This window comes from Syngnathus acus, chromosome 10 (genome assembly GCF_901709675.1).
Source record: "Syngnathus acus chromosome 10, fSynAcu1.2, whole genome shotgun sequence".
Taxonomy (NCBI): Eukaryota; Metazoa; Chordata; class Actinopteri; order Syngnathiformes; family Syngnathidae; genus Syngnathus; species Syngnathus acus.
In genome coordinates this window covers 7,829,599-7,951,494 of record NC_051095.1, presented here as the reverse complement: position 1 = coordinate 7,951,494, position 121,896 = coordinate 7,829,599, and the positions used below count along the sequence as shown (strand labels likewise).

At 42.1% G+C, this 121,896-nt stretch overlaps 4 protein-coding genes across 18 annotated transcripts; 1 reads left to right on the top strand and 3 right to left on the bottom strand.

Moving 5' to 3' along the window:
• Positions 1 to 1,630: 1,630 nt before the first annotated feature.
• Positions 1,631 to 60,959, bottom strand: fgf13a (fibroblast growth factor 13a). 7 transcript variants are annotated; one of them, XM_037261537.1, is made up of 7 exons: positions 60,776 to 60,959; positions 59,162 to 59,320; positions 31,518 to 31,685; positions 14,916 to 15,026; positions 10,568 to 10,671; positions 4,744 to 4,942; positions 1,631 to 3,503 (listed from the first exon to the last, which is right to left on the bottom strand). In XM_037261537.1, the coding sequence occupies exons 2-7, from the start codon at positions 59,208 to 59,210 to the stop codon at positions 3,367 to 3,369; spliced, it is 768 nt and encodes a 255-aa protein (XP_037117432.1). In that variant the 5' UTR covers positions 59,211 to 59,320; positions 60,776 to 60,959; the 3' UTR covers positions 1,631 to 3,366. The 7 variants fall into 7 exon arrangements, with proteins under 7 accessions (XP_037117432.1, XP_037117430.1, XP_037117435.1 ...); XM_037261535.1 differs by lacking the exon at positions 60,776 to 60,959 and adding an exon at positions 59,550 to 60,034; XM_037261540.1 differs by lacking the exons at positions 31,518 to 31,685; positions 60,776 to 60,959 and adding an exon at positions 59,550 to 60,036.
• Positions 60,960 to 64,884: 3,925 nt separating this feature from the next.
• On the top strand, positions 64,885 to 67,353 carry f9a (coagulation factor IXa). Its single transcript, XM_037263102.1, has 8 exons — positions 64,885 to 64,997; positions 65,086 to 65,255; positions 65,348 to 65,372; positions 65,516 to 65,629; positions 65,704 to 65,838; positions 65,906 to 66,021; positions 66,233 to 66,356; positions 66,577 to 67,353. Exons 1-8 carry the CDS (start codon positions 64,940 to 64,942, stop codon positions 67,176 to 67,178), a joined length of 1,344 nt encoding a protein of 447 aa, XP_037118997.1. The 5' UTR covers positions 64,885 to 64,939; the 3' UTR covers positions 67,179 to 67,353.
• A 718-nt stretch (positions 67,354 to 68,071) lies between these two features.
• On the bottom strand, positions 68,072 to 86,551 carry mcf2a (MCF.2 cell line derived transforming sequence a). 3 transcript variants are annotated; one of them, XM_037263099.1, is made up of 31 exons: positions 86,244 to 86,546; positions 85,930 to 86,185; positions 83,300 to 83,368; positions 83,102 to 83,216; positions 82,437 to 82,527; positions 79,925 to 80,044; positions 79,591 to 79,707; positions 79,142 to 79,291; positions 78,496 to 78,617; positions 78,295 to 78,409; positions 78,094 to 78,213; positions 77,834 to 78,025; positions 77,150 to 77,341; positions 76,904 to 77,075; positions 76,422 to 76,498; positions 76,257 to 76,342; positions 75,345 to 75,411; positions 75,156 to 75,271; positions 74,913 to 74,982; positions 74,725 to 74,817; positions 74,544 to 74,636; positions 74,075 to 74,200; positions 73,780 to 74,001; positions 72,794 to 72,886; positions 72,643 to 72,721; positions 72,395 to 72,458; positions 71,010 to 71,110; positions 70,834 to 70,940; positions 70,382 to 70,494; positions 70,110 to 70,213; positions 68,072 to 69,909 (listed from the first exon to the last, which is right to left on the bottom strand). In XM_037263099.1, exons 2-31 carry the CDS (start codon positions 86,036 to 86,038, stop codon positions 69,869 to 69,871), a joined length of 3,336 nt encoding a protein of 1,111 aa, XP_037118994.1. In that variant the 5' UTR covers positions 86,039 to 86,185; positions 86,244 to 86,546; the 3' UTR covers positions 68,072 to 69,868. The 3 variants fall into 3 exon arrangements, with proteins under 3 accessions (XP_037118994.1, XP_037118996.1, XP_037118995.1); XM_037263101.1 differs by lacking the exons at positions 82,437 to 82,527; positions 83,102 to 83,216; positions 83,300 to 83,368; positions 85,930 to 86,185; positions 86,244 to 86,546 and adding an exon at positions 81,230 to 82,025; XM_037263100.1 differs by lacking the exons at positions 68,072 to 69,909; positions 70,110 to 70,213; positions 70,382 to 70,494; positions 70,834 to 70,940 and adding an exon at positions 71,757 to 71,930 and having other exon boundaries at positions 71,024 to 71,110; positions 85,930 to 86,551.
• A 751-nt stretch (positions 86,552 to 87,302) lies between these two features.
• Positions 87,303 to 118,939, bottom strand: atp11c (ATPase phospholipid transporting 11C). Of its 7 annotated transcripts, none has more exons than XR_005099297.1 (31): positions 118,354 to 118,939; positions 108,119 to 108,238; positions 107,059 to 107,148; positions 103,417 to 103,497; positions 102,613 to 102,720; positions 102,242 to 102,370; positions 101,176 to 101,264; positions 100,803 to 100,853; positions 100,398 to 100,462; positions 100,240 to 100,321; positions 100,000 to 100,150; positions 99,475 to 99,672; positions 98,465 to 98,662; positions 97,981 to 98,177; positions 97,821 to 97,892; positions 97,662 to 97,735; positions 97,465 to 97,568; positions 97,198 to 97,379; positions 96,748 to 97,014; positions 96,363 to 96,537; positions 96,163 to 96,265; positions 95,948 to 96,093; positions 95,808 to 95,867; positions 94,887 to 95,014; positions 94,408 to 94,543; positions 94,266 to 94,331; positions 94,079 to 94,182; positions 93,845 to 94,001; positions 91,387 to 91,517; positions 90,349 to 90,380; positions 87,303 to 89,568 (listed from the first exon to the last, which is right to left on the bottom strand). XR_005099297.1 is itself a non-coding variant. In XM_037263093.1 (31 exons), the coding sequence occupies exons 1-29, from the start codon at positions 118,378 to 118,380 to the stop codon at positions 91,522 to 91,524; spliced, it is 3,465 nt and encodes a 1,154-aa protein (XP_037118988.1). In that variant the 5' UTR covers positions 118,381 to 118,938; the 3' UTR covers positions 87,303 to 89,568; positions 90,349 to 90,380; positions 91,518 to 91,521. The 7 variants fall into 7 exon arrangements, 5 of the variants coding, with proteins under 5 accessions (XP_037118988.1, XP_037118993.1, XP_037118991.1 ...); XM_037263093.1 differs by lacking the exon at positions 91,387 to 91,517 and adding an exon at positions 91,518 to 91,626 and having other exon boundaries at positions 118,354 to 118,938; XR_005099296.1 differs by lacking the exon at positions 91,387 to 91,517 and adding an exon at positions 91,518 to 91,626 and having other exon boundaries at positions 89,528 to 89,568; positions 90,309 to 90,380; positions 118,354 to 118,938.
• Positions 118,940 to 121,896: the final 2,957 nt, after the last annotated feature.

Sequence of the window (121,896 nt, the reverse complement as noted above, 5' to 3'; positions counted from 1 at the left end):
GGTGCCTCTCGTTTAATGAAACTCTTTCTTTTGGTAGCATAGCAAGGACAAATGTTTTAAAAAATTCAACAGACGATGGCAACCAAGTTAAGCAGTGAAGTGGCGCTTTAAAATCATAGCTGCTTTTTATCTTGTTTTTAGTTGGGGACTCAACAATATCCGGATGAACGGATAGTTTGGTGAGAAGTATAGTGTTCACGTCCTGGTGTTTGAAGCAGGCAGACTCTGTAATGAATTGGACTGTCGCCACCTAATGAATGGAGTCTAGCGACGGGCAAAAGGAAATGAAGGGAGTAGGGAGATGTCAAACGACATGAATGATGAAGTAGCTAATATCAGGGCCAAAATTACAGCAGCCTATTAGTTCTCCTGTCTCTGCTAGCGATGGGCGTAATGAGGCAGTCTCCAAAGACCAAATTGATGCCTCCACTGTCTCCAACCCTCAGAGGATGTGGAAGCGCCACATCGACCAGCTACTTTTTTACTCATTTATTATTGCCTCTAACACCGAGGTGATGTTGGCACCGCCATTTATTTGCCTGTCAGTAAAAAATTTCTTGTGTGAAATGTTTTGTGATTTTGTTCCACAGGAAAACATTCTATGGATCATGGCAAAAGATTTTGGTTGGAATATATATATATATATATAATATTATTTATAAATATATATAATATATTTATTATAAATATATATATTTATAAAATACTTATAATATATATATATTTTTTTAATAAAATATTTATAAAATATATATATATATTTTTTTTTTTAGATAATTATGTGTTAGTATAAGAAAGACTATAAGAAAGACTTTAGATGAAGTAGCATGCATTTTTGTGGATCATAGTATTGGTATTTGATTGACAGCGTACATCCAAACCAATAGACCAGCACCAGAAATTCAGTGACCACACTGTATGTAATACTCTCTAATGTGCAATTTAATGTTAACATAATGGCAAAAGACATTAAACGTCTCTTTCACACCTTTTTGAAGATAGCCAAAAGCTCTCAATATTTCCAGTTGATTCTCTCTGCACTTTTCCTACACTCTTCCTCCTTGCATGCCATTTTGACAGCCTTCTTATGGCTGACATTTAGAGTGGTCATCCACCCGAGGGGGACTCATCATGAACAAAGCCCCCAATTAGCAAAAGTGCTCCTCACCGCGACAAGACAGAGCGAGCTGACCTCAAACAAAACCTGACCTCCTTTACATTTCCTGCCTCGCCTTTGCGACGGCAAGTCCCCTAATTGCCACCCTGAAACGAATCGCCCGTCTCCGCTTTTAAAATATACTTTTAAGTAGCACTCAAGTGTAATTCTCATAATTATAATACTGGTAACACTGTTGTTTGGAGACATTATTGCAATGCGTTGAAAAAGAGTTAGCTTACTTTTAACAGCTCACAAGGCAGGCTTTGACTTGGCTTCGGGGAAAAAATAATAATTGATAATACAGACAGCTAAATATTATTTCCCAGGGTAACATCATAATAAGCTTGAGGAAGAGGCAACGTGTGCAGAGTCCTAGCACAGATTCATCGTATTGACACTCACTCACAGTGTATACATGCAGACGGTGGAAAAAAAGTCAGCAAAGAGAATCAAATAAGAAACCGTGACACGTTTTAAAAGTATATCTTAATATAAACCTTTAATTTAGTGCATTTTTTGTGTATACAACAAATAATAAACAACTGGAAGTCATCAGGCAGCATGGATGTCTGCCTGCATAATGTTGTTTAAGTTTATCCTGGTAGCTTGGAACAAATGATCCAACATGGGTTAATTACATTTAGCCTACATCATGCAGCTCTAGACCAGATGTCCCCTGCGTTCTCCCATGCAACAGATAGATTCACCCAAAACAAACCACCTGGAGGGAACCGAGAACAGGAAGTCCTGCAAAAAGCATGGATCAGAAAGAAGTCATACGTAGCTTCGACGGACACAAAAAGGTCCTTTTTTTGTACATCATTAAGTTTGTACATGCCCTGTGCAAGAGAGGGAAGAAGTCAATTTAAGAAGCCCATCCCACCCATTTTTTTCATACTTTTACAAATATGACATCCCTATAAAATGTTAAGCCACCTAAAAGTCCACAGTATTTTTTTTTTTTAATTATAGAAAATATCATCACCACAACAAGTTACTCAAACATAGAACGAGCATTCTGGGGAGCCATATTTCAATGGTCAAGCCAGAAGACGTTGAGCAAAAAGGATGACGAGGAGTTATGACACGAGCACGGAGGAAACAAACCACGAGGACAAGAGACAGACTTTGTGACAGAACAAGAAGAGAAACGGGGGCAGGGATGGAGGAGGGGGGGGCACTGAATACTCATTTCGTACCTCGATCGTAGAGCGGATCCTCTCATAAAAAATCAAACACTCCAGTGTGACTGACATCATCATTTCCTGTTGCCATGTTTGCACTAGTCCCCCCCAAAATGTACATTGGGGTGAAAAACAAAAAACAAAACAAAACAATCCAGTTTTGCCTTCGTACTGGCTTTGTCGGCTTAAAGGGACACTCTTTCGCTCAGTCTTTGGTTTGCCGGAATCCTTTCAACGGTGTGACCAAAAATACTGAACAACGGCGAGGGTGGGACAACAAGAGGGGACAAACAAAAAAAAAAAATGGTGGATCAAATCAATGAAACGTTCTTGGCTAGTTGTGGGATTAGCAGAAAGAAGGGCAGCTGCGGCGTCTCCACGCCGGGACCTGGCGTGTCAGGTCAGCCGAGCGTAGGCTGGGCTTCCCCATGCTAGAGAGCTCGCTCTCTGAGCATGTGCACGAGGACGCAAGGAGAGCTACTGTCTGGCCGGAGCCTCGGGTCACCGGCAGAACCGGGTCGGGCCAGGTTTATAGGCTTTGTATTCACAGAAGCATGGATGGGACACCGATCGGGGCTTGTACTGTACGCCCGCAGCCTCCGAGACCCGCGCCCGGTTGCCCCGAATGCCCGCTCACCGCCGGTCCCTGTCTGACGGACGGACAAGTGCCTGCAGCCGAGCGAGGTGAGCTCCGAGATGTTGTTGCGTGCGGTGAAATAAGAACAAATAGATGAGCTAAGTGGTGAGTAAATAGATCATAAATCAGCCCCAAAGTGACTGGATCTGTGTTCAGAATGGGTAATGTGCCATGACGTCTTGCTATTAATGCGCTTGTGTTGGAAACCGTGATAAATGCTTCTAAGTGTGCGTGTGCCTTTTTGTAATTATAGTTATTGATGTTTTCTAGCTGTTAATGTGTGGTATGTGGCAGCGAGTGCTGAACCGCTTATACAAGAGAGAGGGTCTGCTTGGATTCACGCTCTGCTGGAGGTAAGGTTTCAAGGTGGAGTCCGGCGGGCGGCGCTACGTCGACTCGTTCTGGCTCACAGCTTTGCCGCCGTTCAGCATGGCCGAGGCACTCCGACTCTTGGTGGGCGTGCCGCTACCGGAGCGGGAGAATTCCGTTAGGTCGTGGAGGGACGGCTCTCGGTACATCGCCACTGTGGGAAGTGGGGGGGGGGAAGAAAAGTCCATTTGAATTCATGCATGGCGACTGGCTGCAAAGTGCTGAATCAAGACGTCACAACAGATCAAGTTGGTGCTGCACTTAAAAACAAATCCGATATTCACAGCCCGGCATTATAAATTCAGCACTCGCATGTGCTTCGCCTCTGCTGTGTGTGCAGCATTCGCCCAATTTGCATCTCAGCAGCCACAAAAATCGCTGGAATCTTGCGGACCTTCCGCGGTATTTGGTTTCAGGATGCCGTCAACATCCTCCTGCCTAGAATGCTACTCCACGTTCATCCCAAAGGGAGGCTTCGGCGGAAACAGCAGACGCGTTCCTTCGCTCGCTTCACTGAGCCCAGCATTTTGGGGTGAGAGCAGAGATCTTGACAACATTACGTAATCACATCACTCAATGTGTACAAGCCACCGGGAGAATACTGATGACGGCGACGTGTCTCGTTACCCGTGCCGACTCAGCTCGCCACACTAGCGGCTCTTCATTTCAAAAGATGTTTCAAGATCCTAGCACCAATTTGAATCTTATTTTATTGTGCAGGTTAGGCTCAGGAGATCCGTAACATGATTATTTTGATACAGGACAAACTAATAAGAGCTGCACAAAATGCCTTTTTTTTTATTTTTTATACATAACCAGAAATAAATATTAGCTTGTAGTAATGAAGATAGCAGACATTTTTTGTCCTTGTGCATTTCCCGCATATGACACTTCCGTGCCTTCATCTCATCTCAGTGTTTTCTGTTCTTTTCCTGAAGTTGCCCTCTCGCGGTATAAGGAAAGGCAAACATTTCATGGCCATTAATCCTTAAATGTATTTGAGACCCCCTGGATGGCCGGTTAAATGAAAGCGAAAGGCTCTTACAGCCGTATCAAGGGGCGCGCACATTGACTCCTAATGAGAGGCCGACCAGAAGAGACGAGGACGAGGACGCGGCATCACAAAATAATCTCGTACATTCATAGAGTGGTTTATGTAGTATGTCAAAACAGGATGTTGTGTTGGATTTATGACTTCCCGGTTGATTTATAACCCCTTGTAAAACAAAAAAAAACTGTCATTTTACAAAAGCGTTAACTCCTTTTGTGAATAAGAAAAAGTACGTTTAAATTTTAGAATTCAACGTTGAACCAAAATGAAGTAGGAAAATCGATAGAAAATCCAATCGCGATCATGACGTTAGACAAGATGTCGAACGAGAAGGTTTTGTCACCTTTTAGAGGTTTTGGAAGGAAGTGGGCCGCCGGCTTGTTCTTCTTGACGTGATTGCCCTTCATGATTTCTCCCTCCTTGTTCAGACCAAGGTACCAGCCCCTGCCTGACTGCTGCTGGCGGTAGATCATGGAGGAGTACGTCACATAGTAGTTCTCAAACACAGACTCCTTGAATTTGCATTCCGGCGTGAAGTGTTCCTAGAAGGGGAAGGGGGGAGAAGCGGCACAATTTAATAGCCTGTATAAGCACAAAGAGCCGAAAAGCAATCAATTGAATTGCATTGAATTGTGCTACGTCATACAATACATGGACACATTTGCATTCAAGCCATTGCCTCTTGAGAATCTATATTCAGCGCATTTACCGTAGAGAATAATGCGGCACGTTACTGCACAGATAACACAAATGACAGATACAGATGCGCATTAATAAAACAGAGTAGCGATAATGACCACATTCTTATTTTGCTCCGAGCTGTTAATTATGCATGGCTACTTCATTATGATCCAGGCTCAATGAATTTTTGATTTCACAGGACACTATCATTTATCTTCATATGACATTTCCCAAAAACTAAACATTACTGGATATGTAATTTTGCAGTTGCCGTTAGTCATTATTTTGCTTGACGTAAACACATCCTGGACTGATAAATTATGGAAGACAAAACCTTTCCCTCAAAAAAATAAATATAAAAATAAGATTTATTTTATTTTTATATTTATGTAATTTTATTTTTTAAGTGTTATTTAAGACAAAGACAAACATTCAAAATCTCTTGTCTAATCGCGTTTTAGCACACTCTCGGGAAGAGAGACACTTTTGCCCGCCAAAATCCAGCGCGAGAGTACCTTGCGGCAACAAAACAACTTTTTTTTTTTTGTTTTAGGCTGATGCATCCACTTATTTAGCGTTGCCAAGCTTCAGCACCAGCGGTATTACACTCCACAAAAAAAGATCACTTCAAAATTTACAAGCAGGGTAGTATAGAAGAGGCCCGACCCGATACATATGGTAAGAACAGCACCATCGTTATATTGTGCCCTCGAAAGGCTCCGGTGAGAGGAGCAAAACACACCAATTTGCCACAGTAAATTTCGGATTTTGAACGGAGTGATGGAGCAAATTAAATTTGTGAACACACGTTCCACTCCATTTATAATTCCATTCCTATAGATTTAGACTCAACTTTAATTATCCCTTGGGATAACTCCCTCCAACTTGACTCCTTGTTTTTTTTCTTTACAGTATTGCCAGTCATCACTCAATCAAGTTTTTGGGTTGTTTGATACCTTCCTCAAAGTCCTCCACTGTATCCTTTCAAAAATCTACCATGCGTCGCCGCTCTCGGAGATGTTCGCCATGCACGAGTGGAGGTTGGAAACGCAGCAAAAAGATCCTCAGTTCTCAAGCCAGTCGTGCTGCTCTACCTCTGGTAATTAGCTTATGTGGATTTGGCTGCTTCCATTCAACGTGGCCAAAGAAAAAAAAAAGAAACAGATCCATATCCAGGCTCGATTGGTGCCAAGACGAGCTGCGTCTTTTTGGACAGGCTTAGGGTGACACACTTGCTCTGACTGACAAGGAGGGGACAAAATGGCGGGGATCCCCATTTCTATTCTGAGATGCACCGTGGTAGCCAGAAACAGTGAAATTCTTTGGAACACAAGCCAGCAGAGTCACCGTTTGCCAGTGGAGGCAAAAAAATAAATCAAATCACGTACATCAGTGGCAGATGGAGCAAGGGCAAATTATTTAAAGGAGGACAGAACAATATAGTCAATGTAATAATATTAGCCAAGTGCTTTCCCTCCCTCTCAAGTTTGTCTGCTTTGTTGAGATGGATTTTTAATGAGCCCCATTACATCAACTAGATGCGTAAATAAAAAGTCTTGCAGGGCCGCAGCCAAATGGTGAAATGCTGCTAAACCTAACATCAAGGCCTGGATATCATTTTACTTATTATGTCGATGAGCTGCATTTGAAAAATGAGAGTAGAATGTTACAGTGGTGCTTTAAGAGCCAATTTGTTCTGTGGCTTTAATCATATGACAAATCTTTCCCCAATGAAATGAACAGAACACGATTGTTCCATTTCAGCCATCCATAAATGAATTAATAAAAAAGCAGTCAGTAATAAAAATAAAAAAATATTTTATTAAAAAAAAAAAAACAGACCTAGTATTTACTTAATTGAAAAAAATGTCAAGAACTTAAACAGTTCTTGCTTCAGTTCAATAGAAATTGTTTTACTACGTCTTGGTCACAGCTGCTCTTCACAGAGGATAAATAATACATGCCTGTGATTAATGAAATATATTTCCCATCTGTTCAAATATGGATTTCTTTTGTAATAGACAGCCTATAATAGTTTAAACGACATGGCTCACTTTCAGCCTTTTCTGTCCTACTTGTGATTTTGGCGGCTGCAGCAGCTTGTTTTCTCCCCCTCTGTACTAGCTTGTTGTTATCAACACCCAGCGGCATTTCTCCAACACTCGAGTCTTTTTGGGCCAGTACAGGCGCATCAATGTAGGCTTACAGTATGACTCACTCCAAGTCAATTACAATCTCACTTCCTGTTTCTTTTGCATTGCCTGTGCTGCTCTAACACGCAATTAGCATTTAGCAGGCGACTGTTAAGTGGATGCTGTGGTATCAATTATAATCCACTCTTAAGCCGCGTTATGTTGCCTTCTGGGGAGTAATCACTGCCCAGTAATATTTTCCTGATCCAATCAGAGGCAGGAGAAATACCTGGATTTGATCGCCTCGAAGGAGATAACGGCCGCTCGGCTAATCTTCCACAACATTGGCCAAATCGATGCCCAGCGTGGCCCCGTGTGTATTCGGCTGCCATATCCGAGATGAAATGATACCCATCGCGCCATTGGAACCAGCTCGGTGTGCAATTCCAGACAAACAATGAAAGATAAACCTTGCCAAGTCTGTTTTTTTTAATTCCCTGTCTGCAATGTAGTGGATTAGAATGTAACTTGAGTGAGCTTTTAAAAATAAAAATCCACACTCCTCATTCCAGCCAATACACATGAATGACATAGATCACTGGAGTGGAACGTGACAGCGATGCTTATTTACCAAACCTTGCACGGTTGAAAAGGCATGGATGTGAGCAAAGTACATATTTAACAAGATGGGAAAACAAGGCCAGAGCACAATGACGGGCGCTTTGTTTTGGAAGGAAGTCGGGATGCTGTATTGATACAGCTCTACATACACGGTATGTATCATGAAAGGGGGAAGTTCAAGCACACCGATAGAACCATTTTCGGTCTAAAAACGATATTAAAAATGAAAATTTGCATATTTATTGAAGATATTGCAATGTTTAACGCAAGATGTCTTCATTGGTGCTGTTGATAAAGCTAATTTGGGTAATTTTTCTGTTTTGTTTGTGTGTTATTGATTTTGTTAGTTGAGTGTCTTTAGAAAATGCTTTTGGAGATGACTAAATGTATTTAAAACTAGTTGTGGGGAACTTTTGTTTAACGTATTATGTTATCATTCAATAAATGTGTTGTCATTTTGTTCACAAGATGATATTTACATTTTTAATTTCATTTTACAAAAACTATCAGTAGTTATTTTTCATCACAGTTACGTTGATGTTTAGCCTGTGCATTAAAGGTTTTAGGAATTCAATAAATGCACATTTTCAATTGCTTTGTTGCAATTAAGTTTTAACAACTGTGGCTGAGCAAAAAAAAAAAAAAAAGTTCCTTTCTTACTCAAACCTTGCGACTCAGCCGAATGTTTTTGTCTATATTTACTTACTGGATTAAACTCAAAAGTAGTCTTAGCCAAATAGTGAGCATGCATCAGTCACACTGACCCACGTAACCTCATAAAGATCTCCTTCCAGAAGGCCTTCACTCTCATTTTTTCATTCGGTTCAGACGAAACGGGAGCATCGGTGAGTCAGTGTAATTGAAAAATGACAAGAACTTAATAACACCATGTGAAACGTGGGCGCTAAGCACCACTTAGCTCATAATTGAACAAAACTACATATTAAGCCTAATCAGCTTGCATTTCTACATTGAGTGCATTTGAATTCTTTTCTACTTGTTGCAAAAGTCCACGGTAGAGAATGCAGTAGTAAAGTGAAATACATATTAATTGCCGTTTTTTTTCTCCCACACATTGACGCTGGTGGATGAATATATTTTCACTGGTACATTCTGCCTCTCCCACACATGCTCTCTTCTCACGGCTCATGCTCTCTCACGCTCTTGCTCTTTTTACTTCATGTATGCTTCTACAGCATATGTGCAAAAAACTTACATATAGCATAGCAAGCTCACATATAACAGCAAAATAAATTTGAAATGGCCGAAAGAAAATCATGGGAATTATTCATTTTGGAAATTTCTAATTACAATCCAAGCAACTCACTCCCTGAAATATTGGCCACATTAATGCGTGGTTTCAAGAGAGCATTTATATTCTCCTGCACCGCATATATGACGAGCATAATCGGTGCCACCCATTACACCCAAGACTTAGCATGGAACCTTGCAGAACTCCAAAATGTGTTCTTGAGTAGGATCAAGCTAATTAATACTCTCAAGACTTCTCTGTTTTATTCTTTGTATGACAGGAATGGCATGAAACAGCTTGATGCTAGCATGTAAAAAAAACAAAAGAAAAACAATCAGCCAAACGACAGCTCATATCCTAAGGCACCTTGTAAAACGACTTCATCGTAAAACAAATTAAACAAAACCAGTGTTGCACATCGCTGCTCGCCATATGGATTTTTATCTCGTAAATCTTATATTATGCAGCATACTTTTTTTTTTTTTATATACACACTCAGCACACATTACTGAATCTCACTCACTGGGATTCGTGGACTCCTGTAGTGCTAAAATATAAATAATGTGTAAATGTGTGGGAGGGGCTTCAGATGTAGTCTATCGCAATTAGTGTGATATTTTGCCCATAGGGGAGCTAATTTGTCAGGCAATTGCTCACTACTGTCAATAATCATACATTTGATTTATTTTCTTGTAAAACATTTAACTTTTAAATTGAAGTCACTCAAATCGAATGAGTGCCAGAAGCCAAATTAAATTAGGGTGTATATAAATCCATTTAAACATAAATGAAAAGGTCATGGGCGTGGGAATCCCTGAAGGCAACTATTTCCTGGAAAAGAATATAAACAAAACAAACTTTGTTAAACTTGTGTGCTTCAACAGAAGATTGACGCAGCCAATTGCGACCTTTAGTGGAGCAGAACAATCTTTACTAATTTGACTACAAGGATTGTCTGTCAAGTGCATGTTTGTGTCTCGTCTACACGCTTGTTTAGCCAAACACAAACCCGTTACATATGGCAGAAATGAAAGATACTTTTTTGCTCTTTTTTTTCCCTTTGCAGTCATGCTGACAGCTGCATACAAATGAATTGTAGCATCTGAGCATTTCCCAATAAAAGACAACCCAAAAGAAATCTACATGCAATACTCCACTTTGGCCTCTATAACATTGTTTACGATAACACACAGCAGCTGCCATGTTGTTCGAGGCATAAACGCCAACACAGTGTGAGCATGAACCGTCTGATCTCATTAGCATGACTGTGCTAAGAACGGCAGATGACATTTAACAGCCCGACACACAAGAAAGTCCATCTGTTAGTCCTTTGTGATGTACAGTATGTTAGTTTGTAAAACGGTTTGAATGCAAGTACAGTTGACGCCAAGCAGCAGATGTCCTCGAACGCAACATGTTTTCAAATCCAACAGTTATTTGTCAACACACGCAAACTCGGGTGCACGTGGCCCGACACTCACCGACGTGTAAAGGTAGCCTTCACTGTTCATAGCCAGGTAGAGTTTGGTCTGCACCCCCTGGATGGCCACCACTCGCAGACCCACCGGAATAAGGTTGAACATGGCTGGAGGGAAACACACAAGAGAAGCAAATGTAGAGGCAATTGTAAAAGGACTTAGTACAGAACCCTGCGGAACACCACCAAAAAATAAAATATGATATGAATAAATAATATCAATAAACCAATGACCGAGTTTATGTATTAATCCAAAAAAAAAAGCTTATGCAAAACTAAAAACGAATTTTGTTGAATATGATCCTCTAGAAAATGGTTCAGGTGTCATTTGATGGGGAAAAACTGGAGAAGAAAAAGTCATTTAAAAGATTTAATAGAATGAGAATCGAGAATAGAGCTCAAACATTAGATTGGAGAATGTTTATTTCAAGACTCGCGACCTTGACATTTGTAAACAATTGGGTTATGGCCAGCAAGTAAACGGAGTATGTCTTTCCCCATAAAAACAACTTTTTTTGTGGTTTAGTAGCGAGTGGGTATCAAACGAATTTCAACAAACATGCAATCACTGCAGTCAATCCATATTTATAATAGCAGTATAAAATCAAATTACACCTCACAGCCCCAAGGCTAACACAAATACAACTATTGCTTACTCGTGCTTTAAAAGGCACCATTAAAGGCTTTAGTACATGTTGCTAGTTTATGACCCTGAATGCAAATGTGGCTACAAAAGCTCAACAGTGTCATGCATGCATGTAATAATCTCTTTTTTTATATATATCTATATAATTGTGTGTAATTAATCTGTTAGCTTTGTTTTGTTAGGTTTTGTGTGCATAGTCACAAAACGATTACCAACTTGCAAACGCATTGTGTGTGAGTTCTGTACGTGTCATCGAGAGCGCAACGCGTGCGGCTGAGAGCAGCAACAGCATCCTCGCCAGTCAATGAGGTACATCTAATTAATATCGGTCGGCCTTGTGTTGTATAAGAGCGTCTGTGCTCCATAAAATGCTGGCAGGGAACCTGCAAGCTGAATAAAGGCAACAAAACACAACCAACAAAGAGTGAATCTTCACTGCTGTGGGTTCTTTTCTGGATACGCTCCCAAACAGTGCTGCTTTCAAAAATGATGATGAGAACAGTCGCATTGTGAGTTGGATTGAGTTTTTCTAAAAAAAAAAAAAAATTATAAAAAAAACAGCAGCAAAGAAAAATGCTAATTTGCAACCAGAACAATATCTTGTGGCTTTAAAATCTGACTTGAATAATTACTATTATTTTTATTTTCAAGTTTAGCATTGAAGTAAACATGCCACAATATACGTGTTCTGTTCCGCTTCTCATATCAGTTGAGCCATAGGTCATGGCGTGTCCTTGCAATGGTGTGTGTCTTTGGATATCTCAGAGCAAAGTGGCCCCTAGAAGCTTTTAGATGGGCCATTACATTCATCCTTATCGCTTGAACGGCGCAGACACCCACAAACTGCAAAGGCTCGTCAACGGTCAACTCTTGGTGGGCCGAGAGGCTCGATAGCCGTCACACGGCCCTTCCACTCTCTCGGCTCCACATGTCTGCACGTCCAGCTGGAATGGAGCATGACACGAAGCCCTGATTGCTCCGGAGGGGCGGCACTGCGACAGTCGCCGACACAGCACAATCGTGAGGAAAAGGGGATAGAGGGCAAACCGGGAAAAGTAACCAGACAAAAGTATTGGGAGACACTTTTCTGAAACAGGAAAAGAATTATAATTTCATTTGATGTCATTTATGTAATTTCGGGTTGGCATCGATCCTTTCAGTAAGTTTCCGTTGGGCGAACTTGTTGCGTAAGAAGTCGACCTTCCCGTAAGAATGGAAGTATGTTGTTCTCCATTTTCTCTTCCTTGATAACATGTCAACATCTCTCAACGAGGAGTCTTTTTATAAATGCCCTCCTCCTCACTGAGGTGACTGCGCTCATGTTGCAACACACGCACGCACACCATCGGTCCTCTTCAGTTCACATGGATTACCAGCCGCTCAATCTCAAGACGGGGGAGCCCAATTAGTTCCTGGCTCCGGGAAAACACCTGAAAACCCTGAAGGAGGGGAGCCGGTGCTGGCCTCTAACTAAACACTGACCTTTGCAGGTGCAGATATTGCTGAGGGGGGTGCTAGAGGACACATAGATAGGTTGATTGCGCAAAAAGTCCATCTCACACTCCGGACTTGAGCAACTTCCGTTCAGTGGAACATTAAACTCATGAAGTACCGATGTAGGTACCAGATCTACTCGGGTGGTCAGCTCAGCTCAGCTCAGCTCAGGGGGGCTTGTGTCTGTTGATGATGTCACGCTAAATTGTTAGAGTCTGTAGCTAATTTTATTCATGATGTTGAGTCTGTGATTATTTATTGGACCAAATATCAGTTGCAATATTTATGTTTGGAAAAAAAATACATTGTTATTGTGATATTGTTATCAATCAAAGGCCCTTGAAGACCCTTGGCAAGGGTTTTCAACTGGTTTTGGCGGAATATTATTTTATTTTGCACCGAAGGAGTATACATCTATACAGGCTATTTATTTGCTTCTTGGGGTCTATTTTGGGAATCTCAGCTACATTTGACACCATTTGGATGGGTAAATGATTCACAAAATTAGCTGGGATAAAAATCAAATCTAAATAATAAATCAATTTTATTTTTTGAAAATGTTAAAATTGTTTTCCATTTCCAATTTCGCGGACCACCTGCAATACTACCACTGGTGGACAATCATTCTCTTTTTGGGCTCCATTATTCTGGAACGGAGTATCTCTATCAAAATCTCGATTTGAGACGTCTTTCTCCTCTCTCACATTTAGAATGCAGCGAGTCCTTCTTCCTGCCTTCCCGGCAGACATGTAGAATTTCACCCTGTCTAATTGCCACTTCTCCAGACGCCTGCCACTCCAAAATAGTTTGTTTGAACTAAATTGATGGGCTATGTTGGAATCTAATTTGCTCCTTCTGACTTTGTTCTAGCGACGGGAAGTGCGCCACGCTAGCGAGGATCAAACCCTTGTTCTTACTTGTATGTGCGTGTGCGTTTGAGTAGGTCCTCTCCCACCATCACAAGACACCAATAGCTCCAAGAGGACTGCGCTCCCCGTCACCATGGAGACAAGCGCACCCAGCACCCAACAACGCTATTTTTGGAGTCCTGCAAAGTCTTCACTCTTCCTCCTTTTTCCAATTCAAGCAGTACTCTTTCATTTGATCCTCACAACTATCGCAAGGTCACTTTTTACAATGCAGGTGTAGTGTAGTATAATTGTATGTCTTTTTTTTTTTCTTTTCATTGGCACTCCCGCTGCTTGCTGTTTAGTAAACGTTGCTGCCATTTCATTTAGGCAGAAGATTGGACAAAGTGTTATTGCAGTGCGGATTGCCGATCTTTTCCTCGGCAATCTCGCACGGCGGCCAAAGTGAATGTATCAGACAGGTTCATTAAACAGTGTGCTGGTGGAAGAGCACAGCTAATTACGAGTGGCCCATTGCTGCTGCATTATGGCCACAGCAGACAAGTGGCTACGCTGTTGCTTTTCCATTGATCTGCTTTTTAATCTGTTTATTGGAAAACAACGAGTAGGTGGGTGGAGAGGCAGTCATCGGGACGTATTGGTTTACACAAGAGTGTGGCACACAAAAGAACTTTCTCACGGCAGTAGAAAACACACAAACAAACACACAAGTTTCAAAGATAAAGAAATAAGAACGTGGAAAATGAAAAATTACATGATGTGAGATCAGGTGAACGGTAAACCCATTGGAGTGACCCACTAACTTGGGTCAATTCGACCCAACTGTTCAAAACAACCCAATTCCTTTGCAAGCAAAAACAACCCAAAGTTGGGTTGACCCAAGTTAGTCGCTCGGTCCAAGTTTGAAAAAGTGTAAAAACTGTTGGGTCAAAAATAACCTTAATGAGACCAAAATGGGACAGATTCCATTTATCAGTTTTTTTATTTAACGCAAACAGTTGGGTCAAATGAATAACCCAAAACAGCAGAAAATGTTGGGCTGTTTCTGGGGTGAGTCATCTGCCCCAACGTTTTAGATTAAATGAATAGCCCCCAAAATTAGTTTAGTCTTTTTTTTGTTTAACTTTTCTTTGAACCCAACTCTTTATGAAATCTGTGTGCCAAGACTGTCAGCTGTAGCATTTCCCAACAAGCTGATGAGGTGAGCTTCCTGTTTAGTCCTCATCAACTGAGCAGCCACCACTGTTTTTGTATTTGTGTTGTTTTCTCACAAATGAAAATGAAAAGTAAATAAAATATAATTTAAGAGACATTTGCATAGCGGGTGTTCCTCGGAGACTTACTGTAGCCGTTGTCTTCCTCCTTGGTTCCATCAATGGTTCCGTCTGCCTGCAGCTGCAGGTGGAAACCTTGTCGACTGTACAGCTTGGTCACGATCCCCTTCAGCTGGGGCTCTGTGGAAGCAATGGAAGATGGGGCTTTAGGTTTGTATCGCCAATTGGCTTTATGTGAGAACACTCTGTTGTGACGACTCTTCATTTTTACCTTCATAGTCACCAAAGCAACAACATTTCATTTGCCAGGGCATGAGTGCTAAAGACAAGAAGCCGCCCGACTGTTTTCCATCAGCATGTTGTCTGATAAGAACCAAATGCTCTCTACGCTTTTGTTAGTGTCCCAAGTGTAGGTGCGGTTAACCAGGCCTTTCATCTTACTGATACTCCCGTTTGACTTTCACTCAAAGCTTTCTTGCCATTCCATCTCGGTGGCGGGTGAAACTGTAAATATTCTATTAGATGCAAATGAAAGAAGTACTCGTGTTGGAGGATGTTCTCAAACAAACTTGGAGTGATTAGTCAGCAATTTGTTGAGTATATTTCAACACAAACTACAAGTAATGCGGCGGTTCAATATTAACATATGTAAAGTGGATCTGCTTCAAGTCTTGTGTGTGGGTTCACCAGTGAAGTGGACCAGAAATGGATTTGGATTCGCTTCCCAGAGCAATGTAAATGCACATGGTCACATTTCTTCTGGTTCTCGTGTTGAGGATTGAGTTCTATGGGATCAGTGTTTGAGGACAGTGCATATAAAAAGTCAACACACCCTTGTTCAAATGCCAGGGTAAAGTGAGATTTCAAAACTTTTTCCATTATTATTGTGACCTGTGACCGACCGGTACAGTGTTTTAAAATCTTTGAGAGGAAGTAAAGTATAAACTGGAGTAATGTGGTTGCACAAGTGTGCACACCCGCTTCGAACTGGCATGTTTCTGAGAATGAACCAGTCACGTTCAAATTGTCAATCTCAAATGCTTCATGTTACACAAGAAAGAAATGAAAGTAAATTAAACTTGAACCGATCTTTGTGAGTAACTTAATTATTTTTAACAGTTATTCTACTTACATTATTATTTATTTTTGCTGATAACTTACATTACTCATCATGAAGGTTACACACTGAATAAGGATTTTCTCAGTAAACTGAGACCAGATTATCTTGATTTTGCTCTACAAAGTATATATAATGTGATGGTGAGCCGAGAGACTTTTATTAAATTAAATTTATATCTTGACCCAATAAAAGTTGGTAAACACCGAGTATGGTGAGTATAAAGCAACTGCAATGTCTTAAATGAGAATCCTCTTGTTTCCAACTAAAGTAAACAATTAAATGTTTTCCAAAATAAAGGCAACAAATTCAGCATCAAGTATATGAGCAGGCTGTATCTAGGGTGATTTTTTTTTTTTTTTTTGATGACGCAGGTTGACTTCTCAGTGGACCCTTAACACCAGGCGGGATTCCTTTGACTCCAGCCCCAACTTTGTCAGATGATTAACAGTTTCACTCACGGATATAAATGAGTCCTATATTTCACATTTCTCCCGATAGTCGAAGAGAATGTTACGCAACAGACCTGGCCGTCTCCTGCGCCTCTTCTTGGATCCGAAGAGTTTGACCCGGGAGAATACATTGAGCCGGCCGGGCTTGTCGCAGCTTCCTTTGCTCTTACTGGGGCTGCTGACGCAGCGGCAGGCGTTGGACTTTTCCCGCTCCCTCGCCTGCCTTTTCTGCCTGATGAGGGAGCTGGCGATGGCTGCCGCCATGGCCACTTTGGCAGCTGGAAGATTGTCTTGAGTCCAAGTCACAAGCTGAGATGGAGGTCCCGCTGCTTGCTAACTAAATCTCAGTGAAGCAGCTTCAGTCAGTCAAATGAAATCCGGATCCCAAGTCGGGAATTGACTTCACCTAGAAGGTGTTCCATCGTGGACCAAGACTTTCTCCCTCCAGCCGCATCATTTTCTCCGCAAATGTTCTCTGAAGCTCTTTTGCATCATCCTGCGGCTGCACACGCTCTCCTTCCCAGCGAGGCTCCACCGTGCCGCCGCACCGGCAAACACCTGTTTGCAACGTGCTTGTCTTCACGAGTTGATGAAGATGAAGATCAAAGCGGGAGCGAGGCTCAACCTATAAGCGACATGGCTTTTTGGTTGCTCTCTCGAAAGGAGGCGAGGCCAAGTAGCAGCGGTGCGCGCCTCATGTTGGAGGCGAAGCGCAGACTGCCGAGCGCTGCCTGAGAGCATCCCACCTCCAACTCGCACAATGAGCAGCAAGAGGGGAGGGGGGGGGGGGGGGGGGGGGGGGGGGGGGGGTATGTGAGAGCACACTCAGATGCAGCCGGCACGTGTGCGAGGAATGATCATGATAAGGCATATCTGATTTGATCCTTTTGGAAATGAGCAGAAAGGTGGCTAGGTAGCATATTGATCAGAAATCCTAAATTATGTGGACTGCATTTATGTTTTTTTTTTGAGAAACAGGGGGGTGGGTGGGGGTGTAATATTTAAAATGTACATGCCTTCTCATAACAGAAGATTCTTGGAACCGCCCCGAGAACTGTCTGTATTCCCACCACGATTGCGCTGGCTCCCGAAGTAGCATGCGCATGTTCGTCTTTGAGAAGTCATGATTAATCTTAAAATAATAAAAATGTATGAAGAAGATCGAACACACACAAAATACTACAAAATATTGACAGTTTTCTTTTCAAAATAAGTGTGGAGTAAAACTATACGTTCCCTTTTCAAATTTGATCATTCAAATGTGTTAATTGATTGAAGACATGCTATTAGTACGGTTTGAAAACATCCACAGTTACTAAGTTGAGGCACACTGTGATGTTGGATTCACTCATTTTTCTTCATCACGTAGTTTTATGATTTTTTTTATTTATGTAAACCATTAGATCATTTATTATATGTAAGTAGCTGTATTGTCTACTTTAAAACATATCTGGAATCAGATGATTTTATCTCAGAGAATCTGTGCTAACCACTACGTCACAATGTTGCCCATGTATTAAGAAAAAACATACAAAATTCGAAAATTGTAACCAATGACCATTCTCATCAAATATCACTAGCCACTGAAAAATGTTACGTGCAAATTGTGGTAGTTTTGTTCCTTGAAATAAAGAATAATCATTCTGAAAATGATTACAAAGTGATTCTACCGCACTCACTCGCTGAGACTGACACTCAGAGCTTGACTAACTGACGGATGGCTCCCTCTGGTGTCCATAGGTAGAACTGGAGTAATTGACCCTCCACACCCCGACTACCAGCAATAGGCAAAAAGGGTTCCATTTCAATTTCCAAGCATAGGGGTTGTCTTAATGTGTTAAAATTACTAAAATGACTGAACCGATTTGAACCCTAATCCATGATCAAGCGATCCACTCACTGAGAAATCCAGCCAGCATTCCAAAAACGTTTGGGATATATATTCATCAAATAAATATCAAATAACACAATTTTAGGCGAAGGATTTTGGGTCAAGTGAGGAATTTGGGCTAAACAAGGTTATTGTGTAAAAACAATTTGGAGGTTGTTTTTTTTTTTTGTACAAAATGACCTTTGGGGTTGCTTGATGCAAAATTTGGGTCAAATTCTTGATTCCTTCTTGACCCAAACCGGTTTCTTTTTTTTTTTTTGACCAACTGTTTTTTTGCGTGTATAACATGTCCTGCAAACTTTGTCTTTATTTTACTCCAACTTGACTACACAGCAAAAGTGTCAAAAATGGCGACCAGCTTCAGGCCATCCAAATCCAATCTTCAGCTTATTTTGATGCGTCAACATTAACCCAATCTGCTCAAAATCTACAGCAACCCAGCAAGTGGGTTAGGAAACAAGCATGAACATTTTCTGTACTATTTCTGGGCAATTACCACTCACATTCGTAACTAAGAACAATTAAGAGTCGGACCCAACATTCAAATTTTTGCTAGGTTTAAGGAGGCCAAAGTATCCGGAGAAACCCCATTCTAAAATGTAAACCCACACAGTGAGGTCAAAGTCGAGATTCAAATCCTCAAGTTGAAAACCACTAAATTCACCATGCTGCCTAAATCGCAGTGTCTCATAAAGCAACCAATATTTGATTCATTTCACAGAGGTTTATTTATGCTCAATCTGTAAAAATTAAGAGCCAAGTATACCTTAAAAGCAGCATTGACCTAGAAAAGCAACGCACGTTGGGCGTGAAACACAATAAACGTAAACACAAAGTTTAACCAGCCACAATGAGCCATAGATTCTCAGTTCAGCACCAAGGACAGCGCACACACATTTCGAAAGACACTCCGATTTGCAGCGCTAAAAATACAACACTAAAAAACATAATCAAGGATGCTAAAAATATACACCCCGCAGCCTACCTGAGACTGTTTTTCTTAAAGGGAAACTCATGGTCTGAAGATTTGTGGCGGATTGCAGTCGGCAGGCGTCGGGCGGAATGGAGCAGTAAAGTTGGAGCGGGCAGCCGACAACAACTATCAGAAGATGCGCGTGAGAAAGGAGCGAGCGTCGGTCGAGGCGTGGCCACCGACAGGAAGATCATTAAGCGACATTAGGACTTAAAGGCTCATTAAACATTCATTTGGAGGGCTGATGCGGGCGTGTGTGCGCGGGCACGGGCGGGGTGTTCAGGTTGAGAGTGAAAGTGGTCGAAAAATGGACACTTTTTGTCACGCGGGGGAGCAGACAAGACTTTGCTCTCACGTTACACAGACACTGTAAAGTGATCCGATAATGCGCCGACTAAACCGGTTATTGTGGGCCTTTCCACTCTGGACCGAACAAATATCGACGCAATCGAGTGAGACAACAATAGGGCGGCGTGTACCTTCCTCAAAGAGCGTTTACAAGGACATTTATCTCCTCTGGCAAAGCTGCAATGAGGACCTAACAAAACGCAGCCTGCTTCTGTAAACTTTGACAAATTGATGACAAGCAACTATTACACTCCAATCCATCATGTGCCGTACTGGCTTTATTGCATCCCATAAAAGTACTTATTGGTAGTTATAATCGTCACTGTGATGTTTTCTATTTATAGACTTATAAAGGTGACAAGAACTTTTAAATCTTCAGATTTTTTTTTTTAAGCTTCATGCGCATTGGGTTGGGGATTTGACCTAGTAATTCACGATTTTGATCCAACACGGGGTCTGAAAATATGCAGAGGTTGACTGTATTTTGGTTATCTCTGTCTGTGTTGCAGTTTGTCATGTTTTTGCTTTGCCAATCTCCCAGGCGAGTGGGGATGGGCGGGGCTTCCTTGCATACACTAGCTGACAATAACAACCAGCTCGGTTCACTATAGCGCCGGAGAAACTGAAGGATGATGCCAGATTATTGCATTACTTGACACCATTTGTCATTTCTTGCTTCTTATGCTTAGTTATGTTTGCGTCTGGCTTGGTTACAAGCTGTGCTTTAATGTGGGTTTAGTTACTTTCTATCTTTCTGTTGTTGCCACCTTTTAGTTTAGTTTTGTACTGTTACACCTATTTGGGTTCGGGTTTGTTTGGGGAACAGGCATTTATTACTTATTAAATGGGTTTCTCAATTTGTTTTGATATGTGAGGTTTTATGCTTGCATTTATGTTATTTTGCTTTATTTATGCTCTCCTGTTCTGTCAAAGCGCTTCATGATCATGTATTTAAGGTGGTACATTATTATTATTATTATTATACTTCTCGCCGAGCCATTTACCACTGCGAATAGATTGATCGGCACCGACAGTTATTACAGCTTAACCCTTGTGACCACTAGATGGCAGAAGACAACTGTTTACCGAGAGTTCATCTTGCAGCGAGCACACTGGCCACTTTAGGTTGTTCTCTTTCCTTTTTTTTATTAAATTTTAACAGGACTTATTCTCATTCGGGAGACGTTGTGAATGTGACATTGGTACACCAAAGACTGGTCGCCACTCAGGGCACACTTGAGATTCACACCGATGGACGAAAGCATTCAATGAAGCTGTCGTGCTGGATTACGGCAATGAAGTGAACTTTACGACTAATTAATTGCAAGCAGACATCAGGCCAAAATCTATCCCTGAACGGGAGAGGGAAAGAAATTCTACTGCCAAAGAAACGAGACTGTTTCCGCTATTATTTGCTCTGCGTGTTTTTCAACCCATCAAAACACCGAAAGCTTTGCCTTCTCTCATTCTTGCTGCAAGCTCTGTTTTGAAATAAAATATGCCAAGCTATATTTGTCTCGTTTGAATTCTCTACTACAAACACCCAGACCGACGCGTCTTCATCTGCAGGTTGTCTGCCATCAAATAAATAAATACAAAACATGGGCTCAGCTGTCACATAAAGTCAAACGATCAAGCCTGAAAACTATTCATTTAAATGCAAATAACATTAGAACAGAGACAGTCAGGAAGGAGTGATGACCACTCAGTGACATTTCTGGAAGACTTCAAGTCATCATTTCAATCAATGAGATCACAGACTGCTCTGTGTTTGCGTAAATTCCTAAGAATTACGGTCCATCTGCTGTAAGAGTCTGGACTTAACTTAAACTACAACATTCCTCACTTCTACATACAGTAGTGATTTAACACCAAGATGCCACAATATGGCAGCAAAGCACTACTTTTATCTAAACAACACTCCCCAACTCGCCTCAACGTGGTTCTTTGGGACAAAGATACCACAAGATGGCATCAAATCATACCTTTTGTCCAGATGATGCTTCTGCACTTGATTCAACATAGTACCAATATGGTACAAGATCACAGCAAAGTGCTACTTTTGTCTAAAGGAAGCTCCTCAATTGACCATAACACGGACCCTTTGTTCCACAATGGTGCCTTGTCCTTCTTGAGTGTTTCCAAATTATTGTGGCATTTAAATTTCAACTGAAATATTAATTGTACAATGCTGCTTTTTTTTCATGAATCCAAAATAAGTTTGTTTTTTTTGCTTTCATTTTGCGGGTCATTTTATTGCTGTATTTTAAAATGTTCCTGATTTTATGCTGGGACTCATCCCGATTTTAATCTTGCAATTTTATTTTTTGCTTTCTGGCACTACAGATTAGCCTTGGTTATGAATGGTGCTCCAAAGATAAAGCTGCCTTGCCTTAAATATTCACCTTCGTTGGCCTCCGATGTCAAACCTACATTCCAAGTCAACCTAACGTGAAGGACAACACACCGGCTCCAAGCACGCTTTAGACTAAGGTTCCGCTTCCGTGTGCTTACAGGTGCAAGACAAGACGCTGCACCGCTGTGCACTACCGCGTGATACGCGTTACCATGGAGACTGCACATGCATAAGAGGGTGTGTGAGACATGGGCGGAGGGGCGAGGCAACATAACGTTGGAAGGATGGTGGTTGGGTATTACCATGGAGAGCACCAGTCACTTAAGGTTCCACTGGAGGAGACGGGTGGCGGGGACTGTTATACACACTCAAGCTGACTGGGAGGTTCCTAGTAATCATGTCAACGCATGACCCGAAAACACACAAGAGCAGCAAGGTTACATCAAAAAAGCAGTAACTGCGTTTTGTATATCAAACACATGAGTCATTTTATGCCCATCTCTTCTGCATATATTTTGCTAGCGCCACTGAAGAAAAAAAAAAAAAAAAAACTCAAAATTAACATGAACTAAGATTTATGTATACATAGTGAATTTATTCACTTTAACGGACCATATCTCCTTCATTATTCAGTGGTTTTGTGCCACGGGGCAAAGCCATGTCTAATGCGAAAAATATTGCTTTGGCACCATCTTCTGGCAACAAGCATCCATGTTGAAGTTTGGGGAGGAGCATCGTTTTGTCAAGCCAGAGCTTTGTCTAACTAAAAAAGTGCTTTGCTGCCCTTTTGTGGCATTTAAAAGGGTGTGCTTCAATTAGACAGACAGACAGCTACACTGCAGCTAATTAGGGTCCGACAGAATTCATGGCATCCGTCACGTAACTTCTAAACTTTAGTTCAGCGCTGACTTCAAAGTGCTCATGATCAGGACCGCTTGCTTTTTTTCCCCTCCGGCACAAAAACAACCAAAATATTTTTCACAGATCATCAATGGAGGCTAAATATGGCAGCGAGACAAAGAGCTGGCTGGAGCGGTTTCAGGATGCATGGCCGCTGCCAGACATTTGTTTTCAGCGAGTTTGCCTCATCATCGCACAAATTGTGGACGAGGTATGAAATAAATAGTAGTCTGGACCTTTACTGACCACAAGCAAGGCAAACACAATCACATCTAACACTATCCACATGAACGAGATATATGACATTGTTCATGCGTGTGGCAATTTGCTGACCTTGCATTTATGGACAGAGATATACTTTATTAATCCCATGAGCGAAATTAAGGGATTGACGCAATAGGTAATGGGTGCCCGGAGGTTTTGTGGGTGACTGACTGATAGTTTCTGCTGGCATGCTCCCAGTACAATTGCATGTAGAGAGACAGATGAATTAAAGCATGCACACACACGCGCGCGCACACACACACACAGCTAAAATAGTTGTGATATAAAATAGTAAATTCGCTTACCTAGCAATAGACTGCATACACGTAAGCTACACTGAGGGATGGATCCATAAAATGTTTGTACACATGCAGGCAATTGGACAACAGGCACAATCGAAACACACACAGTCTACCTTCCAAAAAGAACACACGTCTCTAAATGAGTGTTGTCAGAAGCGTGTCCAGTCTGGCTCTTGCCAGCAACACAACAGGAGCTAGCTGGAGGAGGGACATCAATAGCAGGAGATGGTCACTTGCCAAAAAGTGAGCAATAATAAGTGTGAATTATAGCTGGTGAGTCAAATGAGGGCCTTTGGCAAAGCCGGGCGGATTTTTTAAGATAGTTGAAAAGATAGTTGAAATAGCCCAGTCACTTTTATTCCCTTTTTCTTCTTCCATTAATTGCTAAGAAACGGGCTCTCGGCTCGGCACAGTGAACGGGACAAAACGATAAAATGAAGGAATCTCAGGGGGCTGCTGTCAAAGAGGCTTGTATTAATAAAACGGTGCTAATTTTACCTCAGTAATGGCCCAAAAATACAGCGAGTGAGATGATGCTGACCTATATGTGTTCCACTATTGTGCTACATCACAGAGAAGATAAAAGATATCATCTCAGACGCAAACCTGGTGTAAATGTTCTACTTAGGGCTCAATACACCAAGGGATGGTGTTCGTAGACTATTTTAGAGAACTTTTTAAACTCGATCAAGCTTTTTTCAGCAAATCATACCTGACACGTCCCACATAGGAACATGATAAAAATATATATATTGCACGAAAAGACAGAGTCGTGCCTTCGTTCAGTGACCAAATGACTTGTACTTCTCAAATCATCTTTCCCAATTTGAATGAATGGAAACATCCTTAAACTGTTCCAGCCTCGACCCTCCCCCCAAAAAATTTAAAGCTGTTTTTTAAATAAAAGTGTAGCACACTGTTAAAACATATAGTGACAGTTAAATAATCGTGCGTCGATAATAATTCATTGCTGCTCCTTCTGGTGTGCGTGACTTGGCTTAATTTTTTTATTTATAAATAATGCAAACTTGGCAGTGATGTTCACAACTTTTCTCAGTGGATTGTCTCACTGAGAAGATGTTTATTTTCACTTCACGAGGACTTTGAATGCTGAGTTTAATGAAAAAATGTTCACCCCGGTCATCAACAGCAAATCTTCATAAAAAGTGTGGGAACATGACCCATATGCTTATTAACAGCATATCCTCTACGTAATACAATTAATATGAAGTTCAGCACATAAAAGAATCAACTTTTCAGTGGCACCTTCTGGTGATATTATCATCCCGCCATGCTTGCTGATGACGTCAGCCTGGAGAGCAATCAATAGAAGCGTAATGGTGATGGATGGCGCGAGATGAGTGTTTGGGAGGAGCAGTGCAGCACTGATAGAGAACCATCCAGAGCGGAGGAATAAAAAGTAGGGCAAAACGCAGCAGTGAGGCAAAAGTGGGTCTCTGTCTGCACATGGTGTGAAACGCCGCTAAAAAACACAGTCAGGCCTCAGATTGGCGATATTGCAACTCGGGCTTAAATCCCAACACATTGTTCCAATCTAATCCCTTTGTCTACGTTACACGGCGATGGGATCTTAACAAGCCGCCTGCAGCGAGATGCTGGAAAAACAGGTCATTTTGAGGCCAACTGTTCCGTACTCAAACGGTACCAGTGCAAGACCAGGCGCAAACTGGATGTGATATTGTTCGACACGTTGCGAGGACCTGCGTGCAAGCAGAAAGAGCGAGAGGCCGCTGCGGATGGTGACATCAGTAATCCGTTGACGCTCTCACGCAGCATCTTAATCGACTGCGTCAACGGTTAAATAGGAACAAACCCTGTTTAATGCTTCCTTCGGTCCCGCTCTGCTAATGTTGTCATCAAATAGCGAGAAAGACAAGCCAAATGATCCGATGGTCCAAGAGTGCGTTATTACTATTTAGTTTGTTTCTCAACGTGTTAGTGTGTGTTGTATTTTGCCTCATTCACAAGTCTCTTTTTTTTCCCATCTTCACATCTGCTACTCAGCTAACCCTAAACCACTCAGTGCAATCCTCGCTTTGTCTTTCGCTCACGCTGGTGTCCATTTGCACTAATGGGAGAGTCCAACCCGCCCCATCAGAAAACACCACTTTATTTTGCCACGAGCAGCAATTCTGAAAACCTAGTCAAGAACACAGAGCAGAAAGCACTTTTGGAAAATTTAAGGGGGGTTGCAAAATCCAAGGAATTTTAATGGCTGTCAATTATATGCTGATTTTTGTGATTTGCAGGCCGGTCGCTGTCCCCTGCAGATAGCAAATTTCCTCTGTATAGATCTAACTTGTTATAACATCATTCACCACTAGATGGCAGACATGGTTAATTGCTTTTGCAATTACTATACTGCCCTATACTACAATGTGAACGTACAATATGATGGATTTGGTCCATATTTGAAATGCGATGTTTGTCATGCAGCTGGTTAGGACGTATATGTGGGGCCCCCAGTAACACTGACAAAAACTGGTGCCCGCCCCCCTCATTCCTGAACCAATCTTCTTGCGCTGCGTGCAGAGGTCTCCGTGGCAATGGCACAGATACTACAGTATTCTCTTTAGTACCATTCAGTCTAGCGTAATTATTAAGGCTGTTATTTTAGTCGACGTGTTGTTGCCTTACAAGAAGAAAGCTCCGCGAGCACAATGTAGGATTACAATCAAATACGTGTCCTCCGCTGGGGCCTTCATAACAGTAGGCTCCATATCTTTGTTTGACCAGAGGGGGAGTAATTACACGATGTCGCCTGTTCCCTCCGGGCCCCTCCCATCTAAAGCCAGCTCCGTAAATTGTTCGGGGTAACGATCTGCGGGTAAAGAGAGTTGCTGCCGTGTATATTTACAAAGTCACGGTACCTCGTAAGGCAGGGACGTCAAACTCATTTTTATCGTGGGCTGCATCGTAGTCATAGCTGTGAGGGCCATTATGACAGACTAGTAAAAACTGTTCAAATATTTTCAAAATATGAATGCACAACTTGTATTTGCGGGCCACATAAAATGATGCGGCGGGCCGTATCTGACCCCCGCGCCTTGTGTTTGACACCTATGTCATAGGGTAAGAAAACGGGGAAGTTCCTGGATCTCCAGGCTTGACCTGCGATCTGCACCGTCATCGTGCTGGGTCAAAGAGATTAGGACGTAATCAGCAACACGCTGGCATTCAAGAGCAGATTAGAGATGGTGGCTTTGTGATAATAATGATGATGAGGAAGAGGAGGATGATGAGGATGATTTGCATGCGAACATCGGCACGCCCACTTGGCACATTACATCACATTCCTCGCAAACACGCAACTGAAGCCCACCGGATCACACGTGTCCATGCACGCCCGGAGCCTTTTTGGTGGCATTTCCATGATTACACTGAAGAGCCTCTGTTTCTCATCAAAACCCGCATGTTGCCCTTTTCCCTTCACATTATTAGCACATGACAGAATCCTACGCTAAGAGTTTATATTAATTTTCCTGTCGGAAAATATGTGTGCAAACACAAGCAAAAAAAGTGCGAGTTTTAAAAAACAGTTTACGTCGGTCGATATGACAGGCTGTGATTAGATGTGTGATTAAAGTGGTCCAACTTTAGTCATTTTTAAGTTAGGGGCCGAAATGAATCGAGACACACACAAGGTTTTAATTTAGAACCACACAGGGCACTCAGTTATTGCACTCAGTATTTTTTCTTGATTTATCAGTGTAACACTGGCCCAATTCCAATTTCCAAGATGGCAGAAAAAAAATCCCAGAGAGGGACAGAGATGAACAGAAAACTCATAAATTAAATATTATTAAATATATATTTAATATATTGAATATTAGCTTGGGTGCAATGTCATCTACATGTCACTATAAGTGGATTTTTAATCACCTTTTGCGAAATATTGATTTGACAAATGTTTGGATTTAGACCACTATTGCATTCAATTTTTTCATTGGTATCTCAGCTATCTTTCTAGCGAATACAGTCAAAACACTATTAGCATTTGTTTTTCTTTCATGCAAACGTGATGATACCCAAACCAGGGTTGAATCTATAAAATCAATCGACTGCGAAATAACAACAAAAAACATCGGTAGGCATATCTCACTGACACAAATATATGGGCACCTCTAAAGTCAAACAATCTGGATCTGGGATTTAGAATACTTATTTGCAGTTTAGCATTTAGCTCTAGCTCGATCGTTTACCTGCCGGTTGAAGCCAAGCTGTGTCAGGGTTTCTATGTTCTGGACCTGCATTTGACCCCTCTGACAATTTTAAATGATTAGCTTGTCAACTTTACCCAACAAAAGCGGCAGAACATTCCGCTGGGACTTGGCGTCACGGGTGAAGGGCACGTCACGCGACCCAAATGAGTAACTCGCATCGGGGCTCATTTGCCAAACACCTGCGGAGGCAAATAACGTAGCGCTGCGGGCCCGGGTGAAGCTCGCCGCATGCGACACGCAGCTGGTTGGCAGACTTGCCACTTGAAGAATGAGCCTTTCATTAACACTATGCAGTATTTATATCTAACCTCTCCATTGTCTTGGCGCAGGCATTTAAAATGACCTTGATCACAGCGGGCTCTTAATGATGCTGTGAAAGGGAATGAATATTTGACAAGACCACTCCACGTGAGCTTTGTTGGAGTATTTTCACTCGTAAAGTTATCGAAGCGGCTAATTTACAGGACACATCTTTGTACATCATCTTAATGGTATCATAAATCGCTTGTATGCTTCTGTTATTCCCTACGAAGCTACAAGAGTATAGAAGGGAAAATAGATTCTCCCACAGATCACTTGAGTCGACAGAATTGGCAAAAGCAAGCGTGGAACACCCTGGATACGCTCCAGACAATTAAGCACCATTATCAAGCAAGTAAACAAACAATCAGTGTCAAGGCCAGCACGTTAAAAGGAAATGGGCCGAAGTTGCAGGCAGATCGCTATGGACTGATGAACCCAACATTAAGACTCGCTAGCCAAATTCAAATGAGGCCCATTACAAAAGCTGAGATATCAATGGTCAAAATGATATCATTGGTGACTTGTAATACAACTTCAAATATGAATTGGAACTTTGTATATTTCTCCTTGAGTCTGTAAATAAAGCAGAGTCGTTTTTTTCAAGGATGTGATCAAATTTTCCATTTTTACTGGCTTTTTTAAATACATTGTTTTAGATCAGGGGTGTGAAACTCCTTTTTTTCGCGGGCCGCATTGTAGTCATAGCTTCTTTCGGAGGGCCATTATGACTGTCAACCCAAATAAATGTATGAGCACCTCATATTATATACAGTAAAAGCTACAAAACAAACTGACAAATAACTCGTTTTCAAATAAGACGAGTAAAAACTGGTCAAATATTTTAAAAAAAAAGATATTAAAAGTGAAGACAATTTGCAATTCTAGTAATGTCACACGAATATGATGCACAATTTGTCTTCGCAGAAAGATGATGTGGTGTGCCGTATCTGGCCCCCGGGCCTTGACTTTGACACCTGTGTCTTAGATTATTTGGAACAAGACGTCTGAATTTTTAATGTTTAAAAACGTAGGTAACCTTCAACATGAGGAAAAAGGCCCGAGTAAGCTTTGAGATGGTCCCCTAAAAAGGTCAGAGTAGCGCTGCCAGACTGCAGATGTGACATTGACACTTTTCTGCCAAGCTAGCCGAGCTTCTCCAGGCACCAAATCACATTAACGCGCACATTATTTATTCATCAATACGTAGACTTTGACAAACAAGAGTCGGCGCTGAGAGACAAAGGTCAACGGAAAAACGAAGCAAGTTATTATGCGCCTGTGCTAAGTTCCGAGGCCCGCGGTTGCCATGCGGGACCGGATCCGACAGTCCTGCAGCAGCCGTGGGAAATGAATAGAGATGGGCCTCACTTGCGGCGTACGACTGCTTACATTGTCGCGGCTGAGTGAGCAGCCAATGAGCTAGTTTTCTCGGTACGGATGAGACTAATTGCTGTGGACTGTGAACTGAATACGAAGCAGAGCAGATGCTTAACTACATTCGGCCTTTGGGAAAATAACTTATAGCTTTGATTTAGATTAACAAAATAATAATAATAAAAAGTTTAGCACTCACTTGAGTCACTTGATTTAATATTATAAGATTTTGACGATTATGTAACAATTGCTATATTGGAAGAATACTGGCAAGGATAAGTCAGGGAGAAAAACTTCAAACTTCACTTCAAAACTGGTTTCTTTTTTTTTTTTTATTCAGAATGTGAACCATGATGAAACAATCACCGATGACGTTATATGGTCTGCCATGTGTCTGTACCGTGCACATCAAACAATCACAAAGACAGAGCAAAACGCCAGCCAAATTTTAAATTACAATTGAATTTTCAATTTGGCAAATGTGTTGTTTAGCTAAAGAAATTAGGGGGGAGGGGTAAAGATCAAGAATATATATATATTTTTTTTCAAACATAAGCTATAGCTTACACAAATACCAATAGGTGAATTTGGGAATCGATAGGGCTTCACTCTGAATGTTAACAAAAGCTTGCGAAAAGTAATGGAGTTCCACAGGGCTGTGTACTCGGACCAATGAGGATTGAGTTGTTAATCAAAGTGGCAAAAGATTAGGGCTACTAAGTACAGCCATGGTTGGAGATCACCATTTAAAACGAATGACCTTATAGAATGAGCATGGCAGGCTTGTTCCTAGCTTGCAGTGTTTGACGGCGGGAACTACTCATCCCATATGCTTCCGTGTTTACACGTCAATGTGGATATTTGTCGAACTATAAATCACAGAGCTTGCACATTGAAACACAGTCTCTCAGTCTCCTGCATTATGAATGCGCTATTTACACAAATCTGCCCCCTCAGGCGTGCTGTTTTGTTTCAGATGTGGAGAGACGGCGCATCGTAAAAGAGTGACACGCACCGATTCTCGAAGAAAGCTGACGAATCCAGAGGTGGTGAAGATAAAATTCAAGAGAATGATGCAGAGCTGATTGATCGCAGGGGAGTCTGGTTGACTCTCAGATTTGTGTCCCTGCATTTCTTTGCAGCTTCGATGCTGCTGTGACTCATCTATGGCGCCACAGGTTCAAACCTGATTCACTCATTTGGGCACCATAATGGAGGCACAGAGTCGAGCAACCGTATTAGCTCTTGGATCCAATTGCCTCCTGCAGGGAAACTTGATTACGCAAACTCCAAAACAGTACAGCCTGTATCTGTTTTTTCCGATGATATAGTTTCACGTATGACTTGATTTTTGCCACAGTCACTTACTTGAAACTTAAAAGTTCAGCTTTTCAGTATGTCTGCAGTTACATCTCCAAAACACTAGTTAGCAGCGTGATTTTACCAAAATCAGTAAATTATAGCAAGTGTGACAATTCATTGACAAGGAACTTCCATCTGAACGGGCATATAAAAGGACGGGTGGAATTTGAAAGTGAAAATGGAACAATGGAGTGAGCAAACTAACGTATAGATTTTGGGAACAACACACTAAAAGCGTTAATATAAACAAATGGGTTAAATGCATCTTAAAGGGTATATTTGATGATTGACATGGATACGGAACATCTAGATAAACATTATGGCAGAAGCCCTTTACTTCCTGATCGTAAAACAGCCACACGTTGGTATCTGTGACTGGTATCGGCTGCCATTGCAACAACCCGCTACGTTGAAATATTATCCCGATACATCTATCGGTATTTGCCCACCCATGCTCCAAAACATCATTTTCACACCAAACCACATTTTGTTTTGCCCCCATCTGTTTTCACTTAAAAATGGTGTCCCCCTGCAGGCTCTCTGCAAGGAATCATCAGCTAAACATTGACATACACGCATATTTGAAAACAAACACACTAGGAAGAGGACAGCAGTTTCTCTCTACAAAATGGGGCAGGAATTAGAGTCTGGAGGAGAGTGAGCTATCAGTTCACACAGAATACGAGAGAGAGGTTGGTGGTGGGAAGAGGGGGAGGGGGCAGGACGGATACGGGCGAGGGGGGGGAGCATCAGCAAATTAAAACAAGGAGGGGGTGCGAACAAACCTTCGGGCTCAGCGTTCTCTTTGTGGACGGCTTGCTTCAGCGGGCAGCAGAAGATTTCGTGACACTTAGCACGAAACGGGGACCCTTTACTCCTTATATCCGCAGAGTGGATGGAGTCCTGCCGTAACATAATGTACTCCTGGGTACCTGGGGCGGCATCATCCTGGACTGCGGCGGTGCCATAACAGAATGAACTGAAGTTAGAAAACTCACCACACACATAGAAAGAAAAACAAAACAACAACAACGGAAAATGTACTGGAAAAAAAAACAAAGGCTAAGAAAGAGTTCAACCAATGCAGTTTTAAATAAAGCAATGCAGGGGTTATTCATCGATCCCAGCTTGCCTTCATTTTAATATTTGAGCAGATCTTTCAAGGACTACAGGTGGCCAGCCATTGGTTCCCTGGCAGCGAACCTATAAATTGAAACCTGCTCATTAGCAGGTACCTTTGTTGATGGGCACGTTTTTATTTCATTTCCACAGGCTTGGGCACCACTTTTAGTTTGCTGCACGGACCCACTGCCTGTTGATTTTAGCAAAGCATCCTTGCTAATGCTAATGGAAAAACGCATGATCGCTAATGCTTCAAATTTAGGATGTCTCTTTTTTAACTACTTGAGTTGTGTTAATGCTAAATGTATTGGCACTTCCTAAGGGATGTTTAGTCAGATATGGGCATTTCCAACTTCACCTGTATACATCAATAATATATATTGTTTACATCAAAATCTAATTTTGACCAATTGAAACCAATTAAAAAAAATACTTTTTTATATAGTGGATTGAATCTTACAAGAAGTGGAATCTCCCCTGCAGCAGTATTCAAAATGTCACACTGAGAATACATTACACAATAATTTTGAGAGTTGTTTAACAACCCAACTGGAATTTGAAAGGTTTAAAATAAACTAGTAATAGATACTTTATATTGGTGATAAAACTTGTTAGTTAAGAACTTTAGGCAGTAAAATAATCTAAAATGTCCGGACGTGGAACCTAGAAGGATAGTAAATTCAATCAAGGCCTGACAGTTTATAAAAATAAAAAATAAAATAAAAAAAATCACATCTAAAATGAAGGGACATAAACAGCAAAATATCGTACTTGAATGTTCATGTTACGGCAGGCATTGAAAACAGGGCTGCAGCAAAAGTTGCAACAAGCTGCAAGGCAAGCGTGCAAACTGCAAGGTCAAGTCATTAGTAAGTCGCTAGTTCTCCCCACTTGGACTTCCACACGCATCCAATTCGCAAGCAGGCAGGCAGGTGCGAAAGCATGCACGGGACCCCCAGGTCACACCAGGCAACGATGTCATGCTCACCCCGAGTGATGCTAAGCTCTTATTGTACACGCAACATATATGAACCTATGTGTCTAATCCTCTCCAGGGATGCTGTGAAAAGCCCTGCGTGCTTGTGTGTGTGCGTGTGTTACATCTGTCCTCTTGTAGGCACAGGCCCAGCTTGGCGCCAATCACTGACCCATTTTTGAGCTGTTGGTGGATTAGCAACTAACAAAATCAGGGCAAATAAATGTGGTCTTCTCTTTCTCTAATGGGTTTAAGTGGGCCTCCCTCTGAATGGAAATGACCACTGAGCAACTAAAGAGTCGCCATAACCAACAACAATGCCACATTTCACCTCCATTTACAACACGTATGAATAATGCATATATTTTCATACTTGGGAGAGAAAGACTGAAAGAGTGAGTGCCTTGTGATACAAGTTACGTTTTTTTTTCTCCCCCCCCCATGATACGAGCAGACAAGCAGCGTTTGGTCAGAACAATTCTTCAAAAATGAAGCTTCGACTTGTTTATTGTGCCTCCCTCTTGAGGGTTTCTGTCCTAAAAACAAAGCCGGCTACAGATATGGAAATTTACTTGCTCGGATATGGACATTTACTTACTCAATTACACAAAGGTAGATATATTCTTTATCCTCTGCAAAGAAAGAAAAATGTAGATGAGAAATGATCGTCTCCATATATCCACTGAATATTACCTCTGTTGTTTTTTAGATTGTTTTACACATCTCTTGCTTTGGATCTAATGAAGACACCTAAGAAAAACTGCAAGGTAAGACTAATACAATTATTAAAAAAATAAACTCGCCTTATAAATAAAATATGTATTTGTCAAAAATTATAAACTTAATTATTGTTGGTTCCATCAGTAACAGCATGCAGAGAATTTCTGCTACTTTATCAGAAATGAAATCCCAACAACTTTACATTTGATATTCATCTTACTTTTGATCTTTTTAGGCAAACTACAAAATAATTGAGTTTAAATCACAGCAAGGCACGCATAAAAAAAAAAAAAAGGAACGCCCAATTAAGAGCAACCCAGGCACAAAATTTACTTGCGCGCTCATCATTAATAATGATGTCAAAAAATGTCTGACAGCTAATTTCAGAAAGAAAGAAGTCCCTAATAAAATCTCAAGCCCTTGCAACAGTGAGAGGAGACCAGTCGATGCTCAACATCAGCATCCTTTATGGGTACACCGTATAAAACATCCACAGACAGATAATCAGGGTTGCACAGGCGGAAACATTTCATCACTTAATCCATTGCACAATAAAGCATCTGCATCTCCTGTTCCTCATACAGGCTTCTTAACCACCTAAAACAACAATTCTGCACAGGCAGAAGGTCAAGACAAAGCGAGACTACAAAACTTGAAAGCTGAGAAAGGACTGAGAATGTCCCATAGTTTCTCCTCCATGTATTTGACCCCATTCAGCTCCAACTGAGTTGCTGGCAGCTGGGAGGTCCGCAGCCATCCATCAAGGTGAACTAATTCTCACACATCTCACAAATTGATCGGGGAAAAAAAACTTCAAATGCAATATTTCCAGAAACAAGGAACACGCTACTACCACGTCCATAAAAAGCTCAGTAGACATTCAGAATCAAACTCCCTGGTGGCCGATTGCTTTAATCTCATTAGCTTGAATTGCAATAGACAACGGAAGTCAATTAGAAAGGTTCCTGGACAAATGAGCGCGTGGACAGAAATCCGCAGCTGGAATTGCACTCATGCATCTTGTTACGTGAAATGGGAAATGGGCAAAACACGACTCTGTACGGACTGCTCGATACAATATGGTTAGAGTGACAACCATGATTTATTAAGAAGACTGAAATGTACAGTTAAGTTAATAAAAAGGTTTTATGGCAGCGGACAACTTGGAGGTCAGCCAACATCTTCTGCCTTAACTGTGTTTCATTGCAACCTTGCATTTCTCTCGTTTAGCTCCGCTTCTCCCATTCTGGTTGCCAGGTGAGTTGGAGCCTCCAGATTTGGGTTTAGAAGACTCACGCATACCTCCACGGTGAGGCATTCCGAGCACAGCCCACCAAGAAGAAGGTGGTGGAGAGTTTCTCAGTTGGTGTCAGAACATCTTGGGGTCCCCTCAAGAGCTGGACAAAGTGGCTGGGGAAAGTGAAGTCTCATTTTCATTGCCTAGGTTGTTTTTAGAACAAGTGGGTGACATCTTTCTCGAATTGTCCAAGTTCTCACTTGGAGTTAAAATGACAAGCTGTGTAATCTGGAAGGGGATTTGAAAAGAACCAAAAGAGGTGGCTCGGGCATCAGGTTTAGAATGCCTCCTGGACACCGTCACGTTGAGGTAATCCGGGCACAACCCATCAGCAGGAGGCCTCCGGGGAAGAGCCAGGACAAGTTGGAGAGTCTCTCAGCTGGACTGGAGACATCTCCAGATCCCTTTAGAAAAACTGGATGAAGCGGCTGGGGAAAGTAAAATCTAGTTTGATTTCCCCTGCGACCAGAACAAGCAAACTCCAGACAGGAAGGTCCGAGCCAGGATTCAAATCCACACTCACTGATGGCGATGCAAACATGGACGCTCCAATCTCGCTGCCCATCTCGATTCTTGAATCCCCAAACGCAAGTCTCATCAAATCAAGCTTAAGTTCAGCTTGTCTGCACGGACGCATGTGATGAAGTAGGCTCAAACGAGATGGAGGGTGGCGGCCATCAATTACAGCCCGTCTCCTTCATCTTTTGCCACAGCCTTGATGAAGAGCACATATTGCGATTGATGGATGACGCTGGAGTGCCCGCCACCTCACTCTCGATCAGCACAAGCGCTCTGGAGTGAGCCGTCACCAGGGTTCATTATAGTCGATGATCTACCGGCACCCGTGTTGCTCCTCTAGACCTTCAGCAGACTGCAAAACACATCCTTGCACCTCTGACAGAAATAAATCGCTCTTTAAGGGCGAGCGGAGTCCAAATAGAAGAAGCAGACTTGAGGGATATGTCACTTGGCTTACTGGCTCATTTATTCAAACCTCCCACGTTTGACAGAGAAGGCCTCTACTAGTTTTATTTATTGCCATAGTAGCTCTGATGTGATGGGTGCAAGCAATATTGACGACATGGAGTATAGAGCAAGTGATATGCAATAACCATCCTGCGCCTCCTTGTCCGAGAACGCTTGATTGTGTGTAGACAAGGTGTTACGTAACGGGCCAGCGAGAGTTCAAACCTGTCTTATCTTCAAGTGGAGTTCAAGGACGTGTCTTATCAAGTGGAGCCCCGCCGGCGCCACGGGAATGCCTTTCAATTTATGACGTGCAATCTGCTCAATTTATCCAAGTCATGGCTTCTAAGCAGCGGGAACGCATCCGTCAAGCGCTTGACAAATAGAACTCGCCAAAATAAAATGACAATGCTTGTGCGGTTTACCTAAGTAGGAGAATCAAGTATGCTCTCTTGTGGAATGGTTTTGGTGGAGTGAGGCTCCTCGTGAGAAAGTTGGACAAAAATCTGGTTGCCTGTCACCTTGCCGTTTGTTGTTACGCGTACCGGAGGTGTGAATACAGCGATTGATACCAGCGCCTGCTTGCCAAGATGGATGTGATGAAATTGTCATGATGGACACTCATATGAAAGCATATTGATCCGGCATCAGAGAGAGGCCTTGGAGAGAGCCCAATTTGGCACACAGTCACACACACACAAACACACACACCACTTGATGAGTCATAAATGCATGTCATCAGTCTATGAACCTGGTGGATGATGGAAGATGTGTGGGATTGAATTGTAAAACATCACACAAAGGCCCACTCGCATATGAGACAAAAGTGTGTGTGACATGATTTAAAATAAATTAATTAATTTAAAAAAAAAAACAACAACTGTGGATGCATTCAAAGAGGGATTTGACAAATGTGGTGCCAAACATAATGCATGTGACTCTATGAATGATGGCTGCTGTGCTTAGATATTTTCACTCATGCTAATGTGGATAACGGAATTTCAGGTTTTGAATGTATTTTTTTTAATACGTATTTAATTCAGTGATTTAGCGCATGGTAGATTTGATCAATTTGCCTCAGTTTCATAAGAAATAATTTGCTCCAGGAATTTGTTTTCTGACACACTGCTAAAGGGATGCTTGACTAAAGAGGGTTAAAAAAAATATATATATATATTTATAAATAAGACAAATAAAATAACAAAATAAAAAATAAATAAATAATATACAATAAATAATACAATGCTAAAGGGGCTTAACTCGTGCCACGTAGAATAAATCATAATTTGGGGTTTGAAAATCAACCTTGGCCGAAACCTTTCATCGATGTTACACTCAGTTGATGCATGTATTGAATTTTCTCAAATCAGCAAGATGAGACAACCCAGCCCAATGACCACTCATGGGTCAAAACATTAAATCCACAATCCAGTATGATCCAAATAGGACAGATTAGTAATTGTGACTTGACTTCTTTTCACATGTATTGATGACGTCAATACCTATTGTCCACAAAAAGCAGCAGAATAGATGGAATGAGATCAACAAAACCTACAGCTTAAGTAAGCAACGTACAGTGTTGCAAATCCACATCAAAAATCGTATAATGTACCAGTCCAATTTGTTCCATTATCGCCGCCTGCTCATCACACAAATATTAAACCGCAATGGCTAGCCTGCTGTTGGAAGATAATGTTTATAAATTGCATTCATCAAAGGTTTTTGCAGGGAACATCTGTCATCTTTTTATGCATAAGATGATTAGTGCAGTGACTCCTCCGCACAAAGAACACAACAGCATGGTCACACGTTACCTATAAATAATATTTGCTATATGGAGGGCGGTGACATTTCTCTCCAAGCGGCTCATTTCTCGCTTCACGGCATATACGTCGACTGTATGGGCTAATGTTAGATAACCATGAAAGCTAAATGAGTTGCTTTGCATCCCGTTATTAGATTCTGCATGGCGCACAGAGATTGACAATATTACATATGAATACATTATACATATATTAATACAATATTTGCTATGTACATATATTGACACTTGGAATAAAAATTGGGGATGGGCCAATTATCGGCTGGACTGATCATCGGGGCTGATATTTGATATTTTGATGCATATTAGCATCGGCTGGCCGATAAGCGATTCGAAAGAACTATGAACTATTTCATTTTTAGAACGGTGAACCAATTTCAAAAACAAGCTATGAACTGAGCTTGTTCATTTTGTGAATCACTAACCTGGTGACACATTACGAGTGGAAAAGAGTCAAACAAACAAACAAAAGCGGTGTCAACGGGTCAATTCCGACCCACGAGTGCCAGCCAGCCTGGCCTCCGTGCAGAATTACATAAAGCATCCAAAGAGTCAAATGATCACAGTTTTTTGCCACTCCGAAGACGTCATGACAAAAAAGCTCTAGTGCTCTGATTCAGAAGATGAATTGAAAAGCATTTGACAATCACATAGTGGTCTGATATCCTGTTGACACGCTGCCACTCCTCCGTGTAAACATTTACTACTTCATCAGCCAAGCCATCACAGCTGTTAACACTCATGGACACGCAAACACACACACACACACACACACACACACACACACACACACGCAAACACGCACGCACGCACGCACATATATGAGAACGATATAGGGGCGGAGCCATTGGTGGTAATCAGATGCACAGTTCCTTATTATTTAGTTGGAGGAGGCGGATGCTCATTTTCAATACATTTCTTTCCTAAGCTGTGTTAAACAACTAGAAACAAACTAGAAACAGTTTCAAGTGAAGTGGCAAAACGTGTAAATTGAGTTTATCACGGTGTTTGAGTTGTCACTGCTGTTCTCTTAATAAAAAATGTAAACAACCAAAACAAAACACTGCACTCGGTACACCTGTATAATCTGAGAAAAAATCAATTCTAATACATTTTTGTAGAACTACAGTCTTACAATTTCTTCTGTGTGTGGTGGTCGAATTATGACTCCATGGAAGCCATTCTACAGTTGGAGAGTACATCAAGCAAGGAGGGGGGGTGAGGCAGGATTTAGCTCAACGCCGCCACATGAATTATGCAGGTGGCCCATCCAGACATGTTGCTGTGTCTTTCACAAATGCTCGACAGCGCCGTTGATAGTTTACCGTAACAAGAAGGAGGCGCAAGGATGAAGAAGCTCCCCACATCACCTGATGAGAAAATGTTACATCCAAGTGTGACGGTGAAAAATTTTCAATGTTTCATTGCTCCCATTGCTGCATTTGAAGGATTTTCACATGACACAGAATTTGCTGTCGAAATTTTCATAAGACATGAGCCCATCTATGAAAATTCAAATTGTTTGAAGAGGTCAGAGCTTCGATCATATTTACCGTATTTTCCGCACTATAAGGCGCACCTAAAAACCTCCAATTTTCTCAAAAGCCGACAGTGTGCCTTATAATCCAGTGTGCCTTATATATGGACCAATATTGAGCCACTACAGCAGGCGTGTCCAAATATATGGATTTATATATGGACAAAGTTTTAAAATGGGCCATATTATTGAAGGTGCGCCTTATAATCCGGTGCGCTTTATAGTGCGGAAAATACGGTAGGTCAAATTTGACCGGACATCTGATAGCAAGACTAAAAGTCTGTTCGTGTTCCCACCACATTTGCACAGGTTCTGTAAAACTACCCTTTGTGGGTGAATGTGTTCATCCAGGTAAGTATGTGCGGGTATTCTTGAGTCCCCCCCCCCCCCCCCCCCCCCCCCCCCCCAGCTCTGGGCTGGGTTTATGTTTCGGTGTTTACAGGGAGCCTGATCAGAGAGATTACATAGGAACTGGTTAAGACAGCTGCTTTACTCAGCGCTATCAAACCACCCACGCACAGCAGACGCTGATGCTGTTAGGACAGCACACACACACGATACACACACACATATATATACACAGACGTGACACTCCTCCAGGGACCTCGAAGCACTTCCATGAGCAATTGGGCGACTAACCCGGGCTGTTGCTAATAGCGATGCTTCTTCAATATACGTTTGCTTTCACTTGCAGTGCAAATCCCTCATCGACTGACAACCACAATCCATAAGGAACAATATTTGTAGCCAAATTTTATAATAAACATTTCCTTAAAGTCAATTGCCCTTTTTTATTTTTCATTCTCAGTGGTTTGCATGTTCTTCCCTGTGTTGAAATAAATGGTACATTAAAAATAGGGTGGACCATGTGACTTCTCTCAGCCAATCAGCAAACACATGGATAGTTAATTGAGAAAAAAAAAAGATCAGTAATGTGGAACTGATTGTTGTTTAATTGCATCTTGGAGCGAGTGAGGGGGAAAAATTGAGTGCGCTGCGAGCAGATGGCTGTTAATTCACTATCAACTAGTTTGCTGTGTAAATAAGATCAACATGATGTCAGCTATGGGAAGTCGTGCTACATCCAAGAAAACCTCCACTATGGAAACTCCAGCAGCATTATTCGAATGGCGATGACAAAGACACGGAAAAAAAAACATCTGAATAGCTATGAAGGGAATTTAGTGGGAAAACAGTATGTCGTATATTACTATCATAATATGCGGGGGTAATTAGGAAAAAAAATATTGGAGTCAAGTATATAAATAAATTACCCTTTATATTCTAGATGTCTTAAAAGCAAAACAAAAAGTACTTAAAAAAGTAGCCACACAATAATTTCGGACATGTTACGCAATGTTTATCTACTTTCCTCGTTTGCACCACTTCAGTGGCTCAAGAGGGCACCACATTAATCTGTCGATCTGGCACAAACTACAGCCAATGATTCAAAATGTTGGCCCCAATCAAATATTAGCTTTGGTGAGAAATGGCGAAAAGGAAACCACTTGAGACTGATTAACCATCAAGATCTGTGGTGAGATCAGCTCTCAAATTGTTTTAGAAACCAAAGCGGCACATTACGCCGCGGGGCCTTTCCAGAGATAGCGTAGGTCAGTGGGTCACAGTGTCATACTTGGCTCTGGTTTCTGTTCTGATTGGATCAATGGATCAGGTTTAGTTTTTCCCAACATTTATTAAGGCAAAGTTCACATATACCAGGAGTAAAATCTCACGGATATGTATTTGGGTGGGATTTTGGTGAAAATGATGCGTATATTACATAATGACATCTTTATTGTTACCAGGTACTGGCAATTCATTATCAGCTTCCAGGTCCAAACAATGAACATTGACAGCAAAATAATTAAAACCAAGTCAAATGAAAGAATAAAAGAAGTTAATTAGTGTTGAGCGAGAAATCTGATTGTCAACTGGTCCTCACCAGGGGCACCAGGAAACGCCAGCCTGGGGGGGCATCAGGACAAACCTTGTGGCAAGATGTTCTTTTTGGTTGAAAGCGTTCATTGTTTTTTCAGCCACCTGTTTTGTCCTAATGAGAGCCCAAGTCTCTCCGCTTGACTCCAATTAGTTTGGAACGTCCTTCTCTTCAATTGACAACCCATCGAGTCAACAGGATTAAAGCATGAAGACTTTTTTGGGGGGGAAATAAATGAGGATTTTCAGACCTCTTAAGTGAAACTACGTAATTTCCCACTACACAACTGATTCCTCACGTCACGTTAATATGATTGGAAAATTGCTCAACGATTTCATGCGTCTTTCAGCGTCTGCACGGAGCGATTACTAAAGCTGCAGCACGTGTACGACTGAACCACAAAGGAGCGAACCGCTTGCTCTGCGTCGCCGATAATCACCATGACGACATCGACAAAAGTAACGGCGCAACGTTGCCAAAATGAAGCGCTTTGTTCCCGCGGGACGCCGGCGAGTTAGTGCTCCGCTCAATACAGGTTTAATAGATTATATACAAGTATAACAATCCTGCTTTAATTGCGACATGATCTTGTTATCTGACCTCGTGTCTGTCTTGTCAAGTTGGAGCTAAGTGGCCCTCACCTAGTCATTAATGTCAGAGATGTCACACACTTCTTTTTTTTGGAGAGAAGTCAATGCATCTATTGAACTTTCGTGGAAAATTTCAGTACTAGCCTAGAATGTACTACAAGCTTTAGGAATTGACTTGGCTTGACTTTGTCTAGACTTTTGGGTAAACACAGTCAAATCATAAATAGAAAAATAGTTGCTTCTCTTCAGGAGAAATATGTACCAATGACATATTGCGAGTGCTCAATATTTGAAGGTCACGTGCTGCAGCAATGTGTTGGCTCAATCACCGGCTGTGCACTTATTCGCAATACCTTTAAAACACTGAGAAAATAAAGTGCTAATGGCCCACATCAAATATTATTGCTCATTAATATGCTACCTCTTAAAATGTTAAAACTCGTCCAGCTTTTTAATTTAAAGTATGGCTTACTGCCTGTACATTTTATTTTATTTTTTTAGAGTCACTCGTACGCGTCACCTTGTACCCACAAGGGGTGGGCTCTTAACAAGAAAGCTGCAGCTGCAAGACACTGGCGATAAATGCCACAATTGCTTGAGAGGCAACACGCAGTCTTCATTTCCGTACGTTATCATTGCATTGCCACAAGGCCAGATGTCCCATTCAGCTGAGATGAAGCGGTGCTAAGAATAAACCCAAGACAGCATGCAAACGCAAACAGGGACTGTGGCATCTGAAATCAGCTCGTGACACTCGGGCTGATCCGTAGCAGCGAGTCAAAAAGATGGCCTCATCCATGTCACCGTTCATAAAAATGACACAGCCCAGCAGAAATCAATGCGATCCGCTGGTAGGTCAAAAGTATTGACAAAATAGATGTGTTGTTCTTTTTGAAGTTCAAAGAATTTTGATTGCTAAGAATCGTTCATTTGCTTACCTATTGATTCCTTTTACATTTCATACGAGTTATGACGTAACACGCAAGAAGTGTATTTTGGTTTCAGAACCTTTCTAATGAGTCAATACAACCGTGTGAAACGCCCAAAATGGTCCTCTTGCCTTGTCCTATTGTTATTTTCATTTATGACCCTTACCCTAACCTCAACCCAAACCCTACCAGATCGGATTGCCTCTGTCTTTCATCAAAATGATTCAGATAGACCCTTGTGGCCGTGTAACCCCAATGACGTTTTTCGGCTTGCTTTATTGTGCCTCTGCCAGCACCTCAGAGGTCCTGTACAGCCCTCGCACTGCGGCCAAAACATACGGCTAAAACTTCCCAGCCAAACCATTCTCTCCATCCGCCTCCATGCCTTCGAGTCAACACGTCGGCCTGCCCCTTGACTCGACTTGTAAACGAGCATTTGGACTCATGAAAGAGCAGGAGTGTGAAAATGCCACTCCAAGGCCGAGTGCAGGATGACAGCTTAGCTAGCAAGCGAGCAAGCAATCAAAGCCTCAAATGAAAGGCAACTCAACAGCTGACCACAAGCAGGAGGCTGACAAGTAGGATTGATGTCAGGGTGCGGCAGGTGGAGGTTTACTATGGGTCAGGGGGGACCCTGTTAGCTGATGACATGGTAGCAATTAGGTTTCTGACCTTGGAAAAGCAGTAATTCATAGACATAGTTGGGTACTGAGCACGTGAGACTCAGGGTGAGCTACCCTGCAATGCACGCGTGGCAGTGACTCTGGATAAAGTACGAGTACTGATTCAACTCCCAAATTTAAACCCATTCACTGTCATCGATGCTTATATTCGTTAACTGAAATCTGAAATTTTAAACTGGCTAGCATTAATGTTAAATGAGCTAATATTAAAAGAACCAGTTCATCTCAATTTGATGTGCTTTTCAACATCAGAATTTGGTTTTGGGCAAGCAAACATCGCATTCTTCTTGTAGCTGACATCAATCAACACCCCCCCAATTAAGCCAATGGATGGTGAATATCTCTTGCCGATATCAGGATCGGACTTTGCCTCTCTCTTTTGAAGTATTTTTTGCTTTGCTTCTTCGCCTGTAGTGATCGCAAATCAAGTGGGCATAGTAATGGTCTTTGGGACCAAGCCCATATCCCAAAGAGGTCTTGGTGACCTTTTGTGACCTCGAACGAACCCTGATGAAAAACCAACATTTGCAACACACGCAAAGCCTAAGAAAGATGGGCTTTGCTCTCTCAGTAACCCTTACAACTCTTCTCCACCGCAACCCGGTTTCATGGATCATAAATAATGCAGGGACTCATGCAGCTAGACCTTATAAATGAGGCTGGCTCAGTCAGAACCATCCGACCTTTACGTATAACTCAGGCAGTTGAGAGCTATGGCTTTCTCGCATAACATAACCAATGGCACTACGGTTGGTAGCCTCTGAGGGTTAAGGAAGTGGCAGTCGACTTTGGTAGAGATGGTATATATATATATATATATATATATATATATATATATATATATATATATATATATATATATATATGTATATATATATATATATATATATATATATATATATATGTATGTATGTATGTATGTATGTATGTATGTATATATATATATATATATATATATATATATATGTATGTACATATATGTATATATATATATATATATATATATACACACGCACACACATTTGTTTAGAAAAATGTTTTTATTATGAATAATAATAATAATAACAACTGATACTTACCCCCAAATATAACTGACACTACACCTTCAAAGAAACATCTCCTCCATACGAATAATAATAATAATGATGATAATACTAATATAAATTTAATACATTTGTTTGGGTGTGTCCAATCTTGGTTTAGGTGGATCTAAATCTGAGCCAGTTCTAGGTCTGTCTGTCTGTCTGTCTGCATGTCTGTCCATCTGTCCGTTGACTGGCTGGCCCTGCTCTGCTCTGCTTTTCCAGTCGCTACCCGGAGGCCCTGTTATTTTGGGAGCTCAGCTGAGAGCAGATGACAACATCACGGATATTTAAGCTGCTTACAGTTCTTCAAGCACTCTCACTGTGCCCTGGGATCCACACCCCGATGTTGTTCATATCATTTTCGTTTGTCACACTGAGAAAATGTTGAAAGAATGCAAAATTTGGGTTGAGGTTATTGACATGTTTTGTTGTTTAAAGTGCTACGACAACAAAAACGTTCTTTTGAATTAGCCGGCCCATTTATCGGTTACTATCGGCCTTAAAAAGAAAAGCCTTATTACAAAGCGTAGCAAATTAAGAAGACTTCCTCGATCCTCGACATAATTCACACAACAAATAGTCGATGTAAAACGTGTAAGCCTCAACTGACCGAGCGGCTCTGCTTTATCACACAAATCCAAGTAATGTTTGTCATCATTCGTGGCCCGCGCCGCACTCTTGACAAGCCACCCGATGCAAACGGCTCAGTATAAACCTCGGGCCGAGTACATTACGAGCTCGTTGGCCACCGAGGCGATGTCACAACTTGACATTGTGAATTATAAGTATTGCTGAGCCAGGGAGCAGAGCATTTTAGCAGAGTGTTAACTTTGAGAAGCAAAGTAGACAGGCGCAATGATTTTAAGCCTTTCTTGAAAATCCAAAAAATGCTGGAGTGCATCGCAGGTAATGACGCAGAGGAAACTCAGCGAGGAAAAAGGACATGTATTGAATTTCGATGTTACTGTTGAGGGAAAAATCCATGATCATCAATGACACGCTGCACAAATCGCATTCATGCTTTTGTCACCATGATGGAATATTTCATCACACTGCTGGCTGCTCACAAGAAAGCATTTTCAATCATTTCCGCAGTATGCGGGGAAAGTTAATACTGAATGACGTCCCGAATGTTCCTTCATACATGAACAAGTCTCGATAGGCACAAGGTGATGTTTGAGGACCAACACACAAGACTGACCTGAGCATAATCCGTCCACGTTATACTTGTAGCAGCACGAGTCCGCCCCTCACACACACACAAACAAACACACACCAGATGGGAAATGCATTCGTTCAAGATGAACACCCACCCTTCAAAACAAAGGCTCAGATTTCGCTCACACAACCTGGTCCAAAAAGTCATTTCAGGTAAGAACATGTTCAGATAATGAGACAGTGGTGCTTGTTTTGTTGCGTGACCAGGCCCGTAACTTCATTTAGAATATCAAGTCGATGTTCCTTATTGCAATGAATTGAAATTCCTGCCAGTTGATATTTTGATTCGTCAACTGAAATTATGGAACCTTGCCTGTGAAATTCAAGCTCAAGTGTAATAATAAACATTCGAGCAGATGACAGTGTTGTATTATTTCGGATTTAATATCATAACAGCTTTTTTATTAACGACAAAGATTAGGGGAGAAATTCAGCGTCACTTTTTTTTTTTTTTTTAATTAATTTATTCAATCAACTTTTGTAAAAACAAAAGGAAACACTAGGTCCAGAATTTTTCGAGCGAAAGTAGAAACCGTTCCACAGTGCTTCTAATCGAGCTAGCTTCCAGGAGCTCGTGAATAGCAGTAAGGAGTGGTGAGTCAGCAATGCAAATTTAGGAAAAAGTAGTAATGCAGTTCAGAGCACAAGCCATCGCTTATGGGCAAGTTTATTGCAAACTGGTCCTCTTTGAGGTTTTCTTTACCTCTAAATCAAAGGACTAAAAGTTTCAGCGAATCTCAACAGAATGAACTCAGACGCCTATAAAGCAGCCAGACAACTTTGCATTAACAAGCAGGAGCAACAGCGAGCACTGCATGAATATCCGCCACCATCGGGCCATTCTTCTTCCGTTTGTCGCCTTTTATCCCTCCTCCTTCAATCGGGACGCTGCGACCCGAGCGCTCATTAACCGCCAGGCAGCGGCGGGCTGGCGGGGATGGCTTTGCAAAGACAAACGCCTCAATTAGACGCCGCCTAGTTGTAATAAGTTCAGAGCCAAACAGTTTTGAAAGGGGAGGCCCAAAACATACCAACAGCAACACGGCAATTAAATGCCTGCTGCATTTGGATTTCGGTTAATGAGGCCATACGTCTGGATTGTCATTCTGGTATAATGACATGCTGTTTGCCGACGGGATTTCTTCAACACTGGCTACATGAGCAAATATAACCTCGTTTCTTTTGTTTTGTTAACTCGAGTTAGGTGATTTAAATTATAAATGTATTGCTGTGATGGATGTGTTTGGTTCATATTGATCCATATTACCAAGCCTGTTTGTGTGGGGGCCATTTGGAGTAAAAACTAAAAACAAAGCAAGCACATTATCTGTTACACCCATCGATAGAGAGGAAACACTTTGTGATGGAATGGAAAATACTTATGTACATGCAAACCTCTAAATTGGAACATCCTAAAGGTCGTAAGGTTTGGAGTCCATCCAGAAGAACAAAAAAAAAAGGAAAAATGTGTGGCTTAGCGTTCAAATACGTTGCTTAAAAGGTTACAACGCCATGACGCTCACGCTATTGGTTAGCACATTTTGCATTGTGTCTTAGCACGAAGCTAGCAGACCGCTTTAAGGCAACGTTATGTGGTTTGCTTGAATACACGCTGTGTATTTCGCTTTTATTTGGAAATGTATCGTAAACTTGAGACTACAAGCCTCTTTTTGGAAGAATTGGTCAATAATTTCATTATGCCAATCCGCTGCTTGCTCGAATGGATGGATGGATGGATGGATGGATGGATGGATGGATGGATGGATGGATGGAATTTCCATGATTTCCTCTGGGAAAATTCAAATCAAATGCCAGGATGTATTACGTTTAACTTTAGAGATTCCACTGTCTGCTTTTTTTTTTTTTTTTTTCACCTGGGGAGAAATTAGGATGAACGAGAGCTGGAGAAGCCATCATAAATTTCAGCAAGAGCTACGGCCCTTTTCTCATCACCCAGCTGTCTCCCTCCGCTCCAAGATCGATAAGGTGAAATTTACGCCCCACACATTTTTCGAACACATCTTTCATTCATTTGTTTGCAGTCAGTGGATAATTATTGTCTGATTATTAAGGTCTGGCCTGACCACTTGAGATAATGTTTGTAAGATTACAGGTTGGAGAGTGATTTTCAAAAGCTGCCCTTTTGTAGCAAAACTTCCAAAGAAGGATTGATTTCGCAACACCCCTGTCTTGTGTGGCCTAACGAAGTGATCAAAATCTGTGCATCACTCGAAATATTTCATAAAACATGCCTCAAAGCACAAATGATAAATAATAAGCTCCCTAAAAGCCATGCTTTGATTGCTTTGAGTGTTATTGTGCCGTCAAGAGAGCTGAAAAACAATTAAAACACGTCACCCGGTTATTCGCATGATTGCTTGAAATTAATTGCAATTTGTGCCCTCTGTTCACCTTAAAAGGACATTTAGACTTACTCTGATCACAAAAGACAATAAATTTGCTATGAAAGGGAAGTTTCTCAATGACACTTGATACGTGACTCGTCTTCCACAAAACTAATTTGACAGAAGGCTGTCAACACGTACGGACTGACGTGCAGCAGGCGGGACCTTTTTGTTAACATGTTGCCGTGTGTCAGTATCAGAAGTTTTGGTTCCTTACATGACGTGGGATTTTACAGTTCCTGTGTTAACGATCACTATAAAAATATTGATAAAGTCAAGTGGAATTGGTAAATGTCTCGGATTTTGTAGAAAACACAGTTAACAGCTTGCAATACATTTTTTAAATGATATACTACTTTGGAATGGTGGTATTAAAATATTTATTTCGACAACAATTTGTCTGTTATTTACATTAACACATAAGGCAAAGATATTGGGGAAAAAATGGACAGATTTTTTTAGTTTTTTGTAAAACAAATTATTGTAAAACAGTAAAATTTAGTCTTTTTTTTGCTTGATCGGTTATCAGAATTTCATTCTGATAGATATCGGAATCTGCTTCAAAGAAGAAAAAAAATCCAACTGAGTTGGGCCCTAAACTGAGGAGAGAAGCAATCTTCTGAAGCCCAATGTAAGTATTTTGTACATTCTCCAACTATATTCTTATGAGAAGACTTTTCTCTGCATGGTTTCACTGGTAGCACAAGTTAATTCATTTAATTCCAGCATAGGTCAGGTAGAGGCAGCAGGATTTAAAGTATATCCATCCCAGTTAGCCTACACGCTATTTGGGGGGGGGAAAAAAAAGGTGAAATGCCAGATACTACTCCACAAGACCTTCTGCGTGTATGTGTGTGTGTGTGTGTGTGTGTGTGTGCGTGTGTATATTTATTAAGGTTGTGATGCTGCAGCCAAAACAGGATGGAGACCTGCAGCCAAACAGAAGTCCGGTACAATAAGTCACACTGAGCCTGAGTTGCCATCTGTCCCTCAAAGATTTTACAGCACTGAGCATACACCCACACACACACACACTGAAGAGCTTCACAGTTGTCAGTACCAGCTAACGCAAAACCTGCCCCCAACCCATTTTACAATTTGCGAGTGAACACATGTATAAAGTGAAATCAATATTTGTGCGTAATATTGTAGGGCTATGTCACATTTGTCAATATTGCATCAAAGCTGAGCTGACTTTTTTTTTTTTTTATACGGACGCTACGTGTCGGTGGACAGGCAAGACCATACCGATGTTCAGATACTTGTGCTGGGGGGATGAACAACATTTTTGTAGTCGTTGACATTCATTTTTAAGTTGCCAATTTGCTATCGACACAACTATTTGCCATCGGCCCCTTCTGATGAGCTCCAACCCCAAAAATCGTGTTTGTGTGACTACTTTTGCCAAGATAAGGCTTCAGACATGTTCCCCATGTTGAGTTTCTTCATAACACATAAAGCAAAGAAAACCAAAAACAAACTCGTTCAAAAGGTGACAGTGACCTGTCAAGACACAAATCGAAACCGTTTTTCACCCTCACGAGGAAAGAGGCACCTAAGTGTATCTATTAAGCGACTATGATGACTAATTGCGGCACAAGTGCCAGGACAGCCTCCGCACCTTCTGCTCAAACAAACCTAAAAAAAAAAATGACCAACTTGCATAAAGACGTGTCTGAATTTGAGTTGCGTGAGCATACTGGCAATAGAAGGAATCACAGCACCTTTTATTATTCATGCCGCCAAGTGAATATGCGATTTCAAGTGCATTAAGACATTTCATTGTGTGGTATAGTGTCACCTTGATTTAAATTGAATTCATTCCATGACCAAGTTTGGAACTCAATTTAATGGAATATTAAATGAATTTCTCCAGCTGGAATACGGTTAAATGGAGTGCTGATGTAATTATTGTGCTGATGTCATGGAGCACATCATCAATAGTCAAAACGTATTGTAAGGCCACTGCTGAACTTGAAATCACTTTATTGAACAAAAAGGTAAGAAAATACACAATTATACACAAGCTGATGGTGGCTTCAACTCGTGCCAGTCAATCAATACATTAGCCAACTATCAGCGAGGCAACCCTACATTTTAATTTACTGGCGCCCACGTCACTCACCAAGCCAAGCCCTGCCTTTTAAAGCCATACACACTGAACATTTTTTCCTGGTTACTCAATGAGTGAATGGGATAATCAGTGGAATACTTGATTCTAAAAATAGAATGTTTTTAAGATACTTGGGATTTGTTTTCGATGGTCATTAATTAGAAACTTGAAGCAAAAACATTTGAAAATAAGCGCAAGAAGCACTTGTAACACGCTCCTCCCAATGTCTCGTTTCGACATAAATATCTCACATCACGGCCTTTGTATCATCCAACTGACACAGTTGACAAATGGAAAACAGCCAAAGTAATAAATCAATACGAGGGCAATGGACGGTGACTATTGACCGATCAGTGCCGAGACGCAACTAAAGGAACGCCTGGCCGATGTTTTTTATTGATAGAATCATCTTTCTGACAGTGTCCCATCAGTCGACGCAATGGTGACATTTAAGCAGATGATCAAGTCATTATTTTACATACGATGTTTTCATCTTGCCCTTGATGCAAAGTAAACTCTACCACCGGGAAACTCGAGCAAGACAAATTGGAATCGGCAGCGAATCATTGTTTCCGTTCAATCGTCGCCGCGTGATATCAACACACGAAAAGTAAATAAAAGCGAATATGAATAAAAACAATTACAGAGACATTGGCTCAGCTTCAACGGTGGGAGAAAGCAATCTGACACACACATTAGATTGGAAAAGTCAACACACCCTTCTTCAAATGCCATGTTCTGGAGATAAAAAGAAAAATGGAGCCAACCGTTAATATATAACATCAAAAATCAAATCTTTTGGGTGTGGAAATAAAGAGCAGCTGAGATAATGCTATTGCACAAGTGTGCATACCCTCTCATAACTGGGTGTGCGGCTGTTGTCAGAATGAATCATTCACATTTGAATCCATTTTAAATGGAATCACACAGCTGCCACCATTTGAAGTGCCTCTCTTTGAGCTCACATAAATTTCAGATTTTCAAGTAGGCTACTTTTTTTTATTATTTGTTGCAGAAACCTGAAGGTAACGTTGACAAGTGTCCCACACATACACACTTAGAACATTGCAAGTCTGAACTGTGAGGCAAACTTGTAACCAGTAAGTGTGTCATCAAATGAGGAAACGGAAGAATTTGAAGATTGTCCCCGTCTTAATTTTCCATGCCAACCTTTAACTCAAGCCAAAGCGCTTTCTTGTCATTGGATGCAACCTTTCCATTTGGCCTGAAGCGCCGTTCATCTTCTTTATGCTTGTCACTTGCGCTGTTATAGATTAATGTTAGATCACTGGCTGCCAACTCTCACTCTCGCCCTTTGTCCTTTCACTTCCCCCATCTCGCCCCCCCCCTCCAAATGGCCCCATACTGCAGTGTGGGCACTGAAGTTTATGATAAGTAGTCCATGTGTGTAAATTTTGCAGAAATTGACTGGATCCGACTTCATAGAGTTTGGACAACATTATGTGGGGGAGTGAGCTATATATCAAAAATTGCCTTCCAGATGGTCCGAAGATTTTTATTTTATTTTACAGGCTATTGATTTATCTGGAGGATTGTCAGCCAAGGTGGGCCTGGCAGTGAAGGAAGAAGATCCATCCATTTCTATACTGCTTAGACTCATTAGGTTATCTGAAGATGATTCCAGGTGACTTTTGGACGAGAGGCAGGGGACACCCAAGACTGGTAGCTTGCCGATGCAAAGGCATTTACATTCATGATCTCACCTATGCAGAATCTTCAATGAGCTCAGCATGGACCTTTTCTGGAATGTGGCAGCGGGAAAAGCCACACAACACGCAAAATCATTTATGAAGGTCTAAGCCGAGATAAAACGTGTAACCTCTCGCACCAACTCAATACCCCGATGGTGAGCCCTAAGTCAAGCCCTTGTCATATTAAGTCATAGCACGGGCCACATGTAGCCCACGTACCGCCAGTTGCCCACCACTGCTCTATGTGACTTCAGATGCCATTTTGCAGAGTCTCAGCATTTTCCCTACGTTGGGGTTAATACAAGTTCATGTCAGAGTCATAAGAGAATGAAACCACCCCAGAGGACAGCTCACTTACAGCTGCTCTCCCACCTTTTATTCCTAATCAAGCGTGTCTCTCCATGCGGAGGGCGTCTCTCGGGTGTTTGCGTGATGCCGCGGTTGCCGTGGCAGCATTTCATTATGTAAATGAGGTCTCCCTGATGAGAAGCAGGCAGGCGCGGCCGTGATGTTCAGCCTTCTCTAGACTCAGTCAAATTAGCTTCAGGGACCAGTGAAGGATCGCTGCTATATTTAGCCATCATGCGCACAATGTAGCGCTTCGACGGTCTTTCAAACGTTCCTGAAATAGAAAGCGTCGCCACGCTGCACAAGGAGACGGCATATGTCTGCGTTTTATTTGAGAGGTTGCTATCTAATGCCTCCGGGTTCCATATGCCGGGATTCCAATCCTTGTGCCTGTTCATCTTTCATCCTCTCTGCTTTGAATATATCGCCAGGGTAGCATTAGCTTTCCATCTTTCCTTCTTCTCATCAACGCCGAATGGCTTAGCTTTCCCCGCAGAATGGTACTTTCCGCTATATATCTTCTTCCGTATTATACTTCAAGAAGAAGAGTTCTGGCCCCTTTCAGACATTAAGACACAAATTTACTCGCAGGTGTCTTCAAATTAGCTACCCTTTTTTCTTGCGTCTTGGCGCCAGATTGTGTACAGTAAAGAGAAAAATGTTTTTATATTGAGCTTTTCAACAAATGTCAGTAATTGCTTTCGCAGCGTCCCTTTTGTCACCCTCTCATCAGCCGTAATTTGCGGCATTCTCGACTAATCAGTCTAGCGACTGCGTCCACGTGTCCGTCCTAATGAAGCGGCCTCTCTGAGTGAGCGCCCCGCAGATCGATGCACTCAATAGTATTAACCTCAAAGGAGCGTGGCATCCCCGCTCAAGGTTTAAGGGTCACTTAGCACCTTAATTAATGAACAGCTTTTCAAATTGCTTGCTCTTGGTCAGCATTGCATTTTTGTATCTGACAAATGTCAGGGCGGTTTTGTACATTCTTTTTTTTTATTCACCAATTTGACTTTGCAGGATGATCACTGTGAGTTAGTCACGGATGGTATGAACACGATCTGCTCCTGGTTAAGAATATTCTCCAACTTTGTCTTGACGCCCGCCTGGCTTGTTCACTTTTAGGCGGTAACCCGTGTTTATTAGCCCCCCCGGTCTCGCCCTATCGCCTCGCTTTCCGTCTTTGCCTTAATCCCCTTTATAGTTTTCACCAACTTTAATTAGTTCATGTCCGCAGCAACTATTAATCCTGGCTGGGATTTAAAATGTAGAAATCAGCATGCTGTAACACCTGACTGGAACATGCTGGAAGCGTGACACCTTGACTGAGGAATATTTGTCCCAAGAACATCCATACACTCTTTATTTAAACCACGATCATTGCACATGACATCATTCCGATTGCTCTCTGTCGTGTGGAGGTGGCCTCCTTATGGTTTCAGCATTAAGGCTCACGTCAGTCACCATGCCGTCGCATCCCACATGAACAACAGCAATAAAAAAATATTATCCGCCGATTGCGTTACGTTTTGCAATCAATATTTCAACTGAGGCAAATGTGATGAAATAGTCTTAACCGGGTTACGTCCATGAAAAATAAACCCACTCCACTTTATTTCCAAGAGTGCAGAAGGATGATTTCTGAAAACAAGATTGAGTATTCTTAAAACTGAGATGTACAAGATGGATGAAAACCTTTTCGACAAGGTCACTCTGGCCAATGAGAAAATAGATGCCAACTACTCAGACACTTTTTGCTGAGGTCATTGTTTTTTTAGGAGATATTAAGGCAGTAATGTCCTCACATATCCATCCTTGTCCATTAAAGTGCTGAGCCAAGTTGGCTTTCAGGTATTAGCATTGCAGAGAAACGGGTCAGCGATCGGAGCAATTTCTCCTTCGTTCAAGCCAACGCATCATTATTCTTCCTGGTGGTATGAGACATCACCATCACCGCAATTACGAGGATTATATTTACACGGGATTACCTCCAGTTGCACCACTGTGTTCATTTCTAAAAGTAAAATTTTCAGGAATCCAAAATCCGTTACCTATCTGGAGTTCGAGACAAAGCTAGTATTTGGAATGAGATGGCGGCGTTTACATGATGGATCCATCGCTAAAAACAAACAAAGCAGGTTGATGATTAGTAAGCACGTCAATATCTGATCCAACAGATTCAAACAGTCGGTGAAGACAAGAGCGGGAGCGAGGCAGCAGTCAGGGTCACTCAAAGTCGAGCAATTGTTTTTGCGAGTTGTGCGGACGCAGAATGTTAGCGGCAACTGGTTCCTGCGGGCGCTGAGCTTCCAAAGCCGTTCACCTCAGAAGCACTGTAGATTAGAGTCGCATGCTGACTAATGCACTAAATGCATATTCAAGTGTTTAGAGGCTTTGAGGGCAAAACACTTCTGGCATGGGTGACGTAACAACAACAAATACAACTTACAATACAAAAAAAACAAAAAAAACTGATGCAATTATCAGGCTGGACAATACTTCTAAATACAGTAAAATGAAAACGCAATGTGCATGGAGGAGACACCATCGGGGGGTGAAAAAAAAAAACGCGTTACTGGAATTCTTTTTTTCTATACTCCTCCGCTTTCTGTGACAGATTGTCTCAGAAGTGGGATGGCTGTCAGAAGGTGACTTGGCTAACCATGAGATGAACTCCAATTCAAGGACCCTTGGGAAAGGCTTGTCACTTGTTTACACAGAACTTCAGTTCCTCGTTTCAGTCACTGGCCACGTTTCCATGTCTAGTATTTTTAAAAACGCTACAGTGAAACTCTCAATAGCCCATAGGTGTAAATATGAATGCCTTTTTTTTTATATATACGTATATGTGCCCTCGCAATTGACCTCACTGCCATTGGCTCACAGCTCATCCAATGAGGGCAATTGCTACAGAAATTGGATGGATGGATTTCCAGTAACCCGCTTGGATCTAATCCATGACCGATTCCTCTACACTGACAAATGTACAGCTCCAAACTCAAAACACACATCTGCAATGTGACGGGGAAAAGTGATATATTGGCAATAGAAGAGCATTGTCACGGAAGAAGAAAAATGTAAAGCATTTGACAACCACAGCTGTTTTCGAGCAACTTTAATTTAACGCCATCAGTGTTAGTGCTGTTCTGTACGGAGATAAAAATGGAACGGATAACTGTGGGAGGTACAACTGAGAATTGTCTGCATGACAATGGTAGGTGGTATTATACATTGCTAGAAATAGACTACAAAAAAATCATGCATAGAGAGCGCGGTCCAAAATAGACTAAGTGGCACTTTATGGAAGACTGTCAATTCTTAAATCAAACAAAAGCAATCCACAGAGGGCCTTTCTTTTGACAAGACTAAAACTGCTCAGCTCTTATTATTAACACACGCAAGGATGACATCATGTTATTAAGAATTCTGAATTCGCTGTTTGAAGGTACAGTACAATAATTACAGATTAGGGGCCTTTTTCTAATGGAGATGTGATGTCAGAATTATGTGGTATAATTATTTCTGAACACCTATGGTTAATCCTAAACTACCAACAGAATATTTTTGAAAAACACCCCCCAAAAAAAAAATAATTGGGAATTACGCATGTCGTTGGTTTTGACATTTAGGGTATTTTAATTTGTGCTAAATAAGAATCAGGTCAGATTTGACTTGAAAAGTACATATGGTAGGTCAAAGCTTTTCCATCAGTCTCCTCCAAAAACAAAAATCTAAACCAGCAATCACACATCAACGGCATCACTCCCAAACCCGAGCCGACACAGGAAGCGAGGACGAGTCCTCGTTGCTCCCAAACAAGTTATCAGCACGCCATGCCGCGACCGAGAGTGGCACATCTCTGATGCGAGGCGAGTCACTTTGCTCCGGGCACTGCGGCCCGATCTGCGTCAGAACTGTGAAACAATTTTGACATTCAACCCATGCGCCAGGCCCGCACTTTCGCCGGAACACGTATTGTGGATGCGTTCAAGCTCCCACCCTACTTGTCAGGTATCCATTGATTGACTCTTGTGAATGATAATATACACATGACTGTACTGATGTGAAATAATTCATGAAAAAAAAAAAAAAAGTCTCGACACTCCAGGTCAAATGCCAGCTTTTTGTGATTTACTAAAAGAGTAGACAAGATATAACCGGTAACAAATTCTCCTAAACAATGTGGGAAAATGTTAAAGGTCCGATAAGGCCAAGATTGAAGTTTTTGGACGTACTATTTACAAAAACAAAAAAATTGCTGGAGGGAATTATGAAGAGCTCCAAATAATGGAGCTAGCACCAAACCTTTAAAAAATGGCAGACTAATAGACAAGGTAGAACTATTTTACTATGAAGCGTGCCAAAAACCAGTCAGCGTTAGCTCAGAACATTAAGGCTTCTGCGGCAAAGCTAAATAAAACCTAAGAAGGTGTGTGCTGCCTCCAATTTAACATGAATTTGAATGGGATTGATCAATTTCTGTACTACAGCTATGTTTCAGTTATAAGAGGGTGTGCACACTTGTGCAACCCAATTTTTTCAGATTTTTCATCTCGTGTTGAGATGTTTTTATCTCAATCAAATTGTACAGGTCAAAGAGTCACATTAACGGCATTGCTCTCAACCAAAACTCGACTTTTCCGGCTGAGGAACGAAAACGCGGCAGAGCCGAGGGAGTGCGTGAGTCATGCATCCGCACATCACTTTGTCGCCCTGCGTTAGCTTCACAAGGACAGCGAGGAAGCTAACACGAGGTGATTCACTGGTGTTGATATAGGCGGCGATCCTTCTACACGTTCGTTGCGCCGCACCGACAAGGACGAAGAAGAGGAGGGGGACCAGCGTGGCCTTGACTGGATGACCCGCACGGAGGAAATCACATTACTGTCACTAAAAAGGCCACAACATTAACTTACACACTTTGAACAACACGGCTGTCATGTAAACAGGGGCGGACACAACCACGCACAAAGCGGCGCGTACAAACATGGACGCTACGGTTTATATGGTTTTTGAAACAAATTAAATAGAAAAACTATATCCGATAAAATAAAAACAAAATTGCTTAAAAAAAAATCTATTACCTCGGCTATCAAGGTTCAATTCAAATGTATTTATTTTGGTTCAGCTGTACATAGCTACAGATGAAGCAACTTTGTTTGACAATTGTGGTTGGCTTGACTACACAATACTTTTTTAAATCTTCCACTTAAAGTACCAACAAATGACCAGCGTTATCCTCAATATGCGTACCACAATTTTAGCTGCAGCTAACAATACTCGTAGCATTCCTTAAGGTAAGCTAACGTTGTCCCAGATGTGTGATGACCACCGTGCAAGAATGAATGATATATCTGAATTCTGCTTACGTCAATAAAAACTGTCAAAATGAATGCCAGCGTAAACATCACATGACTTTATACAGCTGATGTCATGTGCTTTTTTTAAACCACAAACTATTTGAGGCTACGATAATCAACTATCAAGTCCAGACTTTTTGTTTAACGCCGTGCCTTTCTGCAAATCCTCCTGTGCTTTTATGAAGATGTATTTTGGATCGAAACTTGAGTGAGTCAGCCATTCACAGGGGCCATTGATTTAGAGGGGGAGTTTAAGAGGGAAAGATACTCTTGAGGTTAATCTCGGAATCAATTTTGCCAGCACATTTCTCTCACTCGCTCGTCAGCACAAAACAGACGCACACTTAAGAGTTGTCTGATTTCAACTGTCACGAACTGAGCAAGGGGTAATATTCCATTTGAAATTACAAATTACGAAAAGAAAAAAATGATTTTCTTGGTACAAGTGTGTATGTAGCACTTTTGTCTTACGTGCTTTCCAATGTTCACACACTGTTGCCAAACAATAAATCTTCACAGTGTTGCCCAAAGACATTTTACAGGAATTCGGGAAGATGAGATAACACGTCAAGGAATGGAAATTTGCCAATAAGAGTGAAAATGAATGCAGTGGAAATGATACAAGATGATCTGGCGCAGGAAATGTAACAGCCTGGCTTTGTGGCAAACAACGTTTTGTGACTTTGACGTTAAGATTTGGTCAATATTCCACGATTGAATTCTAAATATCAGTAACTTTCCTCCTTTAATGCCTTAACGTGGAATATGTTGCTAGTTTGCAAATGAGGCAATAGAGCCCATGCCTTTTAGCAACAGAGACTCTCCACACTTTGCTTTCTAGCCACAGGCTTATAGTATAAAATCATAAATATTTCTTTAGATTGACTGAGGACTCAAATTTTAAATGTGATGTGGCCGACGCTCAGGCAGGGTGCTCTTGCCCCAAAGACACTTTACACTCCACTGCTCTAAAAGTTGATAAAATAATACACATTATGAAGCCTATTTCTTCACAAATTCAGCATGGCTTATGGGTTACTTGGGTAGGCTAATATCAATCCGGCAGTGATCACTTCAAACTTTGGCAAAAAAGTCCAATTCCCCGAAGAGTCTGCATGCATGCATGCCTGTGTGTGTCCTGTTTGGCGTGCATGCACCGGTTTCTCTGGTAACTCCTCCGTGTCGCCATGGCGATAAACGGCCACTCCAGCTTCCTCAGTTGGGTGCAAAAAAAAAAAAGGTTCATATGTATGCCCCCCTCCCCCGCAAGGAGATTAAGACAATTCAACAGGATGCCAAGTGGAGACAATGGACACACCTCCACCTGTCCGCTTGCATCCTGTTTTTTTCCTTCCACAATCTACATGCGTGTTATGATTGGCTGCGGCATTGCAATCACCAAAACAAGCTCATCGTGCACAATGTGGGCCTGCGACGTCCACATGCTGACAACAGCTCACCATCATTGCTCACAGTAACCCGGTGCACCATGCAAGGGGGAGGGGGAGAGGCGAACAACCTTGATTTCTTTTATCGTTATTTTAAACTGGAGGGTGTTAATAAAGCATTTAGTGCAAGGCCAAAATAAAAGCGACCTGGCCACCTACCCTTGGAAGCATCCTTGTCTTCTTTAGGCTTCGCCACTTTTCCGCTCATAGATCCCAGTTTGGATGCGTAATTCCCGATTTAGACAAGAATCCTTATTGATGGCTGCTTTGTCATCAATCAAATCCTTCCACGGGCTTCCACGTGCTGAGATAAGGGCTCTAAAAGGAGGGAGGAGGGAGCAAAGGGTCACCCGAATTGCATTTTCAACCCCTTAAGCTTTTTCACGCGCAATCGGGAAGGCAGTGAGGAGACAATGGTCCCTCTTGCTCGTGTGCGCGTGGAGGGTCACCAGCAGTGAAAACAAACATTGTGAGGATGCTGCGTGGACCATAAATGTCACACGCACACACACACACAAAAGCAAATAACGTGTTTCCACTGTCCTACCTTATCTCGTCCTCGTTGCGTGCTACATCAATGCACGTGGATAAAAGCACACGCTCCCACTATCGATGCTGTTCATTTGCATGGACGCAAGCGAGAGAAAAAGCACGACGCGCAGTAAATGGCGCTCAAATAAAAAAGAACGGGGGGGTTCTAAAAGCAGAAAAAAATAGATTCTATGTAAAAACAAAAGCCTGGAGTGGGGCCATCAAGTGTGGCTTCTTGTCGGTGGAGCTTCGACTGTCTGTCTGAGCCTTTTTCCCCGTCTTCGGTCACAATCAACAGGATACGCAACACCAGCGCGCTCCACGTCACGCACACGACGATTGGCTGCCTCCCAATCGGTCTCCCCGATCTAATTCTAAGTCGAATAATCACCCCCGTTGTGCTTTCGTGGATGTGGCTGGCAAGTGAGTTTTTTTTCGGGAGCTGGTGTCGAGATGCTGCGTCTGGTCGCGGCGCTCTTTGCGCATTTTCGCTCTCGCGGTGATCACGTGACGGAGATGATGTGATTGAATGGATGGATGGATGGATGGATGGATGGATGGATGGATGGATGGATGGATGGATGGATGAGTGAGAGAGGTAGAGAGAGAAAAAGAGAATATATAGATTTGTAATTATATTTTTTTTAAAAAGAAATAAAGACAAGATTATATGCGCCAAATATACCTTTCATATTACAAAATTACATGAAAAAGAAGGCGACAGCTGTGTATAATACAAATGTACAGACGAGCAAGCAAAAGAGCCATGTTGTCTGCAATGCGTTCAGCAGGACAAATAGATTTTTTGAAAGCACATAATTGAACAAAATTCCATTATTTCCTCAAAGCTGACAGTAAATGTCTAAAATAAATGATATGTATGAAATATCTTACCCAGATTGACCTAGCAAATAAAAATACATTTTAGTCATAATGCACTCCAAGCATTTATATAAACCTTACAAACACACATATCTTAATGGCCATATAAGAAGATGGATGGAATTCATGCATTTCAGAAAACTGGCATGGTTAATTAATTGTAGGGAGGGGAAATTGTTAACGTTCACAAAATTTGTTTTGGCAGTTGCGTAATAAGGTGGAGTTTTTCATAAACTGCTCAGTCCATCAATCTTCATCTCAAATAACTTGAAACAATATCCATGCCAAGGCTGGCAAACATGTAATCCTTTAAAGAGGCCACACATATACACACACACAAAATCACCAGCCCATGCTTACCCTTAACCCTAAAAGACGTGCCACATCCTTTCCCTCACATTCACAACATGGAACGAGGTGGTGGAAAAATCCCGGCTATTTACGCACATCATAAAAGTTCACGGAGGTTATTTTTTTTAATCATCTCCTATATCGCCAGGTTTATTCCTCCCGTCTTGGCCTGGAAGGTTTTCCACACCCAGTGGCCACCAAGGAACAAGACCTGCAGCCTTGAGGGTCACACGATCTTTATGTCTGCTATTTTTAGAAGAAACTGGATGCCTGTCAAACTTTTCGCCACACTCTAATCTGGTTGAGATGTTTGAGACACGCTTGCTCACTTTCAATTACGCAATATCACCATGTTATTTAAAAAAAAAAAAAAAAAGTGTGAGAACCGTTTCAATCTGAAGTCCAAAACCAGACACCATACAGCAGATTGTGTTTTGTTTTGCTATTTCTTTTGCAGATTACGAATTACATTTTTAAAAGAGACCAAAAAAGGTTACAATTGATTTGAAAAGATGTATTTTATATTATTCTCCCCGCTTTGTGGCGACAACCACTATTAATTGAAATGAGTATGGGACATCGTCTGCCGTTTCATTTTGCTCCACTTTGGTCCTCAAAGGATTATTCAAATAAATCAAAGCAAAGCAGGTTAGCCAGTTAACAGCCAGCAACGTCTACACTCATTGGCTGACACCCATGTCACTCACCAGGCCAGGACCTGCCTTTTAAAGCTCTACACACTCAAATGCCACATTAAAATATGAAGTTGAGGACCTGGACATGTTATTGTGTTTGATAATAAAAAGTCAACTTTTTCCAAACAATTGATGTGATAATAAATCCAATACTTAATACTCAAAATAATTGCCAGCTGCAGCTGTACTGCATGTCTTCCAATAGTCCGCAGTTGTGGCACAATACAAATTCTGACTTGCCAAAAGTCATGAAATAATACCCCATAGAGCGAGGGTTCACATTTGCAGATTGGACGAGTGCAGCGAGGCAACAACTGGCCTGGTGACGGCAGAGAGCGAGGAGAGGAAGACGACGACTAAAAATGTCACTGGGTTGTGTTTCCACTGCGAGCATGGCCTGTGGCCCCCTTTGCCCTTTGCAAGGCATTGCCACTTTGCCGGCCCGTCGGAAGCGCCGCCCCGCAGCCCGCTTTTGGCCTTCACTAACATGCACTCTAATGTGTGATGTAACTGAACATGACAGTACAAAGCTTCATTAGCTGAGACTATAGCGGGACAATTTGTGTACACATGTAAACGAGAGGGAAGAATATTTGTTGTCACGTCAACAACTAAGACTAATAAAAAAGAGTTGATTGTCCCTGAAAAGAATTTGCTTCTGTGTTTTAGTTGCACTGAATGAAGAAATTTCTGGCTACTAGGGGTGTGGGTTTTTCAACAAAATGTGATACGATATTATTTTGAAGTGTTTTCTGTTGCATCTGTATGCGGACCTTCTGTCCTGGCAGCCAGTAATGTTTGTGAAGGAAATCCATGCTGACGTCATGCACAGGAGCAGGTGGATGCTTGCCGTGTGATGAATATGCCAATGGCACACGGCGTGGTTATTTATCCGCCTCTGATTGCAGATTGTGCTCCAGTTCAAGCTGACCACGGCTGATATTCTGAGCTTTTCGGACACATGATTCCAGTTCAGTCTAGTAGCCAAGAAGTAGCCCGTGCTTTCAAAAAGCTTGGTGAGCCCAGATTATGTTGAAGTGAACTGAGGAGCACCTTTTAGACAAAAGTAGTACTTTTCTGCCATCTCGCGGCCTCCCAATGCCAAGGAACGATTCTGTAGTAAATTGAGGAACTTTAATTAGACAAAAGTAGTGCTTGGCTGCCCTTTTGGTGACTCGAGGTTGTTTATCGAGATAAAAGTAGTGCTTGGTAGCCTTCTTGCGCCATCCTTGGGTTGAAGTGTGATGAGGAGCTTCATTTAAATTTATTTTTGCTTTTTGTCTGTTAGACAAAGCTAAGGCCTGTGTAAATGAGGCAGTTATAAAACATAGGTGCTTAGCACCAGACGGCGCCAAAGCATTATTTTAAAATGTGGGGCTATGCAGACCGATAATGAAGAATAGGCTAAAAAAAAAAAGTGAATTTAGTTTTTTTTCCTCCTATTTATGCAGCATCTACCGACTGTGACACCTACTGTGACACTTGAAAGTGAAACAAACTGGCTTGTGTCACTTGAGCCATGCAATGTAAATGTGGTGAGGAAATCTGATGTAAGCTAAGCTGCAGGTAAGATGCTAACGGGCGTTCCGGGATGGTGCTGGCTTGACAGGCTTACGCATTTAAGTGATGGATGCCATTCAGCACCGCTCCTCATTTCGCACGGCTGCACCTGCTCCTTCCTTCTATGCGATGTGACCCGTCCGCGAAAGGTCATCCCGGGGTCAGCGAGTTATTTCAAATCCAAGAGAGGTCGGGGTCGAAAGCGGCGACGGAGTCTTGTATTTCTGCCAAGCAGGCCGCCGTAATTGACTTTGCCCGTCCCTAGATTGCGTTTTCATGTCATCGAGTTCAGGTGTAAATTTTATCAGCCTGACAGCTGATCTGCATGGATAGTATGCATAGGAGCGTGTGTGTATTCCTAACGTTTTTGCTCGGGACATGATGGACTAATTCACATTAACAGCATGAGTAGTCACCCTGGTTGATGTGGCGCTTGTTTAAGTTCCAGAAGTAATGCAACAAGACGATCATCCACAAATCTGGTTCCCAGCCTGGCCTATCTCGCCCTCCAGCCCTAGGGAAAGTGTACACAAAACATGAATAGCACCAAGCTAGTTTGAGTAGTGACCCTTTTGTGGAGACAGAGCTACAGTAATTAGACCCGACACGGCTTCCCCAGTCGGGCCGAGCTGCCGCAGATTGAGTGAAGACAGAGACGTCGAGGAGATGTTCGCCAATCGATTGGTAGACTCCACTCATCCATTTGCGCAACTGTGCTAGCATGTTTGGATTCTCAACTCACAACACAGCGGCACTTTGTGGTTCAAACATCTGATTCGCAGTTCGAAAGTTCTGCTCTGGACTTACAGTGTTAAGATTGTTGTGTTACAAAACTTTTTGTTTATGTGGCTGCTGTTATTGTCTTTATATTTTTCATTTGTTAATGTGACAGTTGCGGTTATTCGTTTTTTTTTTATGATGTTATTATTGTTGGTAGTGTTCTTATGTTTGTAATTGTGGATATGGTTGACGTTGAACTGCGGCTTCCTCGCACATTCCAAAAAGAATACATCTCGGTTAGGTTGAAGACTGCAAATTGTCAGTAGGCGCGAATATGATCGTAAACGTTTGTTTGTCTAAAGTTGCAGTTGGTCCAGGATTTAATGAATTATAAATTATAAAGCACTCCGATCAATAACCGCCAACACCCAAGATGCCTTTGGATTTCCCCTTGGAGGGGAGGATTTCAGAGCTACTGATCCACAGTGATTATACATTTACACCACAAAATGGCGCAAAGAAAGTGTTACATTTGCAGGCGTCTTGGGCCACAGTTTTCACGATTTGCTTGAAAGTGGAGGGGGAGACTATCCCAGCTTAGCAAACATCATATATAGGCCGTTTCTGTGTATTACGCAATGCAAATAGTCAAAAACTTGCTTGAAAGTCGAGGAGGGAGACTATCCCAACTTGGCAAACATCAGCTCTTAATATCTCGAAGTATATACGTAAATAAATATATTGGCCATTTCTGTGTTTTATGCAATGCAAATAGTCGCGTCATCGTCTTGCCTGAATTTATGTTGCAGGTGTTTGTGCGCTCTCTTGTGGAGAAAAGGACAAAGTGCACTCCATCTAAAAAATATACAAATAAAAACGACAATCAACGAGGTGTCAGTGACATTACGGGTTACAGACCGCGTGATAAACTTTAACTATTTGACTATTAAAATGAACGCAGTTAGTCATAGAAAAATGTGACATTAAGGTAGAAATTATATACGTATATCTTATGATTATCTTTATTATTATTATCATAAGTTGGACTGGCTATTGGTTAACGGACAATTGTGACGTCAACGCACCCCACGTTGGCCCAGATAGATGTTTCCAAACTTACAAAATAAGTGACTCACATTTAGTCTAACTGGCGTGTGCAAACAGTCATCGTGCACTTTGGAGTTTGCGTTTGTTCGTGATGGCGAACATCTTTCTTGTTTGTGTGCTGTTTTCCTCTTTTCAGCTGATTCCTGGAGGTACGATCATGAACAATAGGTCAAAACATATTTTGTTTATTGTATTTTATGAGTTTGGTTTTGAAAGTTGACCTGCTTTTGGCTGCAGGCCCAGTGTTCCTGTCTGGCAAAGCGGCCGATGGTGTCCTGAAGAGATACAAGCGGGCGAACACAGGCGTGTTTGAAGAGTTTCGGGAGGGCAACCTGGAAAGAGAATGTATGGAGGAAGTCTGTGACGCTGAGGAGGCCAGGGAGATCTTTGAGGATTTCGAAATGACTGTGTGTCTTTGCCAATTGTTGACATTTTTCACCATCAATGCACATCTTGTTTGCTTTCGTGGTCACTGAAAGGGGCATCATTGTTTTTACAGGAGAGGTTCTATCGAGCGTATGTTGGTAAGAATGACAAAATCCATTTTTTTCTTATTAACAACTATTTTATAGCCACCTCACATATACATATATATGGCGGCTCGCTTGAAAATCAGTTTGGGGGGGGCTGTGATCTTTTGCGATGGTCGTGTGCTGTGAATCCCCAGATGGTGACCAATGCGAGTCGAATCGTTGCTTGCACCAGGCCACCTGCAAAGACGGCATCGCCTCATACACCTGCCTCTGTCAAACCGGCTTCACCGGCGACCACTGTGAAATTGGTGAGCTGAAAATCCCCCAGCTGACTTTCGGTTGGACTTTTGTCAGTTGTAAAAGAAGAAATGTCCTCTCTTAGATTTATTTAAAAGGTGTGATCTCAATAATGGAGACTGTGGGCACTTCTGTGAGCCAGCGGATATTGCGGGAGGTAAATGTTACTGTGCGGAGGGATACAAGCTGATGCAGGATGGGATCAGCTGTGAACCAGAAGGTAGATCAACGTCAAATTACAATTAGTCATTTAAGAAAATTATAGTACAAAATATTTGTCTTACTAGCCGAGTTCCCGTGCGGCGGGACCGCTACGTTGGCCACCCTTAACAAAACTGGGCTGTATCCCAGAATGCGCATTGTTGGCGGAGACGTGGTGATGCCAGCAGAGATCCCCTGGCAGGTAATTACAAACTCTCCAGTTTGGGTGAATATCATTTACTACAAAGAATGCTCATGTATCTGTGGCATAGCCCTCCTGTGACACTTTTGTCATCTGTTGTGCGGTGAATTTCTCTGATGTAAAATAATGACAAATAACGAAAAAAGGAAGACTATTCATCTTTTTGTAAGAGGTCAACTTTATAATCTTAGACTGCTGTCTGTCCGCGCAGGTGGCCTTGGTTTACAGAGAGAATGGTGAGGTATTCTGCGGGGGCTCCGTTCTGAGCGAGCGCTGGGTCGTCACCGCTGCCCACTGCTTAACAGAGGCACAGGGCCCCTTCTTCGTCAGAGTGGGTACGACCCCCTTTTAAGATCCTCACTCTGCCAAGCCTTCCATACTGCGATGAAAAGGACTGCTAGTTTGTGACATGGGCTCAGTAAAACATTTTAAGGAGTGCCGTGACCCGGCTAGAGAACACCTTGTACCATGTAGTACCTCAGGCTGGATATGGATATTAACGCTCAAACGGCATCTTCCTGTCTGATGTGGCCGTTCATGTCTGTCTTCCTGCAGGCGAGAACAACATAAACGTCAAAGACGACATGGAGCAAGACATCCAAATATCCCAGAAGCACGCATACCCACTGTACAACGTCAGCGTGAACCTATACGATCACGACATCGCCCTGCTCCACCTCCAAAGCCCCATCAACTTCACCGTCAAAGTGCGGCCCATTTGCATCGGGCCCAGGGCCTTCACCGAGGCCCTGCCGAAGCGAGCCTCGCCCGCCACGGTCAGCGGCTGGGGCAGAACGCGCCACCTCGGACTCCCGTCCAACGTGCTGAAAAAAGTCCAGGTTCCCTTCACGAGCCGGACAGAGTGCAAGTTGAGCAGCAGCGCTTGGATCACCCCCGCCATGTTCTGCGCCGGCTACTACAACGAGGCCAAAGACGCGTGCCAGGGAGACAGCGGGGGTCCTCACGCCAACAAGATTCATAACACCTGGTTCCTGACTGGCATCGTGAGCTGGGGGGAAGAATGCGCCAAGGACGGCAAGTACGGGGTGTACACGCGCTTGTCTCTTTATGTCGACTGGATCCAGAACATGATCCACGGGCTGAACCACCACCTGGAAGCTCCTCCACTTGAAGGTGATATGGAGGGAACAGAGTAGCGTTAAACTTGAACAGCTCTTTTCTGCAGGGAAGAATTTTAACATGTAATTAATGTCATGTTTGAAAGATGAACATATGCATGGTGGGTGATTGGTTAGCAATTCCATTGTCAAAGCCACTGTAGACATCCTTTTTTCATATTTTGTTTCTTTCGGATAGACATGAGAACACAAAGGTTAGTGTTAGGGTTTACAGATGATCTTGATCGTATGATTATGTTGGAATGTAACCTGTAATAATTAACCTAGCTTGTCCTGTCTTAACAAAAGTAGTAGAACAAAGTGCTAAGATCTTTTGAACTGATTGACCAGCTGCAGAGGAAGCAATCAAAGTTGTTTTGTTTACACGTCGTAAAAGACCCCCTGCTATGCTTTGATCAGCAGGACAGGGGCTTCAACCCCATCCTGTCTACTCTTACCCCCACTCTCACCCCCACTCTGTTTCTCTCAATAAAAATGCTCTCGTAAGACGCCTGAGTCAGACCTCATTCGATCATTGCTGTACGCACAGCGACGAATGACTCTCCACCTGCAGGTGTTTCAAAGGGCATACTGTCTCCCGTGTGGTACTTGCAAAAACAAGTTGGGGTAAGCACCACTCTAACAGTTAGTATTTCAAAATTCTTGGTGTATTGAACTCAAGCGTGACATGACCATTCTAGACTCGGCAACTTGACAGAAATCATCCTACTTTAAGTCAGCATCAAAAGCCCAATGTCAAAATGTATACCCTAAGGTGAATGCTGATGACTTCATTCAGTCCAAAAATTCCAATAAAATAAAATTGGGGGGGGAAGATTTTTTTCCAAATTCAGCCCAACCTGACAGACAGATGGTGAACCGCAAACTGCTGCACCGCAACAACTTGCTGCCATCTGCTGATTAGAAAAATATTTTTTTCACACAGAAGCATAATCAGTGTTGTTTTCTGGGCAAAAAGCAACAAAGAGACCACCGGCACAGTTTTGTTGTCTGTGTAGGCTTTAATCGAAACCCTGAAAATGGGACATATCCAGTCAGTCAACGTTTATGGACAGATATTGCATTTCTGAAACAGTGGAATTATCAAAAGGCTTATTTACACAGCAGTTATTGCAATAAATATCTTAGTAACCACTGACCAGATTGCATTTTTTTTTTTTTTTTAGCAAAAGATGTGCAAACTATTCTACCCGGTTGCAAGAAACATATGAATCCAAGTTTAGGCTTCTTGGTTTGACAAGATGAATGAATACATCGAGCTTTTTTTTCCCATGTTTGGAAAAATCTGTGCAAAACCAGCAGCATTTTCATGACAGTTACAAAACCACAGCTTGCTTTGTTACGTAAGCATTCAAGCAATCGCGGCTCTCGGGAAGGAACGGAGATGTGATTTCATTTGGTAGCGTGGAGGGGGGGTGGGGGGGTCAGCTCGCAAAGACAAAATAAATATTTGAACAAACAATGTCATGTGACCAGGCTCCTGCCGCTTTCAAGATACATTTCAATATCAAAAGCCGCTCCCCAACAGGGGCCCTCACTCGGATTTATACAAGCGTGGCGTCAATGTTTAATGAAGCGTTGATCAACACATGATGGTGTATCATCAGTCTATCTCACATTAAAGACAACAGGCTTGTGTGATGGAAGCTTTGAGGGCGGGGCTAACAACAGGAAGCAAGAAGGCAGCACACACAGCTTGATAACCCATCGGTTGCTTGCATTCGTGCCCGTCATGTTTATAGTGAACCCCGCTGTTCATCTTCCGTATCTTGGCTGCAGATTTTTACGTTTTTTGGGGTTTTTCTTTCTAATGGGGTTTTACATTATACAAGCAAGTCCAAATTTAAAGTTGGGTGTAGTACCATGTTAGGCCACAACAAATATAAAACACTTCCTCGATGATAAATGGGGGTTCACTGTATTGAATGAGCAATGTGCCGAAGGTAGGTGGTGCACATGCCCTCCCCCCCACTCACACAGAAAGAATTCAGAAAGGCAAACACACACATACATATAGGCCATTTTCCTTCCTCGTTGTGGAGATTGTCCTCTTGAAACAATTTGCTCACTAAGACATAAGCGCCCCAAGTTGAGAAGGAAAATAAAACAAGTGAAAACACTATTTTGGCACTTGAGGAATAGTACAGAAGGCTCGTTACAAATGGCTAGAAATTCCCTTAGAAACTGGGTATGATGTCAACCGAGTGTCTATATAAAAAAGCAACAACAAAAAACAACACACAGCAGTTCTCAGATACTGGGAAAATGCAGAATGTCCCCTAGTGTCTCCAAGGAGTACTGCAATAATATCAAGGCATTCTGATTGTGTGCAGGTCCATGATTTTCTTCAAGCCATTTTTTCTAGGATGATGTTCACAGTCAAACATCCATATATTCTGTAGGAAATCGAACCCAGTCTTGGATCGAGTGTTTCTTCAGTCAAAGCAAACACTCGTGACCGGTAAAGAATGGTTGCCAAAAAGTGAGGCATTCCTGCTCACATCTGCACTGTGGAGTCTTGGGAAAGGACGCAAGGCTTCCACAGCTTTTGTGCTGGTCATATATGACGTTTGTATGTGTGTGGAGGGGGCGACACCAGAACGGATTGTCAATCCTAACCTGTGAGGGTGTGAAGAATTCCAACGCCTTAAAGTGCCACAAAATCAGGACAGGATGTCCTTTTTTGGTCTGATCACGTGCGTTTCTCACTATGGAGAACTGAGCTTTCTTGTCCTGACGTTGCCTGTTTCTGCATGGAAAACAAAGCAGAACAGAATTCTAAACATTTGGAAACTCAAATCCAGTGGTGGAAGGTAAACAGTATATATATTTCAGAGTCGGCCGCGTATGTTTTTCTTGGTGTCTTTTTTTTTTTTTAAACTGTACTTCAACTTAAGTAAAAAGAGTGAGTATTTTTGCCACCTCTACGCAAATGGAAACTCCTTTTACCCCTGAGTCTGGAAGAGCCTGCTCGACTGCTCCCTCTTATGGTCATTTGCAGGCTGGCAGAAGCAATAAAGCCATCTTGGTGGCGACTCAAATTCTTCACCAGCCTGACCGGAGAAATGAAGAGGAAAAGAATGACAAATACATAGTGTTGGACATAATTTAGCATTGCTTCTCACACACAGATTCTTTTTTGTTGTTAATAAACACCACTAAAACGCTTTCCTAAACACTACTGACATGTTTTCAAATCCACTTGTAAAACGCATACTCACCAGCGGCCTTTGTTGTCTTCACACATCAGCTGGATGACATCGCCGCATTTGATGAGGACGCTGTCCGGTCCGTTTTGTAGGCAGTCCGCCAAGGCCCGATATCGGCCTCGAGACTGACACGCAAATAGCGATTCCATCAGTGAGAATGCACTAAACGATCGCCAACCAATATATGTTACGAGAGACCGGAATGTAGTGCAGGATTTCACATAATTGGACTGATTTGGATGATTTGGAAATCTGTTGCCATCATCTTTTGCTGTTTACGACTGTATAACGCAAATGAATGATTACATTTCGCCTTTAATCTAGAAGTCTACTTCACTTCGGAATTGTTTGTGTTGTCTCGCTATTTATGTCACCCAAAACACCAAAAGGTCATTTTAGGTGTACACATTTTTAAAGGTTCTAGAAAATATTTCTTAAAGAGGACTGCTTGTAAAGCGTCTCACCAGTTTCACCATTTGCGTGTCAGGCTGGTGGAAAGCATGCCGGCCGCCACTCGTGTCATCGAGACCCTCACAGATGGTTACCGAGTGATGATGAGCTCCCGGCCAACCTGGAAAAACTTTCTGTTTAAGTGTTGAAAAGTGGTGGAAGGTTAAAAAAATAAAATAAATTTACGCACTCCTGCGGTTGAGCTGGTATTTGGGGGCGCGCCGCTGGGCGTCCGGGCTGCTCTTCCCCGACTCGGTGTCCTCCGAACTGAGCGACGCTCTCTCTTGCTTACTGGTAGCAATGACACACAAACGACACAGAGTGATTTGTTGGAGACAAGCTTAAGAGTCCAGATGGCCGTCATGGAATGACCTCCGTGCCGCTGCCTGCGCATGTATGAGCATTCAGACAGCCAGACGGCGTGATGGGAAATGGAGCAGCCGTGTGCTAGCTTCTCTAGAGGATGGACTGCATTTATGTGTTTAGCTAGCATGAGAGAAGCTTGTGACAAGATCCGAGTTGAGGGAAAATAAATAAAAACCTTTCAACTGTTATTTTGGTTTGGGAAAGCAGATAACAGCCGCCTTTTCAAAAGTCGTCATGACAAAATAAGGAGAATGAAAGGGGCTAGCCTCAGAACTGTTCAGGTGGACAACATTCAGAGGACACAACATTAGGTACACCTGCAGAATGATGACAGAGCTTCATTTTCTGAAGACCAGTCCAGGGTGTACGCCATTTTCTTCGACGTCAGCTGGGATAGGATCCGGCTTACTTGAGACCACAAGTTGCAAAGAAAATGGCTGGATGGATTGCAGTGGTTGTACCTAATGTTGTTTTCACCCAGAATGGCTCAGTGAACACATCCCACAATTCACGTTTGCTGTGTGATATGCAAAGCCAAGAGCCACTATGCAAACACGTGGGCTGAGTTTACCACTGAGTTTTTATGGGAGGTCAGTGGAACTGGGGGCGAAGATGGGGCCATTGCCGGGGGCTTCGGGGACGGGGGCTTCGGGAGCGAAGGCACATAAACACGTTGGACGTTGCGGAGACCAAGCGCAGCCCCGGCAGACAGCCCCTCGGTGCCCCTCTGGACGGCCGCAAGGCCCTGCAGTGAGGGGGTGGGTGTATGGGGTCAGGGGCAACCACACACAGTTGGACAGCTGCTGTGCCCATGCAAAATTGGATTTTGGTGATGTCAAGTTGACCCAAGCTGAATATTCTAACACCAGCTGACCATGTGTGTTGGTATGGATAAGATCTGAATCGCAATAGACCTTTTCATTATGATGTCACTCGTACTTGTGAGTGGCAAAAAAAAGTCAGCAGGCACCGTTAGAGAACCCCATTAGTAAGTCGAAAAAAGAAAAACGATGTTACTTGATGGACATAATTTAAACAGAGCATGATCACTGATTGAGAAGCTAGTTTATTGATTTTTTTTAAAACGGATAGGTCACTACAACGCTAGTCTAACCTTAGCTAACAAGCTACCCATTGTTTTGCTAAAATATGCAAAGTTTACAAACATTGTGAAAAGGTCAGGAAAAAAAATAAATGGGGGGCACTGACCTCTCACATGGTGGTGGAGAAAGATGCACGTGCTCTACTGGTTGTCCATTTTGATGAATCTCATCTGGAAGGAGAACATACAGTTGGGTATCAGTTGACTATTTACCAGTGGTAGGTCACCAGTCTTAATCTTCGAGTTTCGAGCACGTCCAAAGATACTTTGACAAGGTACTGTTATAAAATACTGTAATTTTAATTTTTTGTCTTTCTATTATCTATGACTATTGGCATGCAAGTCCACCACTGACCTCGCAGTAACTTCTGCTGATTGGTTAAGATGCGACGCAGCTCGCTGAGCCAGGACATCTTCACTGCCACGCTGGGGGCCTAAAAACAGAACAACACGTGCATTCCACTGCGACCAATAGTGACCAATCACTATTTCTACCGACTCCTTACCTGAACCACGTACACCTCCTCCCTGCCACTGTACCAGATCTCAAACTTCCTCGGATCTCCTTTGACGTTCTCTGTGATCCCCACAGCAGTCATCTGCATACAGACACAAATCATATGTACGACATCTAAACAAAACACTTCAGAAATATCATAGGTGAAAATGTCAACCAGATATTGTCAACACATTTAATAGCCCATCAGCAGATCTTCTGAGATTGTTCTATAAATATGGAGAGGATTTATTAAAAACACATTGGCAATCTTATGAGAGGCACTAAAAGAGATGGGAAATGATGCCTTAATATTTTTTGTCAGTTTTGATTGAAAGTTTTACAGATGTATTTGATTAAAAAAATATGTATTGTGGTGATTTGGTCAGGCATTTTCCCAAGGACTCCCCTCATAATCCTAACGGCAATGAAATGCAATTAGAATAAAAAGTGGGCTATGTTTTAGGAAAAACGTAGTAATGTTGACATAAATGTAAATTTTTTAGAGAAAAACAGTTGCATTGCTTTAAGAATGTCAATTTTTTTTTTAAGTCCTAATCTTGTTTTAGGTTGGAATAACAAAATCACCATTTTACATGAACGAAGCCATTTTTTCTTGTCAAAAATACATCTTGATTTAGGAAATGTGCTAATTATTGTGAAAAAGAAGCCTGTACTCTTTTAAAATTGAATTAAATTTTGCATTTTTATTTTTACAATCATCTATCCGAGTGTAAAGAATGAAATGGATGAATATAACACAAACGATGATCCCAAAACCCTTGATTCTCCTTCCAACATTATCCTTAAAACTAAATGCCTAATAACTGATTGAACCATATCAGTTTAGTGGTGAAGCTGAAGCACAGCTACAACACGTGAACTTCCTTGACTCCATGAGCCTTCTACTTTCCTTATTCAGGAATGGCTTTGGTGACATTTTAGGTTTGACAATCTACTATAAAACGGCTGGACAGCTGGAATTGAAAGGCCAACCTTGATGCAGTGCTTGAAGCCGTACGAGGGCGTTTTGTCGCAACCTTCCCCATGCTCCTCCCTCTTCTTGCAAAAGAGCAGCACGCTCTCGTAGAGGAACAGATGGCGCTGCATGGGCTTGAAGCGGGCCAGCTCCTTCATGCGCGTGGACCCTTTCTTGTGGCTGATCCACACACTGAAGGAGCCCTGCATCAACACGCGGCCCAGCTCGCAAATGTCCCCCTGAAATAGCGCGAGAAAGATGAGCAGTTCTATAAAAGCAGGCAGTTAAAAAAAATTTAAATACAGGCCTCACCTCATATCCTGTGATAGAAATCTGATGCATGGAGTCGTTGACGGATTTGAGCAGGTCCAGCATGGCTGTTAGCGCTCCCTGCAGTTCAGATGATCCCTTGCAGTCAGTGCTATGTTTCAGGAGCTCCTGGGAGCATACACACACACATCAACATTTAAAGGAAACATTTATTTCCTAGAGCGCTTACCAGGGTTGCAGGTGTGTTGAATATTATGGGCAATATGCTTTTTACTGGCTAGAATACAAAAATACTGTTCCGCGCATATTCACAATTTGCGATTCTTTTTTTTTTTCATCTTGATCTTGACTGGGTCTTGTTGCAAGAAAAAATAAATTGACGTGATATCAAAGTAAGGGAGCATTTCTCTTTTGGAGTGTAGTACAAGCGTAACAAAAAAAAGTACACAACATGCAATTAAATGGGCCTTCTGATTTACTGTTTATTGATATAATTGCTGTATTGACAAACCTTAAGCAGCAGTTGATACTTGGTGAGGCGTTGAACTGGTTTTAGCAGGTAAGAGTCCAGGCCCAGTTTGTGGCCCAGCTTCTTCTGACACTCCTGAATGAAAAAAATACATTTTGTTAATTAAACAGACAAAGTATGATTGTATTATACGTGCATGCAGATTATCATGTGCACAAATGACCTGAAAGAAGGCACAATCCGAGAACTGCCGCCACAGAGCGTCAGAACGTGGTTTGTTCTGACAGTAGCATTCGTACATTTGGAAGTTCTCCTTCTGCTGACACAAATCCTCATTATTTTGTGGGGGAAGAAAAAAATCACATTTGCATACAATCATGGAGCCATTTTGGCCAATAATTTGCTTCTCACCCTGGCAAGAAAGCAAAGTCCCACACCCTCGGGAGTGTCCAGGCATCCCTCAAGGTCCTGGAGAAACATGCTAGGTTGCCCAAAATAAAAGGTACAAGCAAATACACATGATTTGAGGTCATACAATTAACAAAAATACTGGGACACTCTACCATTAAATGTCTAACGACAATCATCTATAACAATGCAAGCAATGTAGTATGTTTGGTTTATTTTATGATGCCGCAGCCGTGGAGGACCTGCCTGCTGTGAAAGTTGTAGATGTCGGGCATGTTTCCAAAGAGGACTCCTCTTTTGGCGTGCAGGACGGGCGGCAGGAGGTCAGCCAGAAGCGGGTTGTCCATCTCTACCTCATAGCCCTGCAACGGCATCACAGTCACCGGGCCTGACGACCTCATTGTGTGCGGCGAGGATGCGGAAGTTTGTTCTCACGAGAAGGACCGACAGCAGCTCCTCCACATAGATCCTCTCCGTCTCAATGAGCTCTCTCATCACGTGACTGTGACAAATGCAAACAACAAAACATTAAAAAAAAAAAAAACACATGAGTTAGACTAAGGAAGAGTCACAAGGTTGTCATTACAGTTAATGTATATGTAAATTTTACAAATTTTGTTTTAAGAAATATATTAAAGATGATTGTATTTGTTATATATTCATTTTATATATAAACAAATCTCAAAGGTATTTATACTCCCCCTAAAAGACTTTATATATGCTTAGGGATGGCACAAGATGGTGGCAAAACACCATGTACGCATGTCTAAACCACCTCAACTTAGTTCAGCGGTACCAACATGCTTTTAATATGGCAGCAAAGCACAGCTTTTGTCCAATTGCACCCTCTAAACTCACATAGTTCCTCCTACACCAAGATGAGGCTTGTAGATTAAGATTAAGATTAAAGATTAAAGTCCCAATGATCGTCACACACACACCTGGGTGTGGTGAAATTTGTCCTCTGCATTTAACCCATCCCCGTGTGATTTTAATCCATCCCCTGGGGGAGAGGGGAGCAGTGAGCAGCAGCGGTGCCGCGCTCGGGAATCAGTTGGTGATCTAACCCCCCAATTCCAACCCTTAATGCTGAGTGCCAAGCAGGGAGGCAATGGGTCCCATTTTTATAGTCTTTGGTATGACCCGGCCGGGGTTTGAACCCACAACCTTCCAGTCTCAGGGCGGACACTCTACCACTAGGCCACTGAGCTGGTTGTTCGGCAACTCACTCGTGCTGCAAATATTAAGTGGGCCAAGAACATACTTTGCCCACCGTTGTTTTATACCGAATCAGTGAGTTGAACATCAACGGACCGACAGATGGTGAGATGGGCGTGTCTTCCTCACCGCTTGAGGACATCCGGGCTGTCCTCTCCCTCCACGCCGTACGACACACAACTGCGGCTCTCCTGGTAGTCATGAATGACCTCGATCTGGAAAAACACAGCTTTCAATTCATGTTAACTTGCCCCACCCTCCAAAAAAAAAAAAGGTAATGCAAAAATGTCTTACTTTGCGAGCATTGGGGCCTTTTCGGGATGCCCTCTTTCCAGGAAGAGGGAGATCAAATGTGAATTTCAAACCGTCAGCTGTAAAAATCAGATCCGATTGTCAGCTTGCTGAAATACAGCAGTGCTAGTGTGCATATTTGCTGGCTCATGTGCAATCACATCAATTTGTGCTAATAATAATTTCAATTGGAATGGAGGGGGCAGTTATTTAATGCATTTAAAAAAAATTCTAATTAATCATCTGGGATCGATAATCTGTATTTGCATAAAACACAAAAATCTGTATCAGCCAGGCCCTAACATATACTGTATCGTGTATAAGATCATCTAGAATTAAAAAAAATATATTATTATTATATATGCACAAGAAGGACAAATTAATAGATGTACTACTGTATGTCTTGAGGTAAAAGATTAATTGGGTGCATAGAGCAGCCAGGTACTTTTGTTTTTCCCATGTCTTAACACAGGCTTAGATTATACCATGCTTGGGGGAGAAAATTGGCGATTTTGAGCGAGGTGGGTTCTCAGCACGGGGGGCCACCAGCTGGACCGGTCGGACGTGTTTGTCGGCCAGCTTCCTCAGATCGACCCGTCGGTTCTGGATCATCAGTTGCACCGCTGCGTGCTTCTCAAACGTTTTATTTATCTTCTCCTGACAGATGAAAATAAAGATGATAAAGATTCTTGATGGTGCGGCACTTTGCAACAAATCCAAATGTGCCGTACTTGCAGCTGAGGAGTGATGACAGCCTCATACTCCAAAGCTAGAACTTCAGGTGCAGATGTCATTATGGAGGGCGAACCCTCCAGGAAGTTCTCGATGGCCTTCAAAGCAGTCTGTGCTCCCTCCTTGGAGTGGAACTTCTCCACAAGTTGATTGGCCAGCATATAGGCTCCATCATCACACCAGGACTGGGCCTGGTGGGGGGGGACAGGACATTAAAAAACTGGTTCAACTCTTGTACTAAGACTAAAAAATGTACTCTACAAAAGTTAGATAAAAGATAACATGGAACAAAGGGGAAAAACATTGCAGACATTAATTTCCCTCTTTTGCTATGCTATCAAAATAAAATATTGACAAGTTTGCTCACGTGAAACAAGTAAAAGAAAAAAAGTTAAACTAGCTAATGATAACTGGAAGCAGAGATGGAAAAAATGTGAAAGTAGTCAGCTCCTTGACATAGGTCAAATGTGTTCCTTAGCTTTGCTAACATTAGTCATAGCATTTCTAATGTTGGGAATTGAGTAACAATAAAGAGTGAAACATTCTATTCAGAATCTGAACCATTTTTTAAAAAGTAACAAGCTTGACAAACTACAGAGAAGAAAGTATAGACTTCTGTTTTCAAATAGTAGTCCGAAAAATAAAAGTATTTGTACTCTGTGACTTGACATTCATGGAACTACCTGGTCCAGAGACAGTAGGAGCTGCTGCGCTTGCAGGAGATGACAGCGTTTGTTCCCCAAAGCAGCATTGAGGCTATCACAGTGATGCCGCAGCTCGTTGCAGCGTTGCATGATTAGAGCCGTGGCGTAGTGGTGTCCCGCCGACAGCTGGTGGCCGCGAAGGATGACGATCTGGGAGCGTGACACGGCTTCCTGTCCATCCAAAAGCGAGCTTTGCTTTCATCAACGGCGCGGGAGCATTTCGGACAACTGTGACAAACCTGAGAAAGTGTTTCCAAAGTCTCCAGCTGTTTGAGAGCCTGCTCGGCTTGAGCCAGCGTGTCTACCGTCGTGGACAGCTGGCTCTGCTGAGACGTCACGCCAGACAGGCATGACTCCATCTGAAACGTCATCAACATAAAGTCACTAGGGCGAAATGAAGGGTTGGAAACTGAGATTTTTATTGAATAGTGTATGTTTACCTCTTGAAAGCTTTGCTCATACGTGAGCAGCTGCAGGTACTGATGCAGTTTCAGACGGTGCTTCTCAAAGTAGCCATCAAAGGCCAATTCCATGTCTCGGAGTTGAGTCAGGAGCCTGAAAACAAAAACCAAAAAACGAAATAAAGAACAAATGCTGTTACTTACAAGTTATGCGTCGAAGCATCTCATCAATGTCTGTACCGTTGAACCGTCTCCCAGTCCAGCTGGACATCCCAGTGAGGGTCATTGTTGTCCCTGGTGGTGGTGGTCTCCAGGCTTGACAAAAGATGTTGACCCTCTCTTGATAAAGATCGAATGGCCTCCTGTCACAGATGACAGAAGTTATCATCATCCATCAAGACTTTACAATATTTTTTTTTTCTGGATAATAAACTTATAGCAATGAGATGCTTGTTAATGAGGTATTTTATTGCCTTATCATAGTTTGCCGGGTTTGGTGCAATCTTGTTAGCACCTGAGAAACACATAGTTCAAAAAAACATTTTGAATAAGACTTTTACAATTAAAGTAAAACTTAAAATGAATACTAATTCATTTTCATTATTTGAATTAAACTATCATAGTTGCAAATCAGTGCTAATGTTTTTTTTGCTCAGCAGTAAACGCTAGCTGCATTAGCTGCTATGCCAACTACTCGAGAGCAAACGTCGCTATTTGATAAAAAGAAACTTTTCTGTTAATGTGTCTAAGAGCGCAAAACACAAGAGAACATAGGCAGTGTCAGATCAGTTAGCTTGATGATGTCAGTTCTGCTGAGTCTCAGCTTGCAAATTTGGATTTATTCAAACAAATGCTTCTATGCTGGAACAATATCAATAAAAGGCACCTTAAGCTTTCTGTATTTTTCATTGTGAGACTCCAGGAGACTCTGAATGGCATCACCCTCACTAGGCATGGCGGTCTCGGCCAGTTCAGTGCCAAAGGCCTGCAGCATGTGCGCAACGTCTTTCACTGTGACGGCAAAACTTTCAATGGCCTGCAACAGAAATAGAATGGCTAGAAAGTAAACAATGTACGGTGGAAAGCTCTTTACTCATACTTACATTTACAACTTGCATTAAATTGTAAATATTTACTTTCAACAGTCTTCTGTCTCTTCTTTGATGCCACACAAAGTAAAATAATGTATTGTACATTATCGTGTTAGTAAGAAGTGGATTACTAAAATCCCCTCTAAAGGCCCAGGTCCGAAACGCACCACACACTACTGCTATGTTGTAAAATATAAATATATCTGATGTGGTTTATGTTTTGTTAAGCATCCATATACAATACCGTTCTTAAAACAATCCAGTCGCTGTGACAGTAGTCCAGGGTGCCTCCGAACTCTGACGTCAGTTGGTTTTCATTGATGTACTTCAGCAGGTCTGTGACGGAGCTCAGCATCACCACCTGAATGGTCACATCCAATCCAGTATATAGATCATGTTGAAGACGAGGTACCCAGGGGTGACAAACTCATTTGGGCACAATCAAAACATGCGAGTTGAGGTTTTCCTGTTTGTTCAATTGCAAAGCAAGTGGAGTCAATTTCCTATCTATGATGCTTTCACACCCTGGCAATAATAATATTATCATTCTAAAATAGTACAAGCGGAGGTTGCCTTACAGGCATCTTCAGCATGAAGTCCTCCTGGGTGAAGCGAAAGCCGATGTCAGTGACGGTGCGGTGGAAGAAACTGGTGGGTCGGAGCACCAGGACCAGATGGAGGTTCCCCGGAAAGGAGGCCTGCAAAGAACGCAAGAGAAAAATGACCTGTAATTCATGTTGAGGAACAGTTTGCAAACACCACCAGTTTACTACATAAACTGTGATAAATATGACCTGTAGAATAAATCGGGTGTCTCCGGCCCTCTCTGTGATAGATAAACAAGAAACAACCACACCTGAGGGAAAACAACCACTTAGAGTTTGAAGACATGACTTATTAGATGCCAATAAAACTAGTGACACCAGTAGATAATTGCATAGATCCTCAAATGGTTTTCCATATTGGCTTCATGTTACATTTTATCCAAAAGTTCTTAAGCGCATTCGATTAATGAGCACATACTCTGCAGACAGCTTGCAAATAGTTGCTTTTTGCATTTTTAAAGTCTTAGATCTCGGGTTCTCCTCTGGTTAATCATTCAGGCATGCCACACGAGTTATTAAGCACCTTACGTCAAGCAGTCAAACGAGCCGACTTGATTCAGTACTTTTACGCTTGTCTTGTGTTACACTTCTGCAGTTTGTTTGCAAGGGCAGTGAACACTGACCTCCAATCACCACCCACCCAGCAATAAATTAATTACTGCGTAGAAAAATGATTTTACTCAGTCAATCCAAGAGATGCATGTGCAGCCAGCTTTAACACAATGCATGAAGAAAGATCATATAAGAATACTCACGGGCATATGTTTATCATATGCGACAATATGTTTCATTGTCAACGTATACACTAAGTTGTACACTGCCCCCTAGTGGCCATGGTGCTCACCAGAAAGAGCAGCCTATTGAATTCAGATAAAGGACAAACTACCATACTTATTACATTCTATGGTATTTCAGTACGTTTTAATAAAGTGCAGCATTGATTTTAAATGTCAAGCCATACTTGATCTATTTTCCAGCAGCAGCAGCATGACGCGTTCGGACCGGTCGTAATGCTGACATTGATTTGTCCTGAAGTGACCGAGTGACGTCAAGCATGCACGTGTGAATGGAAGGTTGCAAACATGCATGACACACTCTTCCCAGATAGGTCTCCCTTTCCTTCCACTCGGAGCCTCTTGCATGACTAAGCAGAAGTGCCCTCCCCTCACACACACACACACACACACACACACACAGCTTTCCACTCATTGCCGCATTCCCGCCCTCAAACTTCACCCAAACTCCTGCAGCAAGGGGGAGTGGAAAAATCATCGTTACCGGGCTGGTCCGAATCTTTGCGAGTCCTCTCCGGCAACATGTCTCAGCCATGTTGTGATAGCGGGACATCTATCCGGCTTGTATTATTTGACAGCTCCACGAGGAAAGCATCAGCAGCAGCCTCGCTCCGGAGAAGGAAGGAAGGATGCAGGCGAACACTCTGTGCCTGCCTCATCATCATCATCTTCATCCTCTCTGCAGAGCCCGCGTCATCCCACCTTCTTTTTTGGGGGGGTTGTTTTACATTTCTATCGGTGCCAGGCTATCCCGAAATGCTAGAAACAGTCTCAGTGTGACGCAGCTGAGCAATTGTACGCCACTGCAAACTGTTTCTCAAAACAATATGGAATGTCTAGTCATCTGGTTTGTGCTGTGTTGTTTACAACTCTTTACATATTGCTCTCGCCGGTCTGAGCCAGTCCAAATCTGACGTGTTTTCTGCTTCTCACGTCCAGCCTTGTCCCGAAGCTGTATGTATCAATAACGTTAGACTGCTTTGTATAGTCCCTCCCACATTCCAAAGTCAGGCATGGTAGGCCGATTGAGAACTCCAAATCGCTCGTAGGAGTTATTGTGAGTGTGAATGGCTGTTTGTGTGCCCTGCGACTGGCTGGTGACCTGTTCTGGGTGGCTTATCCTGTATGCCAGGGGTGTCAAACAAATTTTTTCCTTGGGCCGCATTGTCGTCATAGCTTCTTTCGGAGGGCCAATACGACTGTAAACCCAAATAAAAGTATGAGCACCTCATTATGTACAGTAAAAGCTACAAAACAAATAAGTCGTTTTCAAATCAGACGAGTAAAAACTGGTCAAATATTTAGAAGAAAATATATTAAAAGTGAAGACAATTTGCAATTTTAGTATTGACACACGAATTTGATGCACAATTTGTCTTTGCGGGCGACATAAAACGATGCGGCGGGCCGTATCTGGCCCCCGGGCCTTGACTTTGACACCTGTGCCGTATGCCATGTCCTGTCCTATTTGTCGGTCTTTACGCCAGATCTCGAGCCAACCATGCCTTACCATTTCGCAGTTCTTTGTTTTTGCTCCCTTCTCTCTGTCTCCTATCAAACCTCAGTCCGTCCAATTAATAGTTATAAGTTGACAAAAAGGAATTATTCAAATGCTCTATGAACAACTCCATGACTAAGCAGTCGTTCAGGACAGATATGGAAAAATGTAATCGCTATGGAAATAAACTCACTGCTATTCTGGCCAATGCAGTCTTGATCGAAGCCCATGTGTCCAATCTTCGGTCTAAAATGATGATGAACTTTACTCCTGGTTGCCTCGTTCTGTGTGGGGGAGGGAGGGGCGTTCAGGGTGGGTGATTGTCATATGGCAAACAGAATTTAATTCAATCAAAGGTGTTTCTATTAAACAGATCATGAATAGAAATCCTCACAACATTTAAGGGTTCACATGATAGTTGTTCATGGGGGGGGAAATAAAACCCTTGTAGGGGCTCTCGCAACCCAAAACGTTTGACAACATGCTGCTGTCGATTTGTCAAGAGACTGCAGAGCCAAGTGAGAATTCCCGACTGCTGCAAGTGCTGACATCAGCAGAACATCGAACACAGCGCCTGTCCGGTGAGGCCATGCTGAGGCTGTGCTCAGAATGTCAACTGAACACGTTTGGTGCACTGCAGCGAATTCAGGCTACATATGGCACGCACACAAAAATGCTAATTTGTAAGTTTGGTATCATTGTAAAGAACCATTTTAATTATTGGGTAAGAACACTGATTGAGCGCAACACTTCAAACATGGAAAGGGATGAGAAGGAGGTAAACATGTCTACCATCAGGGTGACATATTCTTATGTTTTTTATGTCTTGTCTGGGCAATTTGTGAGAGCAAAACGCACCGAGGGATGAGCGTGAGGTACGTGAAGACTTTAGCCAAGGCCTCTTCCGGTATGTCCCTGAAGGCGGAGCTTTCCGGGAGCGTGATGATGACACTGGAGTCTTCTCCGCGGCCACCTGGAGGGGGGGACGTATACAATAAATGGACTTCTCCGTGGTGCCGCTTCACATTAGCATTTTTGAGCGGGATAAGAACTCACCTGACAGGTATGCGACCTGTTTCTCAATGTAGCCGCCGACCTCCTTCATGCTCACTGGAACCGTCACCTCTGCAAAAGAATGGAAAAGTCTCAAACACAAACAAAGCAATTTATTTATAAGTCGAGAGGAGTTTTACACCATTGGATTCTGTTTTATATTCATTCTAATCCAAATTCTCCAAGTGCTTAACAATTTCCACAATTGATATCACATTCAAGGAAACAAAATGCTTTGTATAATTAAATAAATACCAACATAAACCAGCAAGAAACTATAAAAGCACATTTTTAAATTAGTTTGGGGTAGAAAAGAATTCATGATTCACACTATTAACTATTTTCCTTCAAAATATGATTTGGCCATTTAAACAAGAACTTATTTGGTTTGATTTACAATTTAAATGAAATAAAAATAAAAAGATAAAATAAATTAAATATTCCTTAGGGTACAACAACACAGCACGAGAGTTGAGCCCTTATTTGTAATGAACTCGGCCGCTAACTTCTGAATATTTGATGCGCGTGTGTAACTGAGAGCGTCTGAACCCGGGCCAGGATGAAGTTACCTCGGATAAATTGACATTTACACTCTGTGCTGCACTTCAGGAACATGAGAAAGGATTGAAGATGGCTTTACAGTATATTTCCATCAAAGACAATAAAGTGGATACATTCAATAAATATGTGAAATCTTTCTATTCGTAAACAGTGTGACCCAGATAAACAATCATGCACCCGCTAAGTGTGCCGGCCGGCGTTCCTCTGAGCTTTGTCGCAATCTTTCCAGGTTTTGCAGAAGTGGGAACCAAATAATCCCCATTGGAGGAATGTTGGAGAAAACAAGGTTTAGTTGTCACCCTGTACAAATCCCTGCAAATCCCAGAAGTCTTGCAATGTAATCTGACATGGTGGCATTTATCCGTGTTGACCAAATTCAAACAAAACCACTGCAGCACTCTGTTTTTTATGCTACGTGTGGTCAGTCTGATACAGAACAAATCTCGTAAAGATGTGACCCAATACAAATATAACAACAAACGTTATTCTTTGACCTCAGATTTGAGCATCATACTTGTGTCTGACTCCCAAACGCGAACGGTTTTAATCCCCAGGTTTTTAATTCCACATTTTTTCTCACGAGTTTACACACCAGTGTTGTGTCAACAAACAATTTCACAGACTTGCACAACATTTTTGTATAGAAACAGCGAAGGATGTTTTTTTTTTAGATAAGAGTAGACAATTTAGGTATTATTAAATTGTGTAAAGTGATATGCTGTCCCAAAATACCTAAAAATAAACAAATAAAATTTTATGACACCACTAAAAAATAACCCATCAACATTGCCTCTTGTGTACAAATAATCGTGATTTATTTTTATTGTTATTTTTTATATTTTGTTATTCTTGATAACGCAAGCTTGGGGTTGCATTGTTTGTTTGTTTGATGGAAGGTTCTCATTTAGCTATAACAGACTATCCAAACACCAATCCCAGGTTACAATGCTGAACCCTCAATCAATGATCACTTGTAAGATTAACCTAGCTAGCATGCTCACTGTATATATTTAAAAATAAAATAAAAAGCTTTTGATTCCCCCTGTGTGGTCTCAGTTCACACACACTAACATAAAATGCCAAGGTCTGTTAATTAAACAATGAGATAAGCTTGCCAAGGTAATCCTATTATCCTCGGGGGGAGGTGATAGTCTCCGTGAAACTCAAACTCGAGGGTTCAGTACTGCCTTTGGTGACTATCCAAATGAAAAATACCAACGTTTGTGCCGTATTAGGACAGAGCAGATTCATTTAACACGTCCACTGAGTGACAGTTTTCAAATATATGGCTCACATTCTCTAAACATTTTCAGTGTTTACAGCACTTGCTCAACAATGAACTGACTGATTTATTTCAGTACTAGCAGTAGTCACTACAAACATTGTGTGTTAGATAAATATGCATTTAAGTGCAAACGGAGCATTATTATGTTTATAAAGGCACATTTTCCAAATCGCTGTGGCGACGGAATACGAGTCTGCGAGGCAAATTATTAGCAACAAAAATTAGGAAACCATCTGTGACCGATTCAAATGGGTAACCGAATCCCTCGAATGACATGAATAATATTGATCACAACATCCACGTTCATGCATTGATAAAAAAAAAAATGAACTCAGTGTATGCATTGTTTTTTTCCACAGATTACTAACTCATACTCGAGTTGTTATTCATAGAATGTCCTTTTTAATCACACTGGCGTGACCATGTGCTATACAAGTAATGCAACCCTGCAGTACAGAACATTTGAACCTTATTTGCAGTTAATCAGCTCTTTAAATTGTAGCAGGTATTATGTGATTGGTTGATTGTTTACACAGCCACATGCTCAGCTATGAGGGTGTGCGCACTTGTGCAATTACATTTTCTCCCCCTCCCCCCGCATCCTCTCTCTTATTTTCCAATTGAGTTTCCCAGCTCACATTAACAGTGGGGGAAAAAATAATTAAATGATTTATCTCGTCATTTTTAAATATAGCAAAACCTGCCATTTGAACAAGGGTGTATAGACTTTTGAAAAATCCCAGCATTATTTTCCAGCACCCATGTAGTTTGCGTTGCCTGTACTCACGCTGCAGTGTGCTCTCCAGCTGGGATCGGGCCTGCAGGAGGCAGCCGTAGCTCTCCATCTCTTCCTCGGACTCTGTCATGGACTCCTCTTGCATGGAGGCCGGGCCCATTCCCCCCAAGTGGCCGCACAGCAGACGGCTGGAGTAATCCAAAGCTTCTCACATCCTGGTCCCTGTTCTACATACACGGCTGCCGCGTGTAAGCGAGCATCCCCCCGCTGGGCTTCATTCAAGCTGCCGGAACTTGCTGACCTTGAACTGCATGAAAGCAAACATTCAGTCAAGCAAACATTCAGTCAGCTGTTTTGTCACTCACAACAAACATGATTCCTTCCGTCTGACCACAGCTGCCTGCCGGGCTACTGCCCCTCCTCCAGCTTCCCTCTCTCTCTCTCTCTTTTGGAGCTTGAGTGCGTCAGCTTTGCACTATAAAGTCTTGACAACAAGCCAACTCTTTGCTGTAATTCATGCTCCGGTGTTTTATGGCTTCGGCTTTGGGCTCTGAACGCATTACAGTGGGCAGGATTGTTTGGCTGCGAGTGTTCTTGTAGTCACCGACACGAAGCAGCTGTGGAAGAGAGCGCTTTTGTGAGAGACCATGAAAGTCCCAACACACCCTTAGCCAGCCACTGCACAATTACATACAAAGGGAACAACCGTTTCATTGTGAGCACTGCGACCCACACTTGAGTCTTTTCTTAGCTCAAATCGAAGTGGGCCGTGACTGCGATAGACACACTTCCTGTATGGAGTTCAAACTATGACTAGGCCGCCATTAGGTAGTTTTCAGCAATTACCTTTGAATGTTTATCAAGAAGCAAATCTTTGAATAGAATTGAAAGGATTACTGTCAGCTTAATAGCTGTGTATTTCCATTTCAGGTTAAATTGAAGTGACGGGGCTACTCTAATTGGGTATAATTTGTTTTTGTTTTCAACAGCCATTCAAAAAAAGCCTGAAGCAATTATGCTATTAAGGTATTGGTTTCAGATGCGAAAAGTTTCCACTCATCCATTTTGGAAGAAATTCTAAACCTTTCCCAGACTTTACTGGCATCATGCACTCCTGGAATGAATTTCCAGGTGCCCTCTAATAGACACCCAACTCTTAAAAATGCATCAAGGTGTCTTAGAAAAGCAGGAAAAATCCTGTGGAGCTAGACAGAAGGAGTCGACAAATGCCCCGATGTTCTTTTTACTCAAGGTAATTGAAAAGGCCATTAAAAGAAATAAATGAATTACTCCTGCGTGGATGGGGAGGCCACAGCCAAAAAGCAGCCGCGCAGTTGATCCAGATTATCCTGCCAGCAGTCTCATTCCTGCACAGCATCTGCTTGGTGTCCTCAAACACACGCACACAGAAATGAGAACATGGGTTTTTATCTTCAAAAATGGTCTTTATTAAAGAGAAACTTTCAGAATTTAAATAGAATTTCAATACATTCATCTTAGAGGTCGAGGAGTGTTTTGAGGCTGGCGAGCCAAAAAAGGGCACAAGATGGTACGGTGTCCATAACCTCTTGGTTTTTGGTACATTTTGATTTTCTTACAGAAAAGTAGCTCGGGAAAAGAGAAAAGGGTTAAAAATACAATCCGCTGTTGAGATTTCTGTTTAGACATGGGAAACAAACTCCACAAAGGTTGAAAGCCGTCGGGGGGGAAAAAAAAAAGAAAAGGCATCACTGATGCCACTTAAAGGTTGTAAAGTTTCATAACAAAGCAGGCTTGACTTCTTTTGCCAGCACAGTGCAGTCAGGAGGTAACTCATAAAGCCTGAAAGCATTTTTTTTTGTAAGAATATCAAGACAGGCTAACTTTCCATAGTAAGACCTAAAAATAGAACATTTGCGAGTCAAATGATACCTTAATAAATACGGAAAAATATACTCATGTGGAAAACCTCACCCTTAATATAATGGCTGTAAAAGTAATTGGATGGTTGAAGGGAATGCATCATCATACAGTATATTTATTTTATAATATCACCTCCTCACAGTGGGCTACCGTGTACATAGTGAGGTTCACGTGCCTTGATGAACCATTGATGTCTCGTCAACAGCGCAGTAGTGGTCAAAGAATTTTCGTAGGATTTCATTTCAAGTTGCTTGTCAAACAAACCATTTGGCTAATTCTAGCTTCATTTAAAAAGCAACGTGTCCACGGCTGATTTGGCCCTATTTCTTTCCAAATACAGTGATGCCTTCAGATATGCGTGACCTGACTTGCTTTTGGAATTAAGAGCCAACATTGGACTTTTGTTGTTGTTGCTTTGACTTGTGAGCAAAAATAAAACCAGAAAAATCCAAGTGTTGGTTGTATAGTGAAGTCAAATCACTTCACAGCAAGCAGCAGTTTGGCAGATAGCGAACAATTCTTCAAAACCTGTATTTAAAACCTCATGTTGCCTTAGCGTGTGTTACCTTATTGCTATCATATTCCTGCTAATGCTATGAATGGGCTAACAAATACCAATGTCACTGTGGTAGATCTAATAAAACTGAAATGTAGAAAAAACTGCTCAATTTGTTTAGTTTTAATTTACTTGTGACACTACTGGATGTGTTTATTGTGAAAAATATTTTTTTTGGGGGGTTGCTGCTGCAATTAATGGCATTTCCATTCATTTCAACTGCAAACAATACCTGAAGATAAGAGATTAGAGTTGTAAGCATGGTCACGCAACTAATTAAATTTGTAAGTCAAGGCACCACTGTAAAAGGCAAATTAATGCAAGTTTCCCACAGGTATTTGTGGCTTCTCTTGAGCCATTCAGGAATTTTGTGGGCATGCACAACAAAAAACAACACTTTCAAGTCACAAATGTCCGAGTCTTTTTTTGGCTTTCAGCATATGAGCTTCATACAGTATAGCACATATATTAAATCTCTCATCTTAATTGGAATCTTTAAATTAAACAAAAACACTTTTAAGGCGTGAAGATTGAGGTCACGCTATGAGCTTTGCCACACTGCCCCTAAATCGCTAATCCATTCCTTAATCCCCCCACACAGAGACACACACGTTTTTGGCTTTTTTTTTTAGAGCGCGTGGACGGGTTTCAGCAAACTAACAAACTTGAATGACAGGTTTTCAGACCACTGATTGAAAGAAAAAAAAAAAGTGATGGCCCAGATACCTATGTTGGGGGGGAAACAAATAACCATTTAACACACCTTGTCCTTCTCGTCGTTTTTTTTTTTAAAACATTGCATTATAAAGACTTTTCCCCTCATGCAGTCGAGCATAAGAGTGAGTGGTAATGTAACTGCTTGTTAAAACACAGCAGTCAGTGTTTGGGACAAGGCAATTGTGTATGCATTCATTTGTAGATAAAAGACAATAGTCAAGTCTCTCATCTGAGTACATAAAAAAAAAAAAAAGAATAAAGAAAAAGGTGAGCTGCTCCGCAATCATGCATGGGTGGCGTGTTTGTGTGTGTTAGACTGTCAAAACTAATCGAGAGGACGGACAGTTGAGTTTTTTTCCCTCCTTAAAGTAGAGTCAGAGGTGCCGCCGTTCCTCCCGTGGTGATCATGCGTCTGACCTGACTGGCACAGAACCCTGAAATATGGCCGCCACTGCCGTGTCCCTTCACTGGTGAGCCATCAGTTGTTTGTAAGATATGAGAGCCACGGCTGCAGCCTGGACAAAGAAAAAAAAAGTGGTCAATATATGCACCAGTGGAAAAGAAAGACCAAAACACAAATCAGACAAAACGTCACCACAGAGAAAATACAGTGCAACCAGAGGGACAGAAAAAATAGGGGAGACTAATTATCCTGATTAAATAAAGTTTTGTGACACACACAGACGAGACACAGAGGTGGCAAAAATGTTCACACTGTACTTAAGTAGAATTGACTAAAACCATGAGCCAGGTCATATGGTACTAGTGCTAACTCATTCACTGCCGTCGACCATTAAATTCAACTGCAATACATACGATGTATGTTTTCAACAGGTAGGCTTGTGTGTGAAATTCAAGTTTGTGGAGCAATGTGACAACAAACAGATTCATGGAGTTTTGACATTACCTATGGAGACAACAAGTAGGTGCAAGAGACTATTTTCCCTTCTGCTAATTCTAGTTTTACGAATTAGCAGGCATTAGGACAACTTAAGCGCTCTCAAAACATGTTCCCCGCTAACTTGGTGAATTGAGTTACAAAAATCATTACACAGCCACTGGGAGAAGACATGTAAGCTGTTTTTACAAAATTAGATGAGAACATGTTTAACGATTGCGTGTGGTTTTCAACGATCGCAATTTCCGTGATCACAATCTCAACTTTGGTTGAGTTGACCGTTTTCCAAACACGTCAAGACACCTGCAAGTCTACTTAAGTACAGTCAGGAAGTATTTGTACTTGGCTTCTCCTCACCACTGCAAAAAGTGAATATTACTCTGTCCTCTTGCTTTACCTGGATGTGCACAGCTGGTCTTCGTCGGGCAGCTAGTTGGGGAACACAAATGGGGGTTAAGCGCCAGATGCCATTGTACACTTTAAAAGTCATCAGGCGATCACACGTAGCTCTGACTGACTACAGGATGTGGTCAAAACACAACACACAAAAAAAACAAAAGTATGTGCTACACCCTCTGATGTTCACATTGCAGAGAGAGAATAGGTGGAAGTTTGCAGCTTCCGAGGGAAGCGCGAGATAGGATGTTGCTCGTATCGTGCAAAAATGTTGGCAAAAATACCACTCAATAGTTGCGACCTGCAATATGAACATTTTGGACACCGAAACCGTGTAAGCGTAAAAAAAAAAAAAAAACTATCATTGTTAGTCACCACCACTCATAGGAAAATTGCGTCATCCCATTTCTTTTCACAAGTGTTTTAATTTGACAGCTTTTATGTTATAATGGTAATGCTGCATTTTTTTTTCTTCATATTGTTAAAATGACAGTGGTGCCTTGAGGTAAATTAATGTGTTGCGTGAGCATGCTAGCAACTATCGAGGGGTCAACTTTTGCTCAAGGCACCCCAGCATGTACAAATATGATGAAAACACCTACAGAATAAAATAAGGGTGCCAATTTCTGATTGCAAAAAGAACTAGGATGAGCACTACTCTTTAAATCATGTGACCTTTCCACCGTGCCGATGTACTGTAGCTGCATTCTGACTGTGGTTGACACAAATAATGAAGGCACGGTTCCAACATGCACACATGATCACGTCACAGCACAACAACCGTAAAGGCGGAAATCACACAGGCCAGCTGACCCGTGTGTGAACCCAACAACGGTGGCATTAGCACATTCGGAACATTTGATTTAAAGCGGGTGATGAGGGGTGAGAGGTCGGGTAGGCATCAAAAGGGAGGCTGAAAAGACCCATTTGAATAATTTTAAAATGCACAACGTTTGGTGAAGAATGAACCTAAATTTGCAAGAAAGTGTGCATCTCTTCAGCCAGCCAATATCAGCTTGCAGAACACAAAGCCACACACCACGTCGTGTTTGGAATCGATGCCTAGTAAGACTAAGTTAGAAGCCAGGATTGTGGAGACATCAGCTGAAGGGGGCTTGGGTTGGTAGGCAGCTTTAGATTGGCTTCATAGGCCCAGGGATGGACCGGTACCTGTTTAAATGACAGTATTGGACTCATCTGTAAAGGTTCTCATGAGCAGGGGCCTGGTTGACGACCGTGGGGACGGGATGCCCCCCGAATTCGACTCAACTGGATTCCTCTGGAAGGGTGGGGTAAGAGGACACCAGAGACGTAACTAAACTGACAAGCATATGAAGGACCGCCGGGGACATAATTCAGGATTACCGCAAATACACACTACTGAAACACACGAGGGAAATGCTAATACAAATACTACTTGAAATCCTTTTTCACACCATGCTGAAATGCACCTAGAAAAAAACAATTTCATTACTGCTTCAAGACAATTCCAGCATGAGGACTCTTGCTTTGGTTCTGAATAAGTGATCTGCTCAGGAATGGGGCGGCTCTATTAGAGTGGACTACGGGGCTGTGGGCCACCCCAAAACATTAAAAATGGAAAAAAAAAGATAATCCTGAATTACGTCTCACATGGCTCCTCATACACCACAGGCACAAACAGACAGACAGACATTGTCGCTCTCAGCCTTATGATTGCTGTCAGACAAGTGGCACGAATACACAAAAAGACTTAATACAGTGAGACACATGGACACAGAAAAAGCACCTTTTTGCAGGAAACCAGACTAGTAAAATACCTGTTCCTTAGTTACTTACCTTAGTCAAAGCCACTTTGTACATTTTTGACTGAAGTGGTTGAGATTGTAGCCACTCTGACATTCTTAAATGTCTATGTAATTATATGTCCAGCCACTATAAACCAGGGGTGGGCAAAGGATTATTTTTTTCCCTTTACCTCATCTAAATGTGATGTGAGCGTCTATTTAAAAAAATAAAATAAAAATCATATGTGGCTTTTGAGCAAGGCCGTTCCTTGAACTCTGCAGCAGACAGACAGACATACACATGCAGAGACGAACACAATGCAGTGGCCAGAAGGGGGAGCTGCGGTGCGTGTCCATAATGCGGATGGCGACTTGAGCCTCATGCAGACCTAGATGCTCGGACATGTGCTGAACATGCGACAGGCGCAGCTGGGAGGAGACAAACGGCCGACTGATATGACCGCACACATCATCACGAAAGACTCGAAGAAACGCATAGTCCTTCCAAATTAAGTGCTGAGATTCAAGGTTTGAACGTACTGGCTGATTCAATAGAGCTTCTTCCCTCGTTCGTGATTACGTGGAGGGTAGAAATGGTGACTACAGTGAGGAAAGGAACGTCAAAGTGCACACACGGAAAGAGCGGGGTAGATGTCAACGCTAACAGAAAGAGAAAAGAGACCTCAGTCACTCCACGAGAAGCTGTGAGTGCTAGCGGTCTGCGACAACATGAAGATAGTAGAAGTCCCCGAGGAAGGAAGGCGGTGCTTCATCTTTATGAAGACCGGGAGTCCACGGAGGAAACGAGAGCAGAGAAAGTGAAGCAGAGTGAGGAGAAAGCGTTAAGTACTAAAAGCGCTTTGAGGAGGGAAAATTAGTGCCAATACAATTAGTTTACATTTGAAAGCGAGGGTTAAACACTCCTCATGGTCAATAGCCAACACAATAGGTACACCTGCACATTTAATTGTTCTTAGAAACAAGAGCTGTATTTATAAAAAGGGAATGCAGATGTTTTGAATGACAATACCACACAGGTACTACTGTTTAGGATTGGCTTTTAAGTTTGTTGTTGTGAAGCAGTGCATCATATCCAAAAAACAATGCCAACAATAAAAACAGGAATGAATAATTAACATTTTTCCACGGGCAGAATTTGTGATGCTGCTTTTACTGTTTGTGACCAGGAGACCCACATTATTTTCCTTAGATAAATCCCACCGCACACCACCAAACAAAAACGTGTCAAAGAGAATATAGACTGAAATCACAATGCGTTTGTTTCAACTCATCACTAATTTACCTGACTGGTAGAATACAAATAGTTTTTTTTTGTTTTTTTTTATGAAACGTGGGTGGTTGCAGTAATTGAAAGCGCATTTGCAGTAAATGTCACTTTAGATCATGAACATTAATATATTATTTGCAGTAAATGTTTTATCATTATTACACTGAAAATGGATAATTTCTCAGGGCACACCTGTTGATCTCTCCGGTTGGCACAATACAAGTGTACCTAATGTTGTGTCCCGTTTGAATTTCTTAAACAGCCCGTCGTGTGGACTAGCACGTTCACATAAAAAAAAAAAAATTAACCCATCTTGAACACATCTTAGATGTGCTTAAATCCAACAGAAAGAAAGAAGCGCAATTTAGCAGGTTTGATTACACACAAAGAAAATAATAAACAACCTGGGAAAGAAAAGGTGTTTGCATGCGTGTGTATGTTACCTGCTGAGTAAATGGGTTGAAGGGCTTGCGGAAGGCGGCCAGAAGGATCTCTGGCAGGAGGCTGAGCACGACGAGCAAGATGATGACCAACCAGGCTGACACTGAACTCAGCATGGTGGCAAACACAAAATACATACGCTGCTGCCTCAGGAATGGCCTGCAGGAGGGCAGAGAGCACAAAGGTTGACACCGGCTGCAAGAAACAACAACAGTCCAGATCATCTGTTTACTCACCAAATAATTCCTCCCCAGAAGAAGCTGAAAAGCATGTAAAATGCAAGGGAGCCCCATATTACTAAGTGGTTGACCCATGTCCAGTGTCGTGTGTCCAGGGCAAGCTAGGAGAAGACAGGACACAAAAGAACAAGATGAAACATTTTCCCGCCAAACATGCGTGTTATTAATCAAAACAGCTACTCACCTTCAATGTGACCGTGAAGACGAGGACGGTGAAGACGATTGTGCCATATGACCAGTTCCCATAAACCTGGATGCAAAGATACACATAGCACATGAGCTGTAGAAATTCACAGAGCAAAGCGTGCGAGGAGCGAAAAACAAACCTGGCCGTTTTCCGGCAGGGCGGCGTTCCTGAACAAACATCGCACACCGATGAAGAAGACCAAACCGTGGAAGACCCCGAGTAACGTCCAGTACATGAAGGGCCTCCATCGCAACATGGCATTCTTGCGAATCTCTCTGCACATGACCCGTGCAAAAGTAACATCAGACATTTCACTTAAATGATGATGGTGACATTTCATATCATTTATGCTTGGATGCAACTTTAATGGCTCTATCTATCTATCTATCTATCTATCTATCTATCTATCTATCTATCTATCTATCTATCTATCTATCTATCTATCTATCTATCTATCTATCATGATGACTGATTAAAGCATTGCAACAGCAAAAAAACAATATATTTTCAGTATTATTAAATAAATAAGTAACTTGTATTTCACAACAAAATCTCCCCCACATTCCTGAAAATTATCTCAGCCTCCGACTGCGATCTAAGGAAGATTCCAGGGCGTACCTGTAGAGGGGAGCATTGTTCAGCAAAGCCTGGATGCTGATGTGCTGCTCCAAGAGGCTGTAAGCCAGGATGGGCATAGAGGTGAAGCAGATGTTGTACATCGTCAGATAGGCTGCGTCATAGAGGGGCTGGGGAGGACGGCCACAATGGATGACAAAGGGGTGGGGGTGGGGAGGCCAGGGGTTATTATCAAGGAGAGGACAAAACTGATACACATACGCTCATTAATCTAATACACGACAGACAAAATGTATCGTCAACTTCACAACTCCGCAATGACCGCTAGAGTGTGATGTCGACTAGTCGCTGACCATGTGGAGTGACGAAGCACAGTCACTTGCAAACACAGATGAGTGAAGCTGAATGAAATTAAGTCTGTCAACTTAATAGATTCAAATTATAACCACCATGCTGGAAACCGCTGCTGTGGTAAGCCGGCCCCGAACGAAGGCTGCTTTCCATTTCCATTGAACCAAGTTAAGTAAAAGTTTGCTAGCAAGCACATTGAGTGATAGGATATTTATTCTCCTGCTGGAAATACCATCCAGGCCCTTCCTTAGTTAACAGGTTTTCTTACTTGTAAACATCAGTTAGTTAGTCCAAACCTTTCTTATGTTCATGAAAGATTTACAGCAAATCGATGTGGCCTATTTAGAGGGTATAAAAGGCCACTTGATAGATAGATATCTAATATTTAATTTCAGAACTCTAGCTGCAGTCTAGGATAATGCTATGCTTACACGCCGGACATTTTTACTATGATTGAGGCAACATTTCTGCATCTAGCATGGATGGACGTGCAAACATCTGAGGGCAATAACAAAGGGTCAATCAGAGGGAAAGATGGGGCGGAGCGAGTTTAACAGCCACTTGACGATCACTACGTTTTTGAAACTTTCAGGGTTCTCATTGCGTACTCACCTGCTGAGAATGGCCGCAGAAGAACTGGTACAAAAACTGAGGTAAGATGAAGCACAGGTTCTGTGGGGAAAATGGTCGATTGTGAAGATCATCTCAAAAGCATGTGTAGGGGATAGGATAAAGTGTTTTTGCTCTGCTACCTTGTAGAAGAAATACTGAACCAAGTGTGCAATGCGAACATAGTAGAGATGTCCATGGGCCAGCAGGAGTTTCTTCAGGTGCTTGAGTTTGGGGATGGCGTAATCACTGTTCCTCACCGCCTGCCGACCCTCTTTACCCTTGATGCCTGAAATATCCAGAGGAAATGAGAAGCCAAAGGACTTTCTTGTGTCAGATTTAGCATGAGAATTCTTACCGATGCCAACATGAGCTTCCAAAATCATGCTGACGTCATTGGCACCATCACCAATGGAGAGGGTTATCGGGTTGCCTTTAGAGTTCTTCACCAGTTTTACAATCTGAAGAATGGAATGAGGCAAGCAAATGAGAACTCTGAAAGGAATTGAATTCTTTGATTCAGTAGACAATGGAGGAATGGCCCATGTTTTCCCTGACCTGGGCCTTTTGCAATGGAGCCATGCGGCAGCAGAGCACAGCGGTGCAGTTTTGACAAATCTGCAGGAAGAGGTTCCTGTAGTGGCTGGAGTTGGAATCGGCGGAGTTGAGCACCATTGATAGAGTGGCTCCATCAATAATGAAACCATAGTCGTGGCTGGTAACCGACCAGTTCCTGTTTGAAGAAAACACAAAGGATTTAAGCACTGGAAAGAATGCCACACGCTCATTTTTTTTAGTGCAGTGATAGTGTCACAACAATGAGTAATCAAATTAAATTTGGTAACCAAATTGCCTCAAATCAACATGAATTACATAATATGGTGAGCTGTGTGCTCATGTTTGTGAGCTACTGTACATCACCACCAAAGTTTAGACAACCAACCCGCTGATGCCATTTTCTAAGGCCGGCGAATCCTGCACCGCTTTCTTGTGATACTCGAGTAAGAGCTCGTGCAGTCGTTCCTCGCGCTTTTGACCTCCTTCATCCAGAGTGCGCACCGTTAGCTCCAACAGCTCGGTGGTCATCTGAAACAAGCGACAGGCAAAACAGGTAGACTTTGCCGTCTCCATTTTGTCTCCCGTCAGGACCCAGATCTTAATGCCGGCCCCCTGCAGAGCCTCCATTGTTTCTGCGGCCTCCTCTTGAAGTCTGCAAAGAATATTTGTACTTCATTAACAAAAGCAAACCTCCCAGAGAAAATCCCTAACTTTGTGTGTATGTACTCGATTTAATCACAAGATGGCAGTATCATCTCACGGGAAAACAGTGAAGAGGTGACCGTGTCCTGAGCTTTGTGACGTTTCAATCTCACACAAAACAAAACACACCCACCTATCTTCAACAGCAGTCGCGCCGATGAGACTCATGCCGGTCTCCACTTCGTTATAAATGGCCACGAGCTTTTCCTCCCTGCCCTGCAGAGCCAGCCTGGCTTCCCTCAGGCCTGCGTCCACCTGGGCGTACTCCTCCAGGTCGAGTAGTTTGTAAGCCACACATAGTGTTCTGTAGCCCTCCTGCATCACAAAGTACATCGCGTCCAAGAGAACTTGGAATAAATCTCTATTTGTCAGATGTGCGAGGATGTGTTAGCCAGCCCACCTTTGCGTTCCGCTCCACGTGCACACGTGTCGGTTCCACTTCCTCCTGTCTGACGCGAGGGAAAATGGAGGAGTCTGCTCCCTTGCAGAAGAGCACAATATCACCTGTAGGACATTGATAAGCACAAACGTGTTGAAGGTGGTACTTGGTGGTACGTAAATAAATTAAACTCAAAATAGAAAGTTGAGACCATTCACCTGACTTGCATTTGACAATTACACTCATTCGTCTTCTCACAGGGTCAAAATTCAACACATGAAGCAACTCATAGCTGAAAAGAGAGAAACAAAAAAAAATCATCCAAGAAGACCCAAATGAAGAACTTGAGTTTTTTTTTTTTTAATGTACTAACTTACACTTCGATTTCATGGCTCCTGTTGAGGATTTTCATGGCTTTACTTTCCAGACCCAGAAATTTGAAGCCATACCTGGCAGGAGGAGACAAACCACCACAACTTTATTCCAAATGGTCATTGTAAAAAGGAATCCTGCAGCGGCTCACAGCCCCTTCCTTACCTCATGGCACCCTTGACCAGAGCGACCTCATCAGGTGAGGACGCTATGAAGCCCCTCTCATCCTTAGGGTCGCTGAGTACAACGGCATCTACCTGGTCGCCCAACCCGCCACCTTGGACTGGACTCTGCTCAGGGGACTCCTTCACCTGAACCGTGTGGCACAGACAAAGGGCGCGCAGAAACAGCTCCTCGCGGTCCTAGCGACAACATTCACAGGGAAAAATCAACTCAAGTGTTGCAACAACCTTTTTCATATCATACACGTTGTGCCGCAGTGTACAAAGTGTTTTCAGGCACTCGTGCCATCAATACTTGAGAGCTGGATACATATGCTGACACGGCAAATACTGTATGTGGGTGACCTGTGAAGGGCCTTCCGGAGCACTGAGCGATATCACAGGCATCCGTATGTTGCTGCATTTGTGAGTAGTTGTCCCCCCCCCCCCTGTGTACAACAGATGGGGCGCCGCCACCAAACACCTACCCTGTCAGCTTTTTCCTTCAGTTTGGTCATGGGCCCATCTGTGACACAAAATAAGTCTGCCTCTACTTCCGAGTTTAATCCGTCTACTTCTGCGACAAAGTCTTGATGCTTGTACTGGTATCCATCGATGCAGCACTCAATGAACTCCATGTTATTCTGAGTGAGGGTGCCCGTCTTGTCCGTGAAGACATACTCCACCTGCAGGCAGCGCAAACACACACACACAAAAAAAAAAAAGGGTTGTCAATTTGAACAGTCGGTCCCATTGATAGAGTAACACTGCATTGATCATTAACCTTGCACACCGCATTAACTTTGCATCTCTGTCATCTCAGTCAGCGGGCAAATCTAAATGTCAATGGCAACTGACGGCAATTAAAAGTGCCATAAAACTAAATAAGACAAAATGACACCGACTGCTAGGGGTTACTTATTAGCCTTTAAAAGTGCATCGGTTGGAGATCACTGTCTGTTAGTTAATGTTTCATCATTTCAGCACAAGAATTTAATTGTATTATGTTGACTTATTAGGTTACACCTGCATAATTTAATTTAACAGCTACGTCTAAGATGTATGTTTGCAATCTGAGGGTGTATTCAGACCAGAAAAGTCCTTTACTCCGCTTGTTTGGTCCGGGCCAGAAGCGGATTGAATTTTTTTCGTTTGGCGCGGTTCCTATTCGGACTGTACATTTTGCAAGTGACGTATACACAGAGCACAGACCCGGAAATGGCGGAAAACATGCGAGTCTTACGCGCTGCATTCCTGCTCGGCATATTTGTGCTGTTGGTGCAGACCTTCACTGTTTGTACTCACACCTGAAGCGAAACGCACCAGAGTTTGTTTGGAAGCGAAACGAGACCACTTTAAAAAGTGGGCCTCGGTCCAGTTCTTTAATCTGCACCAGGGTTCGGACCAGCGTTCAAATCGAACCCTGATCCTTTTAAAGTGGACCAAACAGTCAGGTCTGAATACACACTAAGCCCCAATAATCTTTGTAAATACCGACCTGTCCCAGTTCCTCATTGAGGTCGGAGGTGTTGACCAGCGCCCCTTCCTGGATTTCTGGGTCAAAGAAATCCTTGTCCCAGGTGATGAAAAAGGACCCCAAAAACTTTTGCATCTCAACGGTCACGTACATGGACACGGGAATGATGAAGTTGAAGAGCACCATGAATGACAGGAAGTCGGTGAACATCTTTAGATACTGGTGAGAGAAAGAGAGCAGATTAGACATGATAAATCTTACTTTGGTGTCGCAACAATGATTTTGTTGCAATGTTGGGGTAATAAACCACTTTGTTTGGATTGAAATGTTAATAGTTGATTGGTGCAAAAGGTTAACAGTCAATGAAATGGGCAATTTCACAGTGTTGATCTGCGGTGCAGTTTTTACACTGCGTAATTTTATTAGAGCTGATCAGTAAAGGGTGAAGCTTGTAAAACAAGATTAAAAATAGGTTGCGTGACGCTGCTGCCTTTGACGTTAGCATACGCATTGTAAAATCCAAAAATAAAAAACAAAACCACTTGCCTGATTGGTGTCCCTCTCTTTCTGGGTTTTCGTATTGTACCAAGGCTCATCTTGTCCGGGCTTGCTTTGCCACACATACTTGAGCGTGGTGCACACCAGGGCCTTGCTCAACAAAATGCAAAGGTACACCAAAAGGAAGGCATTGATGGACCTGAGGGGGGGGAATTTAAAAATGCCCGGTTACCGAAAAGGTTGCTGTCACACATGGGCGACCATACTGGCACCTTGGTGTAAACTTACTTCTCCACAGCAGAGCGTTTCTGAGATTTGCCCTGATAATTGAGAGCCATTTTGGTCTCCATGCCAGTGTAAATAGCGACACCTTAAATAACCCACAAGAGTACTTACACTTTGTTACTTTTGATCATAAAACATGATGCATGAGAACGTAGACTCACCGCAGATTTTCTCAGTATTTTTTAAGGTTGCTCCTTTAAGCAGCAAGTTCTCCGGGCCCAAAGACCTGCACAGGATCATCGGTTTAAGTCAAACTGGGGGCAGTGGATTCCACATTCTTCTCATTTCATAAAATGGAAACCTGGCAGCGCAGCTGGCACTGTCTCTAAAAGGTGCAGGGACACTCGTTCGCAGGGAGACACTGGCATTTGTTTAAGCAGCCATTCGTTTTGGAGTTCCTGAATCCAAGCCAGACCCTTTTAAGTTTACCAGAGCACTACTGTTACAATGAAGGATCAATAAAAGAATGATTCGCTGACGACGCAAACGGGTACGTACGCAAACAGTTTTTTGATCCGTCTCTGACTTCAACATGTGCTTGGTGGACTAATATTGAGTGCTCTCACCTTACTACAGGCTCCTGATTGCTTTTGTAGATGTGCATACGGCCGACGAACCTGGCACAAAAAAAGCACACGCATTATCGACTTGCTGAGCAGAGATACAGACGCGCACAAAAGCGTTGGTATCCTTCTTGTCCTCGTCTCCTTCCTTCTAGTCAATATGCATTTCAACAAATTTAGTTTCAAGTTATTTCGGTAATGATTGGGAGTTAACAATGCCTCTTTTATATTACTTTCATCAGTTATTGTGATCCTTGTGTTTTTTTCCCAATAGGATACCAGAAAATTTCTACATCTGTTCAACAACTCGGACATATGACAGAAATCCTATGAATGTTTTTTGTAGACTTGCAGTGTGAATGCGGTGAATACCCACTTATAAAGGTCAGGCTGAGGCTGTTCACACTCCAAAGTGGCACTGAGGGATTCCAGATCCTTCTCTATGTCTGCAACAGTGTAGTGTGTCTGAAGATGAGGAAGAGACTGAGCGTCATGAATCCGACACAACGGGGGAAAGTAAAATCACCTGAACACATTGGGCATGGTGACAAAAGATGAACAATTTTTTCTTTTTAAATAAACCAGGAATAACCAATGGAACCCTCGTTTTCATTCGATTCGGTTTTAACACATTTGTTTTCATCCACATTTTGGCGTTTTTATACACCTGCTCAGTTTTCATTAAAAAAAAAAAAAAAAAGACAAAACTGACTCGGGCCTTAATTTCCTGAAATTGATGCATGTCCATCACGTTTTCCAAGGTCAAAGAAGACTGCCATCACATGTTCCCTCTCACGTATAAAGGTCTCCGGTCGGACAAGATGGTCCACCCTACTCTTCCCCTTCCTGAAGCCACACTGATATTCAGTCAAATGGCCTGCCGTTTCATGTACCCAAACTAGTCTATTATTCAACATCCTTTCCATGGTTTTACATAAACAACTCATCAAGGCTATTGGGTTCGTGGGGTCAGAGTGGGCCTTGCCTGGTTTGGGGCTAGGAACAATAGATGCTTCTTGCCAAGACGGAGGAACATTTCCTGAGTCTCAAATCACATTAAATATCGTCAGGAGATGGGCCAATGCATTGAGCAGTCACATTTAAGAAACAAGCACAAACTATCTTAAACAGCGCTGCTAAATAAGCCACCAGGTAACAAACCAAAGTGCAGTCAAAGTAAAATGTTAGATGTTCATTTAGGTGTTTCATTGGTCACTAGTATTTACCAATTTGAACCTCAATACTATGTATTGTTTTGTATTTTTACATAACTAACATATTATTGTGATTTACATTACTTCCTATTGGAAATATTGCTTTGGTTTTTAAACAATCTAATTTAAACACACTGGAAGAGAGTAATAACAAAAACAAAGTTACTGATCCCTATTTGTTATAGCCCTCTGTTTGGGACTATACGCCTGAAAACAATTGAAACTTACTTTATGGTTGGACTCTCCATCCAGACTAGCAGTGGTAACAAAACAGGTGTCATCATCCCGGCTGGATCTGAGCAAGATTAAATCACAGGGAAAGGTCTCATCTTCCTCCACCTCCAAAATGTCTCCCACCTAGATAAAAGTGACATTTATTTCTCATAAATGGGCACACATCCACGATGAATGTTCAAAACGGTGTTGTTGTACTTCATACGTTCGACCGACAAAAATATTAGCAGAAGACTTCCTAAAACCATCAGCATAAAAGTGAAATATATCATTTGTTTAGTGGTCAGTTCAAACGCCTTTGCCAGAGCTACATTTCCCGGGAAATTGCTATTTCTCAGCAGGCTAGCAGTGATGATGTAAGCTACCTTGATCTTCTCACTCTCCTTCCGTAGCCTCAGACCGTTTTCAAGCACTGTCACGGGGTACTTGTTCACCTCATTGTCAGCCTTGTGTCGTAGCCAGTCCTCATAGCCCTGCGGGGGACGCATTTGGAAGGGCACATTTTCATGTATATACGTCAAAGAAATTCAGACCTTCTGGGGCACTTTACGGTTAACGCTTGAAGAAAAAAAAAAGGTGGGAAATTAAAATAAACAAAATGATATTAGCGCTGCTTTATTTTACTATACAGGAACCTTAAACAAATGTCCCCTATGAGCCTTGCACACATTACATGGAAAAATAATTTATGCCTTCGGTTTGTTTTCATATCTACATGGCTGCCAACAGCTGAGTAACAAGAGTCACCCAGAAGGCCACATTGTCTTTTTTCAAACCAAAGGCCATCAAGCTCTATCAGTGGGGCACACACGTTTACAGAAGGAAGTCCGGCCACCAGTGTGCATTTCAAAGCCTCAGCGGTGTACCGACTAAAAAGTCAGTTCTTAAACAATACATCTGAAGGGGGGGGGACACAGCGGTAACAAAGACAAGAATTACGCTCATTGAAAAGTTCCCTGTGGTCAGTCCTTCAGAGGCCCCTTTTTTTGTCTTCCCTAATCAGAATTCAGCAGTAGAGCGTTATTACAAAGTCCAGAACACATTAGTCATGTACATTTCAGCAGAAAGGACAAATGGTAATAATGAGGAAGAAGTCTATGATTAGGTTAGAAGTCTTTTGGGGGAATTATCATATCCACACACACACGGCTTGCTGGACAGGATCCTACCTGCTTGATCGCCGTCACTGTAATCACAAAAAATAAGGGTAGGCCACTGGTGACTGGGCTGGTGGGGGTGTCCACTATCACCTATTGGGAACAACAACAAAAAAACAGAAAATCAAGACTGTACTACTTTTGCAAGCTTCTTTGCTTTGAATCAGCACATTGCAGAGTTTATCAGTGGCCGATGTGTCATTTTGGGAGGAATGAGTGAGGAAGTAGTTTGGTGGGGGATGCCTTCTTTCAGTAAATGCAGGGTGTAGTCTGTGTTTTGGAAACCGTGTTATTAACCCCGCTGAATCGTGAGAAAAACAGTTGAGGAATTGATGTTCAGCACGAGCTGGCTTAATTTGTCAAGCACCGTCATGCCGGAGCAGAACATCGTCCAACTCGCATTACCAGTTTGATTTTTCTGTGCACAAAAGCTGAAGCATGTGAATTTTATTTGATGCCAACGGCAGTGTTTTAGAATTTGGAGCAGGAATCGGGTAATCCCAAACAGCCTGTCACGGAGCACCACCTGACCAAAGCTTCCTGCTAAACGCACACAAACGGCCTTCTGTAACCGTCATGAGATTATCACTGGAATTTATGATCCTGCTCTCACTAAGCCAGAGCTCAATCACCTGTGAAAGCAGGAATAAAAGCAGAATACAAACACACAAACATCGATTTCTAAAATGTGACATGAGGACTAGAACTGCGCACCAAACAATTTGTGTCGTAGTAACAAGATTGACCTGTGAGAGGCAGTGTGGTGCCACAGGACATCCAGACTGCCGTGGTGAAAAAAAAAAAAAAGCCAAAAAAAGTCCAAATCACTATATTTATACTTAATCTGTCATTTTTTTTGCTTCAATTCTATGGACACCATGGTCAGCTGGACGCAGTTTAATATAGAGCCTCAGTACTGATTGTCTGTCTACATGTGTTACTGCACCGTGTGTGTTCAAGCATCCATTGAAGGTATACAAGTACATTAAGTTCACATGATTTGAGGTTTGCAATTCAACTAAAACTGCCTTGCCTCACTTCATAAAGTGACATCAGCGCTACTTTTTATCCCGTTTATGCGGTTTCATATTGCTTGTTTAATTTGACTGACTTTCCTCTGGCAATGCCATGTCTTCGTTTAACCGTCAACTTCAACTGGGAGTGGCAATGAATAACCTAAAATATAATTATAAAAATTATAATGCATTTCAAATTTTGTTGTCAAGTCGAAGAAAAACAACAGGGGCTAGTCATTTGAACATTAAAAATGGGGTCATTCGTATCTCATAAAGCAACCGAGGCAAAAGAGAAGATACAATCTGGCCTCATGAAATACTATGGTTTCAGTCCTGACTAGTTTGTAGTCCAAAGAAGATCGTGCAAAGTATGATGTATTTGAGGTTTTTTTTCCCCAAAAGTCCATAAACTTCCCCAGCCATGCTTGTAGACAAGGTCTTAGAGTTAACTTCCCAACCACCTAAATAAATAAATAAACATCTAAAAAAAGTTACAGCAAACCTTTAGTCACATGTTTAGAAAGGAGGATTGACTGATTAGGGGAAGTTTAAAACCAAAAAAACAACACCACAAACTGGGGACAGCATGTCTCTGTGATGCACCAGTCAGATGGTCAAACCACAGCACGGAAGAAAAAAAAAACAAAAAAAACAGAACACTTTCAGCCAAAAGTGTTGTTTGATTCATCATTTGTCATCTCTATTAACGATGAAAGTGGTCTATAAAAAGCAATCTGTCTTCCTCAAAATAGTCCAGTATGGACTATCTTCAGCACAACCACCATATTTGGAATAGCGTTGTGTCAACTCCCTTTGTGGTTTTAATAAAACATACTTCGAAAAAACCCGACCAGCATTCATCAATTACATCATGACACAAAACAGATGTCCTTCTATTAAACAAAACACTGGCAGAGCCTTTGCAACACTCGAGCAATACAGCGAGGTATGTTTCCCCCCTCTGCACCAAATGCAAAAAAATATATATATATAGATATATATATATATATATCTATATATATCTATATAAATAGAACATAGTGGTGTTGTCGGTGTGCCGCTGTGGTATCAGCCCAGCACAAACCTCTCGTATCAGCTGCAAAAGTGTGTCAGAGTGAGAGGCAGACAGCAAGATCCCCTCAAAACCCCCCACCCACCCTCAGGTCCCAGGGCAACGTGTGCATGCATGTTTATGTTTGCGTCATCTTCCTTCACTTCGCACTTCATCCCTCTTCACGCCACCCACCCTTCTTCTTCCTGGTTCTGCCGCCTCTTTCCTCTCTGGAGCTTTCAGTGCCATGTTCCTGTGCTCTCACGCCATTCTACTATTCCCATTTGATCAAATTCGTGCAAAGACACGCAGGGCTATTTATAGGAGAGTGGCGCTTTTTTATCAACCTGTGCCTATTTGTGGTGCTCAGAATCACACAGAGGACTTCCTGGATGCTGACGTTGGCAGTGCAGCGCTGCGGAGAGAAGTGTGTGTGTGCGTGTGCGTGTGTGTGTGTGTCTGTGTGTGAGGGAGGGAGGGACCGAAAAAGGGGAAAAGACACCAAATGACAAAAGGGGAAGAGAAGAGTTGGCTTGATGGCCAACACTTCCATGACGCCGGCTCTCACAAAGGAGTGAAAAGGTTTATTTCTGTCCAAGAGATGAGGTAAAAAAACGAGTGCATGTATACCTGTTGGTTAATCTCCCCTCCCTGCTTTCTCTGATATATTAGAGGGGGTAAAAATGAGCGGTTAGAAATAAGAAAACCCTCTAGCGACTTTGGATTAGTGGAGAAATGCCAGCCAGCCAGCCACGCTGCAGCTTGGGTTGTCAGCAAACCCGCAACACCCATGACGCCAAACGCAGCCGAGGCATTCCCTCGCCGGCCACAACATTAGGTACAGTGGCAAACTCACAACAGACCGAACCCTAAGTCTGTGTTGGAGACTGGCATAATTTTAGCAACGCTTCTTATTTGGTTTGTGGCGGGGTAGAAGTTACAACTGCGCTGCTTAATGCTGACTCTCATGCAAGTTACTGAATAACCCAGTTCACGTTAACCGTTACTTGAACACAACTCTTTAGGATCGTACGCGCAAGACAATTGCATTTATTTTGAACAAGTTTGAATGTTATTGTTTTGTTTTTCTAAACGAAAAAAAGGCACGATAAGCATACCGTTTGGAGTGGTAGTATTGGTAAAATCTAATGGATACCTATCCCTGCTCCAGTGTTAGTTGCGTCCAGCCAGCCAAACTGGAATAAGCAGGCTGTTGTGTCAACAGTTGGGCTAGGGAGGAAAGAGTCTACACCACTTGAGAATGACGGAATTTCCTTTGCGGCCCGGAGATGCTGCAGAGTTTACCACTTAGCTTTGGGCAGTCAGTCACTCCGCAGGCTCAGTCAGTCAATATGTAATGAGAGGATGCATCGGGGCGACTGTTTACACTAGGACCTGTTTGTAGCTACCGTTGCGGTGACAGCTGCTGGGTGGGTTGGGGGGTGATTTGCGTAAGCCGGAAAGGAGAGAGAGACAATGGAAGGGAGGCGACAAATGTTATGTTTTAAGACTGGTCGGTATAGACCAGAAAGCTCAAGAGGTAGACGGAATAATTGCCAATCATGCATTTTGTGAATGATTCCTCACCTGCACCAGGAAGATGATAAGGAAGTAGAAATTGGCAATTCTTCTGAACTGTTCAAACAAGTTCTTTGGTAAAAAGTTCCACACGGTATACTGCGGGAAGGGAACAAATTTGTGATTACAAACAGTACAGAAATACAAATCATTTGACGCGTATTTAATATTCACACCATGTTTGTATTCAGTCTGGGAGGAAGAACAGAGGCAACGTGCAAGAGATTAGACTGACTAACTAGAGAGACGAGCCATGCTTTGCGCTGATTAAAACTGAAGATTTATCACCTTGAATTTTGATACTCTTGAATAGTGCCAGTAAACCAATGACATTGGCAACTGTTTCAGCGGAGTACTTTGCATGTTTGGAAGTGAGAATAACTGCTGCTGATGTCATTAAGAAGGTAGCAGTGCCCTTATCTGCCAACAGGCAGACGATCTTCTTTGCCTTAGATTGGTGGGTTGCTAGGTTTGTGCGCCTGATAAATAAAGCAACTTGAAAACAAAAAAATATCTTCATTATCTACATTCAGATTTTACAACTTTCATAGATAATAAAGCCTGGCTCGTCCCCACTTTTGATGGTAGTAGTATCCGGCTGTGTGGATTAAAAAGCAATGGCAATACGAGTTGTAGCGGCACAGGTACAGCGCAAAAAAAAAAGGACACAAGCAGGAAGGAATGCTGAGATATAGTCTTCACACACGGACAAAGCAATAAGGTCGTGTTTATGAAGATAGTACATCAGATACGGGGAGGGTGTTGAAATGCAACCACAGCAAAACAGTCCATCTTGTTTTGCCAGAGAAAAGAGAGGGGAAATTAATGAGAAAAGAAAGCGAGAAAGGCGACGGCGAGGGTGGTGGTGTTGCTCTCAGTAGCCTGGTGCGACAGCAAGCGAGAGTTGGAAAAGTGGCAATGGGCCAATGAAGACTGTGAAAGCAAAAGCATGACAGAGCCTAGGTACGGAGGAGCATAAACACTACGGCCAGCGTAATTAAAGTTGCTTTATCCCGACAAAATACAAAAGGAGCCCCAATGCAAATGTCCACCCAAAACGGCGTCTTACCTTAGACGACACAATTCTGTTGTCACAAAACTTTGGCGGGATGAAAGGCTCGCTGGCAGAACATGGCGGATGACCGACGAAGATAGTCCGACTGTCGACTCTTCTTTCGTCGCCTTTAAACTGCGGGGAGGAGCAGGAGGAGTGAGCATGGCGGCGGGTGGAAGATGATAAAGACAAAAATACAGAGCAATTGGAAGGAATATTAAATAAATCTAGCACCAAAATGAAATGGACTACCAGTCGACTAGCTTGAGGTACACATGGCCGAGAAGACTCAATCCCAAACTTCCAAAGCTTAATTTGTTTTTTGGTCACTCATACTTTCCACATTTCCTGGCAATACCGTCACTGTAAAATTGTTAAAGGCAACTGGGGATCAGCTTTATCTAATAAAAAGCTTAACAGCATTTGGGTCGAGGGAGCCAATTACAATGAACATCGCATCATGGCCCAACGCCAGCGCCTGGGAAAATTAGAGCAACCTGGACAGCGATCTTACAGGATTTCAGTATCAAACAAACCTGGAGTGACAACTCAACAGAATTTCAGATGATGCAACCATTTGCTCGGCATTACGGGTGAAATAAACATGGCTTTTATGCATTCTTTAAATGTTCATACTATCTGCACAGCGGACAGGAGGACGCAGCCAAAATGTTTGCCGCCATGTTCACACCTCAGTGTGTCTGTCAAATCTCCCATCTCCATCTTGGATGGCACATCAATAAGCCCTTCTGCAGGACCACATGGACCCAGCTGGCGGCTGCCAGAGGATTAAGTGAGGGAGACGGAAAGACTGTGAAAGCGGCGAGAACAAAAGGGAGAACCTGCTTCTTTTATCATGAAACGACGACTAGCCCTCAGTAGCAACGACGGCATCCCAAAGGACCCTTGTCGTACATTTCTTACAATCAGACGGCTGAATCATTCTTCTCCTCTGTGTTCTGAAATACTCACAAACAAAAATATCACTTTTCTGAGATACATGTAGTGATTTTTTTACCTGCAGCAAGCTCTCGAGGGCGGTTTGCCCTTGAGCCATGCTCGTGTTCACAGTAACGAAAGGTTGTTGCGGGCTTTTGATATAGATTAAACACACAATTGCCGAAAAGCTGCATAAGCAAGGTCTGACTTTGCTGATGACATTCACCAAGAAATGTTGGAAGCCCCAAAGCTGAATTTACACAGTAGGCGACCATTACTCTGAATCTCAAGTGGCATAATTCGGAGATGCACCGTGGTAGTAAAAAAAAAAAAAAACTCCTGGAATGAGATACATCGAAATCAGGCCTACTGATAACGATTGGATTGGTATCAGATAGCTAGCAGTATACAGTGCCTTGCGAAAGTATTTGGCCCCCTAGAACCTTTCAACATTTCGCCACATTTCAGGCTTCAAACATAAAGATATAAAATTTTAATTTAATTTTTTGTCAAGAATCAACAACAAGTGGGACACAATCGTGAAGTGGAACGAAATTTATTGGATAATTTAAACTTTTTTAACAAATAAAAAACTGAAAAGTGGGGCGTGCAATATTATTCGGCCCCTTTACTTTCAGTGCAGCAAACTCACTCCAGAAGTTCAGTGAGGATCTTTGATGATGGGAAGATGGATGGAGCCAAATACAGGACCATTCTGGAAGAAAACCTGTTGGAGTCTGCAAAAGACCCGAGACTGGGACGGAGATTTATCTTCTAACAGGACAATGAGCCAAAACATAAAGCCAAATCTACAATGGAATGGTTCACAAATAGACGTATCCAGGTGTTAGAATGGCCAAGTCAAAGTCCAGACCTGAATCCAATCGAGAATCTGTGGAAAGAGCAGAAGACTGCTGTTCACAAACGCTCTCCATCCAACCTCACTGAGCTCGAGCTGTTTTGCAAGGTAGAATGGGCAAGAATTCCAGTCTCTCGATGTGCAAAACTGATAGAGACATACCCCAAGCGACTTGCAGCTGTAATTGCAGCAAAAGGTGGCGCTACAAAGTATTAGCGCAAGGGGGCCGAATAATATTGCACGCCCCACTTTTCAGTTTTTTATTTGTTAAAAAAGTTTAAATTATCCAATAAATTTTGTTCCACTTCACGATTGTGTCCCACTTGTTGATTCTTGACAAAAAATTAAACTTTTATATCTTTATGTTTGAAGCCTGAAATGTCGCGAAATGTTGAAAGGTTCAAGGGGGCCGAATACTTTCGCAAGGCACTGTATTATTGCTGATCTCGTGCTACACTGCATTTGTTTTTCCATCAGCAGGTAAAACCTGTTTTTGTGTGTATATAGTAATCTTTTTTTGTTTGTTTTGTGTGTTTAGACATCAGGGCTCTAAAACAGTTGATTATTGGACGACTTATAAACCTGGCAATGTAGAGCGCTTTTTGAGGTTTTTTGACAAGTCATATTTTATTAGTCCACATTTTGGTTTTATTCAGAAAATACCAATTATTTGCTTTTTTATAGTTATTAATATGCTTTAGGGAATGCAGAATAGATGGCAAAAAAATCCACTGGGTCAACGGCCGTGAAAAAACTGGCGAGGCGTGATTGATTGTGACCTGAGACCTGTGATGTCATTTTCAGTTGACAGCACGTAGCAAAATGGCTGCTGCCTGAGATGGATGGATTTTGACTGTTTAATTCATAGTCCACACTCAAAATATTAATAAGAACACAAGATTCGACTAGTTGGGCTGCACAGAACATACAATAAATACAATTCTGGAGTTGAGCTCTAAGAATAGCGAGCTCGCCTGCATACAAGAAACTCCACTGGTGACATTCGCCTTGACGCCAGATGTCAAAAAGCTGCGTTCAATGCTAACACGGTTAGCAAACACAGCCAAGAGTCATGTCAATACTAAGTAGACGGTGTTCCTTGATGAAAGAGTCTGAGCGACAAACCAATTAGATCAATAAAGCATATAAGCAGCCCTTAATGGAGCTGAATTAAGAAAGGAATGGTGCATTAGGCAATTGAGTGATCTTGAAACTTTCCATCAAAGTACATTTAGATGCAATTACGCAGTGTGAAGACGTTCTGAGGTTTATTCGGAACCGATGACCTGCCACACGCTCACTCTTTCACTGTTTCGCCACAATGGCTATACTCTTTGTTAACTCCGTCCATTTTCTGTACCACTCCATCACAATGAATTTATGCCAACAATTCAGCATTCTTTTAGCGCATTCCTTAAATATAATATATAAAATATTAGCCAAAGGAATAATATGGATTTTTAGAAGGTTGACACCCCAACAACTGATCAACCAAGTAAATGTCTCTAAAACACTTTTGTTCCTCAATTACAAAGTGAATGTTTTTTAAAGGTTTGGCTACATGGATTATTGTTTTTAAATATGCACTTTAAAGTAGCGTGATTATTACATGTATTAATGCGCACTTAAACCAGATTATTAGATGTGGACAATTGAGTGCAGGAGCTTGATTCATTTCAGATTCATCCAGTGAGCATGGGAGCTAACCTATATTTGATGGATGGTTCATCGCATCAGCTTGGAAGTGTGTCAGCGCCACCGATGAAAGTAGGCCAAACATTTCAGATTCATATTTGTGACTTTAACCACACAAGCAACCGCTTCCAAATGCACCACTTTGGGTATGAAACATTTGGCAGAAGCAATAATGATCTACAGTTTGAATGTTAAATAGGTTTAAATACTTTTAGAACTTCCGAGTGCTAAAGTGGCATATTTTAACTCGTGATTTAAGTCAGGGGGAAATATTTTAAGGTTTTAATGTCCCATGGCAGACAATCGAGGGAATGAGCTATGTCGGCTTATCGGGTGGAGTGAAAACTTTTGGACAGTTGTACAATTTCACACAATGACATTTCGGAATATGTCACTGTAGGTGAATACTACGAATTCCTTTTGAATGGTGGACATAGTGCAATTCAAGAATAGAAAGAGGTTAAAAAATAAAATATTTTCGAGACAATGAGTGTACCGTAATTTTCGGACTATAAGTCGCACCGGAGTATAAGTCGCACCAGCCATAAAATGCCCAAAAAAGTGAAAAAAAAACATATATGTATACAAGTCGCTCCTGAGTATAAGTCGCCCCCCCACCCAAACTATGAAAAAAACCGCAACTTATAGTCCGAAAATTACGGTAATTTCGTGTTGAGTGAGAAAAACTGAGCATGCATAAAGTATCTAGACGCTAACTGTGCGTTTGGTAAGCTTTCGGGCAGCAAAGCGGGACAACCCAAAAGCAAAGAAAGTGTGTCATAAAGCTGCACAGAAAACCCATGAGTGAAATGTGCTTCAACACATTTAATGAGGTGTGAGAGGTTTGAGGGAAGTGGAACTAAGCTCGGACTTCTTTATGACCTGCACGTGTTCGTAATGATGAACGGCACTTTGAAGACGGACGCAGCAGCTGATATGGCGCAAACGCCATCATGGCATACAAATGAGTGAATCAATAAACATTTAGTTCTTTACATTTCTATTACTAACTAATGCCACTTTTTTGATTTAAGTGGAATGGAATGTATGTTTTGAGAATATTTATTTTTGAAAAGTTAAGCACAGGAGTTGTTTGGATTTGAAAGCATAGGGAATAAAACCTTGAAGGACGTCATGACGGGCAGTCTGCTAGTCAATCTAAACGGCACTTGCGTTTGAACTTCAACAATTCTTTCGAGTCAATCTAAACAGCACTTCAACAATTCTTAACCACTACTAGCATTTATGCTAGTCGATCCACCTCATCAGCCAGTCGTCATTTTCTTTTCCAACTTCCAAAGAGGAAAAAGAAATCTTGAGACTTGCATACATAAGAGGCTTTAGGGAGCAACATCTGATCCTGTGTAACGCGTACAACCAAATACAGATAGGATAAGATGAAGCTTTTAACTATATTGGTAGCAAAAAAAAAAAAAAAAAAAAAAAAAAAAATCAACTTGAATTCAATTCTTTAACAATATTGCTTCCAAGCACCAGGCAAAATGTACTCGGCGGTACACGAGGAGTCCATTTCTGCCCTTTAAAGAGTACACTCAACACTAACGTACCCCACGGGGATAATTATTACACTCCACGGCAACTGCAGTACAATTCCCAGAGCTCACAGGGAACAAAAGTGAGGCGTCAAGGGTACAAAAGCATTACCGGGTACAATGGTGCCATTTCTTATCCTGAGGAGACGCGGTTGTCTTGTCTTGTGACTCTTGCAGACAATACGCTTACACAACTCACTGCGTGCTAGTTCGACAGCAAACTAACACATTGCATCCTCTTTTTTTTTTTTTTTGGTTATACCTCAAAGACATCAAACCCCAATGATAGTCTTTGTCACACCATTTATTCATCATTTATTCATTTCCTGTGTGACAAATTCTTACTGTGGGCTACAAAAATCCCTTTGTATAGTTGTTTTCAAAATTACTGGAGCTGAAATTAATCACAAACTAAATACCATTGGTGTGTGTTCAGATTGTTTCTACCATTACAACTGACCAAAGTTACATTTTTGGTCTCTTCAAATGTATATGTCTGGGCATTAAAAAGTAATTTGACAGTTGAACGGATCAATGCCGGCGGACTATAAAGTAACTGCAATTTAATGAACACACTCTCACTTTAATAATCCACATTAATATTAATCAAGAATTTGATAGAAGGCCAGTACCACTACCCGGTGGTGAAAAGGGATTTACCTCCATCCTATCCAATGGCATAGCAACCCATATCAGAGGCCACTTTTGGTGTTTGCACACACTGATGACCCAAGTAACTTCAACTAAGGCCTGATCTGATAGGCGTTGTGAGGCTTATTGTTCTGTGAGGATCCCAGCAGCTGTACAAGACACTGAGTGTTCTGTACCATGGGCTGGTACTGGCCTACATCGCACTGAGTCCCTCGATGATTGGGGGGGGTTAGGTCAGGGGCTGCTTCCACAGATTGTTCTTCGAAGCCTCGCAAAAGCTGCACTTGGTGTTGCGTTAAAGCTACTTGAGCAACTCACCTGTTGTGTTCGAATGCAAGTGTGGAAATACAAAAGGCGGTTTGTGACAAAATAACAGTTGGCTACAATGGATGAGAGTGTACTAGATAGTATTTGGAAAGAACGTCGGACAGAAAAAAATAATCCTAACCACAAATGTACGTGGGTTCAATGTACAGTGAAACCTTAGCAGTCAAAATGCCTGGAGGTCATAAAATACAATGATAATCATCATCATAATTTCCCTCTTGATTATCCTCTCAAGGATAAAGACCAATATAAAAAGAATTGTTTCATTGTGACACCATCACAGAAAATGGCAATTTATGCAACTTTAAATGGGGAAATTAGTTTAAAATATGAAGTCAACCTGCGTCCTGAAATGTTTCACTACTTGGTTTTGCTGCTTGTTTGTCTTTGTGGATTGAAAAGGAATGAAACAATAGCGCTATCAATAAAAAAAGATAAAGTGAAGCTAATGTAAAGCATTAAAAACACCCTTGAAATAGGAATGAAGATTACATTTGAGCAGACTAGAACTAAAGGATGGAAGCTTTAACTGGGAATAGATTTTATATTCACTGGGAAAGTTGATCTATTAACTTGTTTCTTTTAAAGCATTTGATTCTGTGGGCTTGAGGCCTGGTCTGCAAATTAGTATGACTTCTCTGACGGCACCCTCTTGACACACTTGATAGGAATTAAAAGAGGAACTGACAAAAAAAAAAATACATATTCTGGGTTCCTGGGGAGAAAAATCTCCAGTTTACGCAAAAAGTAAGGACACTTCAAGCTGCAGTCTAGTCACACTTTAATCTATAATTAAAGAGAATTTAAAGTAGCATGTGCGTGGCCATAAATGGAGTACGGTTTTTCAGGCCAAGCGCCTTGTTGCCTGCGCTCTCCGGACTATTTCTGTATGCGACAAATCGCCATATTCAGCTACACAACCAATCACGGCTCAGCTTCAGAAAACTGACAAGCCGTGATTGGTTGTGTCCTGAAAACTGAAAAAAAGTCAGTGAATTTTAACTAATTCCACTTTCTATGAATTGTGACTAGCTGAAAATCGCACGTTTACATGGAGATAATCGTTGTCAGCAGTTGCCCAAAGGGTGTGTTGACTATCTGAATGTTTTGTGTCCAGGAGGTGGGTAGCACGCTTTTTTTTGTTTGTTTCCCACACGCTCGTTAAATCCTTAAATGGATGTTTCAGTTTCACCTTTCTTCTTAACGGGTACTGCATCATTTCAGCTGAGAATGGCGCATATGTATACAGACATCTCTGTATCTATTCTCTTCACGCCACTGTTTGAGCGGCAGAAATTCTCTGGAGGAGCCTTTATGCATATATGGATGATGAGGATGCATTTGGAGTGCCACAAGCCTGGCGAGGCAACGCGGATCAGGCGGGAGCAACCATGTGCGAGATAATTCAAAATAAATGAAGAAAGCTGAATTATTCAGACGTACAAACTGAGAATTCAACCTGGCTTTTGAACAGAAATGGATGAGCGCCAAAAAATGACGGTCGCCTTTTAGCCCGTCCATCAAGTAAGATAAAAATCCACCCACTGGTTTCACTCAAGGTTCGGAGTTGAGTGGAGTCAAGGCTGCCCGTCACTATATTTCATCACGGTACAATCAGCCAGTGAAACTGCGACATTACATTTTCCTCCCGTTTGTTGCAGACGAGCTCTGTAGTGCAGTTGGCCGACCGCACAGGCAGCAAAACAAATGAGCGATTTTTGAAGGTGGATTGGCCGGCTAACTTGCGCTGTGAGAATAACGGCGGTTAAGCTGAGCAGTGAGAATCAATATGCATTCTAATCAAAAAGGGCCTAATAAATCACACTGTCCTGTCTCGCACTGTTTGTGCGGCCTTCGGACGCTCTCAGCATTTAACTATTCACCAAAGAGACAACTCTGTCTGCTCAAGGACTATTGTCTCTTATCTGTCAATAAAGGATTCACGACGCGTGTCTGACGAGTTGCATGAAAAAGTCACAGACTAGACAGCAATTAAGAAAGAAAGAATCACTTTTAAGTAAGAGTTTCTTAAACTGTTCATTTTATTGATCAGACTGGAGAGTCTTAGTTCAAAAATCAAAATGGTTTTTGTAAGAAATGATTTTTGCATGATCAAAAAACACCAATCAAAACTAAAAATTAGAGATGCAGGTATTATTAGCATCCTCCCATTCCACACTCTAGTATCTGGAACTTTGAATGTGTGTGGCTTTAAAAGGCGGGGTTTAGTGACTGCATCCCAACTCAATTGCTTCGAAACTGTCATGGCCATTAAGAATTACAGAACACCAGCGATGGTCACCACTTAATGATTCAACTACTTGGTGGTCGAAAGAGAAATGGGAAGTTGAGCAGTACCCGTTGAATAACTGTTATACTGTTGATCAAGGGAACGTCTGCGAATGTCCCTGCTCAGAATTTTCTGCGTCTGGAATGCAGTTGCTTTCAAGCATTCATATGAAAGAAACAATACTGTGAAAAAGGATTGCGTTTGACCTTGAATGTTGCACAGTTGTGAGTTGTCGCAGGTTTGCTGCTACTACTACTATCGCCTTTGTGGCAGGCTCCACCTCTCTGAGAACACAGCGTTGCCTTCAAGGGCTTCAACCAACATCAAAGGAGACTGTGGGATTTTGCATTCCTGTCAGAAGCATTACAACCTCTGGAACCCAGACACCCCCACCACCACTCTCCCCCCCGCCCACTCGAGTGCCTGGCAAAGAGGGAACAAAATATAAAATCCAGCCTTGCTCATTCTCATGCTATTCTCAATGCGTCTCCCAGAAAATACACATGGAGCGAGAGTCAAGTGAAAACAAACAACATGGCTCATCTGGTGATTTGGGGAGAAGCACTTACGCGGTTCCCCATCCCCGCTCGTCCTCCCCCGTGGGTGAGCACAGGGTGGTGTGATTTAGGAGGCCGAGATAACAGCGCTGTGCGCATCCATGTCTGAGGTCTCTGCACAAAATCTTATTTACAGCTCACAGCGAAAGGAAAGTACAGCAGCAATCCTCTCCCGCACGGAGCGCATTCGAGCTGACCTGGCAAGACTTGAGAGATGGTCACACATCGGCGTTATTTGTATTTCCTACCTACGCTTGCAGACGCTGTACGGTTCAGGTTGCTTGTGCCAACGGGTTACTATAATGAACAATGTGACTTCATTTCTGCTTTTTTCGTGCAACTCCGAAGTCATTTCTTTCCTGTGAAACTGACATCAGCGATTGCTTGAGCGATATGAATTTGGTGGGAATTTGGAGGATGGGCTTTGTCGACCGTCCATCCTCCAAAACCCTAAAACTATAGCAGATATGGTTTCTTAGTTATATGACGACTTCCTTGAAAGAACACTCAAGCAATCCCTCGCCGTATTATACACTAATTTAGATGCGCTGAAAGTTGTACCATTTAACAAGATCTTACACCAGAGTTGTAATGATTCTGAAAGATGTTTAGAATACAAATAATAATGCACCAATTTGATTTAACACAATCACAATTTTACTACAGTGCTGAATTGGCCACTTTATACGTGTATTGAAGGATGCTTCCGATATCGTAACGTTCTCTACTCAGTATCGGTGACAACTCGTAGTGGTATCGGGTGTGGTATTGACAATATCAACAAATATAAAAATCAGTAATAAACGTCCTTTTTTTATTTCATTTGTGGGATCCAGTTTACCAAAACCTTGCTGTTATACAGTAATTCTAGGAAGGTGCTTCTTTTTCTTTGCTTTTAAATGTCTTAATACGTTTGCTTAAAAATATTTTGTTTTAAACGCATTCCTTAACATGTGGAGCACATTGAGTTACGGTGTATATGAAACAAAGTTGCCTTCTTGCCTCTCGAAGTCACACACGTCTATATTTGTGAAGCATGGCGACGTTGTACCAACAATTTGATAACTTCAGTAGCCGTGGGTGAGTGAGCTGAAGGAATCCCTGCGTGCGTGCGTGACCTTAAAATTGGGAAGGGGTGAGGGGGGGTCAACTTGCAATGGTTCGTGACTCCCTGACTCACGTGAACTTGCCTCGCTAAGCCCTCTGCCACCGGGGTTCAATATCGTCCGATTGAGCCCAACAGCTGTGAGCAAACAATTTATACCCAGCTCGCAAGCAGCACTTAATAAAGCTAGCTTAAGATCCAAACCAGGCGAGAGTGTCATGAGATAACCCCGCGTGTGTGCGGATGTCAGACAGTCACACACACTGATACATACCAGTCGGTTGAGGCTTCTTCGTAGCATCTTGATTTCCTCAACTCTCCCCGGCGGCTTCGGTTCCACTGTTCCCCCGCCGCGCGCCCCAGCTCGAACAACTTTACATGTAAATATTACTGAAGCTAGCTCCTCCTCGGCTATCTATCTTCTACTCTACGGACGTTAGTTGGAAATTGCGCGGCGGCGACGCTACATCCTCTCCCTTCGTCTTGTAGTCGTAGACTCTGCCACCTCGTCACCATTCGCATCCTCTCTCGCCCAAGAGGCTCGGCGTCGTGGTTCTCCCGTCGCGCTTCTTCTTCCCTTCAAGGCTCCGGGCTCGAGCCGACGCGGACATCTCGCTCGCTGGTTGACTGGCGGCTGCCTGGCTGACTGGTTTGGGCGCCCTGTTGCTGCCGCCAGGAACCGGGTTGACTCGCGTCTTCGCCTGACTCACAGTGATACCGGAAACTGCCGTTAAAATCGGTGAACTTGTGATTACCGGCGACGCGTGCCGGTGGCGTCACCACCCGAGCGAAGAAGTCTCCGTGAGTGGAGTGGAGCGGAGTGGCCGTCTGCTGGTAGCGTCTTTTTCCAGTAAAGGATTGCTCGCCCCTCCCGACTGAAGGTGCGGCAACTTTGCCCCCCGGTGCACTCTGGGTAACGTGGTCCTGAGGACTACAAGAGCCGCTTCCGCAATTCCCTTCCTCCAAGTGAGCATCTGATTTGAACGTGAGGTGTGACGTCAGGTTGAATGGTGATTTTGTTTACGTCGTTACATTCAAACCTTTCACTTCTTTTCATCCAAGAACTACATTGCAGTACCTTAAAATTTGGGTTTCCTCTTAGCAGGTATGTTAATATTGCACCACTGTTCAAAAGTTTTAGGTCACTCACAAATGTCCTTATTACATTCTGTATTTGCATATTGTATCTCTCAATACATGAAATGAAATGCATCTTCCATATATATATAACCTGTTTTATCTGCTGCCCTATAAATGAATGAATAAACAAATAAATACATACATAAATTTACAAAAAACATCCGTTGGAAATGGTGTACTGTGGTGTATTGCATTCCTGTTCATCTATTTAAAAAAAAAAAAGCAATTTACTATATTGTATGTATGTTGAGGCGTGGTACATCCCAACTTGCTTTGTAGCGCTCCTGGTAAATAAATACTTGTTCCTTATATTGGCTTTGGTGTGAGTTGTGTCTTTGACAATGACAGTCAGAATTAAAAAAACATCTCAGATGAAAGGACAGGATGGAAAAATAAGGTTGAACGTTGGCTCAAGTGGACATTCAGTGTGTAATGACTCGACGTGAGTAAATTGTGGCCCGATAGCAGCTCTTGGGTCAATGTGTCAGTCTTTGGAGGGCCTTACATTGACTGCTTACTTCCCTTCAAATTCACATACAGACATAAAATAACTGAAGAATTATCCTCTGGTGATCATTAAAGGATTTTAATGAGAGAAAGTTATAGTAGCTATGAAATGTACACGACAAATCATTTGACCTTCCCTTCCATCACACACACGCACGCACACACGCGCGCTTTTCTGCTTATGACTTGTAGTGAACCCAATTGAAATAAAAACATATTTTGGAGTAAACTAAATAAACGTGGTTGTAGAAGTGTGAACACCCTTTTATAATCAATATAAGGAGAAACAGCATGTGAATTGCTTCATTTCTTTTCCACAGCCTCTCCGTATTGAGCGAAGTAGTCGTTTGTCGCCCTCCAGTGGCAGTTATAGGCAATTACAAATCTCAGGGGTGAGCCACAAATATTCACAGAACTTGTGTGTAAAAGATACTGCACTCTTACTAATCATTATATACAATTGTGATAGTGAATGATAACACACACACTGTATATTGTGTGTTAAAAGTTGAGGTGGAGCTTGAAAGTGAAATTGGCCCTTGCAGGTGGAAACTCGTTTGTATGGGCGTGGTGTGTTTGTAGCTGACTTTAGCAGCAATTTGCATGTGCCAAATGAGTTGTAAGTCTCGCTGGGTGAGCTGACCACTCCGTTTATTTGTCACAGGAATTAAAAACGCTCCATGTAATATGATTTGTAGAGCTGCAACATATTCAAAGCCCAAATCTTTTAAAGCAAACATGACAATCATAAGGCCACTGTGCAGTTCCAATCAATCAATCCAATTCACATCAGTTCCTCTACTGATTTTAGTCAGCATACAAAATCACTAAAAGCTATCACCACACAAAAAAAGTTGGGCGAATTTAAAATGTCAAGAAAACACACTACATAAGTAGTGCAATTAAAAAAACCACTACTTTTCTAATGTGAAAATACGTTTTCAATTTCAACAAAGAAATAAGACTTTACAGAACCTATTGTCAATCATTTTTAATTTTAAGTTGTTCCTAACTAGATTGCTGTTTTAGCCTAAAAAAAGTAATTAGTCTTTTCTCAGTGCACTAATATATCATCAAGAGAAAAAAATAGTGTGCGCCCAAATAGATGCGGCGGTCTTAAATTTTAGGCTCTACTACCACCTAGTGTCCTAATAGAAGAGACATTGATTTTTTGGATTTTTTTTTTTAATAATTCATGAATGTAAATAAAGCCAGTGGAAAACAATATGCGGTACATGTTTTCCAACATGTTTATCCAGTCAAATATGCAGTATTTGACTATAGAAAATATTTTTGTCAAAACACTAGACACACTATATACATTTTGTATTATAATATAATCGAGCTTAAATGAGTGAAATTCTGGATGACTATTCGGAGTCCACCTTTTGTGACGTTCAAACAAATTTTTATTAATTAATTAATAATTTCAATATTTTAATTTTAATTTATTTTAATTATATTTTTAGGCAAAAGCACTTCAAAGCCTTGAATCTAAAACAAATAACAAATCCTAAATTCTTACGCCGCGTGACAGACGCATTCATTGCACAATGTTCGTAACCTCAACACTACGTACGTCTGCGTCGTAAATCGCACTCTGAAGACCGTGCAACGGATTGCTGTAATTCAAATCTCAATCCACAAGATGGTGACCGAGCAACACGAATGACGTACTGCGTCAATTCGGAGCGTGGAGGTGAAAGGCAAATTAAGGCCGCACAATCATATAAACATTGAACAAATTAATTTTGCAAGGGGGGAGGGGGGGGGGGGGAGCAATCAAGAACACAAAAGTTATTTTTTAAATACGAATCATAAAAACATTAGGTTATATCCTTGTTTAAACCAGGATCATTGATTAATGATACTGTTTGTCATGGCTGTTAACAGAGATAACAAATATAATAATAATAATAATAATAATAATAATAATGACATATTTAAAAGTATATATATATTGCTAAGCAAGGTCTACAAACATGTACATGCATATTGGGAACAGGAAATAAAAATATTCCCTTGCTTTTATCAAATCCAGTTGGTATGATAGATACTTGCTATCCTATACATAAAACCGTGTTCAGCTGCTAATTTAAAACGCAAAACAATTAGTAATTAAAATGGTAAGAGGCATATCCAATTCTGTGCTCACGCCAACCCCCAGACC

Coding starts and splice junctions, on each gene's coding strand:
- fgf13a (XM_037261537.1), bottom strand. CDS start 59,210: ATGAGCGGAAAAGTGGCGAAGCCTAAAGAAGACAAGGATGCTTCCAAG. Junction 4,943..10,567: donor AAGGCTACCTTTACACGTCG/GTGAGTGTCGGG, acceptor TTCCCCTTCTAG/GAACACTTCACGCCGGAATG. Junction 3,504..4,743: donor CCTTCCAAAACCTCTAAAAG/GTGACAAAACCT, acceptor CACTTCCCACAG/TGGCGATGTACCGAGAGCCG.
- f9a (XM_037263102.1), top strand. CDS start 64,940: ATGGCGAACATCTTTCTTGTTTGTGTGCTGTTTTCCTCTTTTCAGCTG. Junction 65,256..65,347: donor TTGAGGATTTCGAAATGACT/GTGTGTCTTTGC, acceptor TTGTTTTTACAG/GAGAGGTTCTATCGAGCGTA. Junction 66,357..66,576: donor CCCCTTCTTCGTCAGAGTGG/GTACGACCCCCT, acceptor GTCTTCCTGCAG/GCGAGAACAACATAAACGTC.
- mcf2a (XM_037263099.1), bottom strand. CDS start 86,038: ATGGGCCCGGCCTCCATGCAAGAGGAGTCCATGACAGAGTCCGAGGAA. Junction 80,045..82,436: donor CTGCATTGGCCAGAATAGCA/GTGAGTTTATTT, acceptor CGTTCTTTGCAG/GCCTCCTTTCCGGGGAACCT. Junction 74,201..74,543: donor AGTATCAACTGCTGCTTAAG/GTTTGTCAATAC, acceptor GTATGCTCCCAG/GAGCTCCTGAAACATAGCAC.
- atp11c (XM_037263093.1), bottom strand. CDS start 118,380: ATGCTACGAAGAAGCCTCAACCGACTG. Junction 100,151..100,239: donor AAACGCTCTGCTGTGGAGAA/GTAAGTTTACAC, acceptor CCCCCCCCTCAG/GTCCATCAATGCCTTCCTTT. Junction 95,868..95,947: donor TTCAGTATTTCTTCTACAAG/GTAGCAGAGCAA, acceptor TTTTCCCCACAG/AACCTGTGCTTCATCTTACC.